Source organism: Dysidea avara, chromosome 12 (genome assembly GCF_963678975.1).
Source record: "Dysidea avara chromosome 12, odDysAvar1.4, whole genome shotgun sequence".
Lineage (NCBI taxonomy): Eukaryota > Metazoa > Porifera > Demospongiae > Dictyoceratida > Dysideidae > Dysidea > Dysidea avara.
Window position 1 is genome coordinate 7,503,325 of NC_089283.1, and position 144,179 is coordinate 7,647,503.

The following is a 144,179-nucleotide window of genomic DNA, read 5'->3' on the forward strand; positions in this document are numbered from 1 at the left end:
GAATTGTTACTTGTCACATTGTGCAAAAATTATTTCTACTAGAAGATACTGTTCACTTTGTTGGCAAGATTCAGACAGATTTTTTGCATAAATTTAAGAGTGACACATGCATGGCATATTTCATTGAGGCAAGAAACTCGATAGAAATATATAATAAGTATTTTTGATAAACTCAACGTCTCCATTTCTGGGGTGAAACGATGCATTTCATGTCCACATAAAGTACAAACCAGCAGTAAAATTTGCTGAACCACAAATTGTATTCCACTCGAAGGAGGCTGATGATGACGCTTCCATGCATGATTTTACGGTGTTGCAATGCAAATTGGTATCTTTTTGATTTCTTTGATCACATTTTATATTATTATATATTATTGCAAGAAGTATGCAAGAGATTTAAGAAAGCTACATAGTGTTGGGTAGAGTTCTGTAGACCGTAGTACATTGATATCAATTCATATACATTGGAATAGTTATATATTGATATTGAGGCATTGGTGTTAAATGAGTTGAACTTTTCTATGAGACATCTGACCTCTTGAGTATAAAGCTTCACCATTCTACAACCAACACACTTATAATGTAAACATAGCAAGACTTTGCTTATAACACGTCACCATGAACAATACATGTACAATAATCAGCTAAGAAGATACCACTAGCCATACAGCAAATAAAAGTATGTAGTCAAACAAAAAAAAGTGATAAATTATAAATGTGTAATGTTATGCTATTAGATCCTCATGATGTGCACCTGATCCCCCTTATACAACTTGATGGCAAATTCACAACTTTTCTCTTTTGCATATTTAATGATCATCAGGGTTACATTTCCAACCTGAGCTCTTAAGCAGTTACCAGTATTGGTAATATTGCCTTCAACTTCTTCCCCAATAGGAATACCACAAATAGACTTGATGTTACGTAACGTTTGATTGTTATATAACAGGAGCTGTCTTTCACCTACAGGTGTGTCATTACAAGACTTAAGGCAAAATGTAAATTTTACAGTTTCTATAAAAGATACATTTACCATAGCAACACCAGGACCTTCCTGATTGCTTGTAATCAATGTACCTTTAGCTGAATGCTCAATTTTTAAGTCTCCAACAAGTGGGCAAAAATGTAAGTAAAATTCTCTTAGTGTTAGCTGGTCTTCAGGTTCATCATACTTGGCAGTGTCATGATACTTTAAAGCAGCTTTGTAAAGATCAGGATCAGCCATATTTGTTGGATGTACTTTCTCAATTAAATCTTTTTTCTGTATTAGTGGGTATCGGATCTGTTGAAACAGAGATTTGGCATCATCTTCACTTATTGTACCATTCTGTTGTTTGCACCACTCAATAATTGCAAAGAACAAATTCAGTTCCCTCACTTCAAGGTCAGATGACTTCACAAATGTAGCCAGTGCTACCAGTGGTAATGAACCAAATCCTGTACTATTGACAACTTTTTCAGCATTGTCCACCATGAAATTGACACACTTCTCAAGCAGTGAGTCCAACTGCCGGTCTACACATAGGTTGACAATGTCACAAAAGTTTGAATGATCCAGTACTTTCACAATCATGCTAAAGCAAATGGTCTTCAATTTATCGACGTTAAAATAATCTGCAACTTGAAGCAACTCCATGCAATCCAATAATCTTGCTCGTACGTAACCAGTGTAAAAGAAAGTAAATAATTTCTTAAGTACACTGCTGTCTATATTGGGTAGTTCAATCTCCTTCTGACTACTCTCTTTCATGTTACCATACAACATAACATGGAACACTGGTGAACCAGCTGCTACTATTGCCCTATGAGCACTCACACTACCACCATCAGATGTCTTGAATGTCACATCATGTGTACTGGAGTCTTGTAGTAGTGATGAATATGTAATGTTACACCACAGGTAATCAAACTCCTCTAAACTATCATCTGAATCTACATGGTATATTATGTAATTGTTAGAACTTTACAATATGAGTGCAGGATGCTAAGGGAGCTTTACAGTGAATGATTTCCTATTATATATCAAGACACACGGTTGTGTAATGTAGCTAAGAAAGCTGGCACACCACACCGTTACCAGACAAAAGAAAATAGCATTTTCATGCATGCATAGTTCCATGGCCCCTTCTTCAAAGCCCACCACGTTTGCAGCATAACTGTCTGCCATGAAGGGTAGCAAATTTGATTAAATTTCCACCAGCTATTTATAAGCATTCAAAGTTTCAAATTTTTCTTTGTTCTCAAGCTGTAGGGTCAACAGGGGACTTAAATTTCTTTTTGCACACTTTGCAAAGAACGTTACAAAATGCAAACATGTAACTCCATTGCCTTAAACTTTAGCCCAAATGAAGAGTATATAAAGGTAGCCCCATAGCCAGGGGGTTCTGAAGAACCGCCCTGTTGGAAAAAAGGTCCACAATTTCAGTAAAAAAAAGTCCACAATTTTAGCAAAAAGGTCCACAATTTTAGTATACAAGTCCAAATATTCAGCAGCAAAATTCCATTAGGTACAGTTTATTAAATACCACTAATAAGTAGCAATAGCTATCAAGCTAAATTAAGTGCTCTGAGTAACTTATTCGGTACTTGTAACGCAAGATCGAAATACTCTAATAGAGCAGTCAATTACTCTAATAGAACAATCACTCTAATAGAACAGTCCCAATTACATTTTCTTTTAAAAGCTGTATGTAACCTTTACAAAAACATAGTGAGATCATCTAAACTAGAGCTTTCATTCAAAGTTTGTTGGGAAAGCTCCTCCCCCCATACAGACCCCATCAATAGCATCCATGTTTCAACTCCATGCAGTGTGTAAATTTCATTGTTTAAGACACTCTTTGTTCTACTCCACTGCCCTTGTTAATCATGAGAGAGTGCTCAATATTTCCCATTCTTATTCACTGTGACATTCCAATACATTATATTAATATATTATATTACATGCATGTACAGATGGTATAATTACAGTAGTAGCAGAGATATTTTCCCAGATGACATCCATATAGCTAGTCTTGAGCTTACCTAAAACTGCTATTTATATTGACTGAAATGTCACTAAATTCAACCTTTTAGTACCAATCCTCAAAACAATTCCTGGGGGGCATGTCCTCACACCCCCCTACTTTCAGCAAGCTTCGCATGCTGGGTGTGCTTCACACATCATATTATAATAGCTATCATATAAAAAAGGTCCACTTTCCTTCTAAAAGAACCTACCCATATAAAAGTCTGGCTACGGCCCTGAAAGGTGAATTCCCATAGATAAAAATGTTTATTCGTGTAAATGAAAAAGATCAAATTTTTGTCATGGCTACAGGGTGGTGTGTGCGTAGGCTGATCATAATAGCAGTGCCTTTTGATGGTTTGAAAAACAATAGAATTACAGCTACAGAGTTGTAAAGCAAGTGTAAAATAGCAGGGTTGAGATACTCTAATAGAGCAGTGAGTGCAGGGTAAAATAGTGCACAAAAATGTCAACTTGGAAAATAACTTAACACGGGGACCTCCATACCTAGCACCTACATCCTTAACCTCTGAACCACTGCTATCTTGGCTGATCACCTCACTTAATTTCTATTTTATAAATGAAAAATGCTGGCTATTACACAATTGCAATATCTACAATTTCATTGATCCATCCATGGAAGTTCTAGAACATTACAATCTATGTGTGTTCTATTCGAAGTCCGTGCTCTATTAATTATTACAGTAACATCACCAAAATTGAAATAATTTATAACTCTGTAATCATGATAATCCATAATCATCATTGTGTCTGAATATAGATAAGAACAAATGTGAGTAAAAACAAACTCCAAAGTCAGCCATGTACAGCTAGTTTTGGGACCTTATAAAGTACAAAAAGAAGTGTAACACAAAACAGCCGAGCTATGGAAAAATGGCGTGACCTTCAAAATGCAAATGAAAAAAGTTGTGAAATAAGAGGTGGTTTGGCTGTATGTAGGTGTGGCTGATTTAGCTGTCCATTAATCAAATTTATTAGCATTAACATCATTGCAGCCATTTCTTGGAAAAGGGAACACCTCAGTGCAAAGCTCACCAGCGTTGAAGGCTTCATTTAGTGTTTAATTATCACATGTTGGCTGTTTTTACCATTAAATGGACTGGTTATATATGTGGGTGTGCACAGACAAACATGGGTAGATAGATACGTAGGCTAGTTTTACAATAAAAAATTAGTAAACTAGGCATGCACGCCTGGCATAAAAAACATACATGGATATTTTGTCTTCTGTAGTCACAGATTTCAGTTGGTACACAAATGAGTTGCAACAATACAGTATTTGGGCATATCAATACACTGTCTCCATTGTATCACAATACAGCAATATATCACACAATACAAAGTGGAGTATTAATAGAGGCGTTTATTACTTTTGAAAATGAGATATATTTTTCTTTCCAGATCAATTCATTTGGCATCTAAAAGGTACAATAAATTTTATACATGAGAATGCCAGTCATTAAAATATGGTACATTTCTAATGTCCGTACACCTCAATACATCGATATTATGATACACGCTTCGCATCAATGTGCACCATGCCTTCAATGTATCACCAATGCATAATATAAACACATCAATGGGTAGGACTAATTGGTTAGGCATACAAAATTTTACCACATAGATAGCCAAGGTATTTCAGAGTATCCAGTAGCCAAGGTAATGCCTGTATAAACATTTTATGCACCATTTCAAATAGTCTATACATTGTAATTCTTCAGTCCATAATATAATGATTTTGAATACCTATGTGCGTACATATAGGAAGTATAACAAGTACTATGCATAAGGGAAACATACAAGCTAAGATGTGTCTGCTAATGCATATATACAGCTACAATAGTGTGTATTGTGCACTTATGCTATTAAGTTATGTCCTCAAGATATGTACCTGGTCACCAATGTACAACTTAATACTAAATTCACAACATTCATCACTTGGAGAATTGGTGTACAGTACTACATCTCCGATTTGAGCTTTTACCTCATCACGTTCATGGGAGATAACTCCTTGTACTTCTTCTCCAATAGGAAGATCGACTACATTTTCTTCTGCACGATTTTCCTGATCACTATCAAAAATGTCATATAACTTGAGCAATGTTCTGTGTTTATTTTGACAAGATTTTAGGCAAAATGTAAATGGTATGTCACACAAATATCTGAGACGTACACCAGCTTCACAAGTAACAAAGGTTGCTGGTCCATCATTTGTAATCAAAGTTCCTTTGGCTGTGTGCTCAATTCTTATGTCATCATCATTATCATCATCTGTTGGCTCAAAATCAAAGTAATACCTTCTCAGTTTTAGCTGGTCTTCAGATCCATCAAACTTGTCAGTGTCATGATACTCTAAAGCAGCCTTGTAAAGATCAGGATCAGCCATATTTGTTGGAAGTACTTTCTCAATCAAATGGCTTCTTGGTATAAGTGGGTATCGGATCTGCTTAAACAATGGTTTAATGTCATCATCATTACCATTGTGCTGTTGTTTACACCACTCAGCAACTGCTAGGAACAAATCTAGTTCCCTCACCTCAAGATTGGATGACTTCACAAGCACGGTAAGCACAGACAATGGTAAGGAACCAAACCATGAACAATCAATGACTTCTTCAATATGTATTTCTATGTGGGTAACACAAACATCAAGCAACGAGTCTAACTGATACCTTATTGCCAAGGTGGTGATATTGTAGATCAAGTCATCAAATCCAATATCAAATAGCTTCTCTTTAACCATGTCAAGACACATCGTCTTCAATTCTTTGATATCAAAATAATCAGCAGCTCGTAACAACTCCACGCAATCCATTAAATTTGTTCGGACATGACCAGAATAAATAAAAGAAAGTAACATTTTCAGTGTACTACTGTCTATATTGGTTAGTTCAATCTCCTTCTGACTACTCTCTTTCATGTTACCATACAACATAGCGTGGAAAACTGGTGAACCAGCTGCTACTATTACCCTATGAGCACTCACACTACCACCATCAGATGTATTGAATGTCACATCATGTGTACTGGGGTTGTCTAGTAGCGATGCTAATACTTTTTTGCACCATGAGGAGTTTGTGCATTCTAAAATGTTGTCTAGTACAAAATCTACAAGGTAACAATTGATATAATGTTGTGAATGCTCTGTCTAAAGAACAGGTGCAGCGTTATTAATTCTAAGTAGCTAGTACCACAATACTGACAATAATTCATTAAACTTATACCAATCTGTTTATTAATTTGGTATATCATACGTATGAGCATGACACATTTCCTTGTATTAAATCATTCCTGGTAGCCTATGCATAGCCAGACTCTTTTTCTCCAAAAGAGGTAGGCACTATCAAATAGAATTTATGTTAATTACATATTTTGACTTCTAAACTGATGGTTAGTATGCAAATTATTGGATAATGGAGACCTTGAGTACAATTTCTAGTGCTATTCTCTTCCATCGCTGGTGTTTGCCCTCCAGTTCGTACAGTAAGCTCTTCATCACCTGATGATGTCTTCAATTGTCCTATATATTTATATCAAACCACTGGGGTTCAGCAGGGTTCACCATGCCCTTACATTACGCATAAGAAAAGCTTTCAATTATCACCTAGATTTCAATGAAACCTTCCTGAAATTGATTTTTAATTGATCCTATGAGCTCATGTGAGTGTGTTGTACCTCCTCTGTTTTTTCTCTGACTGATTCAGGAAAAATGAGTTGGTAGTTTTCATACAACAGTATGCCCTGCTACTGGGCAGTGTCTGGCAATGATAAAATAGCAGAGACTTGTTAATAACATGCAAGCTAACAACAAGGGGCTGATTTGTGAGACTATACTAGCTTACAATGAAAATTTGATCTGATAAATGCCTAATTTACAACATCTTCAGATCTAGTAAGCCAGTGATGTAAACAAGTCTGAGTAAAAATATGAGTTATATAAAGCCACACAACAAAAATTTTTAATGAAGGGAGTAGACTTGTGCCAATACACTGGCATTATTTCGAGCATGTAAACGTAGTTAAGCATTAGGAACAGTTTTAAAATTGTAAAATACACAATGCATGTGCCCAAAGAATGCAAAGAATGAACACAGTACCAACAATCAATTACTGAAAAGTGCAGTGTCCATTATGCTTCGTCTACACAGCAATACAAATAAATATCAGTATGAGAAGTGTTTCTGCAATCACTATGGAAAATATGGACAATAAGTGTAATAGCTATCACCACATCTCAGGGAAGCCATATCACATTACTGCAATTCAAATCGACACCTTGCATTGTCAGCAAAAAGAACTGGGACACAAAGGTAAGTCTGTGATGCATAACTATATGTACACACTGTGGTTGGCAAAAAGCATGCCTCAGGACAAAGCAACGTTGAACAATGAAAAAATAAATCTCGTAGCCTTATGCATTGTATACATTTATGCTTGTCTGAAAGCATCAGTTAGTTAATCAGTTATTAGAAAATTTAGTTGAATAATGAAATTTTAAACTTTCAGTGAACTTTTGGACGTCACTCTGAAGGCATTTTTGTACTTGGTTATGTTGCGAAGCTGTATTGAAGAAAAGCTAAGGCTGTTTTTTTGGGTGATTTTGAAGGGAAAGAAAGCCCAAAAGTTCATGATTCCTAAAATAGAGTACTAGCATGATACTATTCTGGCCATTATTACAATTGATTGGAATATACATTATTACAGCCATTCCTTGACAGCCATCACAACTTTCTTCACCCAGGCTTCTAAAAGATGCAAGCTTTTTTACAGCTTAGCTGTTTTGCATGTATTTCACTCCTTGTACATATCCAATACTGAAAGCTAGCTATAAACTGGCTTTTGGATTTGTTTTTACCCAATTTCTTCACACAATATGATGATCCTGGAAGACAGATATCACAATAGAATTGTTTATAGATTCTGTTTGACGTACCATAATACAGTACACATTTATTGAGAACTTCTAATAGAACACACATAGAACGGGAAATGAAATGTTTCTCTGTACTGTACCTATTGCTTGCAAAATGAAGGTGAAATTAGTTGATGCTTTCAAATTTAGACTATAGAGCCTTTAGCATAAGTACTTGAAGCATTAATATATTGTTTGCATTATGTTATACAGTAGTTGAAATAACAAGTAGAAGGAAAATTTGGAATTTTAAGCTGGATTAGGAATTAAAAAAAAAAAACAGGGAAACAAGGGAACAGCTATAAAGTTGTGAAACAAGGGAGGTTGCCTATACCTGCAGATATACTAATGGACATTTAATCCCTACTCTCCAGTCTATAACCACAACTGAATTAGGGATTAGATTAGTGCTGAAATGATTATTCGGTTATTTGACTATTCGGTCGGCATGACACTATTCGATTTGTTAACACACTATTCGAATAATCGTTAGCACTTTGTACACTATATTCAGATGAAAAGCCAGCCTTGAAACTTAAGATTGTGAATGAAATGATGTATCTATGCTGTAAAAATTCTATTATAGAAAAGACAGAAATAGTTCTTAGGCCTTACCTTGCTCCCTAACAAAAGGTTTCAGTACTTGTTCAATTGAAGTATAAGCTTAAAGAATAATCGAATATTCGGTCGTTTTGTTCCACAACTATTCGAATAGTAAAAATTGCTATTCGTTTCAGCACTAGATTAGATGTACACAACTATGTCTGCAGGTAAAGGCAACCTCCCTTGTTTCACAACTTTTTAGTTGTTCCCTTGTTTCCCTGCTTTTTTGTTCTTTGATCCCTAATCCAGCTTAAAATACCTAGTTTTTCCTTCTACTTGTTTGTTTACTTTTTAAACGCAATTATGACTACTGAATCCACATGCACCACATTAAAAGAAAGAATGGCACCAGGCATTCCATAAAGTAACGTGCACCCCAATAATCAAATACGCATTGAAAAGTGAAGTGGCTATTATGTTTCATTTGTAGCTACGTTCCACTCATTACACAGCATTACAAACGAAGAACAGTATAAGAAACTTCTCTGCAATGAATCCAGTCACTACAGAAAATGCGGGCAAAAAGCATGACACAGCCAGAGGGAAGCCGTATCGTGCTATTGCAAATTGACACCTTGTGTTGTCAGCGAAAAGAACTGGAACACAAAGGAGGACAAAGGTAAGTCCATGATACATGCATTGTATGTACTGCAGTTGGCAAAAAGGCATGTCTCGGGATAAAGTGACGTCAAATAGTGAAAAAAATCAAGCCCGTAGCCTTATCCATTGTCGAGTTATGCTAGGCTGAAAGCATCAGTTAGTTAGTTAGTCAGTAGAAAATTCAGTTAAATAGGATATTTTTTAAATTCCATAGAAACTTGTGGAAGGGTTTGGGGTCACTCTGAAGGCATTTTTTGGGCTTGACTATACCTAACCGATACTGCCAAACTGTTATGAAGGAAATTTGAGGCTGGTTTTAGGGTGATATTTTTGGACAAGAAAGCCCAAAACTGCATGATCCCTAATATACAGTACTACCGTACTGTATGATTCCATGGCAGTGACATTTTAACCATACTCTGCATGCAGGTACTTTACTTAGTATTGGTAGTTGTTGCTCTGCTTATCCTGTGCTCCAGAGGAAGAAACATCAGTTTTGTTAGTCGCTAAAAAGTCACACAGATTATGCTGCCACCAGAAACTGACCAATAAAATCAAACCACCAATACTTTTAGTTGACTACTTTTTAACAATGTTGAGGGTGAGTATTGCAGCAATTACAAAATAGTCTCGTGTAGCCAGACCCACTACAGGAAATTTACATACAAAAAAAGAGAAAAGTAGTGGTCTGGCTACCCTACTAAAACTGCAGTGAAAAATCACATGATATTAATTATAAGACTTTTCTACCGAGGGGTCAGAAACAAGCTTAAAATCGCATAGGTCGATTCTTCAATTTTCCTAGAATCTGTTAGATATATTCCTGGAAAGTATGCTTTTGCTGCTAATAAATGAAATTGTGTATGCAATATTTGGTGCTAGTTAGTTGGCCGTTTTCTAGTAGAAGAAAGCATAGGGGATTGAAAGCATAGAGAAGCACCCCCTACTATCCACGAAGAAAGCGACAAACCTGGATGCTACACTAGGTGTAATTCAATTTACATAAGTTATTGATTTTTGCATTGCAGACCCTACACTGTTAAAACGAGGTGTTACAGGTACACCCATCGTAAAGGTGTTCATGTACACCCATGGTATTTACAACACCCTAGGGGAGTATTGTAGCACTTGGGGTGTTGTTGAACACCACAAATGTCATTTTACTCCCCAATAATAGCTAAGCCACTGTAAGGGTGTTTGCCTACACCTAGGTATATTGAAACCCACAATTGGATGCTTCTATTGAAAATTAGGTTATAAGTACAGTTTGCTAACTTCTATAAGAGTGACTTGGAAACAACTATGTGGTAAGTATAAGGTGTTGCAAATATATTATTGCGTACTGCTAATGTGCTTTGTTGTTGGTAGTCATTGAGTATAAATTAAAATCAACACGAAGGTTACCGGAATGCTATAGCAAGCCTACATTTCTTTTCAACAAAATGCCACCATGGAGAGCACTAGAACATCTTTAAAGTGTACTGTGACACCTATTATAGCTATTCCTAGAACACCCTTAGGGAGTGTTGCAATGCCCTTGTAACACCTTTTAGTTGCTCCTAGAGCACCCCTGGGGAGTACTACAACTCCCTTCAAAGGAGTTTAATTTACACAGCAGTTAGAACTCCCCCAAAGGTGATTGGATTACACCCTATTTTTAACAGTGTACTATGATTATTAGCTACACTCGGATTTCGGTCACTCCAAATAAATTCTGTTTCCCGTCCACCGCCCTCATCTGGTTACTGTCAGCTCTAACTTAAACATTCCATTATTCTGTATTCTTCCATTATTTTCTGGTTATTCTTGCATACTGACAGGCTCAACTTGAAACAGTGTCAGCTCGCATGTCAACAGTACTATCAAGTCGGCACTAACTTCACATTTGTGTTATTTTACAACTTCAAAAGGAAGAAACATACTTACTCATGCCTTTTTATGGCTGTGCCAGACAAATAATGGCTTGAAAAGCTACCAATATTATAATGAAATAATGGAAATGGACCGCCTGCCCACATGCAAATATGCCTGAGTCCAGGACAGGAAACAGAGAATTTATTTGGAGTGGCCTTATTGAGGGGACACAGCCAACTAATTTGTACCCATGCAATATCACCCAGTATGAGATTGGCAAAAATTTCAGATAAGTTTCATGAAGCCTTTTTAGTATTTTAGATGCTAAAAGATGAGATACGAAAATTACGTTCATAATTTCCGGGAACGTCCTACAAATTCATGGGAAAATCTCAAGGGGTACGACACCTCTCCAAATCACGTACGCCCTTCAGCTACCAAATCACAAATCAACAAAATCTCGAGCGGTTTCGCCCACGCAAATAATTAAAACTGCTTGAAAATTATTCTCGAAAACATATTTCTAAACAATACAAGCTCACAGTGATACAATACTAGTTTTAATCATGAACTACTGTCTTTCACAACACAGTAATAACATCACAAACCACACTACGGCAATCACAAGTGAAGTTTCAAATCAATTTTCAAATCACAAATCCAATTTCAAATCACAAATCAGGTTTCAAATCACGTACAGATTTACGAAGGTGTCGAACCCCTTGGAAAATCTGGAATGAAAGATTCAGTTCAGATTTCAACAATCCAGTTGTATTTTCAATCAACCAACCTACGAGATTTTAAGTTTGTACATCACTGACATTTTCACTAGGTAACCATGCCACTAATGTATACGGTGAATACGCACGAGAAACGCTCCGAATGCCTATGTCCCTCGGCCTGTGTAAGGTGGGATCTGTCAGTGTTTCCTAATTTCCACTGGGCCCTCCTTTATGCACCTATCAATGTATTGCCCCACTACCCCCCCCCCCCCCCCCCCCCGGGCATATATGGGGGATTTGACACAGTCGAATGTCAAATGCCCCATAGTAGGGCAAACCTATCGTGTCAAATCCCCACCGTTGGCCCCAGTTGCAACGCGGGATTTACTCGGGATTTGACATAGCGAAGAAAGTTACATTAAAAAATATTTGTGAGCTTAATGAACGATCGTCAAATGCCCCATAGTGGGGCAGCAGTTTCGTGTCAATTCCCCCTGTAAAGCCCCACTTACGCCCGAGGGGGGGGTGGTGGGGCAATACATTGATAGGTGCATTGTAGTCATCAAAATCACTACATTAGATATTTTACCTTCAGATGAAGTTTCTTCGATCTTCATTTGTTTCGCTGAAGGTCCTTCTTCTATAATATTCGCCATAACAACTACAGTAAAAATAAGCGCGTAAAGTAAACTTTTTAAACCAGGCGCACGCCCACAGCCTGCCGAAGGCCGGCTGTGGGCGTGCGCCTGGTTTACTGAAATTGTTTTCGTAAAAGTGTGTGTGTGTGTGTACCTATCTATCTACCTATCTACCTATGTTTGTCCGTACGCACCCACGTGAGCAAAATCGTTTAATAACGATAGTTTTGTGCGTAATATGTTGGTAAAAGCGGTTTATTTAACAAACGCTTCCTTAGCAGTGCTTAGCAACGTAACTGAACGAATTACGAATATTTCATGAATTACGTAATACGAGAAATACCTAATTATATTTTAATAACGGTAAAAGCAGCTTTTACGTAAGAAGTAAAAGTGAAATGAAGTCTGTATTAAACTTTTGCACAGGTGAACTTTGCTCTGAGGTGGTTTCTTTTCGGCGGACTGAAATACGGGTGTGGTGACTTTCCTCAGACTACCTTCCCCTTGAGGTTTTCAGGCATTGAGCAACTGAAAAACAACGGTGCAGGCCTCGTACACTGCCAGGAATAGCCTATCGCTTCGAGTTGAAAGGGGGCGTATCCCTTACGTACGTGAACGAAAATGAAGAGCAGCTTTGAGGCTTTGTCGAGAGAATTTGTGGGAAAAAACACGTTAGTCACACTATAAAACAGTTTAGAAGATAGTTTTGTGCGTAATATGTTGGTAAAAGCGGTTTATTTAACAAACGTTTCCTTAGCAGTGCATAGCAACGTAATTGAACGAATTACGAATATTCCATGAATTACGTAATACGAGAAATACCTAATTATATTATTGCACAACCCAAACTACCCTATTGTAAAGTAGTAATACATAGTTGGTTAATTCATAGTAGTATATATTGTCTATAGTTATTCCAGATGAGTTAGCTAGCTGCATGACGCCTGGTTTTTAGACATCAACTTGTTCTATGTGTTTTTAGGTGCTGTACTGCAATTTATTAAATTTCCGTGAAGACACACAATGTATATAAAACCTGACGTTTGTGATTTGTAACTCATACTGTCACGATAGCTACCCAAAGCATATAACTAAAATCATTCATCTTTGGCCTAAATCAAATAAATTTTGTCCAAAATGCTTTCACTGACTGGGATTTCCAAACTTTTCACCTAGCTATTCTTTACTTATTTATTGTTTTAATGCACAAATACCTCAATTATGAGCTATAAAGTGGTCAGAACATATCAAAGTCTTTAAAAAGGCAATTTCCGCCTTAGGTTTCTTACTGACAGAAATTCGTAAAATCCAGGGTCTTGTTACAAATCCTTACTGAGTTACATTATATATATATATACCAACAATGCTATATATATAGAATATGCATGCACAGTTTGGGATCCATATACTCAGAAAGACATCCTCAATAGACGTGGAAGCAGATTGTCACAAACAGCTACTCACAGTCTTACTAGTGTTATCAATAATCAGCTTGGGTGGAAAAGCCTACAAATTAAAGTAGAAGATCACATCGGCTGAAAGTCACAATGACATATATAATATTCAAACAATATGTGAACATACCCTGCTGTTGTTCTCTCATCCCATGTACCTCACATACTTGCAACCATCAATTTTGTTATCAGCTCCCTCACTCAAGAATTAATAGTCATTTATACTTGTTTTACCAGTCAGCCATCAGATTGTGGAACGGCCTCAGCCAGCAAATAGTCATCTCTCTAACTTAGAACACTGTAAAATAACACTCCCTACTATGTATAAAGGAACTGTTTGTATTATTAAGCCACTCACACACACACACTTGTAACGTTGTGTCACATACTCTCTTTGAGGTTTGCATAGTAATCAATAATAACAATAATAATAATTAGTGTTGCTCTAGCTGCAAAATCATCAGACATTTTCTAGTTTTAGTAGTTAGTACTCAATTTTAAGAATAGTTTTAACTACTGACTGGATCTGTTAAAGCAATTAGCTACAAGCTTTAGCTGTTCTCGCTGGTTCCTAGTGGGACTCAATAGCAGTTCCATTATGTCCATACTTCACAGGGTTTCATTTAGGGGTGAGGGCACTCACCTTCTTTAGTAACCCCTAAAATGTTAGGTAATATAGTTTAAATGAAAGTGCCTCAGGATGAATCAGAAGTAATCTACAAGAGCCTAAAATGAAAGAAGTGGCATATTATTCTCAAGTACCTCAGAATGCACCAGAAGCAATCTAAGAGACTTTATAAAATACAAAAATTTCTGAAGTAGCATGTCACATTTTCAGTATCTGAGAATGCACCACGAGAGTCTAAAATGTAAATATTTCTGGAGGTTATTCTCAGATACTGTATGGGCATGGCCCCTAGATGTCGTGCACAATTATGTTTTGTATTTTGAAGCAGGCTTTCATCTAGGAAATGACTCAAGGGAGGGGGGAGGAGTATAAGCATACCTGTGCTTACTTTTATGTAGAATCCATGGTCACATGCTTATACAGATTTGCTGTAGAAAGATACCATCTTTGATATGATTAAAATCATGCAATCCTGCATGCAAATTTATAAATTACAGCAATCTCATATCACTTTCTTTCACCAACACGTATACACCAAGGACGGATTTTGGGGGGGTGTGCTTGGGGGCTGAAGCATCCCTTCCAAAATTTTAACATGTGCTAGCTAGAAAGATAGTAGAAGCTACAGTACAGGTGCATAGCATCTAAAGAATGAAAACATGGAAAGAGAAGAGCTAATCTCTTCTAGGAATCAACAACAAGAGGGGAACAAAGAGGTAAAACTGCTAAAAAGGACAGTCAACTACTCTAATAGAACATCCAACATTATACAATTCTTTAAACTATAAAGAACAAAGACCAACTCCCACTTTGAATTTATGCTGCAGCATAAATTGTGTCCTAATGTATGAAAACTAGTTAGTGACTTGGCTATACCACTGCTAGAGGATTTCACTTATAGTTAAAGTGGCTCACAATTGCCTATTTGATGAGGTTCAGTCATTATTATTGTCAAATTCAATTTGCAAAATTTCCCTGTGAGGGAATGCTCCAAGACCTTGAGCATGCTCCTTGTGCTGAGTGTTCTCACACTGCACTATATATAGTTGTATCAACCAGATGCCACATTTTTAGCCCCAACTATAAATGTCCCTAGCTTAGCACCCCCTTGCAAAATCCTAGATCCGCCCCTGTACACCACCACCACCCTGATGCACTACACATTGTTGGCGTCACTTATAGCATAACCAACACTGTAAATTCAGAAGTGTGAAGTTCATACTGATGGTATGACTCCTGCGGTCGCTTAGTGTGGTCGTCATACTTCAGAAGTATGAGTATCACATTAAGCAACCACAGGAGTCATACCATCAGTATGAACATCACACTTCTGAATTTACAGTGAAGGAACCAGTTAAATGAATACATTAGACAAATATCTATGCAAGCTATTCCAGGCTCTGGCCTATTAATAATCAAGTTAAAGCAATTAATAAGAAAATTATACACTATTAAAAGTCAGTATATATACATTAATGTTTTCCAACAAGTATATATATATATAAATATAGATAATCTCATATGTATAGTCTGTTATATACCGCATGCATTTTAACTGCCAGTATGAAAATGAACAAAATTAATGATAATACTCTCACCAATTATTCTATATAGTGAGCAGCTCAATGCACAAACAGTACAAAATGTTGTGTATACAATATACCGGTACATATTACCACAGGTGCATGTGCATAAGTATGCATGCACATGGTGTCAGAAAGCCAGCATGCACATATAGACAATATGTACGAATACAGTGGAACTACAGTTATCTGAACCCCTTGGGACCAGGGATGGTCCATAAGTCTGAAAAAAAATATCAGTAGTATTCAACTACCCTAATAGAACAGTCACTACTCACAGAGTAGTCATTTCCATAGTTCAGTTAACCAAGAATCTGGATAAGTGAGATCCAAATAACTGAGGTTCTATATACTGTATACGTGTATTGAAGGTCCCAAACTGTATAAGAACTAAACACTCTCATCACCACTTTAACCATTAAAATAATTACCATCTTGTTCCTGGTAAACAAAGTAATAAATGCCTGAATACATGCCGGGTTCTTTAAACACTGGGTCAAATATATGTAATACTTCAGCCAAATATGGAACTATAGGTTAAAATTCATCTCATTGTATCTTCAGGTGCAGATTAGATCATTACATTGTATTGCTGTGATTCCCTCTAGACAAGACTAACATTGCAGTACAACAAAAATGCCTGACTGGTATAGTCGATTTCAACATGTACCTTTTTCGTTAACAACTGGTGACAGTATTTTCAAAAGGCAAATATCCCTGCAAGCACACCAAGTCTTTCACTATGACCTGATATCACAATTATGATGTCAAGTGAAACTACACCAAAAGAGTGTGGAAAAAGCACAAGACTGCAAGAGTGTGCCATATTTTACCTATAGAGTGTCACGCAACAAAATCAGGACACAGGTGGAATATTTATATACAGATGAAGTCTCTTTGGTCTTTATTCTTTTAATTGAAGTCATTCTTCCATTGCCAACAGAAAATTGCTGGCCCTTTGTACAGAGCAATCCCTACTATTAAACTATACATTATATTATAGGGCTAGATGCAAATGAAGTCCCTAATAAACACCTAAAATATGTACAAAGGAAATTAAAGGTTCTGATCATTATCTATACATTTTGAAATATCAACTACAAACACCAATGCTTAAACTGCTGTGGGAAAGTGATTGGAGAAAGAGTAAACTGAAACATGTATATATAGGTACGACCTAACAGTCCTTGCATGTATACGTCACTGGTAAAAGAATAAGACGATTTAACCTGCTTAAATGTATAAATAGCAAACAGTAAGACGAGCTTCAGTGTTTAAATTTTAAATAATAAATACACTCAAGTACATTGGTATGATTCACAGGTGAAACTGTGTATGTGCATTTCATGTCATTACATTAACTATGTCCGCAATATGTGAACCTGGTCTCCAATATATAATCTAATTCCAATTTCACAAAGTTCTCCACAGGACAAAATAGACAGTTTTACATCTCCAATATGAGCTTTAATGTGATCGGGCTCAATAAAGACAACCCCTTGTACTTCCTTCCCTATGGGAAGTTTGGTAACATCTTTCTGGCTAACATCACAATAGTTAATGTCATACAATTTTAACAACGTGTTGTGTCTGTTACGGCAAGATTTTAGACAAAATGTAAATGGAATCTGAATAGTATCTGTGAAGAGTACTTTAGCAACACAAGTAACAAAAGTAGCTGGTCCATCATTCGTAAGCAAAGTACCTTTAGCTGTGTGTTCAACTCTTATGTCATCTTCCATTGGTTTAAAATCAAAATAATAATTTCTTAGTTTTAGCTGGTCTTCAGGTCCATCAAACTTGTCAGTGTCATGATATTCTAAAGCAGCTTTGTAAAGATCAGGATCAGCCATATTTGTTGGATGAACTTTCTCAATCAAATCCTCCTTCCTCATCAGTGGGTATCGGATTTGCTGAAACAATGAGTTAACATCATCATCACTAACAGTCTCTTTCTGCTGTTTACACCACTCAACAACTGCTTGAAACAAATCTAGTTCCTTCACTTCAAGATTGGATGATTTCACAAGCATAGTAAGTACAGAAAATGGTAAGGAACCAAACCATGAACTATGAACTGTTATACTAGCATTATTTTCCATGATATTAAAACAAGTCTCAACCAACGTGTCTAAGTGATGCTTTGCTGCAAAAAGTGTGACAGTCCAACAAATTGAATCATTAAAATTGAAACAATAAGTTACTTCATTCACAATCATATCATGACACATGGCCTTCAATTCACTGATATCAAAATAATCAGCAGCTTGTAATAACTCCAAGCAATCCATTAGACTTGCTTGAATATGACCAGTGTAGATGAAAGAAAACAATTTCTTCAACATGTTGCTGTCTATATTGGGTAGTTCAATCTCCTTCTGACTACTCTCTTTCATGTTACCATACAACATAGCATGGAACACTGGTGAACTAGCTGCCACTATTGCCCTATGAGCACTCACACTACCACCATCAGATGTCTTGAATGTCACATCATGTGTATTGTCATTGTTCAGTAGAGATGTTAACGTTTTATTGCACCAAGAGTCGCTTGTGGCTTCTAAAGCATTGTCTAGTGTACAATCTACAAAGTAACAGTTGATATAACAAGTTGATGTGTGTCTAAAGTGCCAGAATGCAAAGTGTTAATCAACCATTTGTGAAATACATTAGATACTACAACACAGAAAATTTGATGAGTAAACTATGCTACCACCCGTGACCCCTACATAGTGGGGAAGCCAGATGTTTGTGATGCCAGGGTCTAGCTAATTACTTAATACTGTAGTTATAGGAAGGCATGTCTTAGTGTGCAAAGCATGTCAACTTAGGGGATCTAGGGACTGCCTCCCCACATTTTTTGAAAATGGGAGTCTGGGGGCTGCCTCCCAGATATTTTTGACACTCTGAAATTAATCTGTCTGTCTGCTGGATTAGTGTACATATCTCAGTCTTGTTGTAAGTAAGCCTTTTACGTAATAAAGGAGGTGCTACCTAAATACATAGTCTTGTAGAAAAAGTGTACTACAACTCATGAAACTTGTGACTTGCCAAACTGATGCTAACAGCATGCAGCTGCTACAAGGACAAACAAGATTTTCCAGCTGGTTTATAAGAATGATGGTATTACACGACAAGTATTTCAAAAATTTTGGAATTTTCAACTAGAGTAGGGACCATAGCACATCAATAAAAAGTATTGCAACAAGTTGGAGTAGTGCATGATATTAAATCACAGTAAAACAATAAGAAGTGTTATATCCCTACTGTGCTCATGATACCATTACGGAAATGCGCAGTAGGGATATAACACTTCTTATTGTTTTACTATGATTTAATATCGTGCACTACTCCAGCTTGTTTCAGTACTTTTTATCAATGTGCTATGGTCCCTACTCTAGTTGAAATTCTGAAATACTTGTTTGTTAACGTTTTGTAAATAATATTATTATGATTGGTGAACCCATGCATACCGCATTTGAAATGGTGCCGCATGCCCCAGCTATATCATCTAAAAAGTGAAGTTTCCATTACACTTCTTTGTCAACTATGTTCAACCCGTTACACAGCACTACGAATCAAGAACTGCTCAAAAACACTGATGAAAAGCACCTCTGCAACCCACACATACCGAAAGAAATCGTGCCGTGCGCCCCAGTTATATAAATTATCGTCTGAAAGTGAAGTATCCATTACGCTTCATTGTTGGCTATGTTCAACCCGTTACAGAGCAGTACAAATTTAGAACTGTTCAAAAAGCATCTCTGCATTCAAAATGGCCACTATTAAAAATACAGACAATTTCTGTTATGAAGGGAAGCCATTACGTGCTATCGCCAAATTGACACTTTTCACTGTCAGCAAAGATGAATGGGACACATATAGGAGGACACTGGTAAGTCCATGAAGAAAGCATTGTACATACTAAAGGCACCTCTCAGGCCAAAGCAACGACGAACAGTGAAAAAATCAAGCCCATAGCCTTAGCCGTTATCAAGTTACGCTAGCCTGAAGGCATCAGTCATCCAGTCAGTAGAAAATTTCATTGAATAAATAATTTTTAAAATTCTGTAGCAACTTGTTGAAAGTGTTTCGGGTTGATCTGAAAGCTTGTTTGGGCTTAGTTTTACCCAACCAATACTGCCTCATCGTCGTCTGGGAAAATTGAGGCTTTTTTCGGGTGATGTTATTTCGTGGGCCACGCCTACTCCTTTGTGGTCTCTACTATACACTACTATTGTACTGTATGATAGCTCTGTGAGAAAATCCCTACACTGGCATGTTAAAACAATTATTTTGTTCAATGCCAAAGTATGGATTTTCCTGCCAAGCAACCATCATTCATCTCTTGATCCACTACTTTTTATCGTCTACTTCATTTTTGAATCATACAGTACGATAGTACTGTATAGTAGGGACCACAAAGGTGTGGGCATGTTCCATGAATAAACATCACCCAAAACCAGTCTCACTTTTTCCTGACAACGAGGCAGTGTTGGTTAGGTGAAACTAAGCCCAAACAAGCCTTCAAATCGACCTGAAATGCTTTCAACAAGTTGGAATTAAAATAATTGAATTTTCTAGTGACTGACTAACTGACTGATGCCTTCAGACAAATGTAACTCGATAATGGCTAAGCTAGGCTACAGGCTTGATTTTTTCACTGTTTGACGTCGCTTCAGCCCGAGAGGCGCTTTTTGTCATACTGCAGTACATACAATGCATTCTTCATGGACTTACCAGTGTCCTCCTTTGTGTACTATTCATCTTTGCTGACAGTGAAAAGTGTGAATTTGACAGTAGCTCATGATGGCTTCCCTTCGTAACATAAATTGTCTGCATTTTTCATAGTACAGTGTAGCCACTTTGGTTGCAGAGGTACTTTTCGAACAGTTCTTTATTAATACTGCTTTGTAATGGGAAGAACATAGCTGACAATGAAGCGTAATGGATACTTCACGTTTCAGACAATAATTGATAGCTGGGGCGTGCAACACCATTTCTTTCTTTTGATGCAGTATGCGTAGATTGCAGAGCTGCTTTTTGAGCAGTTCTTGATTCGTAAAGTTGTGTAACGGGTTGAACATAGCTGACAACGTAGCGCAATGGATACTTGACAGTTCAGACAATAGCTGCAGCTTGTGGCACCATTTCTTTCTTTTAATGCAGTATGTGTGGGTTCACCAGTCACATTTATTATTTACAAAAAAAGTTAACAATTACACAAAAACATGGAACTTTCAACTAGAGTAGGGACCATAGCACATCTTGTAGCCACAACAAAAGTTATTTTTATGTGTGAACAAAAGTCCATAACACTGTATCAGATTCATAGTAAACTTTACTTGCATGGTAAATCAAGTTACAAGATGACATTTCAAGCGCAAAAAGAATCTTGGCCCCCATAAAGCACTTTAGACACAAAATTGAAAACATGGTCGCCAATATCTTGAAGCAAATTTGATAAAATGTGGTGTAGCCTGCTATACCTGGCGTGCACTGTGCTTTGGAAAGAGGACCAAAGAACTATGCATCTGTGAAAATCATTTTTTCAGCTTTCTTAGTTGCATAACATACTATTCAGTTATCCGACCCTCGTTTATCAGAAATTGGAAATGAATGTTCTAATAGAATATTTTAAGTACGTGTGTATGTTCTATTAGAGTATTTCAACAGAATTCTGTATATGTATGAATGTATGGGCTTCATCATCAGAACAATTCACAATCACTTATCCGAACATCTTTTATCATTGCCTGAAAACAAAGGGGATCAGATAACCGATGGTTCACTATACTATGTGTCTTGTGCTTTGCCAGTTGTCTTTTCAAGCATCTGTGTGCCAGAGGCTAGTAGCTTAATTTACTTGTAATGTATTTTCAGAAAAGTGTACATAATAAGGCCACTCCAAATGAGAGTGTAGTTTCCCGTCCTCCGCCCGCATCATGTCTGAGCACCCGCACTAATATAAATGGTCATTATTGTCATTATTTTTCCAAAACCACTTCCTGTGCTGCTTTCTGGAAACTTCTCATGGAGCCTTTTATTTTGCGTTGCTAAAAAGCACAATGAAACCTAAAATGAACGGTTCTAATGGTTGCTAGCTTGCAAAAAAGCCATTTTCATGACCTTGAAATCCTCTCAAGATCGAGATACTCTAATAGAGCAGTCGAATCTTTAATAATGAATAATGATAATAAGCCTCCCGCCCACACCGAAAAACGAAAACCTCAGGACGGGAAACTACAGTCTTATTTGGAGTGGCCTAAGTTTACATCAGGTGAAATTGCAATGATAAGACTATTTTCCTGTAATTGTGAGGGTGAGAAAGTAGCCTTTTCAGTGTCAAGTAGGCACACAGTTGGTGGATCTGCAACTGCGATCTTGACTGGCCAAAATCACTGTGACCTGTGACTAAGAGCCTTTTCCAGTGTGCGGATTAAGCAATAAATATTTTTGTCCGTTTGACTGATGAGCTGCAAATTTTGCCTGTGACTGTGGCACGAATTTTCCGGCCTTATTAAACTTGTGAGACTTTACGTTTGACCGAAGTTGGATTTACCTCAGTGAGTGGTCGGTGTGTCAGCCTCTTGTCACGTGACTACCAGTATCAGACATCAAAATCACTACACAACATAGATCATGGAGACTTAGATTATGTACCTTCAGATGAAGTCTCTTCGATCTTCATTCGCTTCGCTGAAGGTCCTTCTTCCATTTCTAGTAGAGTATAAATCGTTGTACTATAAAGCGCGTAAAGTAAAATTTTGCTATTTTAGGTTTTTAGGCGCTACCCACATCTCGACCAAGGTTGATCTCGACCGTTCTCTACGGACGTTTCTCGAGTTTGATACAAAGTAAGTGAAGGCGTAGTTTAAATCTAGTTACGGTATTTGACCTCCTGGATAAACGACTCACCCAGAAAATTTATCACAAGCGCCGTGATAATTAACAGCACCCGTGACTTGTAAGCTCGCTTGTAAGGAGGATGTCTGCCCCAAGTGGAGAAGTGATTGAAGAAGAAGAGGAACCAGCAACAAGTGGAAAAGTCACCATAGACAGGCCAACTTATGATGAGCTGCAATTTGAAGAAACTTTCCACCCTCTGGGATATCAGAGACTGAAGGTAAACCGTAACACCAAGCACCCTTTACCTCGCACAATTCACTTAACGTGCATGGCAACGCACAATTATTTTATCCATGGGAATTTGAATTGAGAGACTAGATTTACTGAAATTTTGTGTTGTGAACTCTTGTAGCTATCCATTCCTGAACCAATTCGTAGTCACCTCATACCTCCATTGACTCTTAAAGAGTGGAAGGAGTTTCTATTAGTTCGTCTACCAATTTTGAGATGGTTGTGGGAGTACAGACATCCTTCATTGTTTGGTGATGTGATATCTGGTGTGACCGTGGGCATCATGCATATTCCACAAGGTGATGTGTGTAGTGTGTTTACTGTGCTGTGTTAAATCTCCATGTCCCACATAATGAACATAGTCTTGAGCAAGTTATTTTAAATGCTCACATCTTCACCTGTGAGACATGGTATTGCCTTCACAGAGTACTAGTTCTAACCCAATATATCTTTACTGGCTGCTAGCCAGAGGCCCCACATCACCAAATGTTTGTTTTTTAACCTCCGTCACAAGCTTACCAGTATTAAACTGACACGCAAATGACTATAAATTATGTGTGCTATAACACAGTACCACCAGGGGTTGCTAGTGAATGCATACGCAACATTCAACTCGTTCTTGAATCCACCGAACGAAAATATTAGAGCCACACCTATATTTAGCCTAGATTACTCATGTGATAGATAGTGTTATTTTAGTTCTAAGGAACCAGAACTATATCTAGTTTTAGTACAGCAATTTAATTCTAGTTCTAGTACACTAGAACTAAACTAAAATTGTGGTCTATTTTAGTTCTAAAACTAAATTAAACTAAAATTCTTTCAAGTTTTGGGTAAAAAACTAGAGCTAACCCAAAACCTTTAAAACTTTAGTTCAAGAACTAAAAGGTTTCTCAAGCAATCCTACATAAAAGGGTACTGTACACTATATAACCACTTAGCACTTTTCTTTGAAGATGGTGATGCCTGCAACTGCTACCATATTCAGCATTAATTCTGCCTAGTTAGGTTATTTAAGCTCAGTTCTATTAGAGCTTTTGTTTATTTGTGCACAATGACAAGTGGAAATAGTGCTGAACGTCAAAACACCAAATATGAAGTTACTGGAAGTCTAGAGACTGGGTGCTACCAAGGTCAGTATTTGTGAAGATATCTAACACTAAAACTAACACTAATTAAAATGAAACTAATACTAACTAAAATTACAGAAATATGGGGTACCAGAACTAACACTAACTAAAACTATGGCAGAATTGGGGTACTAGAACTAGAACTAAACTAAAATGAATTTGCTGTACTAAAACAACACTAGTGATAGAGCATTTTGAACCTAAAAAGAGTGACCTCACAGGAGTCACAAGTGACAAAGGAGACCCGATGATGCTACAAACCTACTATATGAGGTGATAAAGTGTTAAATATACCAAATTTATTTTCTCGAGTCGATCACACTGGATCTTCGTACGGTAGTGCAGTGACATACCAGTCTAAGTTTTTTAACTTAGTCAGTCAGGTGGATCAGTCACAAGCTTACAAGTTCTGCTGGCAAGACAGATGTTGAACTGGGATTTCATGCAATACGTAGCTACATGGCATTTGAATTTTGCTGGCTAAAGTCAGTAAACATGCTATCCTGTCTGCAGTGTGCTAGGGCTGCAGCACAGGTTGTGGCTAACATAAAGTATCTTGCATTTACACTAAATTATTAACAATATAGCTCTACCAGATTGTGGATAAATTTGTTGGAGTACAGTTGTGGCACGTGTGATGATACTTGATGAATATACCTCCATTGATAAGTGATAAGCAATCAGTACTGAAATAGTTACATAGTTAGTTATGTAAACTGTAATAATACAACACCGTATGTTGACTAGCCCACCATTGAGTCGTTAGCCGTTTTTGCAATCATGAACGGTTTTGAGTGTTGCGTGGGGGCATGCCTGCCCCTCCATCACCTTCTGGCTAGCTATGCCCCTGCTGCTAGCAAGTAGCCAATGCTGTTACTACACTGTAGTAACGTAGGTGTAATTGCGTGAATGGCAACTGAACCTTTTTTTTTTGCTTTGCATGTAGTGTAAATACTGTGTATATGCATATAATGCTCTAAGATAGCTATATCTTTTTGCTAGAATTTGGACAAAATCTATGACTTTAATTTGGCATGGAGGTGCAACACTGATGACACTGCATAAATACTTGGGGCCATAGTTCAAACAATTATAGTTTGTATGCTACAAATACTATACCTGATAAATATATAACTGTAGTATACTATTGCAGGTATGGCATATGCTGTGCTGGCCAATGTTCCTCCAGTGTACGGCTTGTATGTGTCTTTCCTACCGCCAATGGTTTATTCATTATTTGGAACATCTAGACAGATCTCTATTGGTAAGCTTGATAGTAACATGCGTATATGTATATAATAATTTATTGACTGAATGAAATATAATATCTGTATGTTGCAAATATCCCTCCATAACAAGCTACAGTAGGTGATCTTACAGTATTATGAGATTATGAAGTATATTGCCTTTGACATAGTCACTTCAACTAGGTGCTTATGGTCTTATATTAGAGGTGGCCACTAAGTTAAGTTTCATTGTATCTTTATGCTATTGTGTACGTATTCTTCTCTACAGGAACATTGGCCATAACTTGTTTAATGGTTGGTAATGCACAAAGCAAGTACATCCATAACAACCCTTCTCTATGTGAAGTATACAATGAAACTACTGGGGAGAACACCACCTCTGAGCTGTATGATTGTCCTGCTGCACTTGATGTCGTGTTTACCATAACCTTTGTGACTGGTCTGATTATGGTAAGGGAACAGTTACATGTTAACCAAAAGTTTGTTAATATTTGTATGGGAAGAATGTATTTGTATGGGCCCTCACCTCTTTTACACTCTTGCTATACAGTGTAGCTGTACATCATTCACATTTGATGAAACTGATACACAGATCTATACTTCTGATTGTGGTTAACGTACCCTGTAGCCTCTAGCTGTGTTCATAATATTCTAACACAGCGTGTTTGTTGAATGTATTCCCAGTTGTTACAACTAATAACTCCCAGTTATAGATGTTCTACTTAATAGAAAATTTTCTAACCTTTTGGCTGACAGTGTGAAAGTTCTATATTTGATGGTATTACTGTGCATTCTCTGTTTGATGGTTATACTCACGTAATACACATGTACATTGTGTCTGATGTACATTCGTGAATGTGTGTATGTATGTTCAATAACTCTAATAGACCATTCACTCTATGCACATGTATAGTAGTCATTTTCTCATACAGGTATAAGTAAGGGTTTGGTAAGCATTTTAGATGCCCTGGGCTTTTATTTCTTATAATCCACTTGAAAAATCATGTTGCTTCTAGCAGCTCCTGTTGACATGCTTTTGACAAGTCACCAGTTTCTATAGTTGTAGTGAGCCTTGTTCTACTGTACATGTTAAACTATTGTAATGTCGTCCTACCCTGCTAATTCATGGTGAACATTTTAAGCCAAATGACTAATGCAAACGGAATTTATGGCTACGAATGTAAGTGCCGGTAGTTTATTTTCAGTATAGTTGCTGTACAAATCGATATCTTGCTCTTCCTACTATCTAGCGCTATAATTTCAAAACTACTCACCACAGAAGGAACTCTTGTGATCCATTCCTTGGATACTGCAGATAATGCTGAGAAAAATAATAAATTGGAAGTTGTGTGAACAAGTCAGGTTTTTGCTGAGATGGTCACAAATACATACTGTATTATCCATACTAAAGCCGGGCTCAAATAAATCCCGGGTCCTAAATGAAGGCCAGGGGGCACTACCTTAATACAAACCTATGGTAGTACATATTTTCACAAAGCTGTCGTCATCACTTGCAGAATCCATCTCTTTGAAATTTCCATGCTATAGTATACAGTGTATACCATTGTATTTGCCTGTTCACAGTACAAATATTTTTGTTTCATTTCTGTGTTTGTAAGTAAACATGAGTTACGTATGTTGCAGTAACTTGAATAGCCTTCTTGCTTGTAAGCATCATACGTAGGCCAAAACTATACCTTTGATGAATTTGTCAGTGACCCTCAATAGTCGCAATATAAAACTGAAAAACGAAGGGGTTCATTAGGTATTCAGAACGTACTTCATGTAAGATTCAAGGCAATGAATGTACTCTGTTTTGTAAAAATCACTTGAATTCTAGGTGAAATTCATAAGTTGCAGTTTGGTGTGTACAACTTTACCAGACTTGTCACATATGTATTGTGTGTACACGAAACAATGATGATTCACTGCATTAAACTGAGATCGGCTTATTGCCCTCCTCAACAAAATGATTTTTGCGTAATTTGTTTTAGTGGTGCTTAGAGCGCTCCTCTGACTTCAAGAGTATTCATCAGATTTAACAAACCATGGAGATTTCCCCTATGCACTAAATAAAATTTAAAGAAGTCGGGGTTTTGGTGGTCATCTGGTCACTTATACGTGTTTGTTGAGAACAGGGGCTAGCTATCACCTTATCTTCACAAAATTATATAGCCTTACTGGTTGTCTATGGTCAATTATCAGTAACATTACTTGTACTTGCTACAGATCGTCTTTGGTGCTCTCCAGTTTGGGTTCATCACCATATTCCTGTCTGATGCACTTGTTAGTGGCTACACTACTGGAGCTGCAGTCCATGTGTTCTCCAGTCAACTCAGACACATTGTTGGATTATCTTCATCTGCTGTAAAGGTTGAACCCGGATTGTTTCAGCTTCCACAGGTAAACTATAATGAGTAATAATCCCATGTAGAATACCCAAGTAGCCATTGAATTATGCTAGTATCATTCTACTTTTTGATTGGGTCACGTTAGTTGTTTCTATGTATGTACTGTATTATACCATCGTTCACATTATACTATCGTTCACGCACGCACACACAAACACACTGCCATATATATCTTTGTTAAACCACTATACTTCTTATTACACAATAGAAATGGTTCAAAATACTTCAACAAGTGTTCTCTGGCAACACCAACTGGACGGCAGTGATAATCACTGTATTGTGTATAACATTCCTGATCATAATGAAGGTGGTTAACAAGCAGTTCTATAAGATCAGGTTGTATAGGAAAGTGCCTATCCCCATTCCATCCCAGCTAATAGTGGTAAGCCATTGTGTATGCAGCATAACTAGAAATTTTAAGAGACAAAAGATCTCTGTTTCTACTTGGTATAGAGAGCTGTGCTGTAATTGCAAAAAATTGTTGTGATAATTTTATTTTCAATGTGACCTCAAACCCTTCCAACAAGTTTCTATTAACTTTTTTTTTGTTTAAAAATTAATGGAATTTTTACTAATTGATTCCCTTCAGCCAATCATAACTGGGGTACAGATAAGGCTACAGGCTTGATTTCTTCACTTATTAATGTTGCTTCAGCTCAAGACATGCCCTTTTGCCAAAAGCAGCAGGTACACATACAGTACAATGCATGTGTACCTCTGTCCTCTTCTACCACGTAAGTGTTGATTCATAATAATTCAGTACTTTAGTATGACTGGATTCATTGCCCAAGTGCTTCTCATACTTATCTTCATTTATAATGAGTAGAACAAAGCTGAAACTAAAGCAGAATGGTGCGTTTCAGTAATTGATAGTTGGGCGCACATCTAGTCACGCAATTAATTTTATGATGTACCTGGCACCATTCTTTCCTTTTAATATTATATGCAATGTTTACAATGAACTGGCCTCCATTTTAACTTCTGGTTCAGCATCATAGCTTGTGTGCTTTTGTTTAACTTGTTAAAGTTCCAGTGTATGCAATTAGAACCACCTATTGAGTTTGGGTGGACACATTCATAGTAAAACCAATGAAGGGACACCTGCAGCTATTTTAGTAGACGTTTAATCCCTACTTCATTCGTGGCTATATTATTGACAGACTATGTACTGTATGACTGAAGAAATTAATGGGCGCTGTTGTAGCTGATGATCTCCTTGTTTTATTGCTTTCTATTTCTATGATCCCTACTAAAATATAAAAGTTTCAATTTCAAATTTGTATATTTTGAAGCTTGTTTTATATACTGCAACATTTTCCTTCATTGCTGTGTAGCATCTGTGGCGCAATGGTTAACGCGTTTGGCTGTTAACCAAAAGGTTGGTGGTTCGAGCCCACCCAGGTGCGAGTGAGTGTGTTTTTTTTTCATGGTTTTTAGTTAATATATAGCTGTAATTTACAGTGTAGATCGCCTCACAAATGTCTTATCATACAAAGCTCACAAGTCTTTACCTCTGAGGGTATGTGGAAGCTCATTTGTATGCCGTAACATTGTGATTTGTTATTGTTCTGCACTTGTGGCACAAAATGTTTCTTTGTAACTTGGCCAGCACACAACTATGTAGCCTTGTAATATTAAAAAGTATTAATGATTATTTTGTGGGCACAGTGGTCTCTCTATTATCCAGCCTGAGTGTACCCAAATAATTGAAAATTTTGGACAAATGAAGAAACGGTTGGTCCTACCCAGGTGCGAGTAAGTAGTGTTGTTTTTCCTTGACTCGTTTTAGTACAATTTTAAGCTAAGTAGGCATAAACTAATGCTCACAAATCTCTTATATTGGCACATCTTGTTTTGTATGTATATTGCAACGTTGTAAGCCAAAATTGTCCATGACAGAATAAGTTTAGTGTGTATGGTTGTTAACTAAGAGGTTGTCAACCCATGTGTGGTTTCTCTTTACTGTTCTTTTTGTGGAGTGCTGTATGCATCTAATTATTATCATTTTGTATGCCAATGTACTGTGTGTGCTATAATGGTTTTACTTGTGCATTGTCTGTACATTCTACAGGTGATAGTAGCTACTGCTATTAGTGCAGGATTTAGTCTACATGAAAAACGGAACATCATTATTGTGGATCATATACCAACTGGGTAAGTCAATGTGTAACTGGATTTGGTGAGTGTGGAAGTTGATAACCATATCACTTCACTTCTAGTCATCCTGCTGCCACATTTCTAGGCTCATGAGATATACATAGACATCCACATACCCAATAAACTGTGTGTATTGTAACCAACTACCAGGTCTGTAGATTTGGAAAAAAAAGTGCATTTACTCACATGAAAATTAGTGCACCTATATATAGTATATGTACAAGTTGAGCTGGATCCTAAAACACAGCTAAAAGTTAAAAGTGGATTTTTTCTCAAGAGAGTAAACATTTCAGCCAACCAGATGATTGATGGTGACAGCAGAGGTGTCAACAACAGACACATATGGTTTGGCTCCATCACAAGTTTGGGAAGGTGCTGTAATGGGCACTGTAATTTTATGGCTTTCCCACAGGAAATGTATAGTGAAAATTAGACATTTGGACGAAAATATTTTGAAACATTTTTAGCGGTTCAAGCAGTACTACAAATGAACCAAATTTCAAGATCATGTGTAATTGCATTCATGAGTTATTAATTTTTTTTTTGAGGATCCAGCTCCAACATGTACATACTATATAGTACATTCATACGAATGTACTATGATAGTGGCCTGTCCAAAGATAATCCCCTATGATAGTGATAATAATGATAATCTCCTGTGATAGTCGTTCGTTCCAATAGTGGCCTATCCAAAGACAAATGCCTCAGAATAACCAGTTGTCTAAAAAAGATTTCATCAGAACATACATATGTATCTATAAAGCAAGCAATGTAGATAGTACGTATCTAATGTTTGTAAAGTATGTAGATATCTGTCTTGTCTGCAATAGTTTATGAAATACCGTTTTGTCGTTTTGTATTTACAATACTTACACTCTCATATGTTTGTATGACCGCTGGTCTTATTAATGAAGTCATGAATGTTAGGGACCTACTAGACATGGTCACTATAATGAGGTGGTCTTATTAATGAGATCATGAAGTGCTATGTTAGGAACCTACTTGACTTGATCACTATAATGAGGTGTTCTTATTAATTTCCTGAAGGCCATACTGGAGCCACTTACATGTAAATCCTTTTGATGCCTCATTATTATCATATGAGACCACAGTGCAGATAACTCAAGCTTCTTCTGTTTCATGTTCATGCTATTTCTTATGTAGATTACCCCCGTTCACCCCTCCAAAGCCAAGTTACATGTTCCCAGTTCTGTTGGATTCCTTCATCATAGCAGTAGTGTCTTATTCCATTGCCATCTCTTTGTCCAAAGTCTTCGCCAACAAACATGGCTACACAGTTGTACCTAACCAGGTACCATACGTGTACGCATGCAGTAACATTATGTATTGTGTTAGTTCTCACCATTACTCTATGTATACAGTGGAACCCCTCTCTGTTGAGGTGTCCTTACTACAAATGTCCTGCAGAGTTTATTTTCAGTTATGTCAGTACTTTAATAACATACATGGCTACAGTATCACCTGTTTACTTGACAAGCCAAATTTGAAACTTTTGTTACATAATATATTGTGTTTGTTGCAGGAGTTTCTGGCTCATGGGATCACTAATTTTGTCACCTCGTTCTTCTCGTGTTTTGTCAGTACTGGCTCGTTATCTCGATCAGTGATACAAGATACCACAGGGGGAAACACCCAGGTACAAAATATGCATTTACATGCTCCCCCTCCTCCTATGTATGTATACCAGTGTACTATGCTACTGTATACGTAAATTGTGCATGCATATTTGTAATGTACGTATACGATGTGATGATGTTTCATTGTTTTCTTTAGCTTGTCTCTTTCATATCATCATCGATACTAATAGTTGTGTTATTGTGGGTAGGACCACTTTTTGAACCGCTACCAACAGTAAGTGTGTGTCTGTGTGGTGTGCATGTGTGTGTGGTCCTGCTTGTGGTAGTTGCTGCTAATATGTTGTATATTTTTGGTATACTTCTACTTTCAGCAGCTGTTGTAGCACAGCTACTGTATGTATAGTAGCAAAGATTGTCACCTATATGTTAGAGTTAAAGCACTGCCGCGCGTGTGTACGGAAAATACAGTACGAGGGTGTGTGTCGAGAGGCTAATACAGCACGAGGCGAAGCCAAGTGCTGTATTTGCCTCGAGACACCCCCCCGATTACTGTATTTTTCATACACACAAGCAAGGCGGTGCTTTAAGTGTTATATTGTACTTCCTGGTCGCGTCTGGCTCGGAGCGATTTTCTCTAGTACTCAAAGCGCTGCGATTTTCGGTGATAAGGATATCAGTAAGTGTTTAACTATTCTATTTCTAGTCGTAGAACGAACTAATAGGATTAGTTTGGCTAGTTTTATCGATTTACAATGTCATGCACATGATCAGTCGTGCTGTCTTAGTGGAGTCGTGTTTTAAAAGCTTCATGATCAGACGAGCAGTAAGTATTTATACAATCTACTCCTAGCCTTAGAACAAACTCGTAGGATTAGTTTGGCTGGTTTTAGTGATTTACAATGATGTTTACGTAACATTCCACAAATAAAGTCTCTGCATAACTGTACTGTATTTGCCCAAGTGTGCTGTATTTGCCCAATTAAGCGCATAACTGTACTGTATTTTCCCAATTAGCTGCATAACTATACTGTATGACTCATACAGTACAGTTATGCAGTTGATTAGTACTGTATGGACAATACGATACGCAGCATCGCTTTGATCCTCCCACGCAAAGTACAATATATCTATATATTAATTCTCTAACACCCACACACGTGTTTTTTGAGCGCTGTTCTGTCATTCTTGGTCAGATTCCAATTGTATCGGTACCATTCAATTCTAAACTTTGAGACAAATCTTTTGATCGAGGATTGGTGGCGATTCGTTAAACTACGGGAAATACCCTTTAAACCACGTGACCGTAACTACCTGAGGAAGACACGAATTCGTCCACAAATTTCTGGAGACACTTATCGTGTTACCAGCCTTCCCCATCCCAGCCTACACTAGATGTTTCTCTCCCCTGTGGACAACAGAACGAGAAACGTAAAAATCGAGGCCATAAAAATTTCAAACACAAACTCCTCCCAGGTTTTTCCCCTGATTAGCTTCAAACTCACTAGACCAACTACCCATCCAAATCAATGTGTCATAAGGTGGTTTTCGTGTCTATCATTATGTATATGCTAACCTTGGTTTCGAGATACTTATCACTGTCAAAGGCCATTATAAGTTTACGATACGCGTATACGGCATTCCGGTATACACGCGTTGCTAATAGAAATCAGATGACATCATGGTTAATATTTAATATCTGTAAGCTTACAGCGAGATAGGATCAATCACTTTTTCATGATTTAACCAATCACATCAGCGAATTTGATCATGAATGTAATCTGGTGTGTACGCTATCATCCGGCAAACACATCCACCAGTATAAAAGGACAGTTCCGTAGTGGGTGTGGCAAGTCTATGAGCGATGATCATTCCAATCAGGCTAATTCCTATCAGGCTACTTGACAGAGACTACAGACTTGCCGGCAATACACACTCTGTACCCTGCTGCGCTGTCCACTACAAGGATAGACATCCTGAGACCTACACCACTGTGCACTATAGACAGCAAAGTAAAGCTACTGTGACACAAAAACGGAGGATTACCAGCAACATCGCTGCAAGGGAGAAGGAAACAGTCAAAAAAGTAGAGTTTTGTAGTGGGTGTGGCAAGTTACAGAGCGATGATCACACCAATCAGGCTGCCTAACAGACTACACAAGGAAGATTCGCCTAAAAGACACTCTGCACCCTGCAGGATGGCTTTATTGTGAGTGTGGAATTGAACGGAAGATTACGTTTCAACTACTCTAATAGAACATCCATCGCGATGTAACAAACAATTTATTAAAGTGACAAAATTGTTTTTACAGTGTACCCTAATAGAACACACACAAACCTCTAATTGGGCAACCGCTCTTCGTATGAAGGATTCACCTGGGCTGTGCTGATATCTTAATTCTGAGAGCAACTATAATAAGCAACTCTTCTCTATCCAAATGCACATGCTGGTGTTGACCTTCTTGCTCAGTTCAGCCGATTAACTTGAATACCCATACTCAATACTGCACTGCATGCATACACACATTGTCATGTAATAAGTAAACAACACAACAATATTATGACTAGGATGTAGAAATGGAACTCAAATTCAGTTTCTGTAGCAACACAATCTAACTAATATAAACCACTGTATGTGAAACGCAAGTTGAATTAGCCATTTTGGTGATGCACCAACTATTGATCCTCATACCATACTCAAACACTTTATGTTAGTTCAAGTAGAGTACATCCCAATTGTGGCATTTGCCTTCCATTCAAAAGCTAATCTCTTTTTATCTTGATACGCCATCTGCATGAGTACTGCACAGATGAACAGAATTCCAGTGCACAAGGCCAACCTACATTACATAGACTATGACATCAGTCACTCATTGTTGATGCACACACCATTGAAGAAATTATGTGTGCACATTAGTAGCTAGCTATGCGTAATCATGTCTTTGTTGGTATGTAATGATGTGATTACTCCTTGATCATTAGTAATGTTCAAATTTAAGTGCATTCACACAATAGCACATAACAATTGTTTTAGTATCAAGCGCATTTTGCATGGGTACACCTAGTATTCATAATTGTGTGATTAACATACACTGTAACATTAGTAACATAACATAACTTCATGGCTCGGATGGTATAGTATCAAACAGTACGGTAGTACTGTTTAAGTAGGGATCCCCCAAAAAATGACGTGTACCGCCTAAAATGCCGCATTCTAGAGACATCTTATGCCACGAAAATTACCTTTACGGAATAATATTAGTCCATCTGACATGAAATGCAGCATTAAAAAAAAAAAATCCAAGAAAACACTTACCGGTGACAGAATATAGAATTTTTGCTTTAAAGATTGCCAAAACTTGAAATTTGGTCTACCTCACTTACTCACTCACTGACCACAATCACAAGCATAGAGGTTAAATGAAGCAACACATGGCCACCATTTTATGCTACAATATTAAACTCACCAGTGGGATATGCCTTTTGGAGTTCTGATGAGTGTAGGCCCTCTGTGCCTTGTCGTTTCTTTTATCTTCAATCAGGCTGCTTGTCTTCTTCATCCAACAAAACCATATCGAGGCATTAATTCCATGTCAACACTTTCATATTTAGATACCACAGAAAAGTTTCATTGTTCTGGTAGACATATTTTTATAAGAAAAAGAAGAGCACAATATAAAATCAGTATATATTACATTATTGTTCTAAGGGAGACAGGTGCCCCTCAGCAACAGCAAGGTCGACAGCTGGAGGCACACAGGGATGCTTGGATCTAGAATGTGATCCCCTGATACACATTATTGAAGAGCACAGCAAGGAGAACCCCAAACTACAGTGAAGCCAGCCCATAACCACAGAATATGGGAAACTTCGCTTCTCACTGAGCAAAGGGCAAGATGTTTTTTAGGTGATGGTATCTGCCTTCCCCATACCTACAGATGTGGAAAATACAAGTGAACTAATACAAGTTACATTGTAGCTAGCTGTGCGACAACAAAAAAACTAGTACGTATTTTAAAAGATTGTTAATGTAAAAATGAAGTAGGGATCTATGCAATAAAAAGTAGTGAAACAAGAGATGAATGATGGCATTACAACATAGCTCAGTGGGAAGTCCCTACTTTGGCGCATTAGCTATTATTATTCTGTTCAATGCCAAAGTAGGGACTTCCCACTGAGCTAATACATGTATACTGTAATACCATCATTCATCTCTTGTTTCACTACTTTTTATTGCATAGATCCCTACTTCATTTTTAAATTAACTTTTTTTTTAAATACTAGTACTGATCCCAACCCTACTGTGTAATAGTATTCCTCATCCATGAGTGTTGTGTGACTTTAGTTGACTTTATGTGTATTTTTCATAGGCTGTTCTGGCGTCTGTCATTGTGGTGGCTCTGTACGGAATGTTTAAACAGGTCAAGGATATACGCAAATATTATAAACTTTGCGTACCAGACATGGTATGTACGGTATATGAACGAAAGTGTGTAGTGTACAACTGTGTTGTGTCATGTGGTATGTGCACTTGTATGTGCATGCCTGTATGAAAGTGTTTCAGTAGGTTTAAATCATTGTCCAGCTGTTCTGTATTACACCATAGGACTGTGTGATAATACAGGAGAGTGTCGATTTCCAAATCTTCAACAACAATATTAGTGACTGCTTTATTAGAGTAGACGTTCTATTTAACAGAACATACCAACAATGAACCTTTTATGATTGATCTGACACGTGCGTGTTTGGATACGTAATGGAAGTCTCATTGTATTGATAAAACTCTCTTCATACTATATGACTTATTGTAAAATAAGCGTCCATAGTAAACCATTACAGGTATATCATAGATAATATAGTATAAGTAGGGATTCGCAACAGTGACGTCATTTCCGTAGGAACTAATAGTTTTGCGTATGGACAATCCTCGTTACGGGTTTGATGGGTCTTGGTTACGGGCTCAGAATCAGTCTCGCTTCACAAAATATAACCTTCATACAAATCTTCAGTCATTGGGACTTAGTTGTTGTTTAAAAAATCTCTCGTACCTTGTCAAATTCCTTAGTAATAGCACCACAAAAAATATTGGTGCAACCATAGCGAAGAAGTTCCAAGACAGACTGGCTGCAAACCGCCGTGATTTGATAACACTCACTTGATCTATTAGTGAATAGGTTCTTGACTTCGCATTTTACAGTCATGCAGTATGAAATTTACATGGTGCAGTCAACTTTTCATTGATTTCACCTGAAATTTTCTTGTTGTTATATATAAGCAATTAATGCTACAAGAAGGACAATCCAGTCACAACGGAAAACTCAGACAATTTCCTACAAACATAGAGAAGCCATCACTCAGCACTATCGCGAATTAACACGTTGCACTATCAGCAAAGATAATTGGGACACAAAGGAGAGCACAGGTACACACTGTAAGTCCATGAAGCATGCACTGTGCATACTGCAGTATGCAAAAGCACCTGAAGTGAATTTAAATAGGCAAGCCCATATAGCCTTAGCATTGTCTTGTCTAACGGTAGTCAGTCAGAAAATTTCACTAAACAAAAATTTTGCAGCAACTTTTAGAAAGCGTTTTGGGTTGCACTGAAGGCACTTTTGGGCTTGATAATACCTCATTAATACTGCCAAGGCACCATGAAGGTATTGTGAGACTGGTATTAGACCAAACCTTCATGATCCCTAATATACAGTACAATAGTACTGTATGATATGTACTGCTTGATTTTCTATATCTGGTAGCACTTCACTACATCGCCTAACTTTCTGTGTTGAGCCCACAATAACTTTTATTCTGTATAGCGGGATTTTTTGAGGAAGGGAAATTTTTGCGGATCACCACAATCTAAAGTTTTAAGGGGGAGATTTTGATTCCTTCAGGACCTTTTATTATAATAATGCCGTTTGGTTCTAGCTGCTAATTCCGAGGGGGGAATTTTCATGGATAGCTGCCAATCCACCCAAATCACAATTTTTTCCCCCTCAAAAAAACCCTGCTATATGATATTCAATTGCTAATCCATTCCTTATTCTAATGTACACATACATGACAAGCAAACTTGTTCTACCAACACAGATATAGAGCTTATGAAATGCATACTTAACATACGTATATGGTAATGGAATCCTGTTTATGTGTGGTTTCTTTGTTTCACAGATGGTATGGATAGTTGTGTTTATAGCTACCGTGTTACTTGGAGTGGACGTGGGTCTTGTGATTGGAATAGAGTTCTCATTATTCCTCATTATCATGAGACTAGTACTGTAAGTGAACTAAGCATGAACATGCAAATTTAAGGAAGCTTAATTCATGTACACTGCATGTACATATGCATTGGCAAGAATTGTTTTAGTGAAGTGTATTACCAACAAATGCTGTTATATCAAGTATCATTATTGTTTACAAGGCCGACTACAGCAGTACTAGGCAAGGCTGGTGACACTGAGATATACCGAGATCAATTGTACTTCAAGAGGGTGAGTCCATCCACGCATGTACGTAGCTGTACCACATGTTGCGGGCAAAGAAACACAGGGTGATATTTTGTTGTGTTACTTTTGGTGTTAACTGGGACTCTCCAGTACTTGCACTTTGAATATACCTGTATGTTGTCTAAAACTTGTCCTTTTATATTTACTTATGTGCTTATAAAATTTCTAGATACACCAAATTCCCGGTGTGCTGATATTCCGTTTCATTGCTCCGTTGTGTTACACTAATGTCAGCGTGTTTAAGTCTCGGCTTTCCAAAGCATCAGGGATTGATCCTGCTCTCTGTGGTAACAAAGAACAAAAAAAGGGCTGTTTGCAGCTTGCATCAAGCAAGGTACTACCTTCAATTAACTGTATATTGTGTATGAGAAATTTTGTGTTATACGTAAATGTATGTCATGGTCACAGAATTTAGTTATGTGAATATTAAGAACAGCTTGATGTTAGGATTGTACCATGGGACCATGGATTTATTTTTGTCCTTTTAAGGTAGTGTACTCAGTAAAGGGGTGTACAAGCTATTAATGCTGTGATCTGACCATAGGACCAGGTGTCCTACAGACTTTCAGCGCTTGTGCTGTAAAACTTTAATAAATAAATACATGAAAAATGGATAAAATTTGGGACCTGGACAGGCGTCCTTTATAAAGGGACTGTCCAGAATTCAGAGGTGTCCTTTAAGAGGGGCTCCACTGTATCTTAGAAGACGAAGAGGATTGACTGTAAGCTAGACCATATAGTACACATACTGTATGGTTGTTCAGTAGAACCTTGGTTGTCAAACAACAGTTGTCGTTGTGTATACAGATTAGTTCTGACTTATTGCTTTATTTGTTTTCTGTTTATTTGCTCCATAATTCGATACCCCGATCTTGAGCCGATGTGTTGACCTTCATAACATGGGAATACAGCATAACATGGGAATACAGTATAACATGGGAATACAGTATAACATGGGAATACAGTATAACATGGGAATACAGTATAACATGGGAATACAGTATAACATGGGAATACAGTATAACATGGGAATACAGTATAACAAATACAGTATAACATGGGAATACAGTATAACATGGGAATACAGCATAACATGGGAATACAGTATAACATGGGAATACAGCATAACATGGGAATACAGTATAACATGGGAATACAGTATAACAATACAGCATAACATGGGAATACAGTATCAATTTCAATACGTACTCAAATTGAACAGTCAAGAAATGGACTACTGTACCATATATGTACTTTTATATTTTATTTCATGCAAAAAAAATCGTGTATAAATTATTTTCAAGTGATTATACTTATTTTACATGACTGCTCTATTAGAGTATCTTTTGTAGCACTAGCTAGTCACTACCGTAAGAGATTGTCAGTAATGTTCTTTGATGCTTGTTAATAATTTTTGCATACATTTTGTCTATGAAATTTATTTTATAAGAAAAGGTGAACTGAAGCAAATCATGCAATTGACTAAAATGGTTGTTCAAACAATTTAAGTGTTCTGTTAGAGAATTACATATGAAACTTCTAGCTACGTGCATAGCAAAAAGTTAAATTTATACATTTTATATTCCAGATAGCACAAACACTTCCAAGTGGTACTAAATTCCGTCACAGAAGACTAGTTGAACTTGACCACCATGATGACGTTGATGATGATGTTACCATAGAAACTAATCACGTTCAAGGTGGAGTCCAGTTAAACCTGTCACAATCAGAAAGTGAAGGGGCTATACATTCTATTGTACTTGACATGTCACCAGTCTCCTTCATCGACTCTGCTGGAGCCAATACTATTAAATACGTACGTGACTCTAACACACACTAGTTAAAGAATCGTCATAATTATGGCAAGTATGGCACAGAAAGCAGCGGGTGGGCCACAAAACACCAAAGCTTACCCATGTGATATATTTTGCTTCAAAACTGCCACCCTCACTTAGAATTCTCGATTACAATTTGTTGAGATATTCGTTCCTCTTACAAGAGTTTGAACTCAAAAAAGCTTCTGGGAGTATGCAATAATATTTTTCAAGTCATTTTTATCTGGTGACATACGTATGCACATATAGTGTAATATACAGTATGTATATTTACTATTGAACTTTCTATACACCTCATACAGATTGTTAGCCGTTATTCTACTTGTAATGTACAAGTGTTGCTGGCAGCTACCACAAGTGAGTACAGTACACACAAAACAGTCGGTACACTGTACAGTGTTTGTATTAATTTTATAAATCCAGTTGTCGGGTTATAGCACTTTTGCAATTTTGTAACTCAGGCTGCAAAACTTTCTATAGAGTTTCTATAAGGCAACAGTGTTTGTATTGTAGCACACCAGAGTTTTGTTTTTGTGTTGCAGAGAACAACAGAGAGATGTTAATTCGTTCAGGATTTATGGATGAATTTGGCAAGGAGTGGTTGTTCCCCTCTATTGAAGATGCTGCCACATTTGCTGCTAGAGGAAAAAGAGTGGTAAGTGATATGATTGTTGTTGTCTGGTCAAATACTGTATTGCAGTGCTAACACGTTAAACACTTCTTTATAAAGTACGATACCATATAGCGGGTTATTTTCGAAGCAGAAAATTTTCAGAAGATGAATTTCAAAGGTTTTAAATTTCAAAGAATGTCTATTTTGAAGCCCGGTGGATTTCAAATAAATGGAAATTTGTGTCACAAATTACAAATGCATGCACTGGCATAACAACTGATTTACTGATGGAATAATCCCCATCGAGAGAAGACTGGGAGAGTCTTGAGCGGCTAATGAGCCACTGGCTCAATCATGTCTATGCTATATAGAATTGCAGTGGTCGGCATCAAAACCCAACAATGGCAGATCTGGATCAGTCTTTTAATGGCTACGGATGTTTTTAACCATTACAGTTACTAACACTGAGCTATAACACGAGCGATGATGTGTCTACACCAATATATTTGATCACATGAAGTCAGTTACTTTTAATTGTGGGACTTTATTTTCAAAGAACAGCAGATCTTGGGAATTTATTTTTGAAGAGAAGAGCCTCTTTGAAATATCCCAAAATAAATACCAATTGAAAATTACCCGCTATATGGTATCTGTCAAGCTAAAAATTCTATTATCGTATTTCCTCAAAATAATGCCGCAGCTGCTAAATTTTTCTTCATGCAGGTATCTGCGGCAAAGCGGCCATTATTCAAGGACGACGCTAGTAACTCTCAAGCCTTGCAGGCTGTGGCATCAGTTAACTACACTACATAATTTTGATAATCAAATTAATTTATTGTTTGTACTATTACATTATATTTTTATTTTGAACAAAAATGATTCAGCCAACAATGTATACAGTACTGTACTTCACGAATTTGCGTCATACAAACTCCATTGGGAGATTAAGGGATAATTAACTGTTACCCCTAGCAACCTGAATTCACATTATTTGTAGGTGTGAATGTCTGGAGTAACCTCTTCATTTTTTGAAAGGATAGTATATAAAGTATATGTAGGTCATGAGTTTTTTAACTTTGCATGCAGTTTTCTCATACACTGTCTGTGCTAAGGGGTAACAGTTACCTTCAAATGTAAATATCCTAAATATGCTCAATTTGTAGCCGTGGTGTCTATTGGAGGGTGCAGTGAAAATCATGCTAAAATATCAGCCAGTGCAGTTACTATATATTTTGAGGAAATACTACAGCATGTGAATTTCATTTGTCTCACCAATGTAGTTTAGGCCATAAGAGTAGTGCTAACTTGAGCTACATACATTTCATTGCAAACCACAGAGACTTCGTTGAAGCATGGCTTGCGGTGTCAAGGGTTTAAATCTTCCTGGTAGCAACTTTGATGGTGGATGGATAACCCACCCACCCCCAAATTAAAACAGTCAATTACTCTAATAGAACAGCAGTCACCACATGAAACTTCAGTACTACTTTATCAATTACAAGTTATACAGTACAAGCCCCCAGCCTACAGTTACAACTCACTCACATTTCACTTGTGTGGTCCACATACAAAAATATACTTTGTTGCAATATGTGTACGTATCTTAGGACTCCAGGGCCCTCCCTGATCACTTTGTTCTTTTTTCATGCAATACACATTAAATACCAATGCAGTGTTATATCCGTATGCATATCTGTTACATTTTAAATTAATTGTTATTTTGTATCATTATTATTATCTTCGTCCTTTTTTTGCAGGGAGCAGAGGCTAATGATTATCCTGAAAACACAACATCAGAAACAATTGCAGTAAGTCGTAACTGTGTTACAGTAAAGTGTATGTGGAATATTCTTATAACTACTTACAATGGTAGAACACAAGTTGACTGACTGCTAAAAAGCAATTCAATCTGGAGCATTTCCCAATTTAATCCTAACCAAACTATCACTATTGTAGGATTTAGTTTTTCTTTGTGACTGCCACACTGTTTTTGGTACAATATCAACACATATATACGTATCTAACAAAGAATTTGATATTAATTTTGCGTAATTACATACGTATAGCCACCAAGTAAAGAAAAGCTGTATGTAGGTTTATTGCCATCCAAAAACATCAAGCCAGCATAATTGGTGGACATGGCAGTCCCATGTTTGTTTTGCACTTGTCTCTGAAATTTAGGCATGAGCAATCTAATGAAACCAAGGGGAAAAAACTGTTTAGAATGTGTAATAGACTTACTTGCATAGCTTAATGGCCTTGTATTCTTAGTAAATAGAATGGCATTCATACAGATTAGTGCACTAGTCTTCCAACATTATTAAATTTTCTTCATTTGTGTATCTGAGAACTAAAAATACATATTTGTTCATGTACATTAAACAGAATTTGTTTGTGCAAGTAATTTTATGTGACTGCTCTGTTAAAGTATCTCTATCTTTTACGGTACTGGTAGCTACACGTTTGATCTTATAGTCAGTTTGTGTTCACCTGAGCCCCCGTGAAATAATATTATAGTAATATCAAAGAGGTGAACATGTGTTCACTCCCAAACTGGAACAAACATGAATTTCGTGTTGTAAACATGTTTGTGTGCCGGAATTGTCTATACTAAATGTATGTACAGGTGTATGGGATATTTTTAAATCCCTATATATAACTCACTTGTTCTTGCCAGTACCAAAGCACTTTTTGGCTGTGCATTGCATATCTGTTTATAAGCACATGTTTAAGGGTAGTGCTACATACAGACTACAGACCATACCATTGGGAACATAAATTTGTCGACAACGTATCTAATGCAGATCCATATACTGTAAATCATAGGGATTAGGGATTCAACTGGTATGGCGTAACTTAAGTCTCCAGTGCAGACCAGACCTTTACCCTTATTGCTTTGGTACAAGTTCCCACACATGGTTACTGGAAGTCATAAGGCCTTGGTCTGGACTAAGGCGAGGAATATCAACTATATCTAATTCTACAACTTGTGTCCATGGTCTATGGGCTTGTGTAGCATGCTAAAGCCTATCCTCAACACAAATGTACACGTAAAACTTGCAGTGACTCTTCAGTGACAATAATGATGTAGTGTGTAACTGAGATGATTGTTACATCATTCATGAGATTTTATCCACTGAATCCTAACAATGCATGTCTGAAAATGGTACCGTATAGCTGGTAATTTTCGAAAAGTTTTTATTTTCGGATATTTCGAAGAGGCCCTTCTCTTCGAAAATAAATTCCCACGTCCGGTTGTTTTTCGAAAATAAATTCTCACAAGTGAAAGTAGCTAACTGTCCAACTTTCGGCGATTCCGGCGTTTGAATGTGTATTCCTCGAGTTTTAGCTCAGTATTGCTGATGATAATGGGTAAACTGTATCATTACTGTACCAATAACCAGAAAACAGGTGATCCAGAGTGGGAATTGATGCCGTCTGCTCTAGAATCTATGCCGGCCGGCGCGCGGGTAGGATAGTTGAGCGTGATCATTCCAGTGAATTTACTCTACTCGAGACTCCCTCAGTCTTCTCTCCAGTGCACAAGAATGGGGATTATTCCATCAGTAAGTCAGCTTTCGGCAAACATTCACGCATCTTCATAATCTGTGACACGAATTTCCGTTTATTTGAAATCCATCCGGACTTCGAAATATGCACTCTTCGAAATTAAAATCTTTTGAAATTCAGATTTTGCTTCTTGTGCGAAAATTTCTGTTTCGAAAATAACCCGCTATACGGTACTTTGTTTGTGCCAAAGTTTGTAGCTAGGTTATAACACCTGTACACAGGTGTCTTACTGGAATAAAAGGCATTACAATTACGTACTTTGCAAATATTTTCTCCAAGTGCCATTGTTGGGCCCCAGCTGATTATGCTGGAAAAATCAAAGCATAATAGGTGACTAAAACATCAAGCATAATGCTAGGGATGATATTTGAAATTTTAATTTTGTGCAATATGCGCACCTGAAAGAAATTAAATAGTTAATCACTGCCAATAGTATTATTATTGCATTTCATATTTAAAAACATGTAATATAACTTAATTAATCGTCTCTTAGTGGGTTATTCACACTTTTGCAGATTAATCAGAAATAGGATCAAAATACTCTAATAGAGCAGTCAGGAAACACTTATAGAACAGTCAGTTCTCTTGATTTTGCAAGCATAATAAGCTTAATTTTTGAGCAATGCTCAAAGACATATATAATAGGTAAAATTTTGAGCATGATAGGTTGGGGCCTAGCCATTGTCTAACGTTTAGATGGGCAGGCCCACACAAGTGGAATATGCTAACCGTCTGATTACAATTACATAATTATTTCTGCATTTAAGTATTTCAGTTCACCAACTGACTATTTCAAATTACCCTTAAGCTTCTTAGTGTATACATGTGTTTCTGTACAGCAAGTCATCCACATACCTGGTGACTTCCTGGATAAGTAGCGTTACATGTTTTCATTATATTTTAATACTTAGTTGCAAGTACGGGATGGATCTTCAAACAATGATGAAGAACTGGAGGACATCACTGAAACTAGTTTATGAAGGCTACCATTAGTAGATATTGATAATATATTGCAATCTTTGATGGATCATAATATATTTTGGACAATAGGCACAAACAAAACTACATAATTAATTTTAAATGTGAATACATAATTTATTTTATTTATAATAAATGATACCTCAACTCTAGTTGTAATAAAACCATGTGACTGACATATTGCTCACTACAATCACAATATTTAATTATCTGGTTTCTGTTTGTGATCTTGATATATAATAAGTGACATTACTGCTCCCATATTTGGACACTACCACACGAATACATATGAACACACAGGTGAATCTCATCATGGGTCTTTGAAATGTGTTTAACTTTTTCCCCAAGAGAAATGATGATACGACTACCATTGACAACTACTTTCCCATCCATTTCTTCATCTGTGTTAATTCCTACCATGTCAATACCATTACTGTGATATGGAGTAATGTTAGTTGTAGGACAGGTCCTCACACCTACTTCAATACCTTGATAAAGAGAGTTACAAGACCTCAAAATGAACTTGAAGTGCAATGGATACTTCTCAGTAACATGAATCCTTGCCACACATAAGCTGTCCCACCAGTGGCTACTACCAAACTTGGTAATGACCACACCTTCACTATCAGTAGATGGTTGGGCTATGCTTGTGTTTCCTGGGGTCCCATTGGTAAAGTTCAGTTCAGAATAATACTGGTATTTCCTCTTAACGGTCTGTTCTTCAGGTCCATTGTACATTGAAGGAAAATGATGGAACTCTAGTGCTGCCAAATAAAGATCTTGACTAGCTAAACCAGTAGGACGAACTTTACTGATCAAATCTAGCCTGGATATCAGTGGGTACCGTATTGCTTGGAACAAAACACTTGTGCTACTATTTGAAACAAAATTCACTTGTTGCCATTCAACAATTGCAAGAAACAAATCAACCTCCTTTACATACAGATCGGAACTTTTGCAGACTCTGAGCAGTGTGTCAAACGGTAATTCCTTAAACTTTGTAATGAGGTTTCTCCCATTTTCAAGAATGTACTCCTCACAGCAGTTCAGCAACAAATCTAATTTTCTTTCATTGGCAACAACTACCATCTGTAAGACATTCTCCTTGTCCAAGGACTTGGCAAGAAAATTGGTAAGTTTTGTTTCTAGTGACTGAATGTTGAAATAATGACTGGCACATAATGTGTTAACGAGGTACATGGAGTGTACTTGACATTTCCCCAGGTACATAAAAGTGATGATGTTACGTAGCACCTCTACTCTTCCTATATTGGGTAGTTCAATCTCCTTCTGACTACTTTCTTTCATGTTACCATACAACATAGCATGGAACACTGGTGAACCAGCTGCTACTATTACCCTATGAGCACTCACACTACCACCATCAGATGTCTTGAATGTCACATCATGTGTACTGGGGTCTTCCATTAAGGCCTGGAAAGTTCTACAATACCAGTCAGTATCTTGCAGGCTGGCATCCTGCAGGTTGGGGATAACAACAGATTGTTCTTCTTCAGGTATCACTGCCAAAAAACAACAATGTATAATCACATTATTTTATATGGACAATTAAAGTTTCAAAACCACCACAGTGGAAAAGTTCCATGGGGATTGTATGTACTCTTGGCAGTGCCTACTGCAACATTCAGTGATAATCACTGGTACCTGCCCTATGATGCAAGAGTTAGTATGCTACGTGTGTAGGTATTCAAGTAATGATAGATTGTGACTGGTATACATGCACTTGTTCTACACGTAAGATAATTGGTTACATAGATCATAGAGTAGGGTTGGGTTTGGGTTCAACTTGATAGGCCATTCCAACTTGTCATCAAAAGCAGGCATGCAGCAAATGAGAAATTCCAACAATATGTTTGCTATGCTATATATAGTCAGCAGTGTTGGGAGTAATGCGTTACGTAATATTATTACTTTTGTGGTACCTAAGTAATATAATGAAATACGTTATAAAAACAGGTAATATAACTCAAGTTACTCTACCTACAAATGTAATGGGTTACCTAAGTAATATAGTTACTGTAACAAGTCTAATATTATGTAGTATTATTACTACAAGTAACGAAGTTACTAATCTCATTAATAATCCACTGAGTAGCACCTAGCCACTACAAAGTAATGAAGCCTACTGAATGAAGCTTATTCACCAGCTTCTTGCTTATAACCAAGATTTGTACATTGCCCAACAACGAAATCATGTCACGTGATAAGGTGGTTTCACACGTGACAGCTTAAGGCTGTGGACACAAAGTAATATAATATGTAATATTATTATAGTTACTTTATTTTATGGGTAATATGTAACTGTAACTAAATAGTTCAGTTGCAAGTAATATGTAATATGTAACTAGTTACTTTTACAAAGTAACTTGCCCAACACTGATAGTCGGTATAAATGCATTCACTTGATCATGAGCCCTGCCAAATATAGTAATATTAAAGAGGTGAACATGTGTCATTCTGTGTCAGGAATTTAGAGTCACCTCTCAGATTCTGACAAAACTCGTGTGTTTGTAGTGCCTGTGATGCTTATCACTCACGCAAACTTTTAGCTTCATATATCCCATAGTTTCTGATTTATGTCCACAAATATTTTGATTAAGTTGGTCCATCTCTAGTTACAAAATCAACTGTATAACTGCACACTGTGTGAATATTTTTAAACACAATTTCCACTGATGGAAGACTGTTGATTGACCTTTCCAGTGATCCCTAAATTATTGGATATCTACTTAATTATGGCTCAAAAGTAAAAACTTTAATCATTATTTTGAAAAACGCTGCTTGAATGTCTTCAACTTTTTTGTGAATAATGATTGGGTCATGGTCTATGTTTGATAAAATTTTTGTGGTGGGACCACAATGGGCTCAAGAGATATAATGAATTATGTTGTGGTATGCAGTGGAATTTTGTAGTCTATTATTGCTGTATGGGAGTATACACCTCCAATAACCACTTGCAACAAGGCCATGCAAAGTTTGTCTTACACGGGTAGGTATATACAGTGGACCCACAGGGATCCAACTCTTCTTGGAATACGCTTCATAATATCCTATACTGGTACTAGGTACCTCTGCAAGTAGACCAATCCACTTTCCCCCACGTTACGGTGTCTCGCATGAGGTATACACCAATTAGAAATTATAAGCACCTCTGAAAAAGTGTCTGAAGCTGACTGCATTAATTTTATAGGTCACTCGCCTGCTGCACAATGAGCATACTAGTCTTATTAATATGCCACCTGGTACTGTGAAAATGCACCATGTATGCCTGGTTGTCGAGCTGCTGGAATTCGTTTAGCTCAGCTTAGCTAGTAATCGCTATTTCCTGGAATATTTGGTTGCACAATGTTTCTAAACTTGCTGGGTGACATCATGGACTAGTATGCTCATCGTACAGCCTATAAATGCAGTCAACGTCAGACACTTTTTCAAAGGCACTTATAATTTCTAATTGGTGTAAATATCGCGCGAGACAACCATGATGGGGAAAGTGGATCGGTCATTTTTAAAACTTCTTTAATTGGATAGCACCAAAGCATTCTAGCAAACTCAAAATGGTCCTTATTAGACAGGTGGACTTTAAATTACAGCTGACCACCCTGTGTCCATAAACATATCATGTGAATATAATGTTGTACCATCTCTTCAGAAATACCTTCTTTATTAAGTTGAATCCCACTGTAGTGGACTTAGCCCTGTTTAAGTTTCCTGCATAAGTTGCCTGCATAGGTATGTACAACAAAACTCCTCAAAAGGGATACCTGGACACAGGACACCTGTTTATACTCCCACTCTAGTGGTGCTCATACAATTGGACTAATATACTTCTGTGGCTTCTGTAATATGAGCACTTTATTACGATCCCAGAAATGGAGGGGTTTTGTACCTCAATGTGCGAAATTAATTGCTAAAATTACTTACCACTTTGAAGATCAAGTCATAAATTCATGCATATACTCATGCAGGAGGTAAACATGTTGACCACATTTTCATGTGAATTTAACATATATGCCTTGAAAGTGTGAATGCGAAATACTTTGAAAAACTATTTAGTAATTGCAATACTACAAATCAAACATTGAGGTGCAAGCAAGTGTTCATATATAAAAAAAACAGTACAAGTAATGCATCTACTATTATACAGTCAACTCTTCCATTCCCTGGACCATTGATAAAGTATCCATTTTTGGGAAACCACATTGGTTGTTACATGGGCCAGCTGCTCAAATGTTTAGTAGCGCTGTAAAGCCCTTTAAACACCGGAACTGTTTATCAAAAAGCACTTTGATATAGGTAAGAAGAAGTGAGTTACGAGGCTTCGAAAATATTCCATACAATTAGTATGGACAATTCAGGCGCAAACATGTTTAGGTCGTTCCGTATAAGGAATTTAGAATCACCTCTTGGATTTTGATGAAACTTTGTGTGTTTGTAGTACCTGTGGTGCTTATCACTCATGCAATTTTTTAGCTCCATACACCACATAGTTTCTGATTTATAACCACAAATATTTTGAATATTTCATCAAAAATTGGTCCATCTCTAGTTACAAAATTAACTGTAACTTCACACTGTGGTAGTATTTTTAACCATAATTTTCACTGATGGAAGATATGTTGATTGACCTTTCCAGTGATCCCTAAATTATGGGATATCTACTTAATTAATTATGTACTTTATTAAAAACTTTAATCCTTTATACTTCAAAAAATGCTGCTTGAATTTCTTAAAAAACTTTTTTTTGTGAATAATGATTGGGTCATGGTCTATGTTTGAAAAATGTTTTTGGTAGGACCATAATGGGCTCAAGAGGGGTATGCAGTGGAATTTTGTAGTCTATTATTACTGTATGGGAGTGTACAGCTCCAATAACCACTTGCAACAAGGCCATGCCAAGTTTGTCTTATATGTGTCTAGGTACATTGCAACCTGTATTAGTGACCACCTGTATTGAAAGACCACATATGTGCTGCAGTTAGTTCTACTTTAATTGGATATCAATGCATAGCACCAAAGCATCAACCCTAGTTAGGTGGCTTAGCAAAAAAATGTGGACACAACAGACAAAAGCACCAGTTTTTTTTTCTATGAGTTCCTTACCAAATAAGATTAAATTTTGGGGATAGGATCCACCTCAGGCATGCCTGTTGATAAGCCATTTAAGGCTCAGAAATATGCCTTTTTGCAATTTTGGTGTTGTAAATAGTAATTTGAAACTTTAGAGTATTTCAAGTGACATTACATTATAATTTATGCCATTAAATTATAAATTATGGCAATAACTTTAAATATTTATCAACACATGTGTATGTGTTATATTCACAATTACTCTATTAGAGCAGTCGAACAATACTGTTGCCTCCTGTAACACAAAGATAAGCACATCTTCACTCTTCTTTTTACATGCACTTAACCCACAATTATTTAAAGCATGCAATAATCCACCAGACCACCACTACAAGTATCCTTAGGCTGTGTTGAGCCCCACAGAGAAATCCATATGCACTCTCCTAAAGCATGTGCGTATTTTGACAGATGGAATCTTTAGATTAGCTTGCTCTGAAGTGTACAATTTCCAGCCTAGGGGCCCAGATCTAGGAGTGTTTACCCCCTCAGAAATTTAACCATGTACTTACTTATAGGAAAAGCTAGTAGAGTATGTTTCACCAATTGTTTGCTTATGATATAACAATCGTATCATTACAGAAAGATAAAAATAGAAAGGAAAAGAACTAAGCTCTTCTGAAACCTAATCAGTGCTGCATGGTCAAACTTATATTTGCATGACTGATCTATAGAATGTGGGAATTTGAAAGACAATACTGCTAGAACAGTCAACATCTATAAAGTTCTGCTACACAGTGATAAAATTACCATGACCACTGTGTTAGTTGAACTCTTCTTCGCATGTGATTTCAGCACAGCCATTTTACCCAACTGTGTCAAACATACCATAGTTGAAATTCTACGCTTTAGCATTAATTCAGCTTGAGACTTAAGTAAAGGAATTTTATCTTACATGGTATACAGCTGTACTGCTGGATTAATGGTATGAAGAACCTTACTGGTGTGGTCATGCATGTGATTTCAGCATAAACACTTTTGTCATGCGAGCAGCAATAAAACATGTTTTCGTACTAAATAACAAGAGCTGGTATAGTATAAGCTGGTAAGTTATCAAGCTATAGCTACTTCGCAAACAAGCACAAAATGAATTTTGTAAGATGTGTTCTGTGACATGTGAATGACCACAGTATATGTAAGAGATGTTTCATTTATGTATCACAAATTAATTACTGCAAATATTACAGTGTATATTTATTTCCATGGTGAACAATACAGTTTGTGGATCATAAAAGCTATATACACTGTAAACTGTAATATGAATGAAAAAAATCACTTGTCTGCATTGAATAAAGCTTGTCAGAGTAACATTACTGTTTATCAGGTCTTGCATGGTTTAATGTACAACCCTGCATAATGTTCTCTTACATGAAACAGAACAAATTTAGCACTTATATGGCTTACCAATTTAAAAATTCGCTGGTTACATTGCTATAAATACTTTTATGGAATAAGATGGATCCTATCAAAAAATTATAGCTAAGGTTGTACTACATATGTGGAGAAAGTTTGGTGCTTTTGTCACTTGTGTCCACATTAGTTTTAAATTTGGCTTTAAGCATAATAGCACTTTCTAGCAAATCCGAAAATGGTACTTATTAGTCAAATGGAGTTTAAATGAGATCACCATGCGTCCATAAACACATGGATGGTGTGCATCTCTTCAGAAATACTTTATTACCTGCCGTAGTGCACTTACATGCATACGTAGCCCCACTCTACACTATTCAAGTTACGTACATGCATGGCTGCATAGGTACAACAGATCTAGACCTCCTCAAAAAGGATACCCAGGCACCTTGATAGCCAGGATATGTGTTCATGATCTCACTTTAATAATTGCATATACATCTGAACAAGAGTTAACATATACCAAGACATTCAAGCTGAAAAAGGAAATATCCGAACTGTGTTATTTACCTTACAAATAACACTGTAAATTTCACAAACCAACCTGCAGAGTGATTTCACAATGCTTTTGTTTCTTTAAATCACTAATGTTCTAAGGGTTAATGGGTGTCGGTAACACAGTTTGGATAAAGACATCAGAATGCCACTGGAGCATTCCCTTCCAAATATGCAACATTCATTTTGCCATAGAATAAGAAAGTGATTTTCAACCTTAAAATGACGAACCAAAACATCCTCTGATTTCCTTCTGGTATAGCTCATTTAAATCGCTATTGACTGCTCTTTCCAAATCTAGTCGTGAATCTGAGGTATTTATCACGTATCACAGGTTATTATTAGGGCTGAGCGATACTACTGTTTTAGCGATATATTGCGATATTTTGAAAGTATCGATATCGCGATATTTTGTTATTAACTATCGTGATACCATGCCTGTACATTACTGTCATTAAAAATCCATTTGTTATGCAGTACTAGGCTAAGAATTCTTGTAAATGATAAAGTCCACCCATCTGGTTTCCCCTGCAGAGAGGTGTGAACACCATAACAACCTCAAAGCATGTGTTACAATAACTGTTACTGTAAACAAGGATGATAGTGGCTAGTTTGTTATCACCTATAAGGACTTCCTGCAGGAATGCTGAGCAATATGCTATGTAGCACCAGCTATGATTGACTTATTTGTAAGTATCGTGAACTATTCAGTATCGTGAATAGTGGCTTTAGTATCGATCGTAATACTAAAATGGCAGTATCGCTCAGCCCTAGTTATTATGCCATATATTACATGGCCCCAAAACGCCCAATACAAAATTATTGGTGAATTTTCTAAACTGCTTCCATTTTGATGAGCCTAAATTTCATGAATTTATTATACTCGTACATGTATTACACCCTGAAAGTTGCTAAACGGACTCGAGGTGAGTGGTACACAATAATTAATTTCATTTTACATAGCTTTTTCAATGTATATGCATTGGACATACCTGTAACAGCTGTTATTTTTGTCATAAACAAATTAGCAAATTTCCAAAATGTCTTGTGATATATCACAAGAAACCAGGGCTCAGGTGAATGTGAGCAAGTGAACACACAACTACACATGTTAACCTTAACACGACATCAGTTGAAGTGACTATATTGCATTCCTCTTAAATTTTCAAAAAATCAGGAGCTAGCAGCCGGGGGATAGCCAGCAGCCACCCAACATGGTGTACGAGAGTCCCAATATTTAAGTATTTCAAAAATATTTCTGTATTTAAATATATATATTTTAAATACAATACTTCGATTTTATCGTGATGTTTTTACCTTGAGTTTTTACTAATACTTGTGCAGGAGACACCTAAGAGAGTAGCTGAGAGGATCAGAGGAACTTCAGAAGAGACACAGGTATACTTTGCATTCGTTGTGGAAAGCAGTGGCCGTAATTGAACTCATGAATGGACGGAAACAAGAATAACTTATTTTGTATGTGGTTCTGGATTTGGGATTTCTAAATATTTAACGGATTTCTCAGATAGTGTACGAGTCCCAAGACGTTGGCTACCCCTCGCTAGCAGCAGTAGCACAGTGGATAACACTCTGACATGATACAAAATATAAGTTCAGGAATTAACACTTGTTTTTACCACAGATAATTTTCCTTACCATGGCTTTACACCCTCATGGGATTAGGTAGTCTGGCGTAGCCGACTCGCGCGCGTAGCGCGAGGGTCTGGTGACAGCCGCATTCAGTACCTGTGCAGATGGAATGCAATTAAATTTGAAAATACGCGCAAAACACTTGGACAATTTCCGGTAACAGAGCGCGACAGCTACTGTACTTGCACTTGAATGACGTCTGTTTCCTCTACAAACCCTTACATTTGTGCTGGTTATGGAAAAGACATGAGAAGCTCGCCATAATCAGTGGCCAAATCGGAATAACGTCATAGAATGTTGTTAATTGGTCACTAAGCGATCTGATTGGACGCACCTGTTTTTCGTAAGGCTGGCACAGGTACTGAATGCGGCTGTCACCAGACCCTCGCGTTACGCGCGCGGATCGGCTACGCCAGACTAGCCTGTGGGAAGAATAGCGAATACATCACTCCCCAAAACGAATTCCACTATAACGTCTCTTTGTTCTGGTTTCAAGGAAGAATACCCTAGTGATAATGCCGGCTGCAGATTCAGCAGTAGCCGATCTGTACAAACGGAAGTCATAGTGGCCTAAATTGGAAATCACATCATAAAATGTTGTTAATTGGTCGCTAAGCGATCTGATTGGACGCACCAATTTTCCGTAAGGCTGGCACAGGTACTGAATGCGGCTGTCACCAGACCCTCGCGCTACGCGCGCGGGTCGGCTACGCCAGACTAGGGATTAGGTGAAAGAATGGCCGATGTGGTGACCCACGCGAAAGCGCGAGACTAGATGGCCACGTGTTGTGTTTGCCCCCCCCCCAAATATTTACAATACCATCATCCCAGGACTGGGCAGAGTTTGCCTCTCTGCCCACTGTTTAAGTGTTTATTTATATTATCATTGTCAAAAATAATAATATTTAGTGAGGGAAAACAGCATCAGCCAAGAAAGGCTGTTTTTCAGCTGTGCCCATAAACTACAAGATACAGTACACATATATACACAAAAGAAAAATTATCTACATCACACAATACATTTTTTTTGAATTCATCGACAGTTTTAGCACCATAAACCTGCCATACAGTGTTTTAGGTGTTAAACTTATTGTAATCTACAACCATAGATATTATATACTACGTAGTATATACTATCTATGCTACAACTGAACTACCTCCTGATTCCGTGTCAGTCCTAGCACGTTTGGAGGAGGGTTCTCCGAGAGATTCTTCAGGAGCAACAGCTTCCATTGATTCTGCGCCTCGTTCTGCGTGCGACCATAGATAATGGTGCGACCATCTATGGTGCTGGCGACCAATGCAGAGTAGCTAAAGCGCCTGCGCGCTATATATAGACTATATTCCACATCTGCACGTGGACCAACAGCGAGACCAACAGGCAGAACAGGCGACTCGCCAACTGGAAGAACCTGGTGAACCTTCAGCAAAACGAGCGAGAAACGGAACAGTAGAAACAATCACCCCAGGAGAAGGTAATTTTATACACTACTTGCCTGCGGGTTGACTAAATTTTTTCGTTCGACTTTAGCCGAGGAAATGTGACAGTCTCTGGCTGTCCAGTTACATTTTTGGTTACTTAGAAGACACTGGCATTACATAACTTGTGCCACATACACACACACTACCGTCTACACCGAGGTCTACACACACACTAACATGCACTGACATATATACCTTATTGTTAATATTTTTTGTAGGTGGTACCCTACAGGCTTGTTGCCTTTTGTATTCACCTTACCTTTGTGGTTAAATTAATAATCAATTGAATTACATTGGGTTGGGAATGAAAAAATCGCCTCCCTTTAAATTACTCATGGGATGGAGCCTACCAGTGGTCTAGTTTTAAACGATGGGTTTGGTAGAGAGCAAATGCTTTCCCTTTGGGATATACCATACAACAGGAAATATTTATGAAAGGAAAATTTACTAATTCACAATTAATCAGCTTTTGACAAATTAGAATTTGATGAAAAGCAAGAAATCACAAATCTTAACACTGACTTTTAAGGTGCTTATTGACATATTTTGACAAATTTAAGTTTGACAAAATTAATGCTTAAAAGGTGATATGCTGTACTTCAGGTTTTGCTAAAATGACGCTTGACAGGTCTGAAAAAAAAAATCAACCTCATTTAATGAAGTGCAAAGTTTCAAAAGTATGGTGACTACCTACATGTAATGTACCATTCATGGAAAAAACATGATAGTCTATTAAACCATAGATAATATATATACCTTACTATGATTAAACAGTTTAGAAGATACTTCTGTGCATATGTTGTTAAAAGCAGTTTGTTTAATAAACGCTTCCTTAGCAGTGCATAGCAACGCAATTGAAGAATTATGAAATTTCATAAATTACAAAATCCAAAATTACAAATTTATTATTGTAAAACCAAAAACCTATTGGCTAAGTTACATAGTTGGATTAGTTGGTTAGCTCAATTGGTTTTTTTTTCTTTTTGCAAAAATGTTTTGGCAACCACCTTTAAGTTTTTTTGTTGACATTTATTTTAGCAAGAGTACATAATAATAGAAGAGGGAGGAGAGTGTCTAACTCTCAATATAATCCACACAAACACACTGTGCTCAAACCCTCCTACTTCAATCCATAAATCAATACCTTTAAGTGAACAGAAGACTGTTGATATTTCCTAATTGAAGCAGTAGAAGTGCTACAACCACCTTCATAGAGCAAGCCATTTGTCACCTTTGGTGGCTATAGTTGATTGCGCAAGGTCTGAGCACAGTGAGTTTGGTGAATCCACTGAAGTTAGACACTCTCCTCCCTACTCTATTATTATGTACTCTTGATTTTAGTGTCCATAGCTACTGAAAACCTTTTATGTTCAGATCCAACCCAACACTAATATAATTTTGAAGCTACAATATTGGTTATCATTATATTGTTAAAATGTACCTCTGCTATGTGGTAATTAATCACTAGTGTGTGCTGAAGTTTGTCTAGGTATGCATGAAGCCACGCCCACTTATAAGGAAGTATGTGTAGCTTTTACGTGGAACCATGCTCACTGACTGATTGTTAATTATAAAACTTACCTGTTTAGTAGTGAATTTGCTAGTTGAGTGCCCAAAATATAACTTATATTATGTGCTCACGTCGGTTTTAGTTAAACTGGGTCTGACCAAATTGTTACCCAGTTCAGTGAGTTATCCGGGTCAGCAGTAGTGACCCAGTTTCAATGCTGTTTGACACGCTGCCCACAAACAACACCAGATGGGACACAAAGGAAGACAAAGGCAAGTCCATAGTGCATTCATTGTAACTACTATGGTAATTGAAAAGAGGGCATATCTTGGGCCTAGCGAATAGTTCAAGCTTGTAGCTTTGAGTTATAGTAAATAGAATTGGTTAAATAATTTCTTTTGAAGGTGTTTTGGGTCACTCTGGAGGCATGTTCAGGCTTGATTATGCATATGTAACCAATACTACCAGGGAAAAGTGAGCTGGTTTTTATGGGATACTTTTTGGCAGGAATGCACTAACCTGATCTGTACCATGCAGTACAGATATGTACTGTATGAGTACTGTACTGTATGGTATGATATTCATGTTTAACTAGGAGAACTTATGCTTAACAACCTCGCAAACACTAATGGGTTACATGTGAAATTATTATATTTCTGAAAGAGAGGTGGTTTAAGTGTTAATTGGATGGCTGCAGGTTCGAGGCTGCCTAGGTTCAGTCAAGGATTTTTTCTCCCTTCTCCACCTTTTCAAACATACTTTCTGTAACAACTTTAAACAGGCTGTAGGACCAGATGTCCTACAGACCTTCAGCACTTGTGCTGTAAAGCTTTAATAAATAAAATTTAAAAAGTGCCATTAAATGAATTATGTATGCCAAACCCGATTTTGGGATGAGCTAAACGGTGTGAACAAAGTGTGGGGCATCATTGTTATATGTTTAGAATATAATTTATACTTCTTGGCTAGTGCTATAATAGAATTGCAATACACACGAAGGTATTTCATCAGTTTTTTATATACACGTACGTCATCTTAATCCTTACACAAAGTGCAATCAAAAGAGCTAATGATCTCTGGTGATCCCTGCCATTCACTGGTTTTGTATTTTGGGGTAATATATTTGCTTGGTTAAACGCTGCAGTGTTTATTACCTTAGTTCTAAAAATCGATGCAATGGCCATTCGAATTTGCATGACCACCACAGTACTTGAAGAACAATATTAGTTGACATAATATTTTCAAGTACGTTCACCCTCCTCTGTTTCTAAAAGTTGAAAGATGGTCCTCCATCTTTCTGTCTTTGAATGACAATTTTGGCCTGTTACATGCACCTTGATCATTGGTTATATAATGTGTACAATGCGTAACAATCATTACTGTACTGTCTCAATAGAAATACAAGACCAGTTGCAGCCTTGGAGGGATGATACTTGGTGTCCATATTTGTTATCATATATACTACAAGACCCCAGTACACATGATGTGACATTCAAGACATCTGATGGTGGTAGTTTGAGTGCTCATAGGGTAATAATGGGAGCCAGGTCACCAGTGTTTCATGCCATGCTATATGGTAATACTAAGGAGAGAAATGAAAGAGAAATTGAACTACCAACTGTTGACACTGAGATTCTTAAGATGGTGATTGGTTTTATTTATACTGGTCAAATGTGGGCAGCAAGTTCAGATCAATGTTTAGACCTGTTACAAGCAGCTCATTATTTTGACGTTGATGTATTGCAAGATATGTGTACCGACATGATAGCACAATCACTGGATGTTCACAATTACTGCAGATTCTTCACAATTGCTGTTGAGAAACAGTTTCAGATATTATCTCAACGATGTCTTGAGTTCATGGAAGAGAATGCTCATGAAGTTATTAGGGGCACAGAATTTAATTCTTTACCTTTTCAGGCCTTGACTATGTTTTTCTCTTCATCCAATCTTGAAGTCAGGGAGGTGGATTTGTTCTTTGCTATTATGGAATGGTCAAAACAACAGAAAGACAATCTCCTTGAAGAAGACGCTCAAAAAATGTTTAAACTGATACGTTACCCACTGATGCAAGTCAGTGATTTGCTTGAGAAAGTCAGTCCAACAAATATGGCTGACCCTGATCTTTACAAAGCTGCTCTGGAATATCACTTGATGCCGGAAAATTTTACTGGTTCCCCAGAACAAACTGAAGTCAGGGAATTTTATTTTGATTTCTATGAGGCTCCTGATATGCAAGTATCTCACACCCCTAAGGGCACCCTTATCACACATGTTGATGGTGGAGTCGAAGAGGATTCTGAAGTTGGTATCACTGCTACCACAGCTCCAATTAATGAACAGCAGCCTATCCTCTTTAAAGTCTGTGTGAAAAACTCAAACATAGATTCTGTCATCAAACTATTGGTTAATTTTAAAGATGAAACAGCTCCAGAAGGATCTCGCAAACCTTTTTCTAGAATTAGAATTGATAACTTGCCAATAGGAAAAGAGGTGGATGGTTTGTTTAGTGTGAATGGTGATGTGATGATTATGAAGATTGGAGAGAACGTGGCTGCTACCTCTGTTAGAGGGAAAGAGTTGGGCATTTGTGTTTCTATGAACTGTTGTGGAGACCAACTACAATTTACAAGAGTGTAACAAAATAGCTAGTTTGTTGCTGCTTACCCTGCTGTTAACACTGTACCCCTGCTATGCTGTAATCATAGATAATAGACACCCCTATCTATGCTGTAATTTACATTGTAATAATAATTCGTAGCGCTTGTGTAGCATAAGTACGCGCGGTATCTAAGGAATTTTCTGTTGCGAGGCAGTCCTTGTGCAGTGTGCACCTGCTAGCTTTCGAATGGATGAAGCTCGTGAACCTTCAGCGAAGCGGTTAAAGAGTCTTGCGGAGGAAGGAGATGGTAAGAATTTAGAGTATGAAACTGGTCATTGTTTATTAATTAAAAATAAGCCAGACCATTTCCATGTAGGGTGAACACGATGGTCAAAGGACTTGACTATGTGGCAGAGCTCTCAACTCTCACGCATTGCGCGTGAGACACACGCATTTGACTCCAATCTCACTCTTGATTTTGCAACTCACGCATAGTTTTGCAAACATCTCACGCATTTTTCAGAAACAGACTGTCTTAGCTTTATAATATAGTCTCTATTAACTTACAATCCGAGCCCGTTACAATCTTTGTACCCCCGCGACAGCGAGCCGTATACTTTCGTACTTGAGATTTCGTAGTGAACGGCGCCGGCTCGCTTGTATCACATGCAAATACACGTGCAGCTGCACTGTGATGCTGTTCATATGGAGCAGCAAATTTAATTTTTATCTCTAAGGCTTCAATATTATTCAATAGTGTCGTGAATAGCACCAATATTATTCAATAGTGAATAGCACCAATATTATTCACAGTGGTTGTTTACTTAATTGTAATATCTGGTTAGCTCAGTACAAGTTACTCCCCTTTCACAGTGGCCTTTGTGCACTGCTATGGTGTTTTCTTTGTGTGTTGAATACAATAAAGTTCACAGTAGCAAACAATAACTCTATAGACTATGTTATATACTGTAGCTAGACAGTATAGTTGTACCATGCAAGTCAGTTGTTTTTACTGCTTTATCACTTAGCTACATTAATAATAATATTTTAGGATGCTCTCAAAACTGTATATAGTCTATTTATCAAAATTTTCCCAGGGTACATGGCCACCAGGCCCTTAGCTAAGTATGTTTTGTACACTGTCGGATGTTCACCAGCATGTCTCACTCCTACATACTTATTTCTCACTCATTTTAAATTCAGTCATCACTTTAAGGTAACTGACAGGTTGAGAGCTCTGATGTGGTAACATGCTTTTATAACCTTGGTGGGAATGAACTAGTGTGAAAGTTGTTAGTCACGCCACAAAATTGGTGCTTGTTCATCTTGACAACCGTTTGTCTTGTACTTGGCTACTAAGCTACAAGCAGAATGTAAAATTGCCGAAAATTTACTCATTGACAAATTCGAAGACTTCTCGGCGATTCCTGAATGTATCTGGTCAATCTACATCTAGGGCAGTTTCCGAGGGCATGGACCACTCTCACACCTCTCCATGCTTGTGCAAACTCCACAGTTAGTAACACCCATGCACTATTCGTTCATGGCTATAATTTAGTTCAGGTCTGCTTTCTTTACAAGGTTCGCATGTCTTAACGTGCTCATACAAATCGAGCAGACTGAGCAGTAGTTATAGTCATGAGTGGATAATATGTGACCCAGTCTGAGAAAACCGGTCTTATCGCCCATGTCAGCAGATTCGATTTTTCACCCAGGACACAAAGCTACATGTATAAACTATCTAATTCCACAATCAAAATCAGCTAGACTTGAGTGGTCTGGTTTTGCTGGCTGATTTTCCCCAGCCCAGTAGCGATCCGTACATGTGGTGTGGGGCCTTAATAGAGCTCTGGTCAGCCTGGGGATGACTGTATGTGGCTGTACAGCTCTGTGGTGTTAAATAAGTACTTCTGCTGCGAATTTCCTTTTATTTTAGCCAGTTTTGAGACCTCACTGGCCCAAAACTAGGCCTAATTCATCAGTTGGCCTTCCTTTTCAATTTTTAAACACCATCTTGCCCGCCTTCCAGGGCCCTGCCTCCCACACAATTTGTAGCTCGCCTGATAGAGTCAACCTCAGTTTAAAAACTATCTAAAATGGCGGGAAACTTAGTTGTTGGCTACTTGCACAGTGGATGCTCTGGAAGGTAAGGAATTGGTGTAAAACGTGTGAAAAATTGGTACACATAGCTTCAGCCATTGGCAAGCTACAACACACTAAATACTTAAAACCGGCGTTTCTCGATACTTTTAAATAGGCGATAAGCCCAGTTTTCCCAGACTGGGTCACATATATGAGTGTTGCTAACTGATTGTGGAGTTTATGCAAGCATGGAAAAGTGTGAGAGTGGTCTTGGGAACCACCCTGGATGTGATGGGTTTAGGAATCCCTGCTCGAAAGGTAAAGGTCGTCGAATTTGTTGATGCCTAAAAGTACAAGGCAAATACATGTAAACAAGCCACTATCACTGCGGATGTTTGTAAACATGGCAGATATTGCGATTGTCAAGCAGATGAAAACAGCTTTATACCGTATATATGTTACACACGGATACACAACCTTTGCACAGTTGCGCGATTGAACATCTGGATAACTATACAGGTCAACCAGTTATCTATCTAAACAAATAAATGTTGCTATTATGCATGGATAGACCACCGCTTAGGATCTCAGGCTAGATATGTTGCGATGGAAATGCATGCATGCTAAGTGAATGAATGTCATGTTTAGCTGTACTATAATTTGGCTTTGCTGGCTATCCGTTTACATGAATCGAATGTTGCAAGTAGCTAAAGCCACTCTACATGATGTATAGCTGTATGGTAAGATATAGATAGCTATACCGATGACTCACAGGCTTTACACAACCACCTTGGACGTTAGCTGTGTTGGCTTGGTTGGGGTTTGTTGTAGCTATGACATGTGGATTAGTTCTATTATTTTTATTATACCTACCGACTCTACAATTGCTGATTTTTGCCCAAGAATCATAAGATACAATTGAAATGGTTTAATCTAATAACGATAATTTTTATTTTCATTGAACCCATTAATTTTTTGAAGTGGCCAGAATTCTCTGTGCAATGTAACTGTGTGAGTGTTACTATTTTCCATCCCCCAAGCAATGCTTATAGCTCCTCCAAAGGTACTTGAAACCTGCTGCATAACTACAACTATCTCCCATAATCAAATTCCTTTAGGCATGTTTATGAATGAAATTGTTGGAGACTGGTCGTCCACTACAGGCTATTAGCCTACAAGAGTGTATATAGCAAATCAATGATTGAAAGTGAGATTTACAATGCTTGAGGTTTTTCTTTAGCAGTTCTCTAGCCAGGTCTTAGTGGATTTTGAAGACCTCATTATCTCTCAAAGATCAAGCACACCATTATCTAAGTTAAAAACTGCTATCAGATTTAAACAAAAGGAGTCTAATTTTATCAGAAGATATTTTAACACTCAAACTGGCTGGTTTTTGCCATAAATTGCATGTCCGTCGACCATCACTCAACACAAAAATCTACACTCACCCTTCGGGAAAGCATATTGCTGTCTGTAGGTATAGACAGAGCCATGCCCACTTATCAGGATTGAATACTACTCTCTGTGGGCATGCATGGCATCATTCCCACTTAACAGGATTGAGTGTTGCTACTTGTAGATAACTAGTTTAGCATCAAGAGAGCCTTCTTTATGGGTTGTTATAGCCAGGGCTCTACCCAGAATATTAAGCTGGGATGGGGGAGGATTCTTTGGATTCTAGGGGGGTCTGGGAGCATGCTTCCCCAGGATAATGTTGAAAATTTAGATATAAATATACTCAATTTTGGTGAAATTTTATTGTGATGCCATTGAATATTGACCATTCGATTATACAACTTTGGGATAAATTAAACCTTTCCATTTCTCAAGACTTTAGGTATAAACCTAAGGGGGCAACCCAGGGGGGCCCCTCCCACCCCCTAGATTAATCCCTGTTAGCTGCATACTTACATGTATCGACACCTACTTGTCGACCATTGAAAACGTGTTTTGGTAGCTTCTTGCAGAGAATTCTTCCAATAGAGTGATGACAAGTAATACTATAAGTGTGGGTTAACCAGACTTTTGCTTTTGATGTATATCTCTATGTTTTAAATAATCAGATTTAGGCCTTACCTAGATTTTTATTAGGGTCAAGTGGATCAGCTGAGCCAGCAGCACTGGCCCATTTACAACCCTGATCTAGATGATGCTGTCAGTATTAAAATCAATGAGTAATATCATTACAGCCATCTCTTGGCCATTATCTCCATCTTACACTGTGTTTGCACGAGCGTGGTAGCACAGTTCGGCACGGCACAGTTCGAATAAAACATCCATGTAAACAGCCATCAATTGTACTGTACTGCACTGATTTTTTATATAGCAAGGCTGCACAGTGCAGAATGGTATGGCTCGTCCAAAAGAACGTCTGAAAGTTTGCATTCTGAGTAAACAATAATAATTATCCAAGTAAATCATGTGTCCTCGTTAAAATGGCTGTACGGTATTGGAATAAGGAGGAAACAGTCTAATCAATGATGATACTGTTCAAGCCCAACTCAAAGGATGCAGAAAGAGCAGTGAAGTCTGTAGAAAGGTAGCCAAGAAGTTAACTGAGGCGGGGTATACCAGAACAATGGAACAGTGTCGTGAAAAGATGAAAAAGTTAAGAGCAGAATGCAAAAAATAAAGACAAACGAAACGAGACTGGCCAGGGTCGTTATTCAGAATGGGATTACTTTGATGAGATGGATGACATTATGGGGCATAAGCCTGCCACACAGCCACCAGTTATTGTGGACAGTGGCAATTATTTGGATGAACAGCAGTCACAGTGGTCCCAAGATATGCTGGACAATCCTCCATCCAATACTTTGAGTAGTTTTCACCTTAAGGTAGCTGTAAACTTGTGGAGTGTTTCAATCATGGTGCATGATCACGAAGCATACACATACAAGTCAATTTGATGAAAAGTAGGTGACTAGTGCTCCCTGTATTTGATGGGATCTGTTACTAGAAGCATCATTAAACTGGTCATGATGGATCTCACGTGTGTTATGTAGCATACGTGCAGCGGCAGCAACAGCAGGTGCATTATGTATAAACATGTCATTCCTTTTCATCAGTTTCATCAACAAGCTTTTAAATGCATTTTCAGCAACTATTATAGCTCTGCATATTCTATAATTGTATGTCTGCTGTTCTGTTGTTAGTTCACTGCTGTAAGAAAATGGCTGCATGAGCCAAGACTGCATTGGATAGGTGGAATCACCAATCATATACAGTGACACATCTACAGAGCTGATTTGTTCAGATTCATCAGGCTGTCGGTAAATTTCTTATATAAACTAGAGTGTACAAATACTCTTGCATCATGTAGACTCCCTGGCCATCCCACACATATGTCCAGAAAATGGTAGTTTGCATCCACCAATCCTTGAATGAGCATGGAGTGCCACCCTTTTCAATTATAGTAGTCAGTATGGTTCTCACTAGGCACAGATACGGGTATGTGGGTTCCATCTATAGCACCAAAACACTGGGGAATTCCCCCAATTCACCTTGAATTCCCTTACAACGGTATCAATATCATTTCCAGTAGGAAACTTGATGTAAGTTGTAAGCAAAACTGTTACAATAGCTGAGCATGTTTCTTGGACAATTTCACACACTAAAGACCAAGATACTCCAAACAGATGTCCCACAGTTCAGTACTCAGCTGGAGTTGCTAAGCACCACAATGTTATTGCAACACGTTTCTGTACTGAAATACAGCATCTCATTACAATGTCTTGTCTTTCCAGCTTTGATTTTAATTTATCACACAAGTAGACAAAAGGTTGCCTGCTAATCTGAAAGTTATTGAGCCAACTTTGGTCAGAGAAAGTGTTCAAAACAATGCTGTCCCGCCATGTAGTAGACGTATGCATAAAGAAATAGAATCACATCTGGAAACTCACACATGCATTAGAAAACACAACTGAGTTAGATACCTTGGAACAGTCCAAATGTTTCTGTTTACAGGTTCCAGCCAAGAAAGTCATAACTATTTCAATCTGCCACCTCATAACCTGCTCCTGGTACAATTTAATATTTCTCGCGATTTCTGTAGCCTTTTCCAGATAGATTGTGCTGTATGCACAGAGGACTGCGTGATTGCACCCCAAAGCATTAGCACTCAAGCATCCGTCACAGTTTCAGTAGCAATATCACGTGATAATATCTGGGCATAATTCCAGGTGCATTGATCGAGCCAGGTAGTCTGTGTAAACTTGTACTGTTCCGAGCCGAACTGAGCCAGCTCGAGCCGTGGGACTTGTATAAACGCATGCAAATTTCATGCCGTGTCGTGTCGAACCATGCTACTGTGCTCGTGTAAACAAAGTATTAAATATGCTGTGCACTTGTTCTAATGTTCTGATAATGACTACACCCATCTCTTTCATTAGAAAAAGAAGAACCAGAGCCTTGGAGAGATGATAGTTGGTGTCCATGTGTGCTATCATCTCTGTTGGATAACTCCACTATTACACATGATGTGACATTCAAGACATCTGATGGTGGTAATGTGAGTGCTCATAGGGTAATAGTAGCAGCTGGTTCACCAGTGTTCCGTGCCATGCTATACGGTGGTACAAAGGAGAGTAGTCAAACAGAAATTGAACTGCCAACTATTGACACAGAGATGCTAAATATGGTGTTCAAGTTCATGTATACTGGTGAGGTGAACCCTAAGTCAGATAAACATCTAGACCTGTTGCAAGCTGCTCATTATTTTGATGTTAGAGTATTGGAAATCATGACCTCTGACATCATAGCTCAATCGTTGGATCTCCACAACTACTGCAAAATTGTTACAATTGCTGCTGAGAAACAGTTTCAAATTTTGTGGCACCGCTGTTTCCATTTCATTGAAGATAATATCAATGAAATTATTCAAGGGGAAGAGTTTACTGCTTTACCTTATACAGTTTTAAATGACGTTATGTCATCATCCGATCTTGAAGTCAGAGAACTGGACTTGTTTTTTGCAGTTGTTGAATGGTCAAAGCGGCAGAAAGACAACCTACCTGAAGAAGAAATTAAAGAAGTTTTCAGACAGATACGTTATCCATTGATTCAAGTTGATGGCTTGCTTGACAAAGTACGTCCGACAAATATGGCTGACCCCGATCTTTACAAAGCTGCTCTGGAGTACCACTTGATGCCAAAGAAATTCACTGGTCCTGATGAACAAATTGAATCCAGAAAGTTTTATTTTGATTTTTCAGGTCCAGCAGACATGAAAGTTTCTCACACCCCAAAAAGTACTGAGATTACACAGGTCTGTTCATCATATGATTCACAGTTTTGTTGTGTTAATACCATTGTCAACGTTAGTGAAAAGCAGCCTGTGCTATTCAAATTCTGTTTGAAAAAGTCCCATGAAGATTCTCACATCATGTTCAATGGCGTTTATAGGTCTGATCCCATTGTTCCTGGTGACCATAAGTCTTTTCAGATTCTGCTTAATGAAATTCCAAAGGGAGAGGTTGTGAATGGATCTTTGACTGTGACTGGAAATGAACTGCTAGTAAAGGTTGGAATGAAGGTGGCCACTGTAGAGGTGGGAGGAGACGAACTAATTCTTGGTATTTGGATACGTAAGTATGGAGACCAAGTGGAGTTCACTAGAATATAACATCTAACCTCCTGGTGACTTTGTATATAGCTAATTGTATTGCATTAATTAGAGCATATAAGAAGTTATGATTTTCATAATCTTCTGTTGTACAGACAACCATTATGATCATGATTTGTTATCATTTCAGTGTTACTGTATCAATCAGTGCTGGTAAAATCTTTTCCATTATTGTCAACTCTATCAAGAAACTTACGGCCAATGTTCATACGATTTGTCGGCTATGAACATGATGCATGTGCTCGTGCACGCTATTATGGAAGTTGGAAGTGTCACCTTCATATTTTGCATAATACATACAGGTTAACCAGAGGAGTCAATGTGAACCTCTGCCAAGCGCAGTTCGGCATAGTGGGGTGCTCCACAGGCCTGACAGTGCAAGATGGCAGAATGGAACGTCACTGGAGAAATGTGTCCAATAGCTGCTGTAGTTTACAAGTGTATTGCTACTTTGTTGCCTAAGCGTCTTTACCATGAATGAAATAGAATGATCAAGTGCAAAGTTACAATTATGGCTTAAAGTGTCCTTGAGTAGATTACCCTTGCATGTAAGCAAAAGAGCAGCCATAAGGTGATTGACCTGCGTACTGGATTTTAACTTTTTCCCAGGTGTACCTCTGTATACCAGTGTGTACCAATGACCATACACAATAAGATATCGAGATTGGGAGAATGGGTTGAAGCGCTGTAGCCTTGAGACCTGACCCTTAATTTGTCATGTGAGATCACGTGACCCTCCAAGATTGGGTCATGGTAAATGTGTACCCCAACATCTATGATAAGGCTCTGGCTGGTATATTTGGTGGCATGCCAACTTACCCATACAAAATTACATGCCACCAAATATACCATGGCCCCAGTCCATTCACGCACCAAAGCAATTGGACAATTGCATTTAGACTGTGCTCTAATATCAAAACTAACAATGCAATGTATTCACATCCCTTATGCATTAATCCTACATACATACACACACACATGCAGTGACATTGCATATCTCTTCCCAGAGATGTTGACAGCTATAAATTTACCTGTGTAATAGTAGTTCTACCCTTTGTGAGTCAGAATGATAGTGATAACATTTATTACTGCAACCATGTACCAATTGTGTCACCTTCTCAGACCCTAACCCTGCCATAATCTATAAAATAAACTTATTCACGCAATGGACAGGTGACTTTTGTGGGATGTCCAGTGAAGCTGGAATCAATGTGGGCATTGGAAAGCTGCATGTACATGAGCCATATCTACCAGTAACTTGTACACATCTACAAGTTACACTTAAACATGCCCAATCCCACAACAGTGATAAATATACTGTTCCACCTTCTACAAAAGTGCCACATGAGGACGTCTGCCATTGCTGTATGGGGTGGGTGCCAATCTTATGCAGGATACTGTAATTGTCTTCCTGGCTATATATGTTGTGAAGCAAAACTATTTACTTCCCTTTTTTAAAATTAAAATTGGAGGATGAGCTATAGATGTTAATAGTTAGAGAGAATATCTTCTGTGGCTGGTGTAGCTGTAGTCACTCCATGTCAATCTCGATTCCTAGAAATGCCAGGCAGGAAGTGGACCTCCAATTAAATTAACTGTGACTGGTCTGGTAAGATCAGGAGGCTGTAGATTGTAGACATGCATAGTTCCTGGTCTTGCTTTGATGCTGTGTGCAGGTGCCTTGCCACCAGCTGCAGTATGAAAACATTAACAGTGTCCAGTTCTTTTAAATATCCAAACACTAGGTCAGACATTTTAAGGGTAGGGCAAAGGCCAACCTTGTTCATATAATTGGATTCAATACCTAGCGAATGCTGAGTTGTGAAGCCTGGGATCATCCTGTGTACTTCTTGAATGCCAGCTTTTACTAAAGGAGACTCCAGGAGCTACTAGAATAGCCATGTCATTTATCGATGTGTGTAAGACAGCTGTTTTTCTACCATTTTCACTGCTTGAAATAATTTTCCCACAATCAGACAATTTCTGTTATTTTATTGTTGGAGAACAGCCTTACAAAGGCGGTAATATTTAATGTGGCCACAAGATTTATCTTTTGAGGATTGTACACCAGCCTACTTGTGCTTGTCAGCTATAAACATGTTGAAATTTTGCTGCAATAGCTTAAAGCACCTAGCTGTTTTCCTGCTTGGACTACAAACCGTATGTACATCATGTTATGATATTGTTTCACTGCTTTTGGTTTGCGTACTGAAAAACTCAGAACGGGTACTAGTACATCAATAATTTTTGTGCTTTGTCCAGACAAAATCTGTGTTGTACTGACAGTTTGACAGTACGCTCAATATATATATATATATATATTGGGAGCCCTGTTATTATACTCCTGCACAAGGAAATCAGTGATCAGCTACCATTTTTCAGGCTTACTTTTGCTTAGGTATTAGTCTCAAGGAGACAACCCTTTGGCATTGCACCCAAAAAACACTTCTACCTTCTTTATCGTCTTGCTAGATAGCCAATCACTTTGCTTTGATATGTTGCAGTCTATATGTATGACAGATGACTCTTGTGTATCCAAGACTGTTGTCTGGGATATAGGTATAAGCAACTGAGATATTCATGATCTGACAGCTTCCATATCCACTGCTCCAAATAGAGTGAGGGTAGACATCCCATGACATAGGGATCAGAGGCTGCAGCCCTGTTTACTGTCCAATACTCATACATAGGTGATTCATGTACACATAATGGCATTCCTTCTGATAGAATATGACATCCCAAATAAGCAGGGAGAGGCCTGATAAATTACACACCACAAGGTGGAAAGCCAGGCCTCTCCCTAATACCATACCCTACTAGTCCTGAAGATCTACTCATCTGGTCTGGTAGCTAATTAACACCACATAGCTAATGGGATTTGAAACAAATGAACAGCCAGGACCAATGGCATAACCTTGGGTAATCATACAAATGAGGCACAATTCCTTGAGACCTGAAGTATCCACAGATTTGTCAAGTATCAATGAACATAGCAACTACTGAGATGGGGACTCCTGTAATGGTTGAGTTTGCTATTACTGCAAAATTAAAGCTTGCAGCAGCGGGAGTTAAACTGTGCATGTGATTGTTGATAACGCAAATAGCAGGTTGGTGGCACCACTTGTATGTGCTGACAGAAGACATCAATATTTGTTGCTGCCAATGCAACAGGTATTACTTACCATTCGTGAATGATATATAGCTTGCTACAAGCCCCTAACTGCCAGGCTACGCTGTAGGTACACCCCTACAAGCTAGTAGGTACATCCCTGCCATACAGAAAGCCAGTATAGGTACACTCCTACCATACAAGTAAGTACACCCCTACCATACAACAAGCTGGTAGTTACACCCCTACTGTACTTTAAGCCGGTAGGTACACTCCTACCATACACCAAGCTGGTAGATTCATCCTTACTGAGGGGCGGATCCAGGGGGGGGGGGGGGCAGCCCCCCCACCTTCAGAATTTTTTTATAGTGCTGCTCATTGAACATAGCTAGGTACTTTAGACATAATTCAAACATTTTTAATACAGTTTATGACTATGTGTAACATAATAAATCTGTCTCAATCATTCCAATTTTCAAAATTTCTTTGTAGACTTTATAACTACTAACAGTTCAGTAGCTTCCAGATTGAATTTTCATAAGCATTTACAAATTTTAGTCAAAATTTCCACCAAATTCAATCTCACAATGTTAAGTTTTCAAAATGTCATTAGGGAGCAGTTTAAACTAATTCTCTGTTTTTTTTACTCAGTATATCTTCCAGTGTTTGAACTACATGTATATTCAGTCAAAATTGTTACCAAATTCAATCTCAGAACGTTAAATTTTCAAAATTTCCTTAGGGAGCAGCCTATAGGTCTTTACAGTGACACTAATTCTGGTTTTTAACTCAGTATCTTCCAGTTTTTACAAATTTCAGTCAAAATTGTCACCAAATTCAATCTCAGAGCATTAACTTTTCAAATTTTCCTGGTGGGGCATGCCCCCAGACCCCCTTAGAAAGCTCATGCTTCGCATTTCGCAGAGTGTGCTTTGCACACTGTAGAGTGACTTCTACCTGTGTGCCCCCCCTCCCCTCCCTCCCTTAGCATAATCCTGGATCCGCCCCTGTTACTATGCGGCAAGCTAATAGTTACACCCCTACCATACAGCAAGTTTGTACGCTGCATGTACACCTGGTCAGTAATATTCTTTACTAGTTGAATCCTGAAGGACAAACACCGTGGTGCATGAGGTGTTCACAACAAATGTTGTTGACTATTGACTAATAATGAGAGTCTGTCCCATAAAAATCGCACTGGTCAAGGGTAAACAACACTTTTAATTCTAAGATGTAGCATTTGGGTGCGGTTATGTACATACTTTATGCTTTAATTTCTGATAAAACTTTTGATAATTCTTAGTATTCTAAGCCAACTATTTGTGTTTCATGTCTATAAATCACTGCTCTCATTCTGTGATTATTGAGTGAATTGACCCAACACTAAACTATGTTTTGCAAACATTGATACAATGAAAAACTCTAAAATACTTAAATGCGTGCGTACCTGTGAAATGCATCTCGCAGCAATTTAAAACAAAATTCTATAATTCCCACAGTTCAAGAGTGTGTACTATTTCACCTCAGGCAGTTTAATCTAAGAAACTCTTGGTAGAGTGGTAAAAAAATATTTGTTTGCTGCTCCGTCTTTTAAAAGTAATGATGTTCTGCAACTTGAGAACAAATATATAAGCTGTGTTTACCATGAGTCTAGGTGTACCCCTGATCACCAGGAAGGTGCACCCCTACGTACAGTATCCCTGTAGGGTACACCCAAATCATACAACAAATTAATCAGTAGGTACATCCCTACCATACAGCAAAGTAATCAGTAGGTACATCCCTCTAACATCAAGGGAGAATTATGACACCAGAAGAGATGCAGCTTAACTGTCCTCACTTCGAAGTTCTAAGCCAAGAATACATTTCTCCAGAAATTAAATTATCACATCACAGTACTAACCATCTTGTTAATCACATCATTGCCTTAAACAGGAAGTGAGGTGTTATCTCCATCAGTGTCACACTCCTCTACAGAATGTATTTCTTATATGCTATCTTCCATGAAATGCATGCAGTGTCTAGGTGCATTACCTGTCTGCTGGCTCCCCTATGCTGGATCTTCTTGGCTTATGCAGGACAACAAGCACGTGACTGCACCGTGCCAAGCCTTGTAACTATCTATAAGAGCTTAATAGTACCCTATAGGTTACCTACCTGCGTTAGCATACATACATGACTGTCAGCTGCAGAGCTGAACAAACTGCTGTAGTTGTGACTCAGACGTAAGATATACTTGCTGCCACAATAGCATCTAAATGGCAAGCTGAAAGTGCATGCCTACCACAGCCACATTATCTCCATGATGTCATCTGGGATGGATGGTCTTGTTGTAGCTCAATGGGGATTGATCATAATGTTGTAGTAATACTTAGCTGCTCCCATACTTGAGAAGTTCCTGTACTACACCCTGTAGCTTTAATATCAACTCAATAAAACTCTTCCACTAAGCTTTAATACCAACTCAATAAAACTCTTCCACTAAGTTTTAATGTCAACTCAATAAAACTTTTCCAGCACTGCAAACCATTGGTGATACTGCTGCTCCTTAGCTGCCACTGCTGCCCTGCTATAGCATAGAACAGTGTTGCCAGATGATTTGCTCCAAATGTTCATGTGGAAAAATAAATTTGTTCATAATAATTCATAAATCCATAGTCACTTTCCAAAGACTAGTCCACACATTATAAATAGGTGGATCTGTGGGTTAGTAGGGCACTGAATAGCAAAAAAAAAAAATGGTCGCCACCTAAAATTGCCAAAAGTTCATAGATTATTTGTGACTGGATTTTGGAAAAACGATCCAAATCGCACATTAGAAGTTTCGAGATAAACGGTTTTAAAGAATTGAAGCCAGCATAACTCTCCAAGGATAGCAAGCACACGTATGAAATTTACACAAAAGATGCATCAATCTGTTACCTTTCAAGCCACTTCCAGTACTTGTAGCTGCTTGTACAGTTTCCTGCCAAATAAGATAGAAAATTTGAGCAGTTGGACGAGCGAAGTAGTATCACGAGTGCTCACAAAGGGGTGGAGGGTGGGGGGTGGCAGGGAGGGCAAGAGATAGACCCCAAAATGGAGGCAGACCACGATTGGAGTCCAGACACGAGATTACAGGGCTGTGCTGGCTCCCCAGTGGCTGATATGTAGCAAAATCAACAGAGAACACGTCTGGCCAACATTATAAGGCTGTCCACCAGTAAACCACTAATTCTTGCCAAGCCAGGTCCTTCACAAGGCCTGAAACCGCCATTTGAGCACTCTACACCCCCCAGAAAAGACGTGTGTAAAAACCAGCCTCATGTAGTTTGAGTAGTGCTGAGGGTCAAAACTTGTAATGGAGGTAGACCACGATTGGAGTCCAGACATGAGATTACAGGGCTGTGCTGGCTCCTTAGTGGCTGATATGTAGCAAAATCAACAGAGAACACGTCTGGCCAACATTATAAGGCTGTCCACCAGTAAACCACTAATTCTTGCCAAGCCAGGTCCTTCACAAGGCCTGAAACCGCCATTTGAGCACTCTACACCACCCAGAAAAGACGTGTGTAAAAACCAGCCTCATGTAGTTTGAGTAGTGCTGAGGGTCAAAACTTGTAGTACGATAGTGTAGCTATCCACTGGTGGTGTTAGTTTGATTTTGCCTGATGTGCGATTTGGATCGGTTCTGTAAAATCTGGTCACATTTTAGGTTCACAAACAAGACTAAATCTATGAATTTTATTCACAACATGGCAACACTGGCATAGAATGATTTAGAACAGGCTAGCTGCTACATATGGTACCACCTCAAACCTATTGTTGATACCTTCAAATGAATACCACAATGCATAGTGATCAAGCCAACCCTATTGTTAGTTGTTTACTGACACCTTTGCCTGCATAGTGCTTAACCTTAGTCCCATAGACTAATGTTGCTATGGCCACCTTCAAGTTAACACTGTTTAACCTTTGATTAAACTTGTTTATTATACATGGATGGCTCACAATTTTAAGCAAGACTCAAATGTGAATATGCATTTGAAAATAGCTACAAGCCAATCTGTAATTTTGCCGTCAATGCCTTGGTCAAATTGTGTGATAATCTGGCTGTACCTTATACACCACCTCAGGGTTTGAATCCTTGACTCGTAATGGGGTGACAGCTGAGGTGAATAATTAGTATGGTTGTGTAGTATTTATGTGTTGCCAGATTTAAAGTTGAAAAATTACACTTGGTTGCATGGTGGAATCCTTCATGTCAATGCTGGTAACCAAAATGGTTTGACCTTGATAGCTTGCAGTGTTGTTTAGTAATGCATTAGGCTTTTAGTTTTAGTTATAGCTGTAAATAGAAAAACGTATTAGTTAAAGTTGTAGTTTTATTTACCATCATTAATATATTTTAGTTATAGGTTTAGTTTTAGATGCTAGATTTTTATAGATTTCGTTAAAGTTTTAGTTTTAGTTACCATCTTCAATACACTTTAGTTATAATTTAGATGTCACATTTCAAGAGTTTTAGTTATGATAGTACTGTATAGTAGAAATTGTTAACATTTGGGCTTTTCTGGCCAAAATTGCACCAATGCAACTAAAATTCAACCTACATATTTGCTTCCCTATAAATTCTAAATCCCAAAACCATGTGGGTATATATGCTTGCATTTAGGTGCTACAAATTACACAGCTGCAAATTGACAAGCATAATAATATTGTTTATTTTTCCATTAGCACTTAAATAATACAAGATATACAATGTGACAATTTTAAGTTGTCAAGATAAACATGGTAAACACAAGACCAAGGTACCAAAATCAAAATTATCAAGTGCCGAAACAATTGCAGTAAATATGAAGACCAATTTAGCAATCAGTGCATGCATGCTATCCTTCAATAATTTGATGCATATTTCAACTCGCCATGTTTGGTTCTGTAATTGAATGTACTTGATTCTTTTTCAAGGAACACAGTGCATGTGATTTCACTATAAAGAGCTATTATTACAATTAAGTTTAAGGAAAATTAGGAATTTTAAGGTCGATTAGGGATCATAGAAAGGGAAACAAGAGGGAAGTTGTCTACACATATATCAGTAAATATTTAATCCCCACTTCACTCTATACCCATGACTGAATTAGGGATTAAATGTTCATTAGTATATCTGCAGGTGTAGGTGACCTCCCTTGTTTTCCTAGTATATGATCAGTAATCAACCTTAAAATTCCTTGAACTTGTTTGTTTACTTTTTGTAACATTATTATAACTGATACTGCTTCAAAAGAAAGGATGTCACCAGAGGTAATGCAATTTTCATCTGAACATGTGCCTGACTTAAAAGTGAAGTGGCTGTTATGCTGCTTTGTTCAGCCCATTACACAGTGCTACAAATGAAGAACAGTAGAAGAAATGCCTTGCAATCATTCCGGTCACCATAAAAATACAGACGATTCACAAACCCCAACTATCAAAATTATTATACTGACTCAAAAGTGAAGTGGCCATTGTACGCTTCGCTTTCACCTATTTTCATCCTGTTACACAATGTTACAAATAAGGAACAGTATTAGAAGCACCTCTGCACTCAATCAAGTCATCACATTAAATACGGATAATTCCTATTTACTAACATATGCATCGCGCTATTGTGAATTGATACCTTGGGACTGTCAACAAAATGAAATGGGACACAAGGTAAGTCCATGATGAGTGCATTGTACATACGGTGGTATGCCAAAAGGCACATCTTGGGATGAAGTGACGTCAAATGGTGAAGAAATCAAGCCTGTACCCTTAGCCATTATTGAATTATGCTTGCCTGCATGAAGGCATCAAGTAGCTAGTTAGTAGAAAATTCCTAAAATTTTGTAACAATCTATCGGAAGTATTTAGGGTCGTATTGGAGGTACTTTTGAGCTAACCGATACTGCCAAGGTGCCAGTATGGTATTATGAAGCTAGTGTTTGGGTGGTATTGTTTGATCAGAAAAACCCAAACCATATACAGTACTACTGTACTATGATTTTTAAATCTGTGATAGTATAGTTTAAGGTAGCTATATGTTCTGCTTAAAAACATCACAATAGTAACTTTTTAGCATTAAAGTGAAGATATCTTCATAGCAAAGCACTTTAGTTGCTTTCATATTGATAGTTTATGTATAATTTATAGTGAATAATTATCAAGACACACGGTAGTGTGTCGTGCGGCCCAAGAAGCCGGCGCGTAACACCCGTGAGTATATTGACAGGAAGAAAGAAAACGCAATTTTTGCACCTCCGTAACTCTGTGCTTCCTTGATGAAACAAGACGATTTTTGCTGTGGACATGCCCCCCAACTGCAACACTCCACATTCCAAATTTGAGCGAAATCGCTTCGCGCGTTCCCGAGATATGCGACTTCAAAAATTGGCTCAGTTTCTTCGTTTTTTCTTCTTTTTCTTTTTCTTGTCGCACACTTACAAAAACTGCTATAAAACTCGAACGCCATATCCGATTGCCTTGAAATTTAGCACACAGAAAGGGGATATAAGGGCGCATCTCGGTACCAACTTTGGCTGGAATACGATAAACAGGCAGACACACGGTAGTGTGTCGTGCGGCCCAAGAAGCCGGCGCGTAACACCCGTGAGTATATTGACAGGAAGAAAGAAAACGCAATTTTTGCACCTCCGTAGCTCTGTGCTTCCTTGATGTAACAAGACGATTTTTGCTGTGGACATGCCCCCCAACTGCAGCACTCCACATTCCAAATTTGAGCGAAATCGCTTCGCGCGTTCCCGAGATATGCGACTTCAAAAATTGGCTCAGTTTCTTCGTTTTTTTTCTTCTTATTTTTCTTTTTCTTGTCGCACACTTACAAAAACTGCTATAAAACTCGAACGCCATATCCGATTGCCTTGAAATTTAGCACACAGAAGGGGGATATAAGGGCGCATCTTGGTACCAACTTTGGCTGGAATACGATAAACAGGCAAAGAGTTATGAGCGATTATTCACGAAAAATAACACCAATATGTTGTCACGCCTACAGGGTAAACCGCGTATGGGAAGAAGCTGAAAATCGGTGGGTGAATAGGTTAACTATTGAACCTCAAACCTTTTGTGGTTTGAAAGAAATCGAGCTAAAAAACAGGAAGATACAACGAAAAAACCAACAGTGTGTAACATTTACGCAATCGAGATTAGCTAATAAAAAAAAACGACTACTTGCCACGCCTACCAGATAAACCGCTTGGGGTAATGCTTTCAAAATCGCTGTATAGATGGAGTAATCATCTTAGAAAAGCTCTTCAATGGTGTAGAAGAATCAGACTTAAAGCCACGGAGTTATAACACGAAATCCAACTTGGTGCAGCAAGTGCGAGATCGAGGTACTCTAATAGAGCAGTCATCCTAATAGAGCAGTCACCCTGAAGAGAATTCAAGAGATCAGCTAGAAATAAGAAACCTGTATAGAGATCAGCTACACACAAGTCACCCTGTAGAGAGATCAGCTAGAAGAAGTTACCTTGTAGGGAGTTCATGCAACTGTGGAAAGAGATAGTTCAGCTAGAAAAAATCACCTTGTAGAGTTCAGCTACAAAGAAACCACCATGTAGAGAGTTCAGCTACAAACAAATCGCCCTGTGGAGAGATCAATAGAAGAAGTTACCTTGTAGAGAGTTCAGCTTCAAACAAATCACCCTGTAGAAAGATCAGCTAGAAGAGGTCACCTTGTAGAGAGTTCAGTTACAAAGAAACCACCATGTAGAGAGCTCAGCTACAAACTAGTGACCTAGTAGAGACATCAGCTAGAAGAAGTTACTTTGTAGAGAGTTCAGCTACAAAAAAACCATTCTTTAAAGAGCTCAGCTGCAAACAAATCACCTGTACAGAATTCAGTCACAAATAAATCACCCTGTAGAAAGATGAGCTAGAAAAAGTTACTTTGTAGAGAGTTCAGTTACAAAGAAACCACCATGTAGAGAATTCAGCTACAAACTAGTGACCCTGTAAAGACATCAGCTAGAAGAAGTTACCTTGAGAGAGTTCAGCTACAAAGAAACCATCATTAAGAGAGTTCAGTTTCAAACAAATCACCTGTAGAGAGTTCAGCTACAAACAAATCTCCCTGTAGAGAGATCAGCTAGAAGAAGTTATCTTGTAGATAGTTCAACTACAAGCAAATCACCCTGTAGAGAAATCAGCTAGAAGAAGTTAACTTGTGGAGAGTTCAGCTACAAAGAAACCATCATTTAGAGAGTTCAGTTTCAAACAAATCACCTGTAGAGAGTTCAGCTACAAACAAATCTCCCTGTAGAGAGATCAGCTAGAATAAGTTACCTTGTAGAGAGTGAAGCTACAAACAAATCACCCTGTAGAAAGATCAGCTAGAAGAAGTCACCTTGTAGAAAGTTCAGTTACAAAGAAACCATCATGTAGAGAGATCAGCTACAAACTAGTCACCTTGTAGAGACATCAGCTAGAAAAGTTACCTTGTAGAGAGTTCAGCTACAAAGAAACCATTCTGTTTAGAGCTCAGCTGCAAACAAATCACCTGTACAGAATTTAGCTACAAACAAATCACCCTGTAGAGAGATCAGCTAGAAGAAATTACCTTGTACATAGTTCAGCTACAAAGAAACCACCAAGTAGAGAGTTCAGCTGCAAAGAAATCACCCTGTAGAAAATTCAGCCACAAACAAATTGCCCTGTAGAAAGATCAGTTAGAAGAAGTTACCTTTTAGAGAGTTCAGCTACAAAGATACCATTCTGTAAAGAGCTCAGCTGCAAACAAATCACCTGTACAGAATTCAGCTACAAACAAATCACCCTGTCGAGAGATCAGCTAGAAGAAGTAACCTTGTAGATCGTTCAGCTACAAACAAATCACACTGTAGAGAGATCAACTAGAAGAAGTTACCTTGTAGAGAGTTCAGCTACAAACAAATCACCCTGTAGAGAGATCAGCTAGAAGAAGTTACCTTGTAGATCGTTCAGCTACAAACAAATCACCCTGTAGAGAGATCAGTTACTTTGTAGAGAGTTCAGCTACAAACAAATCTCCCTGTAGAGAGATCAGCTAGAAGAAATTACCTTGTAGAGAGTTCAGCTACAAAGAAACCATCATGTAGAGAGTTCAGCTGCAAAGAAATCACCACTGCCCAAATTTCAAGGCAATAGCTCTTTCCAATCTGAAGTTATCAATTGTCAAAGTTGGCAAATTGTGTGTGGAAGGCCCCTTTTCGCAATTCCAGTCACATATGTATTATATATATAATTTGTACATTTACTGATAAAATATTTAATGTACATCTACTTTATCTTTTCTTCTTCCTGTAGTAAAGAAAAAAAACATATGTTAAAAAAGTCCCAAAGCTGGCCATATGCCGGCTTTGGGGTATACAAATACAAAAAGAAATGAAATCTAATCCAAAACAGCCAAGCTGTAAAAAAAGTGTGCGGCCCTCAGAAAGGCTATGGTGAAAAAAGATGTGAAATCCAAGGTGGCGGCCAAGAAATGGCTGTGATGGTAGGTTAATGGTAAAAATTTTAATAATGACAATTTAGGTAAATTTTGTGAAGCGGCACAAAAATTCACCTGAATTGTCGTTATTAAAATTTTTACCATTAACCTACCATCACAGCCATTTCTTGGCCGCCACCTTGGATTTCACATCTTTTTTCACCATAGCCTTTCTGAGGGCCGCACACTTTTTTTACAGCATGGCTGTTTTGGATTAGATAGCTATATGTGTTCAAGTGTTACTACAATAATTATATATATATTATATCATAGCAAAGTACTTTTAGTTTTAAACAAGCAACAAGTTTTATAGTTGTACTTTTAGTTTATTGTATTTGTGGTAAGTACTTTTAGTTTCAGTTTCAGTTATTTGTAAACATTTAGTAATATTTAAAGTTTCAATGTAAAAATTGAGGCACTTTTAGTTATAGTTTTAGTCTTTTGAAAAATCATAAAAACTACAGTTTTAGATTTAGTTTCGGATAACTAAAAGTAAAAACCTCAACTAAAACCACTTTTAGTTTTAGTTTTGGTTAACTAAAACAACACTAATAGCTTGCTGCTTTAGATAGGTGCATGTATTAATGTGTAAACTTCTCTCTTGGGAAGTTAGCCTTTTAGAGAGGTGACCTTGCAGGTGGCTACTAAGACAGATTCCACGTAATAATGCTCTGTGCTATTTTATAGAATCATCAACTTATGAAGAAAACAAAGTTTGTAAAAATGTTGATACAAAATGGTGTGGTGAAGTACTGTCATTATTACTGAATGACCCCAGTACACATGATGTAACATTCAAGACATCTGATGGTGGTAGTGTGAGTGCTCATAGGGTAATAGTAGCAGCTGGTTCACCAGTGTTCCATGCTATGTTGTATGTTAACATGAAAGAGAGTAGTCAGAATGAGATTGAACTACCCATTGAGTCGGGCCGGCAATGTAGATACAAAAACTTTGAAGATGCTGCTTTTCTTCATATACACTGGCCATATATAAACCACCTTGGAAAATTGTTGTTACTTGTTACAAGCTACTCGTTATTTTGCCATTGATAAATTGATAGAGTTGTGCAGTAATTCAATTGGTGATGCACTAGATCTTGATAACTTCTCTAGTGTTGCTGGATTTGCAGTGGAACATAAGTTTGACTTGCTTTTTGAAAGATGCTGTAAGGTGATAGAAACAAGAGCTAAAAAGGTTGTATCTACCATAGGGTTTGTTTCCTTACCATTAAATGTCATGCTTGCTGTTACAAAGTCATCGAAGCTCAAGGTTGGAGAATTGGATTTATTTCTTGCTATTGTTAAATGGGCTAAACATCAACAAGACAAGTTGAGTGAAGATCATATCAAATCAGTTTTCAAACAGATTCGCTACCCACTAATCTGGAAGAATAATTTGCTCAACAGCATGTTACCTACAGGAATGGCTGAACCTGATCTTTACAAAGCTGCTTTGAAGTACCTCAATGGTGATGAGTATGATGGTCCACAAGAACAATTAGAAGTAAGAGATTACTACTTTGATTTCACAGCTGGCAGTGGTTGTCGAGTAAACTGTACACCTATAGGTACTCTAATTACATTTGGATCATCGGGTGGTTCGAGTCATGTTAAGGTATTCCCTGCAGAAGATGACCCAATGCTGTTTGTAGTGCTTATAAAACAGTGTATATAGTGACAAGACCAAAATCAGTTTCAGTTTACAAAACAGTAATTTCATGTATATGGACATAGCAAATGCCACTAAATTTGATAGGACAAGAAGTAGATGGGTTCATTTTTATTCATAATCAAAGAATACATGCTAAAATAGGAAGCGAATATGTGCCAATTACCCTGGCACACACCAATGAAGATAAACGTTTGGGATTGTGTTTCGAAGTAAACTTGTTTGACGCAGTGGGTAGTCAGATTCTGCTACACTGCATGGTTACAATGACAAACATCAATAGAAATCAACAACATAATATTTAGCATACATGCAATAATATAATATTATTATGTATCAAGTTTTCCAAAATTTATATGTTTTTATAGGCTGCCATATATGTATGTATAGTCATTGTAGCAAGTCATTTCATCTAAAATGTGTTGTATGCAGTGATGGGATGGGATGGTAATTTTAACAGGTTCCTCATGCAACCTTTCCATGATTGCGTAGCACAAGAACACATGTATCATTATGATTATAGCTGACAGATTACATGAACATTTCCTGTTCTTCATAGAGTGGGCAGAAGTTGGCTCTATAGTGTGTTGCATGGAAGTTGGAACAGCATTGGAAGTTGGAACAGCATTGGAAGTGTCACCTTCATATTCTACATACATTACCATGAATGAATATCACACAGAAATTGAATAAGAACAAAACTACAATTATGGCTGTTGAAAATATCCTTCAGTAGATTAATGTTTTATAAACTTAACTTCGGTTTGCTGTGTGCATATATAATATAATTTATAAGTTTATTATTTTATTAAGGGTTTTACAGCACAAGTGCTGAAGATTTGTAGGACACCTGGTTGTACAGACTGCAGCTGGTTAAAGATATAAGTTTGTATTTAAGTGTGCTGTACACATTGCAAATACTGTGAAAATACAGTACAGATAGCATTATTATCAGCACCATATTTCCAGTTCAAATCTAAATAACTTTCTAAAATGGGTTTGGTCTTCCTCTTAAGCTAGCTTGTGCCGATCAAATTGATATTATTTTCAACCATTGATCAAGAAGCGTAATAGAATAATAGATCAAGTATTATAAATTACATGTGCATTGTATGGCTGAAACGGATAGCAATTTTTACAACTGTATATATATCCGGATATCCAGAACAAAATGTTTTTGGAGAGTGACATCGACATCATCACTTGTTATAAAAACGTCGTACATTTTATCTTGACATTCACATGAAATTAAGTTTGTATGGTAATGTTAAATGTGGAGGCTATGTATCATGCTATATAAGAAACTATCCTGATGGCTTCAAATTAGTATCTGGATAATGCAGATATGTATCCCTATGTATGTGTGACAAGTTGAGAAAAAAATCCATGGCTGGACTGGGCAGCCTTGATCCTGCAGCTGTCCGATTTATGCTATAATTATTATGTTATAGCATAAATCGGACGGCTGCAGGATCGAGGCTGCCATGGATTTTTAACTTGTCACATATACTGAATAATTTATAACATCTTTAACCAGGCTGTAGGACCAATTATCCTACATACCTTCAGCACATATACTGTCAAGTGTAATATGTATAATGCAGTATGTATGTGATTCATTCTCAAAGTATATAATAGGTGTAAGAAGTAACATCTTTAACCTGTCTGACCAGGTGTCAGCACTTAATAAAACTAATTAAAAAGTAATTAAATTTTAGTGTTTGACAGCTAGTTAACTTACGTAGCTACTTACAGTACATGCGTGATTATTGTGTGCAAATTTGATGTCATTATGATCAAGAATTATCTCATGTAGACTAAAGCTTGTACTATATATCAATAGCTGTAACCCATGCACTGTAGTATGGGAGATATGGTAGGCTTTTGGGTCTGATTTTCCCTTATTATTCTCTCTCATCGATCCCAATCTCTTCATTGTGCTCAATTTTATTATATTTATATATTCTCATCCTCCTCTCATTATTCCACAATATCACAATTCACCTTGCCTATAATATTAACTGCATGTTTCAAGTTATAATTACAGTTTTGGTCCTGTAAAAAAGCAATAAGTGTCTAGACTATATCATACATTCTGTTATAATAATATCTGGCTGAAAACGTGTAGCAATTAGTATAACAAATATAGTTGTAAACTATAATTGAAAAAAAAAATAGTACTAGCTGTAAAATCGTACATTGATTATAATTATTAATGTTTATTATAAATGCCACCACAAGTATATATAGGGTCATATTGAACTTATAGCTGAAGGCACTTTTGGGCTTGGTTATACCTAACCATGCAACACTACTAAGGTACCATGAAGGTGTTGTGTAAGAAAGTGCGAACCTCCATGATCCCTATGTACAGTATTACTGTACTTTATGATATGTTTGAATTTAGATATTACTATTATATAAGGGTAGTATGGATGAGAAAGCAATACCGTATAGCCAGAAATTTTCAAGGGACGAAACATTTGCAAATTTCGTGAGTAATGATAGCTTTGTGAAAATATAATCATGAAATGTTTTGGGTTTATACAAATAGCTATTACCTTACCAAAACTGTTTCCTAGACTTTTGTGAATTAAAAAATGTGAAAATCGCATTTTAACAGTTTCACGAAAGTTTTATCCCTCGAAAATTTCCCACTATATACAGTATTGCTTATAAGCATTTGGTTGGCTCTCTGCAAATACTGCATTTAGCTACAAGTAAAAGAGTGTCGGGATCTTGTTTAAGTATATCCAATGGCGAGGTTAATTAGGCACATGAAGGTGTGACACTTTTAATTGAATAGTGCAGTAGTCCTGCATGTTTATATCTTTCATTCACCCATTATTCCAATTTTTCTAGCCAGAATACCATCTGATATCAGAATTACATGTCAGCATACTCTATACTGAAAAAACAATGCAGTCTATAGCTACCGGGTACAGCTGTTCAGTCAAGTGACTTAAATTATAAGTACTCTTAGGATAGAAAGAAAATGCTATTGCCTGAGATATTTTTGCAATAAAAAAAATTGTTATCTCTTTCAGCCTGAGTTTCTATGAAAAGAAATAGGCAGCAGATGAAGCACTGCTACCACATCAACTCCATATAGTAGTATATATATACCACATAGCCAGCTAAGGCTTATTATAAATAGCCAAGGGAATATTTTGAATGTATGATGGTGTAATAAGTGAATTTTACCTTGGATTTCTATAGGGAAAACAGCTATTATAATAGTACAGAAAAAGGAACAGTATACATACATAAGAGAAAACCCCATAATCTATAATGGCTTCACATTCATATCATACCCTTGTATGGGTTTATGTGCATACTGCATGGGAATTGTATCACTCAAATGATGCTTGATTTTCAGGAAGTTGATTTCAAACTTAAGGCAACCAACTTCGTATAAAGTTTATGAATACTCACAAACTGTATAAGCATTATGTACCTTGTAGAATAACAACTTGTCTAATATCTCTGGTAATGCAGTACAGTCATCATACTACTATAATATGCAGGCTTATATTTAATATTTTATTTTTAGCAGGCTTATAGTTTTCAACACTGACAACACTCCCTTCAATTGACATGTCAAATGTGCGTGGGTGAATACCCTGTATGGTTAATAATATAAAATAAAACACGCATCGACTATTACAACAACAACATTTGGATAAAAAATACTATATTGTATGAATTAAGAGACTACCATGGTGTATGTATATTTGAAAATATATGTTTCATATCACTTAAGGTTAGAACAACGACGTTTTAAACACACCTTATTGCGTTTTGGTTGTGTACAGTTTATGCATACTTCACATTTTTCTGCGTTACATCCAGTGCACAATCCACATCGTTTTCTATGTACTCTTTTCTCTGTAGATAAAGTGATGATACAGTATAATAGCTATAGGTAACCCATTGTAGTTACCCAAGGATTATTTATTGTACAGTACAGCAGTTCTGTATATAGTAGGAATATCCTTAAATGAAAATATGTATAATGGAAAAATCAGAAATTTTACATTTGAATGGGATCACGGAAATACCGCACTGTATTATTATTAGGGATCATGAAGAATTGGAAAGATCTGTGATCACCCTAAAACCAGCCCTATAATGTCTCGTCATGACAGCTTGGAAGCATTGGTTAGGCACAGCCAAGCCAAAATGTCTTCAGACCAATCCCAAACCCTTCCTAAAAATATCTATGGAATTTTAAATTTTCTATTATTATAAACAGAATTAATAACTTGACAATGGATAAAACTACATCAGGCTTGATTTCTTCACTGTTCAACATTGCTTCATCCCGAGATATGCCTTTTTTGCAACCTCACTGTGTACAATACACGCATCATGGACTTGCCTTTGTCCTCCTTTGTGTTCTTTTCGCTGACAACACAAGGTGTGGATTCGCAATAGTGCAATGCAGGTTCCCTTTGGCTGTGTTGGCTATCATGTTTATTGCCCATACTGATTTTCCATAGTGACTGGATTGATGCTTCTTGTAGTGTTCTTTGTTTGTAACACTGTGTAACAGGCAGAGCATAGCTGAAAACAAAGCATAATGGCCACCTCCCTTTCCAGTACATAATGTTGATTGTTGGGGTGCGCGTTCTGACTCAAAGTTACTTTATAGCATGCCTGCATGGCGTCACTTTTTCTTTTATAGTGTGGTATGCATGGGTTCATTTGTCATAATTACATAACAGGCAAAGTAAATAAATACGTAGAAAGAAAATTTAGGGATTTCAAGTTGGATTAGGGATCAAAGAAAAAAAAGCAATGAAACAAGGAAATAGCTAACAAATGGTGAAACAAGGAGGTTACCTATACCTGCAGATATATACTAGTGGGCATTAAATCCCTAAACGTCAGTCTATGTGGACCCTAATTCAGTCATGGCTATAGACTGAAGTTTAGGGATTTAATGTCCATTAGTATATCTGCAGGTATGGGCAACCTTCCTTGTTTCATCACTTTTTAGCTATTCCCTTGTTTCACTACTTTTTTTCTTTGATCCTTAATCCAACTTAATTTTTCTTTATACTTGTAGAGAAATAAAAAGTAATGAAATAAGAGAGTTACATGTGATAGTGTTGCTATGGTGCCTACTCAAATGTAAAATTTCTAAATTTTCCATATACTTGTTAGTTTACTCTCACTTGTACAAGCCTGTTTCTTTTGTCATAACTTCCTTTACAATTGTTACACTCCAAAATCAGAGATGTTCGGTTTGGCTTTTTTTTGGGTACACAACACTACCATATCTCTTGATGTAGATCAGAATCACGTGCTAAAGCCCTATATTTTATCCTGTGCAATTACAATAAAAAACACTCATCGCACATTTTATAGACAAAGACTCACAGTAAGTGTCATGTGGCCAAGGAAGTAAGTTGGAGAAGGCATTTAGAACACTTACTACACTTGTATTTCAAATTAGCACAAATAAGGTACCTCAGAACAATTTAAGTTTACAGTTGTGGAAGTTTAGTATATATATTACTTACAAGTAGATTGGGTCCAATACTGTCAATATTTGTAAATATTTTAAAATTACTTTCATGCAGATGCTAAGAGTGAAATAAAAGCTAGCTACAAAATCCCTTCAAGTTGAAAAGGGGCATGGCCATTTTATACATGTATGAATAGCATTGAGGTTTTGCTTAGAGAATTTTCATATAGACACACTTCTGTGTATTTGTGGATTAAAGCGTTATGCTTCCTCAGTGCTTAGTAACATCAAGATACATGGTAGTATGTCATGTGGCCCAAGAATCAAAGCTGGTGTGCTACACTATCAGTATAGGCTTGCGAGGGCATGCTCTGTATAGCACTACTCAAGAGATATCTGTGCGCTTTGTTCGCCAGTGATAAATTGAAGTCTTCTAGACTTGAATATTGTTACATATAACTATTACAGTAGTAGCCCAGCAGTCTGATGGAGTGTGAATAGATTTTTTAATAAGAAAAAACACAAGAATGCATGAATATAACAAAACTAAATGTCCCTAAGGCCACCTACAAGGCCCATGAAGCATGTGATAACCTATAAGATATGGAGCAACTTCCCCGGATACACATGGTCGCTGACCTCAACAGAGAAAAAAATAGGGTACTTCAAGTCTGATGGAGTTAGTTCTTTCAAGCGTTTTAATCAGGTTTGAAACATTTCAGTTTTCTGCATTTGTTCGCACATGACCACAAACATCCTGTTCAATCAATTTTGTAAGCATTCGCATTATTACTTGAGCGCCACCTTAATGCAAAACAAAACTAATTCAGCAACAGCATGCATAGTACTTATTCAGACTAAATTATATACGTACTATTTCACAAGAGACTGCACATATTAACTGGCTATATCAGTCTGAATGTGATCTGCTGAGCAAAACCTGCATTATTTTTTGAAATAAATCATATTAATACACATTAGGTAAAAGATGCGTGCTTTAAAATTATTTTATGCACTGTGTAATTGCTTCAGTAAACAGTGAAACAAGACTAGAATTGATATCACCATTGGATTTGCCTCTTCATGGCAAATAAGAAAATAATTATTTGTTTCATTTCTGTACCATGGAGCAAACGTAAGTTATGCACTTTATGCTAGTGTACACTGTGGTAACATGTAATTTTATCACCACCATTTCTATAAGCTTGAACAGCCCCAAATTAATTTTCAAGTATGGAAACACTGGTCTTCTGTGAAATGAAGACAGATTATTGTTTGACATATACTTAATGGCAATCCAATATGCTACAATAATAACACCTAAATAGTTTCACTTTTCACAAAACAGTACCAGCAATGAATGGGTGACATCATTTTTACCAATCTTGCGCTTCATTTTTTTCTTTGTCATGTTAGGCAGTGGAGATTTTCTTCAACCAAAGCAGTACTTTGTATGATTTTGTCAGGACAGTTTTGGTGTGTAAGTTGGTGTTAGCAAATTCTTTCTAATGTACAAATACCAAGTTATAAGGGTTTATATAAGTCCATGCATATATAGGATGTTGGCTGTAGAAGGGTTAAAAGAAATCACAAGTAGGATGGATAATGAATTCCCCAGTTCATGGTGAACACAATATGCAATGAGACAAGTTCCACCTCTATAGCCTTGTGCACTAGTGACTTATGATCAACTAAATGAGTGCCTGTAATTCAACATACGTAGTCACTGTACAAATGAATTGATTGTTTTTCCTGCTGTTTATCATTATAATTTTAAAGCTGAAACTTTAACAACCCACTGGTTTTTCCCTCTAGACATGAATAATGTCATAAAAAGAAGCTTGAAAACTAGTTGGGCTTTTGCTCGGCAGGTCACAAACACGATAGCTATATATTTGCTGTAATAATATAGTGTTTTGCTCTTTAACTAAAGTGGCATGGGAGTCATATCTGTTCATTCAAACCAAAATTATTGTTTTCAGTTTGGTTATGAATCGAAGTTGCTTAAAGGTCCACTGAAATGGAAATTCACTTGCCATTATATTGAATAAATAGGTTACTTGTATCATGCAATGCACAAGAACACTGTTTCAATAATTCAATTATGGAGATATTAAGCTAGTTGTGACGAAAGACATAGAACCAGAAGTGCTGTTATTACACACTTTACAATGAGAAAGGTAGATAATGTGCAGGTGGCAATATCAAGCTCTCCTTTTCAACTTCATAATGTTCCAAGATTACTTGAATGTTCTACTGGAAAGCAATAGCGGAGTTGGTCTGTAGTTGCCTGTAGCCAGTAGTGCTTCGCACTATCAAAGCTTACCGGTTTCATTATGCTTCACTGAAGTAAGATTAGTTTGGTTTGTTCATAAAACAAACAGTGGTATCTATGTTACACTTTCCTGAGTTGCTTCTCCGCCTGGTGGGGATAATATGAGGGATAATATCTCACACAAATCTTGCCAGCCCATACCAGTGGCAGCATCGCAATTGTTTTTCTGCAAGTTTTTCTACCTCCATCCGCTGCATTGGACTCTTAAACATATTCAAAACATCCAAAACTAAACTAAGATGTGCTTCGAACACTGTACTGTTGATTTATAGTCCCTTTAACAGATGTTCTCAAGCATTCTTCACCACAAGACCAGATAACGTAAATTCACTAACTATTTCATGTAGGATTGTAACTGGCTGCAGTACAAGTTCTTACTGTGTTTCAAGTTATTATGGTAGATATGACGTGAAACTAATTGAACCTAGCTGTATATGAACACTTCTCTGCTTCTGTTGCTTTACAGCACCTCACATGTACGAAAGTTTCTTTGTCTGATGTGTTATGATGTAATATAATTGACTAACCACAATACACTAAAATGTATTATATCTACTAAACAAAACAAAATCTGACTAAATCACATGCACCAACCTATCCCACTAATAGCAAGAGTTGATAATAGCATTTTAGTGGACCTTTAACAAGTTTATTTAGACTGTCCTTCAAGAGAGGCTTCACTGTATGTACACACAAATACAATAACACTTACTTGATGCACTACTTGCACTAGGATCAGAAGGTGGAGTAGTTGCACTACCCAGTGAACTAGTTACACTACTTGTACTAGGTGGACTAGTTGTAATAGCAGTACTCTGCTCCACTATATAGGTATGTGTGCACTAAATGTATTAAAAAGTAATAATACAACTCACCTGAAGTAGCAACACTGTGAGATGCTACAGAAGAAAAATAATGTGATATAAACAGTACAAATACTGATGACGCTGATGCAGCCGGTGAGACTATGTACACATTTACAACACTACAGGCTGCTACTAGCATCTATTTTTCAAGATGACACTACTACAATGATGGATATTAGGACACATGATAGTGTGTAATGCCTACAAGGAAAGCCTGATACACAACAGACAAGTACAGTAACCAAGAAAATGCTATTTTCACACAATGTACCCCAGTAACAGGGACATCTCCCAGACCAAATGTGAGCTAAATCAATCCAGCCGTCTTTGAGATATGTACCTTCAAAGTTTGTTTTATTGTCTTTGTACTTTTCTTTCGCACTACTTACAATAATTTCCATAGCCTTTTCAAATTTGGAGGGTACAATTATATATCATATTCTAATGTATTGCTTTCTCATGGCAAAGCTTTAACTCTATACGTATAGCAGTAGTAAGACAAGATATTGGTCCTGCTGAATTTTCAGTAGTATACAACCCCATAAGTGAGACTGCAAGTTTCTAAATAGGTACCATAGGCTTTTAGTTTAGTTGGTAACATCAATATTGTAAGCCTTAAGACATCTAATTTTCCAATTCCGCTAGTGAAAGACTAGGAATTGGCTGAATATAATTAACATAAGACTCTGTTCTATGTACCACTTTCCCTTCTTCCATTATGCATACAATGTCATACAATGTATATGGTCAGTTACCTGATCTAGTAGTATTGACAATATGAGACTCTACATAGAGATAATGAAATAAATACAGAAAACAACCTACAAGGTGAAATACCTCTTGGAGTTGTGGCAACAGGATCAGTCTCTATAGATGGTATTTACAACTTGATGACACTAAATTGAAATTTAAGAGTTACCTGGTGAACTGGCAGAAGTACTCAAAAACACTGTGAAAGCAAAAAGTATTATCAGGTTTGCAGTTTGGCATGGCTTATTTATTGATTCATCAAGGCACATGCACGGTAGTGTGTAATGCAGCCCAAGAAGCTGGCGCGCCACACCGTGAGTATATAGAAAGAAAACGCAATTTTCACACCTATATAGTTCTGTGCATGATCCCACATCTGATTGGAACCAAATTTGTTCCAGAAGTGCTGGCCAGATAGGGGAGTCTACACACCAAATTTGAAGAAAATCGCTCCAAAAATTCCGAGATATGAGCGATCAAAATTTCATTTTAATTTCTTCTTCATTTCACACACTTTGCAAAATCTGCCATAAAACATGAATAGGTGCTCCAATCGAGCTGAATGCTGGCACACTTAAAGGGCTCATTACAGCGGATCTCAGTACCAAGTTTGGTAGGAAACTAGGAATCTGATGAACATTCACTGAGTTATAACCGAATATTCGCGTAAAATAAGCTCGAACTTCTGTCACAGCCACAGAGTAAACCCCTTGAAGGAATGAGCTGAAAATTGCTATGTAGATGGAGTAACTATCTAGTAGTGCCTTTTTGTGGTTTGAAAGGAATCCAGATAAAGGCCATGAAGATATGACACAAAACCCAACCTATGTTACAATTACGCGACCGATAATTATGAATAAAAAAACGATTAGTTTTCACCCCTACAAGGCAATCAGCTTAGAGCAACAAGCTGAAAATCGGTGTATAACTGGAATGAGTATCATAGAAAGTCCTTGCAGTAGTACAGAAGAATCGAATCACAAACTACTGAAACACTCTACCCCTGTTTAAATCCAAGCTGCAAAAAATAATTAACTCAGCTCTTGATTGAATTTTTATAGCAAATATCATTGTTTAGATATGACATATGTATTCTTTTGGGCTGGTCCTCTGGACACATCAGACACTGTCTATCTGTTCAGTAATAAAAAATAAATAAATAAAAGCCTACTATGTGTAGCAAATGTGAGATCGAGATACTCTAACAGAACAGTCACCCTAATAGAACATTAGCTACATTTATAACTTACTCCATTTTAGAATTATATTACATTCCAAGTTATTCTGTAGGGAGTTCAGCTACAAACAGCTAATCTTAGAGACAATTCAGCTACAAGCATGTCACCCTATAGAGAGTTCAGCTACAAATATATCGCTGTAGAGATTCAGAACATTGCAAGTCACACTGAAGAGTATAATTAAGCCACCTTGTAGAGAGTTCAGCTACAACAAGTCACTCTGTAGAGAATTCAGCTACAAACAAGTCACTGTGTAGAGAGTTCAGCTACAATGACACTACCCAGTAGAGAGTTCATTTATATAAACAATTTAGGTACCGTTTAGAGATCAGCTACAAACAAGTCAATGTTCAGCTACAAGTAAGTCACTCTGTAGAGAGTTCAGCTACAAACAAGTCACTCTGTAGTACAAACAAGTCACCTCGTAGAGAGTTCAGTAACCAATCAAAAAACCACCCTGTAAGGAATTCAGCTGCATAAACAAGTTATAACTCTATAGAGAGATCAGCTAAAAGCAAGAGAAAGCTCAGCTACAAACTTAACAGATCACACTGTAGATAGTTCAGCTAGAAACAAGTTGCCCTGTAGAGAGATGAGCTACAAACAAGTCATCCAGTAGAAAGATCAGCTAGAAGACATCACCTTGTAGAGAGTTCAGGTGCAAACAAATCACCCTGCAGATAGTTCAGGTGCAAACAAATCACCCTGTAGAGAGTTCAGCTATGAACAGATCACCCTGTAGTGAATTCAGCTAAAACAAGTCATCCTGTAGAGAGATCAGCTAGAAGAAGTTACTTTGTAAAGAGTATAGCTGCAAAGAAACCACTCTATGGGAGAGTTCAGCTGCAAGCAAATCACCCTGTAGAGAGTTCAGCTGCGAACAGATCACCTTGTAGAGTTCAGCCAGAAACAAGACACCCTACAGAGAGATCAGCTAGAAACAAGTCATCCAGTAGAGAGACCAGCTAGAAGAAGTCACTTTAAATGTAGAGAGTTTAGCTACAAAAACCTCCCTGTGGAGAGTTCAGCTACAAACAAATCACCCTGTCGAGAGATCAGCTATAAACAGATCACCCTGTAGAGAGATCAGCTAGAAACAAGTCACCTTGTAGAGAGTTCAGCTACAAAGAAATCACCCTGTAGAGAGTACAATCACCCAGTAGAGAGTTCAGCTACAAACAGATCACCCCATAGAGAGTTCAGCCAGATACAGGTCATCTTGTAGAGAGATCAGCTATAAGAATCACCTTGTAGAGAGTTCAGCTACAAACAAATCACCCTACAGATAAGATAGTTCAGCTAGAACCAAGCCACCCTGTAGAGAGATCAGCTAGAAGAAGCTACCTCTAGAGAGTTCAGCTACAAAGAAACCACCCTGTAGAGAGTTCAGCTGCAAACAAATCGCCCAGTAGAGAGTTCAGCTAGAAGAAAGAAATCCTGTAGAGATATTAGCTAGAAGGATCATCATGTAGAGAGTTCAGTTACAAACACGTCACCCAGTAGAGAGAAACAAGTCACCATGTCAAGAGATCAACTAGAAGAAGTTACCTTGTAGAGAGTTTAGCTACAAAGAAACCATTATGTAGAGAGTTCAACTGCAAACAAATTACCCCGTAGAGAAACAAGTCACCCTGTAGACAGATCAGCTAGAAGAAGTTACCTTGTAGAGTGTTCAGCTCCAAAGAAGCCATCATGTAGAGAGTTCAGCTGCAAAAAAGCACCCTGTAGACAGTTCAGCTAGAAATAAGTCACCCTGTAGAGAGATTAGCTAGAAGAAGTCACCTTGTAGTTCAGCTACAAAGAAACCATCATGTAGAGAATTCAGCTGCAAACAAATCACCTTGTAGAGAGTTCAGCCACAAAGAAGCCATCATGTAGAGAGTTCAGCTGCAAACAAATCACCCTGTAGAGAGTTCAGCTACAAAGAAACCATCATGTAGAGAGTTCAGCTGCAAACAAATTACCCTGTAGACAGTTCAGCTACAAACAGATCACCCTGTAGACAGTTCAGTTAGAAACAAGTCATCCTGTAGAGAGATCAGCTAGAAGAAGTCACCTTGTAGTTCAGCTACAAAGAAACCATCATGTAGAGAATTCAGCTGCAAACAAATCACCTTGTAGAGAGTTCAGCCACAAAGAAGCCATCATGTAGAGAGTTCAGCTGCAAACAAATCACCCTGTAGAGAGTTCAGCTACAAAGAAACCATCATGTAGAGAGTTCAGCTGCAAACAAATCACCTTGTAGAGAGTTCAGCTACAAAGAAGTCATCATGTAGAGAGTTCAGCTGCAAACAAATCACCCTGTAGAGAGTTCAGCTACAAAGAAACCATCATGTAGAGAGTTCAGCTGCAAACAAATTACCCTGTAGACAGTTCAGCTACAAACAGATCACCCTGTAGACAGTTCAGTTAGAAACAAGTCATCCTGTAGAGAGATCAGCTAGAAGAAGTCACCTTGTAGTTCAGCTACAAAGAAACCACCATGTAGAGAGTTCAACTGCAAACAAATCACCTTGTAGAGAGTTCAGCCACAAAGAAATCACCATGTAGAGAGTTCAATCACCCTGTAGAGAGTTCAGCTAGAAGAATTCAGCTTGTAGAGAGTTCAGCTGCAAAGAAACCATCGTGTAGAGAGTTTAGCTGCAAACAAATCACCCTGTAGATGAACAGATCACCCTGTAGAGAGTTCAGCTAGAAACAAGTCATCCATCAACTAGAAGGATCACCTTGTAGAGAGTTCAGCTAGAAACAAGTCACCCTGTAGAGAGATCAGCTAGAAGAAGTTACCTTGTAGGCCACCAAATTCACCTGAATTGTCATTATTATAAATTTTACCATTATTAACCTACCATCACAGCCATTTCTTGGTCACCACTTTGAATTTCACAACTTTTTAAACCATAGCCTTTTTTGGGGCCTCTGTCTTCTTTTACAGCTTGGCTGTTTGGATTGATACTGGGCAAGCAGCAAGCTGATGTGCTAATCAATAGAGAACATGGCTGTGAATCATTATAGTTTGATAGAATATTTGAGATAAACTGCTCTTTGATTGATCATAAAATGATGATTATCTTGAGACTCTTGCAAGTATGCGATGTAAAAATGATATAGAGTCTGCTTTGGCTTATAGAAGGTAAGGGAAATAATGCATATATTTTCTGACGGCTTAACATCTGAACAGTCACACATATACAGGACTACCATACCATATGCATATTTTCAAAGTTTAAGTAAACAGTTAGGCCATTAAAAGTAGTATATACCTACCTGGCAAGTCAATAGCAACATTTGGAGTCACTGTATAAATGTACAAACACACATAATGGTTAAAATGCCATTGAGGTTCACCTTCTTGATTTATAATAACACTCGGCTGGGTCACTATACAGACAAGCACATATAACAGATTATTCAATACTGAACTACTCACCTGGCTTGTCACCAGAAGCACTCAGAGTTACTGTAGAGGATATATGCATATCTCAGTCATATACGGCATGTATGTATGTACCTGGTCGGCTAAATGATTTGCTCCTTTTCACTAAGACAAAAAGTAACTATGCGATTTTGTAATGACAATAAAGCATACATGCCCATTTTCTCACAATGTATAGCAAGAGTTCATAAACTCTTGTGTATAGTATATCCATAGGTTTTACTATAGGCAAGTGAGAGCAAAAGATGTGTTCGCTATGAAATTATGTACTGGTAAAGAATTTGGATTAATTGCCTTACATTCTTGTGTCTAACTACATATCAAGTTTAATTGGGCATGACAAATATTATGCAGTGTTATCTTTCAGTGTAATCTTAGCACAAATCTTGTTCTGGTTTATGTTTTCTGTCAAGAGGTACACATCCATTGTCAGTACTTTGAGTGCTATAAGTACAGCATTGTATTCTCCAATAACAATTACACATAGTTACTTGTATAAATTCCCAGGCCTCTATAGAGTTTAATCTTTGTTGTTTGACATATCTCAATAATCATTACTTGAAATTCAGGCAAATAAACATAGTACAAAACATCGGCTGCTTTTGATTAGAGCCAATGAGTTCTGTGACTAGCAAAAACATGTGTGAACATGTACACTGGAAACAACCAAAAAATACTATTCTATAGTAGATGTGACTAAAATGTGGAACGGACTCACAAATGAGCTGTCTCATACAAACCTAAAACATGGATTTACTAGTATAGTATCTCAAAAAATAAGTACAATGCCAAGTTATAATTACTGGAACCAGAATCCGGAATGGAATGACTGATTTTTAGTACTAGTTATCTAGCTCTCAGTGTAGTGTCAGTCTTGCAGCTGTGTATGCTTATTATACTTTGCTAGACCGTGAGGCCCACTGTTTGTTTGGAGATCAAATTACTCTAATATAGCAGTCAGCATTGTAACATTATTTAATTGAGAAGGCTATGTATGTATTTTTGTTGGATTCTCCTTCTGTATTTATGTAGCTATAAGTCAGTGTTTGCACAGTGCATGGCTATTAAAACCATACTTAGTTCAGTATGTCAAAGTACAGTTAGCATACATGCCAACACTACACTAGTAGGAGTTGGACAGCGGGCACAAAAGTTCAGTCATTCTGTTCTGTTATATTCCTTGCCTCAGCATACTAACCACCATGAAGATGCACCTCACTTTGCGACAAACTTAAGCTTGCATACCGTTCTGTTCATGGACATAAATATATCTATAGGTAGAAGCTCAGATAAAAAAATACTAGGACTGCATGCAGGTCACCACCTGTATGTCAAAAATGATTTGCAACATACGCTACAAGAAGTATTCCTGAAAAGTCATGAATATGTTGTTGTAAAGTTTCTTGCACACCATACCGTATGTATATACAAATTAAGTTACACAAAGATAATGTATGTATGGTCCAATACTCGCCATCTCTTTTATGACCTCACAGACCTGCCTTTAAAACAACTGGTTTGATAGTATTACAACATAATACCTGCTGATTGAGTAACACTCTTGCTTTTACTCCCTACAGTAAAAAGAGGATACACAATAATAATAGCATACAACATTATAGAAACACATACCTGGTATGCTTTTACTAACATCCCTTTGCCAAGGAACTAAGAATATGAATATATGTGAAAGATACCTGTCACTGAGATGTGTATTTACCTGATGAACTGGAAGTGTCGGGAGATACCAGTGTGGGTGAAGGTGTAGGCAAAGCTGCTGCAAAATACATTTAAATTTTGTTATCAACTGAAGAATCCCAGAAAGCTAAAATCAAGGCTGGATTAGCGCAGAGACTTAGGTACATGTTTAGCCAGTTGAAAAGTGATGACTTACACTCAAACGCAACATTGTCTTGTGAGACCAATAAAAACAACTCACAAATTAAAGGGTGTGACACCCGTTTTGCTCATGAGTATTCATCCCATTTCATTTGGTATGAATACTCAGAGTGAAACTGCATGGTGCCACATCCTTTAATTATAGTAGCTATTTTTTTAATTGCTTGCACTCTAGTGAGATAACGTTGTGCTTGAGCAGTACCGTACTTTGACTACAGAGAAACGCATAGTTCTAGTCACATACTTATTAGCATCACCATTTGTAGTTGGAGAATAGTATCATGTTTACATTGCACTGGATACCTAATCTGTGTGTCTGTGATCAGCTTAAAACTACATCTACTTACCAGTATGTGCCAGGCAAGCTACGTACGTAAAGTTTAAGCATATTATCTTCAAAAATTGTGCCTTTATAGTATACCAAGATCTACAAGAAATCTGTCTATTAGCAGTTTGTCCAGTAGAAATGACAAAACTTGTAGTGGAAGTGTTATTAAGAAAATGTACGGCAAAATCCAGCAAGCCCATAGTATTATATAACCACTATAGTTGGTATGTATTCTGGAACAAGCATGTTTTCATGTTGTAAACATGTGTCTGAATAGTCCATACTAAATGTATGGGATATTTTAAAGCCTCATAGCTGACTTGTTCTTTTTGATAATTAGCTCTGGTGTTTAAAGGGCTTACAGCGATACTAAATGTGACCAGATTTTACAAAACCGATCCAAATCACACATCAGGCAAAATCAAACTAACACCTCCAGTGGATAACTACACTATCATACTAATAGACATCAGTCACTAAGGAGCCAGCACAGCCCTGTAATCTCGTGTCTGGACTCTAGTTGTGGTCTGCCTCCATTTTGAAGTCTATCCCTTGCTCACCCCCCCCCACCCCTTTGTGAGCACTCATAATACTCTTTCGTTCGTCCAACTGCTCAGATTTTCTATCTTATTAGGTGGGAAACTCTACAAGCAGCTACAAGTACTGGAAATGGCCTGAAAGGTAATAGATTGATGCATCTTTGTGTAAGTTTCATACGTGTGCATGCTATCCTTGGCAAGTTATGTTGACTTGAATTCTTTAAAACCTTTTATCTTGAAACTTCTAATGTGCGATTTGGATTGTTTTTCCAAAATCCAGTCACAAATGTTTGAGCAGTTGGCCCATGTAACAAGAGCTGTTAACAAGAAACGAGGGCCCAAGTGAATGCGAACAGACTATATACCAGGGTTTAGCAGATCTATCACAAATTTGGAATACTGACTTACAGAGGTTCTAATATAGATCTTGTGCGACAGCATGACAAGCAAAATCACGTGCACAATATTTCGACCAATCAAATTAATTCATTTTTTGAACAATTACCACATGTGACTTTCCACTTTAAATTTGTTGATGTGCAAAAACTATTAGTGTCTCTGAAATTCCTAGTAAACATACCTGTGGTGCTCACATGCGCAGATTCATTAGAACAAGAAAGTTCTAACTGATATTTTCTGTTTACAAGTTGATTAGGAGGTCCTTTATATCCACTTGGATCAAGGTGGTATATCAGAGCTGCCGTGAATAGCTCTGAGTCCGCCAAATTTTTTGGTCGAACTTTGTGTATCAAATCATCACTTGAAATCAGTGGATAGCGTATCTCCTGAAATATATTTTTCGTAAAATTCTTGGATAATGTTTGATATTTGTGCCATTCAGCTACTGCTAAGAACAGATCTATCTCACTAATATGAAGATCAGAACTTTTGCAAACTTCAAGGATAACAGTGTGAGGAAGTGCTATGAAGTTTGGATGACGAGCAACTGCACTCATATTAGCAATGATAAATTTCTGGCAACATTTCTGTAACTGGTCACAGTTTCTGTCAATGGCAAGGATGGTGACTGAAATGATATTGTTGACATTCAATGAGTTCTCTGCAAATTTCATCAGAACTATCTCCAGAGAAGTCAATTTTAAATAGCAAGCAGCATGTAGCAACTTATCCAGACAAGTTGAGTTGACAGTCACTTTGCCAGAGTAAATAAAAGTGAGCAATTTTGATAATGTTGCTGTATCAATATCTTCAAGTGTCAGTAGGGGTCTATCTGGGATATATAACTTATCGTGGAACACTGGTGAACTAGCCGCTACAATCGCTTTATGAGCACTCACATTACCACCATCAGATGTCTTGAATGTCACATCATGTGTACTGGGGTCGTTCAGCAAGGAGCTTAATACTGTGGGATTCCAATGAAGACTCCAATTCGCCTCGTGTAATTCAGTATCCTGGGTGTCCAATGGCGTCTGACTCGCCATTGTTTACTTATCAGAAAACGATTAATATTGCCGGATCACCGGATCACAATCACGATAGCTACTAGTACTATTAAAACAAGTCTGACTGATGGGTGACAACTGATAAGGCAGATAAGAACAACCAAGGGTCCAAGGTGCGGGAATTCACCTCGGAATTCACCTCGGAATTCACCGTCTGGTTAACGCCCAGGTTAGCGGTCACTGCGGTCAACATAATAATTGTTTTCATGTGTGGAGTATAAGCACCCGCGCGGTAGCTAAGAAAAAGTTTCCTGGTTTTTATGCTGTGCACCCTCGTGTGCACCTCGAGGTGCACCTGCTAGTATGGATGAGGTTCGTGAACCTTCAGCGAAGCGGTTGAAGAAAAGTCTTATGGAGGAAGAAGAAGACGGTGAGCACAGTAAGAAACCAGTACTTAATATAGGGGGTCGAATGCAAGGTCGAATGGGGTACTGTGCAAGACCTCAAAAGTGAGTATAAAAAGCGCACTATAATTATGAATTACATAATAAATATTCTACACTTGATGCATTAATTATGGATTCCTGAAGATTGTTCCATTGTTGAAGGGGAAAAAGGAGTAGTGGTAGGAGATGATTCTGGTGGGAGGTGGTAAAAATCTCAGTTGGTGCCCTCTTGCATTATAGAATGTCATCTGTGTTGATTTCTACTAAATTATAGACAGTCTTGTACTAAAATGTTAATTTTGATTCATTCCTTCTCTCTGCTAAAGTTTTAATATCAAGTTTGTTTAACATTTCCATAACACTAGCATAAGGTGAGTAATTATTAAATGTAAACCTCACTGATCGTCTTTGGACAGTTTCTACTAAGTCTAAGTCAACGTTCCTTTGAGTATATGGAGACTAGATGGCAGAGGTGTATTCTAGTAATCATACTGTTGTATCATCTTGCTTTAATACTAGTTGGACAGTGCTTAAGATTAAGTTGGAGTCCACAATCCGAAAAAAAGTCAACCTACCATTGTGGGATGATTGGCTTGACCCGGGTGAATTTTTATTTATTTTTTTGAAACTCAGAAAATTTATTTTTCCAGATAATGTTGTGTATCATTAACATGAATATGGCAATGATAATGTTGTGCACGTAACACCAGATACTAACTTACTCACAGTCGCTAGGGGTAGTCACTACCAATAGTTCATTTCCTGTTTTTTTTTCCTCGGCACACCAGCTGTGTGCTGACTGCCCAGTAATCATAAATAAATAGTTTTATAGAATCATCTGCGACTGGGATCAAAATCAGACGATCAAGAGGCAAATTAGCACTGAATCAAGCAATCAAGACGTCCTGGAAAGTGATGATTAAGCTAGCTCGCAAACAAAATGAGAATTTACAAAAATATAAATTATTAAGCAATCAAGGCTGCTTTTAAGGTATATTTTCGTCGATCAAAAACCTTGATTCTGATCGCAGATGGTTCTACAGGACTATTGGTAGTGACCACCTCTTGCCGCCAGGCTGACAGCACAAAGAACTGCAAAAAATGACTTAAGAGAGATCAGTTAGGATGCTTCTTTTCCACTCCTGCCATTCTCCAGCAGTGGACTGTTTTCTCACATTGTGTGATCATGCTTGGTAGCCTACACCAGTTTGATGGTGTGTGTCACGGGTGCTGTGAATCCCAAGGGTAGTCTGGCACCACCCACCCCTTCGCAAAAAGTAAGGGTCTGGTGAAATACAGATACTAAATCATTTCTACTGCCCAGATTCGGTGGTAGCAATTAATGCGTGTGATGATGTTCACACAAAATCGCCTTGGCAACACAACACTTTTGTTTGAATTGAAGGAAATCATCTTATGTAACAAGCACTTATGTGCACTGTTTAATTGAATTCCTTTCGAAATGATTTGTAGACCCTTAGTTTTTGCAAAGGGGTGGGCAGCACTAGACTATCCCGAGGGGCCTGACACTAATCTGACTGAATAAGTTATCTGATAAGGGGTAGTCACTAGCTATATTCATTCACCTATATACACTCGTATTATGTACTGTGCAATAATTATGTATGATTATTAGAGCTGAAACAATCATCTGTATAATAATTCTTTAACTGTTTTCGGGTGCTGTTCCTTCGTCCCTGCTCTGATTCCTTTTGGATTAGTACCATTTTATGGAGGCAAATCTTTTGAACTGGGTTTGTAGGCAATTCGTTAGACTATACAGAACTTCACCTAAAAACTACTATTGCCACCAGGGGAAGCTGTGAATTCGTCCAAAACTCCCTGGGGTATCATACTATGTAGCCAGCTTTCCACACCTTGCCTATGTTGAATGTTACTCTGCCCTGTCATTGCCAGATGGGGAAAAGGAGAAATCGAGGTACTTCAAGAAGTTTTTCACAAACTCCTCCCAGGTTTTTTCCCGATTTGCTTCAAACTCACTAGACCAACTACCCAGCCCAAATCAATGTGTCATAAGGTGGTTTTCATGTCTATCATTACATGCTAGCCTTGGTTTTGCGATATTTCTCTCTGTCAATGGCCATTGTAAGTTTACGATACGAATATATGGCGTTCTGGTATACACACGTTGCTAGCACAAATCATATGACGTCATGGTTAAAATCAATCACTGTATCTAAAAGCTTACAATAAGATAGGACAAATCACTTTTCATAATTTAGCCAATCACATCGAAGAATATATCATGTGATCTGGTGTTTACACTATTGTCCAGCAAACACACCCACCAGTATAAAAGGAGAGTTTCATACTGAGTGTGGCAAGTCTACGAGTGATGATCACTCCTAACAGGCAGCTTGACAGATACTACTGAAGTAAGACTGCCGGCAATACACACTCTGCACCCTGCTATGCTGTATAGTCCACTACAAGGATAGATACTCATATCCTGAGTTCTACACCACTGTGCGCGGCTAGCTACTGTGACATGAAGACAAGCAGGTCAGGGATTTAATATAGATAGACCGAAAACGGAAGATTACCAAATCTCTGTCTACACTACTGCAAGGAGATTGAAACAGTCCAGATCACACATATCTGCATGGCACCCACACTTTCCATTTACTAAAGAGACTCCACAAGTGGATCAATCAATCCTACACACCACTGTGAGAGCCCATTAACATATCTCTACCTCACAATCACATTTTGCTGAGAGGTAGATTACTCTAATAGAACACACATGAACTTTGCCAGGCTACCAAATTTTCTAATTGAACAACCACTTTTCATAATATTATGAAAGATACTCTTGGGCTATGCTGATACCCTTTCAACTCAAAGCAAGACACATCTTACTTACTGGTAGTAGCATTGTGTCACTTGGTCATCCTACCAATGCTTATGTTCACCTTCTTGCTTACAGGCGATTAAGTTGAATACAACACATTACATAATTATATACATGGCAACACAACCGTCCCATGCACACAGTACTTTGACTAGGATGCAAACATGGAACACAATTCAGTTACTCTGATAGAGCACATAATGACAAATTGTGACTTTTGTTTGTCACTCCAATGGATTGTAGTATGCATGTACATCAAATATTGTATACTGAAACATGTCTTTGTTGATATGTGATAGTAATAACAATGGCCTTAGCAACAACGTGTTACTCTGCTCTGTCGTTGCCTAATGGGGAAAGGGAGAAATCTACTTCCAGAAGCTTTTTCACAATCTCCTTCCAGGTCTTTTCCCTGATTTGCTTCAAACTCACTAGACCAACTACCCACCCAAATCGGTGTGTCATAAGGTGGTTTTCGTGTCTATACTTAATGTGCTAACCTTGGTTTCAAGGTACTTCTCTCTGTCAATGGCCATTGTAAGTTTACAATATGTGTATACAGTGTTCCAGTATACATGTGTTGCTAACACAAATCATATAACGTCATACAGTAGTTTAACAATCTAAAAGCTTACAGTAGGATACACTTTTTGTGATTTAGCCAATCACATCGAAGAATATATCATGTGATCTGGTGTGTATGCTATCATCCACCCACCATTATATAAAAGGAGAGTTCATTAGTGGGTGTGGCAAGTTTATGAGCGATGGTCACTCCAAACGAGCTTTCTAACAGAGACTACACAAGGAAGACTTGCCAGCAAGACAAACTCTGCACTATCCACTACAAGGATGACACCATTGTGAGTGAGGAAGAATGGAAGCTCAATCGGAAGCTTGAACGGAAGATTATGTTCCATTACTCTAATAGAACATACATCTACTTTACCAGGCGACGAATCGTGGACATGATCATGGAGTTGCTATTGCAGTTTTCAATGTAGAGAGACACATTTTCTTCCCTTGATTAACTTTACAGGGACAACTGAAACTTCAACTCCGTTTAACTACCCTAATAGAACAAAAACGACTTCTATAATCAAGCAACCACTCTTTGTATGAAGGATTTTATGCTGATACCTTCCGAAAGCAACTAAAAGAACAACTCTTCTCTATCCAACTTATATTAATAAAAAATACACATGCTAGTGTTGACCTTCTTGCTCAGTACAGCCGATAAACTTGAATACCCATACTCAATACTGCACTGCATACACACTATGTCATGTAATAAGTAACAGTACCGTGACTAGGATGAAGAAATGGAACACCAATTCTGTTACTCTAATAGACAACACAATCTAACTAAATGTAAACCACCGTATGTGACAAATGCAAGTTGAATTAGAATATAGCTCATTGTGGTGATGCACCAAAAATATACTGATCCTTATACCACATTCAGACACTTTTATGTTAGCTTATACAACAACATCATCCAAATGAAGTAGAGTACATTGTGACATTTGTCTGCCGCTCAAAACTAATTTCTTTTGTGTATGTGACACTTTTAAAGAGCCTATAACTTTGTAATGGAACACATCTTGCTATGCCACTTTCATGAGGACCATGTAGATGTTCAGGCATGTAGATCTCTACATGTGCATGTGGCATTGTAAAGAGCCTGTAACTAGCTGGACACATGGACCCAATTATATGAGTACTACACAGATACACAGAAATTCCAGTGCACAAAGCCAACCTACATTATGAAAACTATGACATCAGTCACTCTTTGTTGATGCAAGGTCACTAACATTTTAGTTAGATGTTAGTATCACACACCATTGAAGAAATTATGCGTGCACATCAGTAGCTATGCCAAATCATGTCTTTTGGTATGTAATGATGTGATTACTCCTTGATCATTAGTAATGTTCAAAAAAATTTAAGTGTATTCACACAATAGCACAGTACAATTCAGGGGCAGCGGAGAAGGGGGGGCTACAGCCCCTGTGAAAAAAATTATGGAGGGGCTTAGCCCCCCCTAAAATTATTCAATAGCATTATTTGAGATACTCTAATAGAGCAGTCACAGTATTCTTGGTTAGTTCCTCATATAAAAGTCACGAAATACGTAGGATAAGTATTTATAAATACAAAGAAATCGTATTGTTGATGCCTCTTATGTTCTAATAGTTCTGCTGGTTCTAGTAGTTCTAATGGTTCTGCTGGTTCCAGTGGTTCTCATGGTTCTAGTAGTTCTAATGGTTCTGCTGGTTCTAATGGTTCTGCTAGTTCCAGTGGTTCTGCTGGTTCTAATGGTACTGCTGGTTCTTGTGGTTCTCATGGTTCTAGTGGTTCTAATGGTTCTGCTAGTTCCAGTGGTTCTGCTGGTTCTGTAGTTCCCATGGTTCTCATGGTTCTAATGGTATTGCTGGTTCCAATGGTTCTACTGGTTCTGTAGTTCCCGTGGTTCTCATGGTTCTAGTGGTTCTAATGGTTCTGCTGGTTCCAGTGGTTCTGCTGGTTCTCGTGGTTCTGCTGGTCCTAATGGTTCTGTAGTTCCCGTGGTTCTCATGGTTCTGCTGGTTCTAGTGGTTCTGCTGGTTCCAGCGGTTCTGCTGGTTCTAATGGTTCTGCTGGTTTCAATGGTTCTCCTGGTTCTAGTGGTTCTAATGGTTCTTCTGGTTCTAATGGTTCTTCTGGTTCTACTGGTTTCAATGGTTCTCCTGGTTCTAGTGGTTCTAATGGTTCTTCTGGTTCTAATGGTTCTACTGGTTCCAGTGGTTCTGCTGGTTCCAGTGGTTCTGCTGGTTCTAGTGGTTCTCATGGTTCTGCTGGTTCTCATGGTTCTGCTGGTTCTCATGGTTCTGCTGGTTCTCATGGTTCTGCTGGTTCTGCTGGTTCTCATGGTTCTGCTGGTTCCAGTGGTTCTGCTGGTTTCAATGGTTCTCCTGGTTCTAGTGGTTCTAATGGTTCTGCTGGTTCTAATGGTTCTGCTGGTTCTAATGGTTCTGCTGGTTCTCATGGTTCTGCTGGTTCTCATGGTTCTGCTGGTTCCAGTGGTTCTGCTGGTTTCAATGGTTCTCCTGGTTCTAGTGGTTCTCCTGGTTCTAGTGGTTCTAATGGTTCTTCTGGTTCTAATGGTTCTACTGGTTCCAGTGGTTCTGCTGGTTCTAATGGTTCTTCTGGTTCTAATGGTTCTACTGGTTCCAGTGGTTCTGCTGGTTCCAGTGGTTCTGCTGGTTCTAATGGTTCTGCTGGTTCTAGTGGTTCTGCTGGTTCTCATGGTTCTACTGGTTCTCATGGTTCTGCTGGTTCCAGTGGTTCTGCTGGTTTCAATGGTTCTCCTGGTTCTAATGGTTCTGCTGGTTCTAATGGTTCTGCTGGTTCTCATGGTTCTGCTGGTTCCAGTGGTTCTGCTGGTTTCAATGGTTCTAGTGGTTCTTCTGGTTCTAATGGTTCTACGGTTCTGCTGGTTCTCGTGGTTCTAATGGTTCTACTGGTTCCAGTGGTTCTCCTGGTTCACGTGGTTCTAATGGTTCTGTAGTTCCCGTGGTTCTCATGGTTCTACTGGTTCTAGTGGTTCTGCTAGTTCTAGTGGTTCTGCTGGTTCTACTGGTTCTAATGGTTCTGCTGGTTCCAGTGGTTCTGCTGGTTCTCATGGTTCTGCTGGTTCTAGTGGTTCTGCTGGTTTCAATGGTTCTCCTGGTTCTAGTGGTTCTTCTGGTTCTAATGGTTCTACTGGTTTCAGTGGTTCTGCTGGTTCTAGTAATTCCAATAGTTCTGCTGTTTCCAGTGGTTCTGCTGGTTCTCGTGGTTCTAATGGTTCTGTAGTTCCCATGGTTCTGCTGGTTCTAGTGGTTCTGCTGGTTCTCGTGGTTCTAATGGTTCTGTAGTTCCCATGGTTCTGCTGGTTCTAGTGGTTCTGCTAGTTCCAATGGTTCTCCTGGTTCTAATGGTTCTGATGTTTCCAGTGATTCTGCTGGTTCTCATGGTTCTGGGTAGTGTCTAATCACTGGACTGGACTACTGGAATACTGGAATACTGGAATGGACTACTGGACTGACATTTTTTTGGTTTTTAATACTCTTGGGTGACCTGTGACAACGTTTCAGCACTGAGTGGTAAATATGATCCTAAAAAGTTGCTGTCAAATTTGTTCAATCAAATGTCTACTCTACAGTATAACAGATACTGACATGTAGGTATTCCCAAAAATGTTTCTCTCACTCTTAGGCACAATTAATTATTGTGATACAACTTTATATAACATATGTATATTGTGTGAATTGGTGACTAGTCTGTGTAATGGGGTACATTTAATTTACCTACTTTTAAAACTTGTATATACTGTGTGCTATGACCATGCTATTTTCTACTCCTATTAACAGCTAAATGGCATTGTAATACAATTAACAAAATGCAGACATTTAATTCCAGTAATGAACTATAACCAGTTATGCGATGGGATCAAGTTTGTGTGTTCACACGCACACCATATGTTATAGAAAATTGCATCACAATAATCAAGCGTGCCTAACAGTGAGAGTGCAATGCAATAGCTAGTAATAGAGTGGCTGTGACAACAATATTAAAGAATGTGTCCCTACACATTTTCCAATCGTGGATCAAGCCCACTTGTTCTATCGTACCAGATCAGCACTGTTTTCCACCTTTCATAAGTTTGTAGTATTTCTGCACCTAACTCACTGCAAAGAAAATTGGCCAACTCTCTGTTTCTTGGTAAACAATATCCCCCAATAATAGCAGTCAAGCATTCTATCCTCTAAAATAGTAGACAAGAATATGGAGCTTTACTAATTACACTATACTCTCATGTGCTTGCAGAAACTAATTCAGAAGGAATCCATCCTATGTTTTAAATTTTAAATACGTAGTTTCAATATATTTATTATGGAAGGACAGCCAAGACCACATTGCATCTCCATGAGTTTTTTGTGAATGCTATTGCAAAAAGAAATATTATTTAGTGATCGTCGCATACACATGGAGATAGCTATTAGTTTGCACCTTCACTGCTGAATAGCAGCTAAACCATTACAAATACAGACTTAGGGGTCCATTGTGTTTCATTATGACAAGAGCTAATGAACCATGAGTGTAGTGAAACGATAGCATGAGCAGAAGAGAAGTTGGCAAATCATGGGCCTACATTTTTGTCCATAAATTAGACTAACCTTTGCTAAAAAGATATCCCTTAATTTTCTGTAGAGGGTACTGAGGAACAGACAATTCAACTTGGGAAAGAACAGCTAGATACAAGCATCTCACCAAAAGTATTAAGAGGTGTGAGAGAATAACCGCCTAACTGCACACAAGACAATTACTTTTATATATTTTACTTTTATTTTTATTTATCAATGCTTTACAGCAAGGTCTGTGGGACACCTGGTCCTACAGCCTGCTCAAAGACTTTAGCTACATAAGGTATGTTTGAAAAGTCAGAGAAAGGAGAAAAAAATCCATGACTGAACCTAGGTAGCCTCGAACCTGCAGCCATCCGATTTATGCTCAAACGCTTACAGGAGTCTACCAGGTGGTCAGGATGTTTTCTCCTTGTTATTTTCATGTAATTATATCCATAGGAATTCTAGAGAGTAACTCATTATCTCTAAGTACCCCAAGTAGAACCAAATGGACACTCTCCCACACAAGGGAGTATAATAATAATATAGTGATATGTGACATTGTACTTGCTAAAAGCACCCAGGAATACATTACCATGCGTATACTATCCATTCACATCACCTTTCAACTAGGGTACTCTGAACAAACTGCCATAGATAGGACACAATAAGATACATCATGTACATTGTAGCATACAAGGATAGGATACCATGTAAACATATTGTGAAATGGGGGGGAGGGGGGGTAGTGGCCTTGCTCAATTATACACCACAGAATAAACATATACTTATAAGCACGACCTGTAATCAAAAAAATTAAAAAACTCACCTGCAGACCAAGTGGTACATCATCAAGGTCATGGCTGCGACAGTTGATCCGATGGAATCCTGGGGTACAAGTAGTCTGGTGGTGCCCACCCCTTCACAAAAAGGCAGAATCTGGTTACTCTAGCATCACCGAGTTGTAAAAATGGAATATAATTAAATAATGATGTCACATTAATGCAGCAAGAATGACATGTCTGACAACTATGCTAAAACAGTTAGTTCTCAAAAGGAAGAAATGGGTGCAAGGAAGAAATGGGTGCTAACACAACTGGAGATACTATTAGCTGCATTCTGAGCCCATCAGTTCTAACTGCATGGCCCTTTACAACCTCCATCTTTTATTCTTTTAACGAACAGCCTATTGCCAGCTACAAGCACATAGGTAGTGTTTAATCACTGGACTGGACTATTGGACTGGAATAATGGAATGGACTACTGGACTGACATTTTTTGGTTTCATGCATATTTAAGATGGGGTCACTGTGCATGTGACAACATTTCATCACTGAGTGGTGTATATTTATGCTACTTTAATCCTAAAATGTAGCTGTGATAAGCCAAATGGGTTCAATTAAATGCATTCTAATCACTGCTTGACAGTATCCACTCTACTGTATAGCAGATACACTGACATGTAGGTATACCTAAAAACGTTTCTAAGTTAGCCATGCAAGTAAAACTTGGGCAACTTATCCTATGTACAGTAATGTTGAACATGTGTATTCAGGCCAAAGTTTACAGTGTATATCCACTTTCTATCATACAGTATGGTAGTGCTGTGATCATTGAGATGTGGGATTTTTTGGCCCAAAATATCACCCAAAATCCAGTTTCACAATACCTTCCTGGCACCTTGGTAGTATTGGTTAGGTATTACCAAGCCCAAAAGTATATTCAATACTACAATTTAAAAAATATATATTAAGTGGAAGTTTCTTTTGACTGCCTGCCTGTCCGCCCGCCCGCCCGCCCGCCTGCCTGCCTGATGCTTTCAGACAAGCATAACTCGATAAGAGCTAAGATGAGTTGATAAGTCTTTCACTCAATTCAGCCTGACAGGTGCCTTTTGGTATATACAATGCACATGTCATGGACTTATATTTACCTTTATCCTCCTTTGTGTCCCTTTTCTTTTTGCGGACAGTCCACGGTGTTTATTCTAGTGCTAAAGCAATTATTCAGTTATTTAACTAATCAGTCAGCATGACACAATTTAATTGATAAGACACTATAGGAAGATATATTTGTTAGCAATGTGTACGCTGTGATCAGATGGATAAAGCCAGTCTTTAAACTATAGATTTGGCATATTTATGTGTTTTGTTGTTAAATTCTATTTTAGAAGAGATAGAAATAGCTCTCAGGCTTTACCTTGCTCCCTTGCAAAGGTTTCAGTACTTATTGAACAATAATACATGATTAAAGAATAATTGAATATTCAGTTGTTCTACAACTGTTCGAATAGTAAAATTTGCTATTCATTTCAGCACTAGTCTATTTGCGGTATCGCGTGTGATATATAGGAAAGACTAATCCATAATCTACTATTCATTCAGATGTATTTGTTTCCCAGTGGTCAACATCGAGTTTGCTTGATTGCTGTTTAGGAACAATTCCTATTGGTTTCACCTGGGTTGTTGAAGCTCGGAACGGACTAGCAGAAATAGGTCGACTAACAAGTTTTCCATTTCTTTTTGTTGAAGTACTGTGGGAATGTAAAATCACGGTCAGGAGTGCATAAGCAAGGAGTACTCCTATTTTATTTCGATTAAAGTAGTTTCCAAGATGTTGGTGCAGTTGTTCATTTTGATTTGTTCCTCCTCCTGGAGGAATATCACACAAACATCCCAGCTGAATATGTTTCTTTAGTCTTTGGAGTGCAGTAATTGTTTCAGATTTAAATAGTGTGGCCTTATCATAATCATTCTGTTGCCATTTTTGTCATGAATTTTTCCAAATTTTCTAGAAGTTTGTCAGACTTTGGGGTTGGTAATAATCTTTTGTCTCCACAGTCCCCATCACTTCAAAATACAAGCCTTAGCTCTTGTAAACATTGCACTGCATGTACATGCTTTTTTGGAATAGTTTCAGTAATTCTTTGCACTGCGTGAAACAAGTTTTGTTACGAAGTTTGCAACAATCATCTACATAGACGGTTTTTAATTGATCTTTTGGTCTTTCAGCCAAAGCTTGTAACAGTACAGTCACCTCAGCAAAAGATGTTCCTTGCCATGTTAAAAGCTGCCCCATATCATTTAAAACTAAAAATGCTGAATCATACTCACTAATCCATTTTTTGTCTTCTCTGATGTAACCAATGTTGGATGCAATTTTGAAAGTATGATCAAAGCTAATACTATTACCTATAGGCATGTTCGCCATTTCTTGTAAATATGTGTTTTCATGCCACAAGAAACAACAAAAAAACATTTAGCCAACATGTTGTTACTTGGTGTATTCGATATAGGAGACTTCCAAAAGTCACCATCATCACTTACAACAGAAAGCAAATCCTGTTTTTTACAAAATTGTTCCCAGCATTTTTCTATAATCATCGACTCCATGTTATAGAAATTAATCCCTCTTCGGCAAAGCATTGTACACATATCAAAAAGCTCCTTTGTAAAACCAGTTTGATGGGATAATATGAATGGTATCATCATCCTGGGTAACAGCTCAAGAATACTTTCATCATGGGCTAAAACCTTATGTCTTTGATTACAGGTATACACAGCACTTACAAGGTAAACTATGTCACTAATGAATTACATGTGGCTGTTTAGCTGCACTGGAACCATCCATCCAATAGGTGGTACTCATTAAATTTCCACACTGATTACACTTAAGCACATTTGGACCCAAGATCTTTCAATGTATAAGGAAAGGATTCCACAGAATTACAGCAGGTAAATCTACTTCATCAGCGTGAAAAGGTGGATAAACAATTTCATGAAAACCTATACCTGTAGTAAGGTTAACTGATGAACAATAAGTTATGTAACAAAGATATTTCATTACCTTGCTTAACAATGCAGCTGGAAATCAAACCATTGATATACAGGCAGGTTGTTTCAGGAAAATTTCCAGAGACAATTGCAAATTGAAAAATCCACCCCCCCACACACACAATAACAGAAACACAGAGAAAAACACACTGTGATCCATTTCACCACTTCTTCTAATACAAACACTGTCTGTGGGCGACATAGATTTTTCTTATGTCATATGTCATGGCAAAATGTATTCATGATATGAATATATATATCATGATATGCAGTATACCCATAACAGTTGATTGCTTACAAGTTACAATACATAGTCTTAAGGTTGAATTTGCAATGCCTTTGTCATCTTACGGTATATCTAATACAAGTAGGCATGAGGCTATTATGCTCCAAAAATTGAGCATTATGCTTTTGAGCAGTGCTCAAAAAATCACCTATTATGCTTTTGAGAATTGCCCATTATTCCCAAAATTATGCCACCACAATTGGCTAATAATACCAGTTTATTGCTGTATCAGACTATTATCATTGATGTTTAAGCTTCAAATAGTCTTGAAGTCTTTAGATGGTTGCTGAATTAGAGTATTTGACTTTAATATGACTGCTTTATTAGAGTAAACAATATTCAGTGACTGTTCTATTAGAGATACTGACTGCTCTATTAGAGTATCTCGATCTTTTTTAACGGAATTGTGCATTCTACAGATTTTCTTACTGTTAAAGCTTTATAATCACCTCAAAATGCTAGCATAATTCCTGATTTCCACACATACCTATTATGCCCGAAATTATGCTGGCATAATCGCCGCATCCCTAAATACAAGTGTAATTGCCGGCATTGGCTCTTTGAAATACTGTTCTGCATTGCATTGTAAACATATCTGTGTATTTACCTAGCACCTTTCAAAATGGTAGAAAGGATACTAGATTGGATGTAAATGTTACCAGAATATCTAATGGTATAACTAACGCGCTCTCAATGAGGGTGCAGTGCAAGGATTGGTAAAACTAGCATTTTAAAAGCTTACATAGTACTGGGTAAGTCACGTGAGCTCTATCACGATAATATTTTCTAACTATATCATATCACAACATAAATAAATATATCACAATACAAAATATATTCATTATATTGCCCAGCACTACTGTGCAGATAAACCATATATGAATGTATCATTTCAAGTGCATGGGCCTTTAACACCTATGTACAAGTCTTTGCTCAATGGCTGTAGTGCTGAGGTAGCTATCTAGTTTTATAAACACCTTGCATGTGACCTTTAGTGAACTTATATAAACTGACAGCACATACAAATATTAAGTAGGACAAAGAAATGTGTCAATCACTTGTTGGAGATTTATCCTATTATGTTTAACTTGAGATACGTGCAACATAAACTCATGAAAATCATTCTACAGCTCCACGAAAGGTAGGGAACAATATGGAAACTACTTCTTGTCCATTCTACTGTTGATTATGTACTACGTATTAGTAAGGGAGCAACCTGTGCAGCTGGTATACCAATGAAGGATTGATGTTCTATGGTATCACCACAGCTGATAAATAGTTAGGACTTGCTTCATGACATTTAATATAATACAATCGCAATTAGATCCAATCAATATAATCATACTACTGTATTCAGATTACATGTGTCTGTACTCTAAATCTTACTCTGTAAACAAATCAGTCCCTACACACATTCTGTTACTAGATTTTAGTGATCAGAGCTACTACGTAAATTTCTGCCTTCTTGTATTTGCCTCTGGGTCCTCTTACTTCTGGTATCTTTACAGTGTTATCTAACTACGTATTAAGCAACCACATTCAGCAAGTACTACGTATAGTAAAATTGCAGAATCATTAGTTGAAAATTGGTACGTAAATTATACTTTTCAATGCACCATGGCATAATGCATTGTACAATCCAATGGAATAATGCGATCCAATGCACCTTTATGGCCGCACAAAAGCATTTGAAAGCACAGAAAAAGTACCACTAGCTGGCAGGTACCATTGTTAGGACGACAAAATTTTCGATTGTGGGTTCAAGTTTATGTTGACTGATCGGAAGCAGACAGGGTTGTAATCATAGATATTAGCTGGAGGGTGTTAATTCCTGGCATAATAGAAATACAACCTCATAGAATTTTCTGCCTATTATTAGCAATTACAATGGCATTTGTACAGTTCTTTGTATCACTGCTTGCCGATTAGCTTATTCATGGTGGTTTCCAGGCCTGTGGCAGTTCACTACATGTTGCTTTCAGTGTCCATTGCTAGGCTTGAAATACTTTGATGACACATCCAACAATTCTGTTTGCTGCTGTGATCCAAACATCCATGGTACAGATTTCTTCTTGGCTATACTCACACAAAATAAAGAAATTTTTTGAGGGTGCAGAAAGACTGCACCAAACATGCACAAAAAATTCAGTTTTAATTATCTCTCAGCTGGACCAAGATGGATTAATGTGAATTGAACCTTAATTGAAGATCATGTACATGTTTTGGTCACCATAATTAAGAGAATTCTGATAGAAAGCCATGGAGCAGATTTGTGTGCATGTGTTACGAAGCTGGAATAAAGATGAAGGAAGACCATGAAGGTGTTTAGGCTATTTTCATCACCTTGGGTCAACCCACACTAAATCTGTCATAAATAAAGATGAACACGGAAGACAATAGTATTTTTGTGGTGACATTCATGCAATTTACATTATTGGTGTAGTAGTAAACTACGTATGTATTGATTGTAGTTTTAACCAACAATATTTTTAGTTCTGAAAACATAGTCGTTGGATTAATATAACGCTGTCAAAGTAAAATTGTGAGGTTGAATCAACAATCTTCACTTTGTCAATTCTTTACAATTTTGTAAAATATGATTGCAATGGAAAACAACATTCCTTAATTTTGAAGACCTGATTGTTATTTTAATAGCATTCCATGGCTGGCACATGTCCCTAGAAATCCACTTGTGACAAACACCCTGAACAAGTCAGTGGTGTGTAAATGTACAGGTGTATTGGTGTGCATGGCTATCCATTCATGGTGAAAAGTGAACGTCACTGGTGTGTGAGTACAGAAGAATAATTTTCAAAAATTGGGTCACATTATACCATGTAAAGCAGTATCTTAGACAATCTGCACTTGTACATAATGATGTTATAGCGTCGTAATAAGGGTACAGTGGTGTATACAATCACTGGACTATTGACTAGTGAACATGTACAGGAGTGCTGCACTCAGACATGTTATGTGTTAATGGTTTAATTGTGGCCACAAGTCTTGTGATAAGTGAACAGTGAGCTTTACAAACTCAAAATGTTGTGGCAGCCTACAAGTTTCAGCGACCATACCTACTAATCGTAAGCATTCAGCAGTAGTACAATGTTATAACCTGTTAGGCATGAGCAGCTTTTATTTGCAGTGTAAAACATGTTTCCAATAGTTGAATTGTCTAGCATTTGTGATATACGTTCATATTGTGATACGTATAAAGCTTGGTAATAGCTATGTGATATAAAGTTTTTCTATGGCGGCGCTAATTAGCATATGACATATTATAGATTAGTTAAGAATGAGTGGCTGATGCTAACTCTTTTTCCAGAGTAGGCACTTATACGTAATCAGTGATCTGTAAAGCACTAGGGTCCCGTGCAAGTCACCAAATCCCTGTTCTTGGTCATCCCCAGGTCAACTGTACCCATATAGTCAACCATTAGAACCATTAGAACCACTAGAACTCTGACCTTCTCCTCTTGTTTACCACAACAAGCTAAATGATTACATGATACAGAGAGTGCTTACCTTGGTCTAACAATTTCACATAACCTTTCTTGGTCTGCACAAGGCTATTTCAGGAATTGTCGGTCGAGCGAATTCTGTCCCAGCATTTTTCCGAAGGAATTTTGGACAGTGTTCACAGGATGTCAAAACTAAATGCTACCAGACTTACATCCGCCTTATTACTGAATATGCTGTAGTTATCTGGTCACCACACATATTCACTGAATAGAAATGATTCAAAGGAAAGCAGCCAGATTTGGGTTTAGTGATTGTTCCTGTTATTCTAGTGCATCAGCTATCTTGATTGGCAATCGTTAGAGAGGCAAAGAAATAATCCAACTTCAGTAGTGTTTCATAAAATTATCAATCAATACATAGATATCCCTTGTGTAGGGTTGGGTGGTACTGGTAGTTCTACTTGCGATTATTGCAATAAGGTGACCATGCGATTACTGTAATCATTGCCATGTCTGGTATAAGTTATTTAGTGCATTATTATGGGCAAATGAAACTGACATGCACAAGTTGCTGTCAGGCCTTTAGTGTTCAGGTTCTAGGTTCAGTTCTTTAGTGTCTGTATCAGTCCTGTGGCCACTGTAAAGCACTAATAATAACGATTAAGGCTTCTTAGCATAGTCATTACAGTTCATCACTTAGCAATTGTGCAATAATACTGCACAAATGATAATTGTGGTATTGTCAAAATAGCTGCAGCATTCAATATTGAACATAACATTGCGTACGTATAGGCAACACTGAATGTTGAAATACTGCCCAACCCTATCCTACCCTTGTAATTACATCCTTGATAATGCTTCCAGTCTCACCCGTAATAGTAGCAGGAAATTTCTACAATTACCCTTGAGAATTGACTCCTATATGTACGCACTCCTTTTCCCCAAAAGCAATCTGATTATGGAATCATTTACCCATTCACCTTGATAATGTTGATACTTTTAATCTTTATAACCACTGAAACTAGAAAAACCATTAAAACCAGCAGAACAATTAGAACCACTAGAACCATTAGAACCAGCAGAACCATGAGAACTGCGAGAACCAGCAGAACCATTAGAACCAGCAGAACCATTAGAACCACAAGAACCAGTAGAACCATGGGAATCAGAACCACTGGAACCAGTAGAACCATGAGAACCAGCAGAACCACTGGAACCAACAGAACTATTAGAACTATTAGAACCACTAGAACCATTAGAAGCAGCAGAACCATGAGAACCACTGGAACCAGCAGAACTAGTAGAACCATGAGAACCACAAGAACCAGCAGAACCACTGGTACCAACAGAACCATTATAACCAGGAGAACCAGCAGAACCATTAGAATCAGCAGAACCACTGGAACCAGCAGAACCATGAGAACCACGGGAACTACAGAACCATTAGAACCAGCAGAACCATTAGAACCATGAGAACCAGCAGAATCACTGGAACCAGCAGAACCAGCAGAACTACTAGAACCAGCAGAACCTGGAACCATTAGAACCACTAGAACCAGGAGAACCATTGAAACCAGCAGAACCACTAGAACCATGAGAACTGCGAGAACCAGTAGAACCATTAGAACCAACAGAACCATGAGAACCAGCAGAATCACTGGAACCAGCAGAACCGTTAGAACTACTAGAACCAGCAGAACCATGAGAACCTGGAACCATTAGAACCGCTAGAACCAGTAGAACCATTAGAACCAGCAGAACCATTAGAACTACTAGAACCAGCAGAACCATTAGAACCACAAGAACCAGCAGAACCACTGGAACCAGTAGAACCATTAGAACTACTAGAACCAGCAGAACCATTAGAACCACATGAACCAGCAGAACCACTGGAATCAGCAGAATCATTAGAACTACTAGAACCAGCAGAACCATTAGAACCACAAGAACCACTGGAACCATCAGAACCATTGAAACTAGCAGAACCATGAGAACCAGCAGAACCATTAGAACCACGGGAACTACAGAACCAGTAGAACCATCAGAACCATTGGAACCACTAGAACCATTAGAACCAGCAGAACCACTGGAACCAGCAGAACCACTGGAACCAGCAGAACCATTAGAACTACTAGAACCAGCAGAACCATTAGAACCACAAGAACCAGCAGAACCACTGGAACCAGCAGAACCATTAGAACTACTAGAACCAGCAGAACCATTAGAACCACTGGAACCATTAGAACCGGCAGAACCATTGAAACTAGCAGAACCATGAGAACCACTAGAACCATGAGAACCACGGGAACTACAGAACCAGTAGAACCAGCAGAACCATTGGAACCACTAGAACCATGAGAACCACAAGAACCAGCAGAACCACTGGAACCAGCAGAACCACTGGAACTAGCAGAACCATTAGAACTACTAGAACCACGAGAACCACAATAGCCAGCAGTACCATTAGAACCAGCAGAACCACTAGAACCAGCAGAACCATTAGAGCTACTAGAACCAGCAGAACCACTGGAACTAGCAGAACCATTAGAACTACTAGAACCATGAGAACCACAAGAACCAGCAGTACCATTAGAACCAGCAGAACCACTAGAACCAGCAGAACCACTGGAACCAGCAGTACCATTAGAACCAGCAGAACCATTAGAACCAGCAGAACCACTAGAACCACTGGAACTAGCAGAACCATTAGAACTACTAGAACCAGCAGAACCATTAGAACATAAGAGGCATCAACAATACGATTTCTTTGTATTTATAAATACTTATCCTACGTATTTCGTGACTTTTATATGAGGAACTAACCGTATTCTTTGAGGAGCAGTGTAGTAAGCTACGTATGTAGTTATAAATAAGCAGATATAGTCTAGTTGGTAGAGGGCAGCAGCAGGACATTTTTTTTTTTTGGTATTCGACTTACAATTAGGCCATGGCATCATCATGCTAGACCCCCAGCCCCCCCTAAATATAGGTGTTTCCGCCGCCTCTGGTACAATTGTCTTAGTATCAAGTGCATTTTGCATGGTTTAGTATTCGAGTACTCTCTAGAGATAACGATCAAGTACTCACAAATACTATCGCTACTTGTAGTCATACCCATTTGATGTTTTATAATAACTCTAAACAGTTCACAGCCTATTCAAGAAACAATGGTGATCCACACCTGTTTGAAGTACTGATGGTAGTAGTTCATGACAAGACATATTCCGATCAAACTCTATAGCCTTCATTATGTCACTCCCTGGTGGCAAATGCATCATGTGAGCTGGGTCATGTGATCTTAATGATTATTCGAGTACTAAATTTACTATCCAAGTACCGAAATCCTTAATGAGTACTTGCAGTATTTGTTTCGGCCATCATGGTTGTAATAGATGTAATTATCTAAATTGTTAACCATTTAAATAGGTGACTATGTGGTTACTTTGCATATTAATAGCTCTATGTATGTGACTCAATATAGTTGCAGTGAAACCCTCTGGATTGTGTTTATATAGGACATCTATGTAGGTTCCAAATCAACAGCATGCAGTAGTAGTTTATTAACCTCTTAAATAAGGAGATCTTTTTATACCAAGCACAAAGCAAATTCCAAATTTTTGTTATAGACAAATTTGTAAATTTAAATAACAATCTCTGTGCTGTCTCTCTTGTACAGGAACATTACATATAATTATCACAATAAATTGAACGTACTTGAACCATGAATGACCTAGCACATGTACGTATAACCCAGTGGAACGTCTATGTAACAGATAGGACAAGCTGATGAAATATTACTGATAGCTACTTTAAATTGTATTCTGTAGGAACTACAGAAACGTTTCTTTATAAGGAGATTAAATGTATAGTGGAGGATACTTAAAGAGAGGTTCATTATATTTTTAGGAATGAGATTTGCTGTTGATCCGGTTAACACATTGACCAGATAGTATTCCAGCAAATCAAGTACAACAGTTAGGCATGTGTGACTAAAATGCTTGGTGTTTTGTTATATTACGTGCATCAGTATCACTTTTGTCCAACTTAGTGTGAAGCTGTCTGTGCCCATCATTCAAGAATATGTTATTTGGAGCCACAACATTGTATGCTAATGTCTGCATGCATGCAATCATGTCCACTTATTGAGATTAAGAGTTGCTTGTTGGCAACTCATCTGCATTCCAGCAAGTGAGGGTGCCATGCCCACTTGGGGAATTGTGTGTTGTTGTAGCTGCCTGTAGATTTACATGGAGCCACACCCACTTATCAATCAGTGATTATGTGTGTTAAAATACTCCTTAGTTTCAGCTACTTGTTTTTTTTTTTTGTTTTGTTTTTTTTTTGCAGAGAATACTCTGAATCAACATAGTCACATTCTTTAGATACATAGGGCTTAAATTATGGTCTTGTGATAAACAAGTAGACATTGGCAGGAATAGGAATGGTACAGCTATACATGCATCGAGGTGAGCATATGTACAACACAACAAAAATACAATATTTGCTATACTTGTAAGGTTGGAACGAATGTACAAATACATCCACTGAATCTTTCTTTTGAAAATGTTACCAAAACTTTGATGAATCTTTGCTACAGATGTCACATCAACAATTTAGGAACACAATTGATGGTTATTAGGGTGTACACTGTAGTACAAACTCCTACTTTTTGGTATACTGTAGCTTCGGTATAACCATTGTTTAAACTATAACTACACCAAAAATATGTAAAGGGCAGCTTCCACAAAGATTGACAGCACTTGTGCAACTTGTTAATGTCCATGGTAATGAGGTATAGCAACATCCAAATGTTATGAAACTAAATGAAGCTTCGAATTGTTTGTCTCAACTACTGTTGCACTGATAATCCGTTCATTAATCAATATCAGGCAATATGATATTGGCTACTAGCCGATTAATCGGTTTTGATTAAATTAAAGCTGATGTTAATCTTCACTGCACTGTGTAATATGATGATGTGGGGAGGTTAGACATAAGTTATTTGGCATTTATTTATTATTAACACTTTACAGTGACCAGCACTGATTTTAATTAAGTTATGTGATGATGGTTTAGCAGTGACTACAAGCCACGCCCATAGTAAACTGTCAGGTTTTAGGCCATGCCTAACAGTAAACTGAGGTTTCAGGTTTCTATGTAGTACCAGCCACTTGTCTCACATGTATAGCAGTGGTAAAATGTATTTAAAACCTTGTCAACATGAGTGGCTTTTGCTTGTGGTATACTTCTAACTTTACATTTTAGCCTCGAATTGGCTGTATATCAATGGTTATGTCACAAATATGAGTTATTTAATAATGATGAGGTTTGAGTGTTAGTGTTATTAGATCGGTTATCGGTATCGGCTAATTCTGTTGCTTGATATCGGTTATCGGAATAATTGGCTAATTTGGTTATCGATGCAACACTAGTCTCAACCTTACTTGACTAATAAGGATCTACTATTTTCTCAAACAGGGATATAACAGACAGTTACAATAGGCCATGTAGCCATCAACAATAATATTAGTTGTACTACATCATAACATATGTATACCAGTGCCATTGTAATGTACATTATATAGCATAACTTTAGTCTTGTCTTTTGTTGTCGTCTCTGCTCACAGTCTAGCAATGCCAAACTATTGAATACCATCTTTGTTCCCATCTTGAAATCATCAAAGTGTCTGCACGCAATCAATGCGACAATATTGACTCATTGTTCCATACCATTTAGATGTGAAGGTCCTTGGTTACATGTAAACATCAGTCACTTGCAACTCCGAAAACTCAATGCAAACCTACCTACAATTTAACAGCACCACATGCATGTACTGAATACACATGTGATCACGCAAAATCATGACCGCATCATTACATACATGAAGTATAGTGATAAAAAAATATTACCCAATATAATACGTATCACGTAAATATACATAAATCAGTGTAGGACAAGGAAATACCTGTAGTGGCAAAATTTGAGGAGCTGACAGCACTATACAATTGAATTAGATATCAGTTTGTAAGCACTTTAATTAAGTCAACATACACATATCATGTCTTCATATTTCTTTCTGAACAGATACAGTGGAACCGAACTACAGAAATTACTGCTATATTAGAATAGTGACTGTCCTATTAGGGTAGTTAAAATCGAAAAATATCTACCAATGTTCTTTGTGCTGTTAATTTTATGATTTCAGAGATATAGACTTTTCTAACTTATGGACCATCCCTGGTCCCAAGGTGTTCGAATAACTGAGGTTCCACTGTATATAGAATTCAGTTATTAAGATAACACACAATCAAAAGTGCAACTGCTTATTCAGCAAGGTATATACTCCTATAGAACCATCTGCGACCATGATAAAAATCAATTCAAATGATCAAGAGATTAGTCTGTACTGAATTAATTAAAAAGCCCTCAAAAGAGGCGATCAAGCACCGTATGTAGCAGAGCAATACATTACAACGCATTATAAACAGTCAAGCAATCAAGCCCTTTTCAGATGAAATCAAGCTATAATTATTTTAGAAACTTAATCCCAGTCACAGGTAGTTTTACAAGACTATATAGGCAAGTGTATATAGGTAGTGACTACCCCCTTAGCAGCTTAATTGTTCAGTTAGACTAGTCTCAGGCCACTCAAGATTCACAAAACCTGCATGTGACATACACATCAAACTGGTGTTGGCTGTTAACAGGAATCGAACACAAACTGCTTTATACTCACATAATCAGTTTCACCAATAACTCTGTGCTGTGAGGTACTAGCCCCACTGACGAATCAGTTGAGGCCACCAATCATGATCACAGCATGTGAGAAAACAGTCCACTGCTGGAAAATGGCAGGAGTAGAAAAGAAGCATCCTAATTGGTCCATTTTTTGCACTTCTTTGTGCTGTCAGCCTGGTGGAGAGCACAACAGTGTGAGCAATTGTGAGCAAGTTAGTATGCGGTGTTACGTGCGCAAAATCATCCAGAAAAATAATGCATGAAAATTTTTGTAAGTTTGTCCAATGCTCGACATGGATTGGCTGAATTCCCAGCATAGGGCAATGAATTTTTGAATTCAAGCTGCCCCTTGATCCAGCCAAGACAAGAAAGGCCATAGATAAAGTATGGCTGTGCTCACAACTTTTGATTATATATTTTGTAATTTTCCAATGCTACGTCCACATTTGACATTTGTGATGTGGTAGAGGACGCACCACATTTCATTTATGTATTTCATGCCTGTTCATACATTATTAATGATGGTATTCTCTCTTTATAATAAATGTTGTAATGCACTTATCAACATTTTGCCACACTACTACGTATGAATGCATGGGGGATTTGAATGTATAAAAGTTCTAATCCCCACTACCTGTGGCCAGGGCCGGAGCCCAGAGATTTTGAGTAGTCAGGCCATCCATGGACTACAATGGAGGTCATAGTCATGCACACTACATTTTATTGATTTGAAATTTAAATCACATTATCTACTGTAATGTATTTTGTGTGTGCTAGCTACATCATGTATTAACATGCTAAGCTAAGGAAGTCTGGGGACATGCTCCCTGGGAAAATTTTTGAAAATACATGTTCTGAATTGGCATCTGGAAGCTATTTTACATACACGGTCTCTTTCTGTTTTTTACACCAAGAATATATCCAGGTAATTTTGTGCTACTGTATACCAATTAATTCAATTTAATATATAGCTAGTAGCTAATTTTACTTTCATGATACAAAGTGAGTTTAGTTCTTTTGAGATACAGAAGCAATTTTGACTGTAATTGTTAATACATAACATGCATTATCAATTAGCCTATTGTGCAACTCTATGCAGATGGTTCATTAGAAAGTAATTAAGTAATTTGAAAACAATTAAAATGGATATAATGGCTTAGATCAACCAGTGTAATAAGAGTATTGATATTGTATACAGAATGCTCTAACTATCACCATGACTGTTCTATTAGAGTATAATGCGATGACTGCTCTATTAGAGTATCTCGATCTTTTTGCAAATTCAAGTGGCTGAAAAGTGGTCCGGCCAATGCCGGTGGGCTCCGGCCTTGCCTGTGGCCATCAGTTTCCATGCTGAATCCCCACTTATCTCCCATGATAGTAAGACCAGTACTACCCGTGCTATGTTGCCATAGCATTTTTCATGTGTCTAGACAAGCATATTATGAGTTTCAGCTTAGTAGACAGTGATGGCAACTATATGCATATAGCATTTGCCACAAAAATTCTGATAGGACAAGAAGTGGATGGGTCCATTTTTATTCATAATCAAAGAGTACATGCTAAAATAGGAAGCAAATATGCACTAGATTCCCGTACTCCATTGAAGACAAATATTTGGGATATTCTTTAGAAGTACACCTGTTTTCTTTGGGTGATCAGATTCTACTCAACAGAAAATGACAAACATCATAGCAAACTTTGCAATGTATGTAACTTTTAGTTTCAGTTTACTGTAGCAAGTCATTGCATCTATTGTTTTATGCATACATTATATGCATGCAAGTTTAAAACTTGAGTGTGTCATGTGTGCATGGCATGTTAGTATCTCACAGGTTGGCATCCTGGAGGATGCTATTGTTTGTTCTTTCAGGTATCACTGTTAATGTATAATTTATATGTATAAATTAAAACTACCATACTTCACTATATATTCATGCAAAATATTACGTGTAAGAGTATTTTCGTAAGATTTACATGACTGACTGCCGCTCTATAGTAATTCAATCCTATATATAAATTTTTGTACAAGTTTTGCGTAGGAAAACTATTTTACAACAAAGAAGATTATAGCATTCTAAGCGATTTCTACATCAGGCAACTATTAAGTAATTTTAGAATGTTGGGACAAATTAAGAGTCTTTCTAGCCATATGCATCATGCAGGTATTTCATTTCTAAGCTTCACATGCAGTGCCCAGCCCGGTACTTTATGATAATTTCAAAATTCCAAGTGTTAAGCTTTATAATATAATTTGGGTTTGACATGCTCCATTATAGCTCTAAAACGGGTTAACATAATAAAAATATAACTATACTGACCATGACTTGTTCAACTTTCATTTAATTTGTTTTATTTCAGCAATCTCTATTCTTGTATTTTACAATAGTTGCACAGTAATTACTTTTACAATTTATTCATGATAATATACATGAATAATTGTGCATAACATAATATTATATTAATGAAAAACAAACTGGAGGTTCCTGTGGTGCTTGATGTTACACACGTCCGCTGATCATGATCAGAAATCAGCTTTCTTTCAACTATATCAGCCAAGCCAACTCTATAGCTGGTGTGTTGTACCTACAGATTAACTATATAATTTGCACTTGACAGATTAGATTTATTAGCATGCAGTATATATGTATATATATAGTATGCTGCGGTCAGTGATTTGTGTATAATATTATTATGTTTAAACCTAGATAGCCAAACTGTGAAAAGAAGGGTGCGGGACTCAAGGTGAAAAAAGATATGAAATCAAAAGGTGGAGGCCAAGAAATGGCTGCAATTAAGGATGCATATGGCCACACCCTTTTTTCACAGCTTGCTATATAATAATAAATTGGCTGAGTTAGTTTAGATATCATGTTCTTGCATACACCAAAGCTATATACCAACTTTGACTTAAACTTCCATTTTTATTGTCTTTTTCTTTACTACAGGAAGATTAAAACTGTTATGTGCATTTGACTATATAGCAGTTTTTTTGTTTGTATACACATACATTTTTTTTGCAACTCTATAGATCTCTACAGGTCGAACTCTATACAGGGTCAAAGGTATCACAATAGCTGGAATGTGGAGTTTCCTTTCCATTCAACTTTCAACTGGACATACATACAAATACCAAAATGTATATACAGCTACAGTGATCGCTTGATACTCTCCATTATTGTAAAAATTAAACAATGTTGAAAACCAACAATAATGCATATAATTATAGTCTACACAAAAAGATATTTCTTATGTCACCTGAGCCATACTCACTGTAGATAATTATAGGATTTTTTTTATTTATAAAATCTGATCATTCTTGTGGTATATATGCTCTTACACTGAAGGACAGTGTATCTTGATCTTTTATGGGGAATAACATAGATTTGTTTCCTATTTTAACACATAACATTTTACTCTGTACAAAAGTACACCAATTGACTTCTTTTCTCTTTGGAGATTCACTGGATTTAAAGCGGCGCATTGGCTGATCTGCCATACAGTCAAATGTTACATTGGCTTTGTCATAATACCGTTTTATGAAAATTTTAAATATTGTAGGATCATCTTCTGTGAGGCACTCAGTATAACCAATTTCCCTTGTTGTGATTAGAGTACCCAACACTGTATCCAGAAGATGTATTTCATGAGAATGGAAACTGGAACAACCTTTTCTCAATTCCAATTGTTCTTGTGGACCATCATACACATCACCATCGAGGTATTTCACAGCAGCTTTGTAAAGATCAGGATCAGCTATTCCTGTAGGGAACACGCTGTTGAGCAAATCACTCTTCCGGATTAGTGGGTATCGGATCTGTTTGAAAACTGATTTGATATCATCTTCACTCAGCTTGTCTTGTTGATACTTGGACCATTTAACAACAGCAAGAAACAAATCCAATTCCCCAAGCTCGAGCTTGGATGACTTTGTAACAGATTGTATGATGGTTAATGGTAAGGAAACAAACCCCACTGCAAATATAACTGCTCTCATATTTGCTTTTGAAAACTTCAGGCATCTCTTAAGAAGCAAGTCAAACTTGTGTTCCACTGCAAATCCAGTAATACTGAAGAAGTTGTCGAGATTTAATGCATCACCAATTGAATTACTGCACAACTCCATCAATTTATCAATGGCAAAATAATGAGCAGCTTGTAACAAGTAGCAACAATTTTCCACACTTGTTTGTACTTGGCCAGTGTAGATGAAGAAAAGCAACATCTTCAAACTTGCAGTGTCTACATTGGGCAGTTCAATCTCCTTCTGATTACTCTCTTTCATGTTACCATACAACATAGCATGGAACACTGGTGAACCAGCTGCTACTATTACCCTATGGGCACCCACACTACCACCATCAGATGTCTTGAATGTCACATCATGTGTACTGGGGTCATTCAGTACTGAAGACAACATATTGACACACCAGGATGTATCAACACTATCACAAGCACCTTCTCTTTCTGAAACTTCTTCAGAAGTTAAGGAGGCTATAAAAACACAGCATTAATGGTTTAATACAGCAATCAATTATTACTTTAATTCTGGCTTCAAGCTTCACATAATTCTAAAAACTATCCATATTCGCTAAAAAAACACTTCTGACCAAACTGCATATAGCCAATTAAGCTTAACTGAAAGTTTATTCAATGTATATACCAACAATGAAGAACAGCATCTGCTTGTAGCTACAGTTACTACAGTATACAGCTACACATTGGTAACCAGATTGCTTATGGTATTGCATCAAAGCAGCTATATGGCATACGTAATTATGATTCATGATGGAATGGCAGATTGATTGGCAAAGTACAGTTTTTATACATACAGTATATTAATGGTTTATTCTATGAATGCTATCCCACTTGGGACCTATGAGAAGGCTTAAAGTTGGTGAATATACAGGGAGTCAGAAACATGTAACTAAAACATGAATAAAGAATGCAGAAAAAATCCCATATATACTATACCCAGTGGTGACTTGATCCCCAGCACCACACAGTCTAAACATGTGCAAGAAAGTCTTGTTGGGCTTAGGCGATGTGAAGAAGTCAAGCCAATATAGTCTCAATTATGTTGTGCTTGGTAACCTTTCAGGTTCAACTTTTGTGCCTGTTACGTATGTGTATACTGATGCATACCTTTTCCTAAATTTGGTGCAATGTTTTTTGGTGAGGAGTAAATCCTTAAATTTTCCATCGTGTTTACATTCATCTCAATACCTTCATGGCACCTTGGTAGAATTCAGTACGTATATAACTATACCTAGCCCAAAATTGCCTTCAGTATGAGATAAATGCTTCCAATAGATCGCTTCAAAATTTAAAAGATAATTATTCAGCAGAATTTTCTATTGACTGACCGATGCCCTCAGACAAGCGCAACTCGAATGGCTAAGGTTATGGGCTTGATTTTTCACTGTTTTTAATGTCACTTCAGCCTGACAGATGCTTTATAGCTGAAGACAAAGCATAATGGTAACGTTAATTGATAGTTAGGGTGCATCCCACACCTGTTCAGACAACAACAATAAGCCTCATTCTTCTATGTGGTATGCACAGGTTCACCAGTTATAACACCAGTTATAACAATGTTACAAAAAGTAAACAAACAAGTATAGGGAAAAATTAGGATCAAAGAAAAGGGAAGTTGCCTACACCTGAAGATATACTAGTGGACATTTAATCGTAATATATCCCTAATTCAGTCATGAGTATATATAGACTGAAGTAGGCAAATATGTCCACTAGTATATCTATGGGTATAAATTGAAGTAGGGATTAGATGTCCACTAGTGTGCAGGCTACCTCCTTTGTTTCACTACTTCTTATTTTCTTTGATCCCTTAAAATTCAATGTACTTGTTAACAGAAGTTTCCGGTCAGTTAGCCTACATCTCTCAGTTTACAATGTATGCCTGCAATTTAATGGCCTTTCAAAGATGACAATTGTTTTTGCAGTTTAAAGATTATGACAACTGTATAGAGACTTCTTTGATATCACTTGATGCTATGGTCACAGCTGGTAAACTTGTTGCAAAAATGAATAGGAAAAAAAGACATCACTACGTATATAGCTCAGTTGCTTATGCATCATGTCAACTTCAAAAGGGGAGGTAAATGCTGTTCAAAGCACAGTGTTGACAAGTTTTGAGATAATACCTTATAGTGATCGGCTGGTAATAATTTCTTTTGGAGTATTTCAAGCATTAATGAAGTATTTGGTACATGCAGTACAAATACGTACATTTCCAAACAATTACAAATATAAATTTGTATTTAAGTGCTGCAAAATATAAATACGACCACAAATCTGGACTAGCATGCTATTTCTAATGGCTGGGGTCTAATTTTGAAGTCTTAATTTGAAATTTTAGAGTTTATCTTATTCATTGACTGTTCTATTAGAGTATTGCAGTTGTTTACCAGCTATTAATCCACCTGTCATGAGATCATTTTTTCCATTTAAATCAAAATCCGTACACTCAGTCAGGTCAACAATTTTCCATATAAAAGGAAATTTTGATGATGGTGGCTGGAAACACAAAGATTTCACATTTGAATACAGAGTTTCTGATGTGCAAATAGTTTAATTTATTTTGAATTATTTGAACAACAACTTACAAATTAATTGAAGAATCAGTAAAGTTTGTCAACCTTTAATTTGTAAAATTGTGATAAACACCTTTAAAAGTAATATATTTCTTGATTTTTATCAACATTAATTCTTCATCAAACTGATGGATCATGGATTCATCAACTTTTTCTTCTGTCAAAATTTTGTTTTGTAACAAAGGTATATGACTTAGACCCCAGAGTGATTGCAGAGGTGCTTCTCATACCATTCTTTGATTTTAAAGCTGTACATGTGTAGAACATACCATAGTTGAAAACACTGAAATGGACCAAATCAGTTGCTATGTTGCTTTCAGTAATTGATAGTCAGGGTGTGCCTTAATTGGTCACAGAAGAAAATAGTTGTGATAATGTGCCTTGTGTCATTCTTTCCCTTAATCTTTAATTATGCCAGCCCTGTATAAGTGTGACTTGATCCACGGGCATCCAGATACCACATGGCCACTAGCCTGCTCTGGGTGGCGTGTCATGCTGTGGATAGTCTGCTGGTCTGGCCAGACCATATAACATTGCTGCAGTCGGTCCCCCTTTGCTACAAATGGTCCCCCCACCCATTCACACAATACTGAGTGATAGTGTACAAGCCAAAAGTCTGCAATGGTATGTATTTTCTCAACTTTTTTTGTAGTATATATCTGACTCGAAATACTGAAATAGAACAATTACCTAACTACTCTAATAGAACATTCAGTGGAACGTGAAAGTTGTTTCTTCTATACAAGCTGTCTGCAGTGAAAGATGTATCTGTGCATAACAACTGAATGGGTCTAGATCTACTTCAAAGACCTTCATCTACTGTAGGGCAAGAAATTTTGAGGGATACAAAATTTCATGGATTTCGCGAGTGTCTTATCCATGAAAACTGAATAATTTGTTACTCCTGTAAAAGTTGTATGGAGATCAATGCCTAAACCACAAAAATTGTTCCATAATTATTATTACTGATTTTACCACATTTTAGCGATCCCCAAACATTTAATACCACAAAAATTATTTGCCCTACACATAGTGATACTGCATGGGTTATTTATCAAGGATAGTTGTGACCAAAAAGCTATACTTGTAAATGACTTTAGGCTAGTTGTAATGGTGATTGTGTTATAGTTGTAAAATTAAGACAACAATAGCCTGCTGTATCACAGAAAAGTATAAACTCAAAGTTATAATACTTAACATTTTGTACATCTTTACTTTTACAATTTACTACAGGGATTTGAATAAAAGTACCTCAAAATCCAATCTTGAGATAGTCATTTTCAAATAATTTTCATTTTGTAGTTATTATAAAATTGCCTTATAATCCAGCTCATTAATGCCCATGTGAAGATGCTTTTTTTCAGGAACAGACGACAGAATCCATATGGTTCAGAATCCATGACAGGTGACCATGCACTGTCTAAAAGTCCGAGACCTAGACTTGTCTGGAGTGGTAGTGACAGCCTGATCAGTTTGGATTATGCCTGCATAAAGAGTTTTATTGTTTTCTTTCTTACAGCCCACCACATAATAAAATTTCCTTAAAATCCAGTAAAACAAGGCTTGCATGTGTGTATGTAACTATATACGTAACTTTTATTTTAAATTTTGTCTCTTCAGCTTTCTTAAAATATTTCAATCATTTCTCTAAAATTGCTTCCAATTTCAATCTTGGCACACTTAAGTTTCAAAATTTTTCCTGGGAGAGTATCCCCCAGACTTCACTATAGTTAGTCAGAAATTCCTCTTTATACTATTAGCACTTTGTCACACAGGCCCTCTCTTTGCATTAACTGTTTGGATTCCAGGAACCCCCTTCAAAATTTGAGCTTGTGACCTTGCAGCAAGAACACTACAGTGCAGCCATCATAGTTTGGCTGCACAGATATACAGAAAGTTTGGAATAGAGCAGGGCTACACAGCATATAATAGGAAACTTGTGATATAGTGGAACTCAGACCTCTACTATCCACATACCTCCATTGTCCTGGACAGCCCAAATTGGTCATGTGGCTTGTAGTTTATTGACAATAATGAAGTTTGGTTTAGATGAAAGTACAAGGAGAGAGCCTAAAGGTTTCTGTTTACCTGTTTTGTGGCTTGTTCATTCTACTAATAATACTACCACTTGGTTGCTAGGTGATCAAGCATTTTTATAGCTCTGGGGAGTGACCATGAGAAAGTTCTGTAGTGACTTCCCCCTCTAGCTATTTCGATCACTATTAAAACCATAATTGATAGAACTTAAAGGAAGCTACGTATGCAACCAAGAATATATCGAAGATAGCACATAATGTTATCAAGAGTTAATAATAGTGGAGGGAGAGTGTCTGACACTGCATAGGCCTGTAAAAAATGATCCTGAGAAATTCAAAGGGATTCTTTCTGTAAAACTCTGTAATTTGTAGTATTCTCCATAGGTGAAGATTGTTTCAATCATCACAATTCTTTGTTCTCTCAGTGTGCAATCATCACATTACCTTGTTCTGCCTGTGTGAACATTTTTACACATCTGAAGGAATCCCTTTGAATTTCTCAGGATCATTTTTTACAGGCATATGCAGTGTTAGACACTCTCCTTCCACTATTATTAACTCTTGATATTATCAAGAGTAAATAATGGAAGAGAGAGTATCCAACTGCCATATACTGCATCAAAAATGAGCACGGTCAAGTAGAGAAGCCATCCTGTAGTGCTCTCAAAGGCAGTGTTGAATGAAGTAATAAACACCTGCTAGCTCAGACTGTTTGAAGTGTCCAGGCATGATTTGAAGTCAAACAGTCTGAGCTAGAAGGTGTTTATTACTTCATTCAACACTGCCTTTGCTCTACTTGACGTGCTCATTTTTGATGCAGTATATGGCAGTTGGATACTCTCTCTTCCATTATTTACTCTTGATATTATTAATATAGATCATTCAGTGAGAACATGAACTAGTAAATTGGAAAAATCTTGTTAGTTAATTGTTAAAACAAAAATAGTATTTTAAGCTTACTGTCAGATAGGAAAACCTATATACACTACTGAAAATTCTCTTAGCATTAAAAATTCCATGTGTCATTCCAGGGACCAGTTGTAGGCCATGTGTAGCTATCATCTCTCAGATATCGACGTCGTAGAGGGGATTTAATTTACACATACAGACTATTTCATAACATGCTGGACTTCAATCATCTTCCATAACATTTTAAGATCTACAAACCACATGCTACCTGCTTGCCACGTCGTCACTTCTTTTTTAGTAAGAGTTATAACTGATTGGAATGGACTCCCACATTTATTTATTTATTTTTGACTTTACAGCATACAGAATTACAATGATACATGGTTACAACAGATTAATGGCTACAGGTATGCTGAAGGTCCACTGGCAACTTGTGCCAGTGCCAGTGGCCTAAAATTATTACAATTGATTAGTCATATAGTGATTAGTTAGGAAAAAAATACGTATATTACAAAAGTGATTGTTATTACAAGGGCTACAATGCTTCAAAATTAGGTGGTTTGGGGGACTTGTTACAATGGCTACAGGGACATAAAAACAAATATGTACATGCATTTATTAGAATCAAAATTAGTTTCAAAATGACTCCATACGTAGTTAGTAAGTTTTTTTTCTTTATTGTTGTTATACTAAGATCACAATTGATGATGGTAGTGCATTCCAGATCCGCGGTAGTCGATTGAAGTAAAAGTTGCTAGTTAAAACACTGGGGTTTCTATTATGTTGTAATTTGTTACTTGTACCTAGATGTGTATTTCCTGATGCAAAACTAATAAAGTTATTAATATTAAAGGAATTGTTTGGCAATTTTAAACACTTTATCAGAAATATAATGTCTGTGCATACATGAGATGTCTAGAAAATACATAAGTGGCAACATGATTCAGTTAATGTTAATTCAATTGACCAATTTGTTTAGCTAATGCACCTATCAATGTTAATCCCCGCCCTCCCCCTCCCGGGAATCATAGGGGATTTAGTGGGGATTTAGTGCACATTTGATTCAGAACAATGCCCCAAAGGTGGGGGATTTGATCGCAACAGACATGCTTCAGTGTACCTTTAAAAAGTGCACGTGAGTAACTTCCGCAATAGATGACTGCATGTGATAAATTAGTTTTATCTTGTCTCAATCGTCGTTGGTGCTTTTAAGCGGTTCTTCTTAATGGAAACGAAAAGGGAGAGAACAGTATTAGTTTTGATGGGAGACCACACAAGAAAAGTGAAGTATTTCATGTATGACCGTGAACAGCCGGCTGAAACAGACGTGGAAGCAGAAGTTCAGCTATTAATTGACGCTATCAAGGAGCATTTTAATGATGTGCTGTTAGGCTACGACTTTTTCATCCAAGTGAAGAGGGAGACTAAGGATTGGGGAAGCGTGTTTATTGATTATGATGGTAGCGAAATAAGCGACAAATCTGTGATAAGAATAGTCCGCAAGGCCAAACCTGTGGCACAAGTAAGGTTTCATGTAGCCACTGATGTGTGTAGGTATGATAGCCTGTGCTATACATGAGGCAGCTAGAGCTATGAAAATGCATTTAAGGTTGTGTGTGGCTGTGTTGTGAAGTAGTTGTGCATTTAAACACTTGGAAAATAAACTTACCTGACTGGGGACCAGTTTGGCAAGGGTTATGCAGCTGAGAGCTGTTTATACATGAAGTTAGCTTTCATATTGGCAGACAGGTGGGACATGAATTATAGCTAATGTTTTGTTTTGGTTGAGATGCAGGCTTTGCTGCTCACTATTAATGTTTGCCATCATGTGCTTAAGGGGGATATTGCTCTTCTGTATGTTGTCCTGTAACTGCTAGCATCGATCTGGCTTGTTCAGAGCAAGGGCATCTCATCTGTATTCCAGGGGAAAAAATCATAAGGGGGGTTGTTGTGTAGTCTGGCAGTTTCATTGTTCAGTTTCCAAGAATTTCAGAACCCACCCATGAACCACACCTACAAAGTCTTTGTGGACCACATGTAATAAGCTCATGACAAATACATTTTGTTTGTTGTAGTTCCCATGGCTTGTTTTTGAGGTAACACATATAGCTGTGTCTGCATGATCTCCTGTAGTATTGAACTCCAGTGTTTCAATTGCTGTACATGTTCTTGTTGGAACATTTGTAGACTGTTCCAGTGCAGGACCATCCCTCATGCAAGGAAGTGAACAGGGTTGTACACAGACTACTCAACAGGGTAGATCCATGGTTCAATTATGCTTATCAAGGAATATGCAACTTAGTTCACCAATGGTATGCATAGTTTGTAACTTTATGTTTTGTATTCATGTGTTATACTTTGAATATAGGAATTTCATAGTGCTGTGAGTGAGGAGTACATTAAAGAAAACTCTAAAATATATGGCCGCCTGGGAAATGGAAGATTATCTAAATATGAAAATGAAATTAATCGCAGTAGTATGAATCTTTGTCTTGAAACTCCTAGCCTTTTATCATACCGCAAAACTCTGCTGGAAAAAGCTAAGCAAGTAATTGATGCTAATGGATATATGTACAAAAAAGGAAAATCTCGCTCACGTAAATTAAATCCAAGTCCAGATTCAGATGCCAAACGTATTAAACTTAACAAAGAGGTCCGTCTGTCAAGAATTGAAGAAATCAATGAAAAAGTTAAAGACATAACAGACCAGATTGGATTCAAAGAAAAATGTAGAGAATCAGCTAACAACCTGCATCATTATAAAGAGTGTGATAAACTTACTGAACAAATATCTTCCTTGAAATCAGAAAAACGAAAATTAGATCTTGAACTTAAATGTCTACATAAAAAGCAACAACAGTCTAGGTGGTATCATAGCCATAAGAAAAAAAAGTACATCATCATTATCGTCATCTGGCTATGAACGTAGTGTCTCCAGCAGCCAAGGTTCAATAGAATGCTTTGAAGCTGAAAATCAGAGCTCAAAAACCATGCATCTTGATTCTGATTCTACTGCAACTTGTTCTGAAGGGGCACATGAAAACAGATTGGTGAGTTCTGAATCCATTATAATAAATTCTGATGAGGATATAGATGATGGAAAGGAGCAAACAGAGAACACACCAGATAATACTGAATCTCCACAGAGTACAGATGGTGACACGGAAAGCAGTCAGTATTTTTAGTAGGGCCTCCCCATCGTGATATGGGGAGGCTGTTAAATGAATTGTTACTCTGTTACTCATCTGAGAAAAAAAAGAGTCTTTCTACTTCCATACAGGAATTTAAAAATGTATATGTATCTGGAATATGTGGTCTTAGTTTGTGCGAGTATGTTTCTGCTTGTACTGCTAATTGTGTTCGGTTTCATATGACCCCTTGTAAGAAATGTAATGGAATGCTAACAGTGGCACAAATTGTACTTGATAATGGATATTGTATGCTTTCAGAAGCATTTAAGACAGTATCTCCTGGAGTTAAATATACAGCTGAACATGCAAGACGAAAACTGCTCCAAATGCCACTGGTTTCCATTAATATAGGTGAGCAGAACTCAGGAAAGTCTTTTGCCATACTTATTGAAAAATATCCAGACACTGACTACTTAAAAATTAGCAGGATTTTTAATGGGCTTGTTCTTCAGCAGTCCTCTGACAACAGCACTCCACTTGAAAAATCTGTTGTTAAATTGTTGCTTAATATTGCAAAATCTGATAGTGAGCGTAAATGTTTACGGTTTGCAATTTATCGGGCTTCTGGTATGAGTGCCACTCAAGCCCGTAAAAGATATGGATTTGAAAATATGTCAGAAATAGAAGAAGCAATAAAAAACACGCAAACCGTTCATGAAGCTATTACAGACTTAGCAAACATTGAAGAAAAGGCATTACTTCTTTCATGTGGAGTTGAAGTAATAAATTCTTCCTCATCTGAGTCGGAAACAAGTAGTGATGAACTGCAAACAGTTGAAGAGAATTTAGATATCTTAAAATCTATTGATGATGTGCCAAAATTATTGCAGTCCTGCCAATATAATTGGTTCGAAATAATACAAAAAATAGAAGACTCCACAGGAACTGAGATAAATTACTCATTATCAGAATCACTATATGAAGTTTATTCCAAAAAAAATCACATTTATGAAGATAACAATAAATTGTTAAGGCAGTCATTTTTTGCATATTGCTCAACAGAAATAGATTTTCATGAGAGTGATCGTATTGCTAGATCTATTAATGGAGAAGTAATCTCAGAATCAGAAGCTGACAATGCAGAAGATATTGCAACTGTATCAGAACCTTTAAGTGCTGAAGGGAAGGTTTTAATCCAGAAAAAAAGGAGGGTAATTCAAAGGACCAAAAAACGAAAAATAGAAAAGGCTATAGCAGAGAAAAGATTATTGTGTCGACGTGAATCAAAAAGAGCCAGTAAGATATTAGAGCAATGTCCAGATATTGGAGATAAAATTGAAAGTTTTGTTCAGCAGCACAATGTTGGTGCTGATGCTTGGAGACGCACTGGCGTACTCACTTTTGATGGCAATGTCAAACTTAAAGAAAAAGTGACATATGAAAAAATTCGTCAGTATTTACAAAATGTTTATAAAAGAAAATTTTCATATGGAACAGTGATATAACTTTGTGTACCCAGAAATAAGAGAAGACGTTCAGCTACACGATACAAAGGAATAGCAAAGGTGACAAACAGGAGAGCTAGAAAGGGATTTAATCTAAAGTTTAATCCTGATGAGCATTGGAGCTGTGCATTTTACAAAGGATTAAATGAATTACAATACACTGATGGAAGAAATATAGTGAACATTAATCGGGACGATGCAGCAGGATTTCGGTTAGACACTTTAACTACCTGTAAACAGTATTCCACACCAACTGTGGAAAATCAACCTATTCTTACTACTAGAACAGACTTCGTTAACAAGCACCCTTCCGTGTTGCAGACTACATCATACAACTTTACGCACACTTCTACGACTGATGAAATTTGTGTTGGGGTAGTGAAAGCGGCCAAGCTTCACCAAAAGAACCCTACTCAGCACATGGCAGATTTATGCATGTTGGAGTCTAAGCCTGAACTGTCTTTGGCTTTTATCAATCCCTTGAGTGGTGCACACAAACAAATTGAATGTATAAGGGTTGATGGAGCAACAGATGAAGGCCCAAACCATGAAGAGGTCCAGTTCCTTTGGACACAGCATCATATTGCTAAAGAAAAAATAGTTACTTTAGTGACAACTAGGAGTAGTGGATCATCCTTTCTTAACAGAGTGGAATTGCAAAATGGCTGTCTTAGTTTGGGTCACGCCAATACATTTATTCCTTCCACTATAGGTGGAAGCTGCATGGATGAGACTACAGGAGAAATTGATCCGGAAAAGTTGAAAAGAAATTTGAATTTGGCTATTGATGCATATATTAATAGGGTCAATGGATGTCCGTGTGGTGCAACTACTATACAATTGTACAAAGGTGAGTGCAGTTCTGAGTACACAGTAGACCGGAAAAAATTAATCATTTTCCTGAAAGGCTCTAAAAAAGAAAAATTAGCTTTACAAAAAACATATCCAGACATTTATAAAGAGTTTCAGACCATTTGGAATATTCGTAATAGCCATATGATTGGTCATTTACCACCACAATACATATTTATGTTAACATGTTGCTATAAGCCAGGGTGTACGCATCCAGTGTGCAAAAAAGGAGAGCCCACTGAGCCTGTGAATTGGTACGTAGGCGGACCACCAATTACAACACTTCCTTTTCCCGCTAAGGATGACGAGAGACCAGGGCATTACAAGACTTCATATATCAATGTTAATAATTCTGAATGTGTTAAATCGATAATGCAGCCACCTTCTACAATCATCAAGCAAGAATTTTCTAAACTGATTAACTACCCTCCTTCAGATACATTTATACAACGACTGTCAAAGAAAGTCATGCTTACATCAAATAGTGTAATGTTTTGGTTAGACCATCTTCATACAGTGTTGTTAAATCGCAAGCGAGGAGCTGCAAAGGCAGCTGTTACAAGGCGAGCTAAAAAATTGAATTCTGTAGCTGTTACCTTACCGTCTGACCCATCATCACCAGTTAGTTTACCATCTGACCAGACTGACAATGAAAATATGGTGAATGTTGACACATGTTGTGGACAGTGTGAAAAGAAGTATGACGATGTTACAGAAGAAGAGTTATGGATTATGTGTGATATGTGTGATTCCTGGTATTGTGGAGATTGTGAAGGTGTTCTTGAACCTCCTAGTACCAAGAGTAAATAATGGAAGAGAGAGTATCTAACTGCCATATACTGCATCAAAAATCAGCAGGTCAAGTAGAGAAGCCATCCTGTAGTGCTTTCAAAGACAGTGTTGAATGAAGTAATAAATACCTGCTAGGTCAGTCTGTTTGAAGTGCCCAGGCATGATTTGAAGTCAAACAGTCTGAGCTAGAAGGTGTTTATTACTTCACTCAACACTTACTTTGATAGCACTACAGGATGGCTTCTCTACTTGATGTGCTCATTTTTGATGCAGTATATGGCAGTTGGATACTCTCTCTTCCATTATTTACTCTTGCTAGTACTGATCTTTATATTTGTTTAAAATGTAGACAGTAAGTAATTGTTGTTGTTTTGACTATTACATATTGTAACAAAGTGCTTTCAAGTTGTAAAAAAAAAAAATCAATAGCTATGTTATAAACGATTTGCACGTTACTGATTAGTTGTATAGCTTGGTTTTTCAAGCACTACGTTTACTTTTGAAATCTACCTTGGAATCAGTCATCAGTCTTGTGAGCTGCAGTCTAAAAATTGTAGCAAGTCAAATCCCCATATGATCCCCTATGTGGAGCCCGTGTGTGTAGTTGGGGATTTGATCATAAATCACGCCCCATGGGAAGGGAATTTGATTTTTTAAAAGGTCAAATCCCCTACTAATCCCTTGTAATGCCCGGGAGGGGGTGGGTGGGGATTAACATTGATAGGTGCATAAGACACACCTTGATAGATTTTATTATGATTACCAATAATCAAGTTTGATTATGTTTAGATCAAGTTTTTACAGGCTTTGCCTTCTTACCTGTAGCTACCCCCCAATAATAATAATGTGTTGTGTGGTGTAACCATATTATACCTCAAATCATACTAGCTAACAGCTATCAACTGACTCAGGTTACCTTCTGATTCTGTGCCATTCCTAGCACGTTTGGAGGAAGATTCACCGAGGGACGCCATAAATCTACGCGATCAAAGTGGTGTGCGGGCGATCGAAGTCGACTTGTACGTAGTAGAGATCCGGCTTCGAAGTATTCCTCCTATATGGAAGAACGGCTATGCCGAATATAGGAGTTTAAAACCAAATTCAATTCAATTCAATTCGAGTGCGGTCTACTTAGCTAAGCACCTGCGCGCTATGTACACTGCATCCCAATCAGGCGCATCTCTTTTCGCAAATGAACCAACAGGCAGAACCAGAACCGAGGGAAGAACAGGCGACTCGCCAACAGGAAGAACTTGGTGAGCCTTCAGCGAAACGAGCGAGAAACGAAACAGCTAACCCAGGAAAAGGTACGTAGTCTATTTATAAACTAACGACTTGCTTGGCTTAGCTACCGAATTACCGCTGAATTTTTTTCGGCAGCGAGTTTGGGGGTGACAGTCTGGCTGTCCGGTTACTTTTCGGCTAAGTATTTGCATAGAAAATACCCCGTGGCATCACATGACTTGTTCCACTTTGTTTTTTGCACCTGTCAGTATTGGCATCCACCACGTGCACTACCCTCTCCTCCCTGGAGGGGGGGACAGTTAATTTCTCTACCCTTGGGGACACAGCGAGTGTTCAAACCCGTACTTTGCAGTGGCTGTTTTAGGATTTTTAAAAGGGGGTTACTAAAAGTTGATATAGCTGAATAAGGCATCTGATGACACATCAAAAACTTTGCTGTACATAAATTTTTTTATAACACCGTCTTTCAAACAATGCATCATAACTTCCGCATACTTCAGTTTACGGAGATGGGGTTGCATTTATCAGAATCATTGATAAATTGCGCATCGAGTGATACATAGATTTTGTATAGCTATTGACTAATGGAAAAGAGAGGAGAGAGCCTTGTACTTCGAATTTATGCATCCAGGTACGAAATTGTACTGTGAAAAAAACCTTGTTTTTTTGTATGTTTTGTGATGTATCTTTGTAGAATAGCCAGTTAAATTATTTGTTCGGGTGGATTCTTAATCTGTACGATTCAAATCATTGAATGAGACCAAGTTTAGTGAATTTGGTAAGGGAAACCAACCGTACTTTTAAGGTTTGCATACTGAAGTAACGAATTTCTCCCATAGAAATTGTATGGAGCGCGCATTATGGTGGAGTCAATTGTTAACAACTGCCACTATGAAAGTGTTACAACAAATAATTATTATTCGAATGCCATTGTATAGAGAAATTCAAGGGCTTTGTTTTTATGTATGGTTTGTCGGGAAAATTATGGATTCTAACGGGCGTACTTTTGCCTTATTTGTATATAACGCAAATACATGTATTTTCTATTGGGCAAGAAACAATGGCTGTTCAAAAAAATTTAACTGATCAGTGGGACCAAGGTAAAGCTACAAAAAGGACATGAAGTAGTTTTTAGGCTGTTTTAATGCATATTTCATAAGAATTAAGGGTAAAATTTAGTGCTTTGTAAAATTTTCCAAATGTTACAATTTTCATTAGCTTTTTTTGATATGATTTCTCCAGAAATTTTTGAGATTTTAGAAGCTCTGAGATCGGATTTTAGGCTACTTTTAGTTAGAAATTACAATAAATACAATGCTTTAAACTGTAAATACTGTAGCTCATTAAGGCCACTCCAACAAAATTCCTTGTTTCCCATTGCATTGACCTTAAAAATACATGTGGGCAGTTCATTATCCATTATTCATTATAGATATTTCCACTAATTTTCGAAACTCATAACTAACCAGAAATATTTAAACTAAGAACCTTAACAGTGAAAAGCTAGCTAAAAGGGCTTTCTTAACGCTAAACTAGTTACTGCTATGCTGCCTATGCAGTCACAGGATAAATAATGAATATTGAAAGCAATAATGAATGACCATGTGGGAAGAGAATCTGCATGCAGGCGGGAAATGGGAAACAATGAATTTTCTTGGAGTGGCCTAAGGCCACACCGAGTCAAACCTTAGTTTCTGGTCACTCGCCCGCATGGAAAACCTAGAAACCCAGTTTATGAGGGCTATTATTAATATTACAGGCTCTTAAGTGCACGTGACCAAGTAGAAATCAAGGACACTGATTTTTTAAATGCTGCAAAAGGTTGAGATACTCTAACAGAACAGTCAGGGATTCTAGCTAATACAGTACTCACACTACACCCTTAACTCTACCACACTACTAAAACGTTTCTGACTAGTTTTATACTTGATTATATAGATACTTCTGTTAGCAGTAAGCAAAGTAGCTTCAGTATGCAATATTAACCCCTAGCCTAACAGGTCATAGCCAGCCTGACTGAATTTAAATGGGGTCCTCTATAATGATTAGCCTAGTAACTGTTACTCTTCTAGTGGAACTTCCTTATCACTGAACACTGGCACACGGACTGGAAAGCCGGTAATATTTGGTGAACTCAAACTTAAAAATTTCCATGACTACTGCATGGTTCTATGTTGACAAGTCATTAGTTAAAATATCAACTCCCACATGATCACTAAAAACACTAGCCTGGAGCAATCAATGACTCAAAACTTTGACAGCTATATAATTACTTTTCTTAAGGTTTACTGAATAGCTAGAAACACATAGTGGGCTAAGAATGAATGAAGAGTTTCTGATGTGCATATATTTCATTGTGGATCATTTGAACCAACTTACTTTGCTGACATAGCTAATGAGACGTTTCACTTGGAAAGCAAAAGTAGCTATACATGAGGAGACTGCTTAGCTATCTATATATTGTTGTGCTCAGTTGTTTTTAAGCAGCGTAGCTAGCCATCAACAATTTTCTTAGTGCATTTTTGCAGAAGCCTAGTTACTTATGCTGTAAGAATATTGGTTGATAAACTAATATCAGCATGAATAACAAATAATGCTATACAGTGTCGCATCACATTACTGGTTTGATTGTTCTATTAGAGTAGTTACTTGACTGCTCTATTAGAGTATCTCAAATGGAGATGAAAAGTGAAGTGCTGCTGAGGGTTTAATAGCTATAAATGGTGTCAGTTAAGTGCAACTGCATGCATGCTACTGAAATACAGTGGTATATAGTTGTTTGATATGACAAATTGTCAGTACAACAATGTTTATGTATTTAGACTGCCACTTAGCTAAATTTAAAAGGGGGTTAGAAACCCATCTAGATCTGCCACTGTTTTGGGAAACTGGTTATTCTTGCAGGAAGTGGGGGTCAAAGTTCACTAACTGGTTATTCTTGCTTATTACCTATAAGCAATTTTTTAAAAAGTTTTGGAGGGTGGGGGTCAAATACCAACTGTTGAAGACAACTTTTACTATCATTGTATGTATGGTGGGGCGTAATATTAATTGATTCAGAAGAATCTTTGGGGCTGAGAACTTTTAAATTTGAATATAAGTAATAAAACAAGGGAGGTTGCCTACACTTGTAGCTACAATATATACTTGTAAGTGCAGTAGTGATCATGTGATCATGCCAGGGGAGGTGGAACAGGCCAGAGAGTGAGGGGGCCAGGCCAGCTATAAGTGAAGACCAAAAAAAGATCTATGTGCTGACAACAACTTCCCTACACCAACTATATCCTTATTTATTGCTACACGCATATACATGGGTTGGTATACTGCTTCTCTGAATACTGTGACTGCTCTGTTAGAGTATCTTGATCTCAGTCTTGATCTTGACTGCTCTATTAGAGTATCTCAATTTTTTCTTGCAAACACTGTCCCATAATAGTGGGGGGTCTCACTGCTTATCAATCACGCCTTTTTGTCATTTGAGGTGTGCACAATAATATTTTCTTGGCCATGCAACTCACCACTGTGAGTCCTAATTATATCACCAACTCATCATATGGTACAGTAGTACTGTATATGGTTTTTTCTGGCCAACCACAAACCAGCTTCACAATACCATCCTGGTGCCTGGGCAGTATTCGTTAGGCATGACCAAGCCCAAAAGTACCTTAAAGGAGGTCACCTATACCTGTAGATATACTAGTAGACATTTAATCCCTACTAGTATATTAAAAATTATAAATTTAAAAATGAAGTAGGGATCTAAGTGATAAAAAGTATTGAAACAAGAGATGAACGATGGTAGCTATTACAGCATAGCTTGGTGGGAAATCCCTACTTTGGCATGGTATAGCAATTTTTTTATGTTCAATGCCAAAGTAAGGATTTCCCACCAAGCTATGCTGTAATAGCTACCATCATTCATCTCTTGTTTCAATACTTTTTATTGCTTGGATCCCTACTTCATTTTTAAATTTATAATTTTAATATACTAGTTTGTTTAGTTTTTTTGTTAAGGCATACAGCTAGCTATAAACATGTGACTGTTCTATTAGGGTGACTGCTGTGTTAGAGTATCTCCAGTCAGCCTGAAAAGATGTGTGCTTGCCCAAAAGGGGGCATGGTCATCATGGTTTCGATTGATTATTAAAGTATCTCAAGTCAGCCTTCCAACTTGAAGGTGTGTGGTCACTGAAATACAGCTAGCGTAAAAGGGGTGTTTCATTGTGGTTTCAATCGATAGATCGATAATGTGTAGAATGTCTTGTGACCTATCATGAAAGCATAGATAATCAGGGCTGTAGCCAGACTTTTATCTGGGTAGGTTCTTTTAGAAGAAAAGTGGACCTTTTTATATGACATGATTCAGATTATATTATGGTGTGCGTACCCAGCATGCGAAGCATGCTGAAACTAGGGGGGTCTGGGGGCATGCCCCCCCCCAGGAAATTTTTTGAAAATAGATACTAAAAGGTTGGATTTAGTGGCATTTCAGTCAATAAAATTAACAATTTTGTTAAGACCAGCTGTATGGATGATATCTGGAAAAATATCTCTACCGC

At 37.5% G+C, this 144,179-nt stretch overlaps 9 protein-coding genes and 1 non-coding gene across 21 annotated transcripts in view; 5 read left to right on the forward strand and 5 right to left on the reverse strand.

The window, feature by feature from the left end:
* Positions 1 to 558: 558 nt before the first annotated feature.
* On the reverse strand, positions 559 to 12,376 carry LOC136240755 (BTB/POZ domain-containing protein 9-like). Its single transcript, XM_066031794.1, has 2 exons — positions 12,309 to 12,376; positions 559 to 1,932 (listed from the first exon to the last, which is right to left on the reverse strand). Exons 1-2 carry the CDS (start codon positions 12,373 to 12,375, stop codon positions 734 to 736), a joined length of 1,266 nt encoding a protein of 421 aa, XP_065887866.1. The 5' UTR covers position 12,376; the 3' UTR covers positions 559 to 733.
* A 4,898-nt stretch (positions 12,377 to 17,274) lies between these two features.
* LOC136240065 (kelch-like protein 2) lies at positions 17,275 to 22,986 on the reverse strand. 3 transcript variants are annotated; one of them, XM_066030892.1, is made up of 3 exons: positions 22,821 to 22,986; positions 22,686 to 22,765; positions 17,275 to 18,606 (listed from the first exon to the last, which is right to left on the reverse strand). In XM_066030892.1, the coding sequence occupies exons 2-3, from the start codon at positions 22,738 to 22,740 to the stop codon at positions 17,384 to 17,386; spliced, it is 1,278 nt and encodes a 425-aa protein (XP_065886964.1). In that variant the 5' UTR covers positions 22,741 to 22,765; positions 22,821 to 22,986; the 3' UTR covers positions 17,275 to 17,383. The 3 variants fall into 3 exon arrangements, with proteins under 3 accessions (XP_065886964.1, XP_065886963.1, XP_065886965.1); XM_066030891.1 differs by having other exon boundaries at positions 22,686 to 22,986; XM_066030893.1 differs by having other exon boundaries at positions 17,275 to 18,644; positions 22,686 to 22,985.
* Positions 22,791 to 45,374, forward strand: LOC136240062 (prestin-like). Of its 3 annotated transcripts, none has more exons than XM_066030884.1 (20): positions 22,791 to 22,879; positions 22,945 to 23,148; positions 23,284 to 23,461; positions 25,446 to 25,556; positions 25,808 to 25,989; positions 27,769 to 27,942; positions 28,159 to 28,332; positions 30,022 to 30,104; positions 31,272 to 31,419; positions 31,651 to 31,764; positions 31,902 to 31,979; positions 36,073 to 36,168; positions 37,877 to 37,983; positions 38,127 to 38,196; positions 38,381 to 38,545; positions 39,800 to 40,027; positions 40,349 to 40,403; positions 40,589 to 40,701; positions 42,417 to 42,467; positions 45,141 to 45,374. In XM_066030884.1, exons 2-20 carry the CDS (start codon positions 23,011 to 23,013, stop codon positions 45,207 to 45,209), a joined length of 2,334 nt encoding a protein of 777 aa, XP_065886956.1. In that variant the 5' UTR covers positions 22,791 to 22,879; positions 22,945 to 23,010; the 3' UTR covers positions 45,210 to 45,374. The 3 variants fall into 3 exon arrangements, with proteins under 3 accessions (XP_065886956.1, XP_065886957.1, XP_065886960.1); XM_066030885.1 differs by having other exon boundaries at positions 22,978 to 23,148; XM_066030888.1 differs by lacking the exons at positions 42,417 to 42,467; positions 45,141 to 45,374 and adding an exon at positions 41,383 to 41,572 and having other exon boundaries at positions 22,791 to 23,148.
* On the forward strand, positions 29,284 to 29,356 carry Trnan-guu (transfer RNA asparagine (anticodon GUU)). The gene has a single exon. It is a non-coding gene; the product is annotated as a tRNA-Asn (tRNA).
* Positions 45,158 to 55,223, reverse strand: LOC136240063 (BTB/POZ domain-containing protein 9-like). Its single transcript, XM_066030889.1, has 2 exons — positions 55,065 to 55,223; positions 45,158 to 46,730 (listed from the first exon to the last, which is right to left on the reverse strand). Exons 1-2 carry the CDS (start codon positions 55,138 to 55,140, stop codon positions 45,457 to 45,459), a joined length of 1,350 nt encoding a protein of 449 aa, XP_065886961.1. The 5' UTR covers positions 55,141 to 55,223; the 3' UTR covers positions 45,158 to 45,456.
* Positions 55,224 to 55,226: 3 nt separating this feature from the next.
* On the forward strand, positions 55,227 to 59,808 carry LOC136240066 (BTB/POZ domain-containing protein 9-like). The gene is made up of 2 exons (XM_066030894.1): positions 55,227 to 55,382; positions 58,296 to 59,808. The coding sequence occupies exon 2, from the start codon at positions 58,436 to 58,438 to the stop codon at positions 59,537 to 59,539; it is 1,104 nt and encodes a 367-aa protein (XP_065886966.1). The 5' UTR covers positions 55,227 to 55,382; positions 58,296 to 58,435; the 3' UTR covers positions 59,540 to 59,808.
* Positions 59,668 to 67,341, forward strand: LOC136240064 (BTB/POZ domain-containing protein 9-like). Its single transcript, XM_066030890.1, has 2 exons — positions 59,668 to 59,808; positions 65,975 to 67,341. Exons 1-2 carry the CDS (start codon positions 59,748 to 59,750, stop codon positions 67,204 to 67,206), a joined length of 1,293 nt encoding a protein of 430 aa, XP_065886962.1. The 5' UTR covers positions 59,668 to 59,747; the 3' UTR covers positions 67,207 to 67,341.
* Positions 67,342 to 85,088: 17,747 nt separating this feature from the next.
* Positions 85,089 to 99,970, reverse strand: LOC136240786 (uncharacterized). 7 transcript variants are annotated; one of them, XM_066031830.1, is made up of 14 exons: positions 98,921 to 99,969; positions 97,295 to 97,351; positions 97,207 to 97,245; positions 97,116 to 97,148; positions 95,650 to 95,679; positions 95,569 to 95,598; positions 95,487 to 95,519; positions 95,406 to 95,435; positions 91,078 to 91,099; positions 90,988 to 91,031; positions 90,906 to 90,935; positions 90,160 to 90,183; positions 89,997 to 90,107; positions 85,089 to 85,364 (listed from the first exon to the last, which is right to left on the reverse strand). In XM_066031830.1, exons 1-14 carry the CDS (start codon positions 99,783 to 99,785, stop codon positions 85,231 to 85,233), a joined length of 1,482 nt encoding a protein of 493 aa, XP_065887902.1. In that variant the 5' UTR covers positions 99,786 to 99,969; the 3' UTR covers positions 85,089 to 85,230. The 7 variants fall into 7 exon arrangements, with proteins under 7 accessions (XP_065887902.1, XP_065887903.1, XP_065887901.1 ...); XM_066031831.1 differs by having other exon boundaries at positions 90,988 to 91,017; positions 91,070 to 91,099; XM_066031829.1 differs by having other exon boundaries at positions 95,406 to 95,519; positions 97,207 to 97,242; positions 97,295 to 97,348; positions 98,921 to 99,970.
* Positions 99,971 to 100,029: 59 nt separating this feature from the next.
* Positions 100,030 to 144,179, forward strand: part of LOC136241117 (BTB/POZ domain-containing protein 9-like) — a 49,678-nt gene continuing 5,528 nt past the window's right edge. Inside the window, exon 1 of one of the 2 annotated variants that reach the window (XM_066032290.1) lies at positions 100,030 to 100,176. In XM_066032290.1, the coding sequence (XP_065888362.1) occupies positions 100,110 to 100,176 (67 nt within the window). In that variant the 5' untranslated portion in view covers positions 100,030 to 100,109. Of the gene's footprint in view, positions 100,177 to 139,540; positions 139,683 to 144,179 lie in introns of those variants that run through there. The other variant, XM_066032289.1, reaches the window with a different exon arrangement.
* On the reverse strand, positions 125,712 to 139,490 carry LOC136241119 (BTB/POZ domain-containing protein 9-like). Its single transcript, XM_066032291.1, has 2 exons — positions 139,292 to 139,490; positions 125,712 to 127,030 (listed from the first exon to the last, which is right to left on the reverse strand). Exons 1-2 carry the CDS (start codon positions 139,347 to 139,349, stop codon positions 125,850 to 125,852), a joined length of 1,239 nt encoding a protein of 412 aa, XP_065888363.1. The 5' UTR covers positions 139,350 to 139,490; the 3' UTR covers positions 125,712 to 125,849.

Coding starts and splice junctions, on each gene's coding strand:
- LOC136240066 (XM_066030894.1), top strand. CDS start 58,436: ATGGGAGCCAGGTCACCAGTGTTTCATGCCATGCTATATGGTAATACT.
- LOC136240755 (XM_066031794.1), bottom strand. CDS start 12,375: ATGGCGAATATTATAGAAGAAGGACCTTCAGCGAAACAAATGAAGATC. Junction 1,933..12,308: donor CGAAGAAACTTCATCTGAAG/GTAAAATATCTA, acceptor TATACCATGTAG/ATTCAGATGATAGTTTAGAG.
- LOC136240062 (XM_066030884.1), top strand. CDS start 23,011: ATGTCTGCCCCAAGTGGAGAAGTGATTGAAGAAGAAGAGGAACCAGCA. Junction 31,980..36,072: donor TTTTTGAACCGCTACCAACA/GTAAGTGTGTGT, acceptor TATTTTTCATAG/GCTGTTCTGGCGTCTGTCAT. Junction 40,404..40,588: donor GTTGCTGGCAGCTACCACAA/GTGAGTACAGTA, acceptor TTTGTGTTGCAG/AGAACAACAGAGAGATGTTA.
- LOC136240064 (XM_066030890.1), top strand. CDS start 59,748: ATGGATGAAGCTCGTGAACCTTCAGCGAAGCGGTTAAAGAGTCTTGCG. Junction 59,809..65,974: donor TCTTGCGGAGGAAGGAGATG/GTAAGAATTTAG, acceptor CTCTTTCATTAG/AAAAAGAAGAACCAGAGCCT.
- LOC136240063 (XM_066030889.1), bottom strand. CDS start 55,140: ATGGAAGCTGTTGCTCCTGAAGAATCTCTCGGAGAACCCTCCTCCAAA. Junction 46,731..55,064: donor GACTGACACGGAATCAGGAG/GTAGTTCAGTTG, acceptor GTTTTTTGGCAG/TGATACCTGAAGAAGAACAA.
- LOC136241119 (XM_066032291.1), bottom strand. CDS start 139,349: ATGGCGTCCCTCGGTGAATCTTCCTCCAAACGTGCTAGGAATGGCACA. Junction 127,031..139,291: donor GAATGGCACAGAATCAGAAG/GTAACCTGAGTC, acceptor GTGTTTTTATAG/CCTCCTTAACTTCTGAAGAA.
- LOC136240786 (XM_066031824.1), bottom strand. CDS start 99,785: ATGGCGAGTCAGACGCCATTGGACACCCAGGATACTGAATTACACGAG. Junction 97,246..97,294: donor CGACACTTCCAGTTCATCAG/GTAAATACACAT, acceptor TATTCATATTCT/TAGTTCCTTGGCAAAGGGAT. Junction 91,100..95,405: donor TGTTGCTATTGACTTGCCAG/GTAGGTATATAC, acceptor TTGCTTTCACAG/TGTTTTTGAGTACTTCTGCC.
- LOC136240065 (XM_066030892.1), bottom strand. CDS start 22,740: ATGGAAGAAGGACCTTCAGCGAAGCGAATGAAGATCGAAGAGACTTCA. Junction 18,607..22,685: donor CGAAGAGACTTCATCTGAAG/GTACATAATCTA, acceptor GTTACTTTGTAG/ATTGTACACTAGACAATGCT.